The sequence below is a fragment of the Hyperolius riggenbachi genome, chromosome 9, assembly GCF_040937935.1.
Source record: "Hyperolius riggenbachi isolate aHypRig1 chromosome 9, aHypRig1.pri, whole genome shotgun sequence".
Lineage (NCBI taxonomy): Eukaryota > Metazoa > Chordata > Amphibia > Anura > Hyperoliidae > Hyperolius > Hyperolius riggenbachi.
Genome location: NC_090654.1, coordinates 105810236 through 105954414, shown reverse-complemented (window position 1 = coordinate 105954414; position 144179 = coordinate 105810236). Strand labels below are relative to the sequence as shown.

Genomic DNA, 144179 nt, shown 5'->3' with positions numbered 1-144179 from the left:
ACAACGGCAAGAGGCCCATCAGGGACTACAATGGCAAGAACCCAGATTGCCGTGGGCCACCTGCTGTGCCCGTCACTCGACAGGCTGCTTGCCTTGTCAGTCCCCCAATGGGTCGCCTGACATCGGAGGAATGACATGGGAAGCAGCCCATCAGGGGATTGAAAGCAATCGGGGTTTGACACGGCTAGAGGCCCATCGGGGGGACTACAACGGCTCGAGGCCCATCGGGGGGACTACAACGGCTCGAGGCCCATCGGGGGACTACAACGCCTCGAGGCCCATCGGGGGACTACAACGCCTCGAGGCCCATCGGGGGACTACAACGCCTCGAGGCCCATCGGGGGACTACAACGCCTCGAGGCCCATCGTGGGACTACAACGCCTCGAGGCCCATCGTGGGACTACAACGCCTCGACGCCCATCGTGGGACTACAACGCCTCGAGGCCCATCGTGGGACTACAACGCCTCGAGGCCAATCGGGGGACTACAAAGGCTAGAGGCCAATCGGGGGACTACAAAGGCTAGAGGCCCATCGGGGGACTACAACGGCTAGAGGCCCATCGGGGGACTACAACGGCTAGAGGCCCATCGGGGGACTACAACGGCTAGAGGCCCATCGGGGGACTACAACGGCAAGAACCCAGATTGCCGTGGGCCACCTGCTGTGCCCGTCACTCGACGGGCTGCTTGCCTTGTCAGTCCCCCAATGGGTCGCCTGACATCGGAGGAATGACATGGCAAGCAGCCCATCAGGGGATTTAAAGCAATCGGGGTCTGACACGGCTAGAGGTCCATCGGGGGACTACAACGGCTCGAGGCCCATCGGGGGACTACAATGGCTCGATGCCCATCGGGGGACTACAACGGATCGAGGCCCATCGGGGACTACAACGGCTCGAGGCCCATCGGGGGACTACAACGCCTCGAGACCCATCGGGGGACCTCGAGGCCCATCGGGGGACTATAACGCCTTGAGGCCCATCGGGGGACTACAACGCCTCGAGGCCCATCGGGGGGACTACAACGACAAGAGGCCCATCGGGGACTACAACGGCAAGAGGCCCATCGGGGACTACAACGGCAAGAGTCCCAACGGGGACTACAACGGCAAGAGGCCCATCGGGGGCGACAACGGCAAGAGGCCCATCGGGGGACTACAACGGCTAGAGGCCCATCGGGGGGACCACAACGGCTCTAGGCCCATCGGGGGACTACAACGGCTAGAGGCCCATCGGGGGACTACAACGGCTAGAGGCCCATCGGGGGATTACAACGGCTAGAGGCCCATCGGGGGACTACAACGGCTCGAGGCCCATCGGGGGACTACAATGGCTCGAGGCCTATCGGGGACTACAACGGCTAGAGGCCCATCGGAAGACTACAACGGCAAGAACCCAGATTGCCGTGGGCCACCTGCAGTGCCCGTCACTCGACGGGCTGCTTGCCTTGTCAGTCCCCCAATGGGTCGCCTGACATCGGGGGACTGACATGACAAGCAGCCCATCAGTGGACTGACATGGCAAGCAGCCCATTAGTGGACTGACAACAATCGGGGGACTACAACAGCTAGAGGCCCATCGAGGGGACTACAACGGTTCGAGGCCCATCGGGGGACTACAACGGTTCGAGGCCCATCGGGGGACTACAACGGTTCGAGGCCCATCGGGGGACTACAACGGCTAGAGGCCTATCAGGGGACTACAACGGCAAGAACCCAGATTGCCGTGGTCCACCTGCTGTGCCCGTCACTCAACAGGCTGCTTGCCTTGTCAGTCCCCCAATGGGTCGCCTGACATCGGAGGAATGACATGGGAAGCAGCCCATCAGGGGATTGAAAGCAATCGGGGTTTGACACGGCTAGAGGCCCATCGGGGGGACTACAACGGCTCGAGGCCCATCGGGGGACTACAACGCCTCGAGGCCCATCGGGGGACTACAACGCCTCGAGGCCCATCGGGGGACTACAACGCCTCGAGGCCCATCGGGGGACTACAACGCCTCGAGGCCCATCGGGGGACTACAACGCCTCGAGGCCCATCGTGGGACTACAACGCCTCGAGGCCCATCGTGGGACTACAACGCCTCGAGGACCATCGTGGGACTACAACGCCTCGAGGCCCATCGTGGGACTACAACGCCTCGAGGCCCATCGTGGGACTACAACGCCTCGAGGCCAATCGGGGGACTACAAAGGCTAGAGGCCAATCGGGGGACTACAAAGGCTAGAGGCCCATCGGGGGACTACAACGGCTAGAGGCCCATCGGGGGACTACAACGGCTTGAGGCCCATCGGGGGACTACAACGGCTAGAGGCCCATCGGGGGACTACAACGGCAAGAACCCAGATTGCCGTGGGCCACCTGCTGTGCCCGTCACTCGACGGGCTGCTTGCCTTGTCAGTCCCCCAATGGGTCGCCTGACATCGGAGGAATGACATGGCAAGCAGCCCATCAGGGGATTTAAAGCAATCGGGGTCTGACACGGCTAGAGGTCCATCGGGGGACTACAACGGCTCGAGGCCCATCGGGGGACTACAACGGCTCGAGGCCCATCGGGGGACTACAACGCCTCGAGGCCCATCGGGGGACCTCGAGGCCCATCGGGGGACCTCGAGGCCCATCGGGGGACTATAACGCCTCGAGGCCCATCGGGGGACTACAACCCTCGAGGCCCATCGGGGGGACTACAACGACAAGAGGCCCATCGGGGACTACAACGGCAAGAGGCCCATCGGGGACTACAACGGCAAGAGTCCCAACGGGGACTACAACGGCAAGAGGCCCATCGGGGGCGACAACGGCAAGAGGCCCATCGGGGGACTACAACGGCTAGAGGCCCATCGGGGGGACCACAACGGCTCTAGGCCCATCGGGGGACTACAACGGCTAGAGGCCCATCGGGGGACTACAACGGCTAGAGGCCCATCGGGGGATTACAACGGCTAGAGGCCCATCGGGGGACTACAACGGCAAGAACCCAGATTGCCGTGGGCCACCTGCTGTGCCCGTCACTCGACGGGCTGCTTGCCTTGTCAGTCCCCCAATGGGTCGCCTGACATCGGAGGAATGACATGGCAAGCAGCCCATCAGGGGATTTAAAGCAATCGGGGTCTGACACGGCTAGAGGTCCATCGGGGGACTACAACGGCTCGAGGCCCATCGGGGGACTACAACGGCTCGATGCCCATCGGGGGACTACAACGGCTCGAGGCCCATCGGGGGACTACAACGCCTCAAGGCCCATCGGGGGACTACAACGCCTCGAGGCCCATCGGGGGACTACAACGGCAAGAGGCCCATCGGGGACTACAACGGCAAGAGTCCCATCGGGGACTACAACGGCAAGAGTCCCATCGGGGACTACAACGGCAAGAGGCCCATCGGGGGCGACAACGGCTAGAGGCCCATCGGGGGACTACAACGGCTAGAGGCCCATCGGGGGGACTACAACGGCTAGAGGCCCATCGGGGGGACTACAACGGCTAGAGGCCCAACGGGGGGACTACAACGGCTCTAGGCCCATCGGGGGACTACAACGGCTCGAGGCCCATCGGGGGACTACAACGCCTTGAGGCCCATCGGGGGACTACAACGCCTCGAGGCCCATCGGGGGACTACAACGCCTCGAGGCCCATTGTGGGACTACAACGGCTCGAGGCCAATCGGGGGACTACAACGGCTAGAGGCCCATCGGGGGACTACAACGGCTAGAGGCCCATCGGGGGACTACAACAGCTAGAGGCCCATCGGGGGACTACAACGCCTCGAGGCCAATCGGGGGACTACAAAGGCTAGAGGCCAATCGGGGGACTACAAAGGCTAGAGGCCCATTGGGGGACTACAACGGCAAGAGGCCCATCGGGGACTACAACGGCAAGAAGCCCATCGGGGACTACAACGGCAAGAGGCCCATCAGGGACTACAATGGCAAGAACCCAGATTGCCGTGGGCCACCTGCTGTGCCCGTCACTCGACAGGCTGCTTGCCTTGTCAGTCCCCCAATGGGTCGCCTGACATCGGGGGACTGACATGGCAAGCAGCCCATCAGTGAACTGACAGCAATCGAGGGACTGCAACGGCTAGAGGCCCATCGGGGGACTACAACGGCTCGAGGCCCATCGGGGGACTACAACGGCTCGAGGCCCATCGGGGGACTACAACGGCTCGAGGCCCATCGGGGGACTACAACGGCTCGAGGCCCATCGGGGGACTACAACGGCTCGAGGCCCATCGGGGGACTAAAACGGCGATTTGAAGCTCATCGGGGGACTACAATGGAGGCTCGAGGCCCATCGGGGGACTACAACGGAGGCTCGAGGCCCATCGGAGGACTACAACGGAGGCTCGAGGCCCATCGGGGGACTACAACGGTGGCTCGAGGCCCAACGGGGGACTACAACGGCGGTTCGAGGCCCATCGGGGGACTACAACGGTGGCTCGAGGTCCATCGGGGGACTACAACGGCTCGAGGCCCATCGGGGGACTACAACGGCAAGAGGCCCATCAGGGGACTACAACGGCAAGAGGCCCATCTGGGACTACAACGGCAAGAGCCCCAACGGGGACTACAACGGCAAGAGGCCCATCAGGGACTACAATGGCAAAAACCCAGATTGCCGTGGGCCACCTGCTGTGCCCGTCACTCGACAGGCTGCTTGCCTTGTCAGTCCCCTAATGGGTCGCCTGACATCGGGGGACTGACATGGCAAGCAGCCCATCAGTGAACTGACAGCAATCGAGGGACTGCAACAGCTAGAGGCCCATCGGGAGACTACAACGGCTCGAGGCCCATCGGGGGACTACAACGGCTCGAGGCCCATCGGGGGACTACAACGGCTCGAGGCCCATCGGGGGACTACAACGGCTCGAGGCCCATCGGGGGACTACAACGGCAGTTCGAGGCCCATCGGGGGACTACAACAGCGGTTCGAGGCCCATCGGGGACTACAACAGCGGCTCGAGGCCCATCTGGGGACTACAACGGCTCGAGGCCCATCGGGGGACTACAACGGCTCGAGGCCCATCGGGGGACTACAACGGCTCGAGGCCCATCGGGGGACTACAACGGCTCGAGGCCCATCGGGGGACTACAACGGCTCGAGGCCCATCGGGGGCCTACAACGGCTCGAGGCCCATCGGGGGACTACAACGGCTCGAGGCCCATCGGGGGACTACAACGGCTCGAGGCCCATCGGGGGACTACACCGGCTCGAGGCCCATCGGGGGACTACACCGGCTAGAGGCCCATCGGGGGACTACACCGGCTAGAGGCCCATCGGGGGACTACAACGGCTAGAGGCCCATCGGGGGACTACAACGGCTAGAGGCCCATCGGGGGACTACAACGGTTCGAGGCCCATCGGGGGACTACAACGGCAAGAACCCAGCTTGCCGTGGTCCGCCTCCTGTGCTCGTCACTCGACGGGCTGCTTGCCTTGTCAGTCCCCCAATGGGCGACCTTACATCAGGGGACTGACATGACAAGCAGCCCATCAGGGGATGGACAACAATAGGGGGACTACAACAGCAAGAGGCCCTTCGGGGGACTACAACTGCGGCTCGATGCCCATCGAGGGACTACAACAGCGGCAAGAGGCCCAACGGGGGACTACAACGGTTCGAGGCCCATCGGGGGACTACAACGGTTCGAGGCCCATCGGGGGACTACAACGGCTCGAGGCCCATCGGGGGACTACAACGGCTCGAGGCCCATCGGGGGACTACAACGGCTCGAGGCCCATCGGGGGACTACAACGCCTCGAGGCCCATCGGGGGACTACAACGCCTCGAGGCCCATCGGGGGACTACAACGCCTCGAGGCCCATCGGGGGACTACAACGCCTCGAGGCCCATCGGGGGACTACAACGGCTAGAGGCCCATCGGGGGACTACAACGGCTAGAGGCCCATCGGGGGACTACAACGGCTAGAGGCCCATCGGGGGACTACAACGGTTCGAGGCCCATCGGGGGACTACAACGGTTCGAGGCCCATCGGGGGGAATACAACGGTTCGAGGCCCATCGGGGGACTACAACGGTTCGAGGCCCATCGGGGGACTACAACGGTTCAAGGCCCATCGGGGGACTACAACGTTTCGAGGCCCATCGGGGGACTACAACGGTTCGAGGCCCATCGGGGGACTACAACGGCAAGAACCCAGCTTGCCGTGGTCCGCCTCCTGTGCTCGTCACTCGACGGGCTGCTTGCCTTGTCAGTCCCCCAATGGGCGACCTTACATCAGGGGACTGACATGACAAGCAGCCCATCAGGGGACAGACAACAATAGGGGGACTACAACAGCGGCAAGAGGCCCAACGGGGGACTACAATGGAGGCTCGAGGCCCATCGGGGGACTACAACGGAGGCTCGAGGCCCATCGGGGGACTACAACGGCGGCTCGAGGCCCATCGGGGGACTACAACGGCGGCTCGAGGCCCATCGAGGGACTACAACAGCGGCAAGAGGCCCAATGGGGGACTACAACGGCGGCTCGAGGCCCAACGGGGGACTACAACGGCGGCTCGAGGCCCATCGGGGGACTACAACGGCTAGAGGCCCATCGGGGGACTACAACGGCTAGAGGCCCATCGGGGGACTACAACGGCTAGAGGCCCATCGGGGGACTACAACGGCTAGAGGCCCATCGGGGGACTACAACGGCTAGAGGCCCATCGGGGGACTACAACGGCTAGAGGCCCATCGGGGACTACAACGGCTAGAGGCCCATCGGGGGACTACACCGGCTAGAGGCCCATCGGGGGACTACACCGGCTAGAGGCCCATCGGGGGACTACACCGGCTAGAGGCCCATCGGGGGACTACACCGGCTAGAGGCCCATCGGGGGACTACACCGGCTAGAGGCCCATCGGGGGACTACAACGGCGGCTCGAGGCCCATCGGGGGACTACAACGGCTAGAGGCCCATCGGGGGACTACAACGGCTCGAGGCCCATCGGGGGACTACAACGGCTCGAGGCCCATCGGGGGACTACAACGGCTCGAGGCCCATCGGGGGACTACAACGGCTCGAGGCCCATCGGGGGACTACACCGGCTAGAGGCCCATCGGGGGACTACACTGGCTAGAGGCCCATCGAGGGACTACAACGGTTCGAGGCCCATCAGGGACTACAACGGCAAGAACCCAGCTTGCCATGGTCCGCCTCCTGTGCTCGTCACTCGACGGGCTGCTTGCCTTCTCAGTCCCCCAATGGGCGACCTTACATCAGGGGACTGACATGACAAGCAGCCCATCAGGGGACGGACAACAATAGGGGGACTACAACAGCAAGAGGCCCTTCGGGGGACTACAATGGCGGCTCGATGCCCATCGAGGGACTACAACGGCGGCAAGAGGCCCAACGGGGGACTACAACGGCTCGAGGCCCATCGGGGGACTACAACGGCTCGAGGCCCATCGGGGGACTACAACGGCTCGAGGCCCATCGGGGGACTACAACGGCTCGAGGCCCATCGGGGGACTACAACGGCTCGAGGCCCATCGGGGGACTACAACGGCTCGAGGCCCATCGGGGGACAACACCGGCTCGAGGCCCATCGGGGGACTACACCGGCTAGAGGCCCATCGGGGGACTACAACGGTTCGAGGCCCATCGGGGACTACAACGGCAAGAACCCAGCTTGCCATGGTCCGCCTCCTGTGCTCATCACTCGACGGGCTGCTTGCCTTCTCAGTCCCCCAATGGGCGACCTTACATCAGGGGACTGACATGACAAGCAGCCCATCAGGGGACGGACAACAATAGGGGGACTACAAGAGCAAGAGGCCCTTCGGGGGACTACAACGGCGGCTCGATGCCCATCGGGGGACTACAACGGCGGCTCGAGGCCCATCGGGGGACTACAACGGCGGCTCGAGGCCCATCGGGGGACTACAACGGCGGCTCGAGGCCCATCGGGGGACTACAACGGCGGCTCGAGGCCCATCGGGGGACTACAACGGCAAGAGGCCCATCGGGGGCGACAACGGCTAGAGGCCCATCGGGGGACTACAACGGCTAGAGGCCCATCGGGGGGACTACAACGGCTAGAGGCCCAACGGGGGGACTACAACGGCTCTAGGCCCATCGGGGGACTACAACGGCTCGAGGCCCATCGGGGGACTACAACGCCTCGAGGCCCATCGGGGGACTACAACGCCTCGAGGCCAATCGGGGGACTACAACGGCTAGAGGCCCATCGGGGGACTACAACGGCTAGAGGCCCATCGGGGGACTACAACGGCTAGAGGCCCATCGGGGGACTACAAAGGCTAGAGGCCAATCGGGGGACTACAAAGGCTAGAGGCCCATTGGGGGACTACAACGGCAAGAGGCCCATCGGGGACTACAACGGCAAGAAGCCCATCGGGGACTACAACGGCAAGAGGCCCATCAGGGACTACAATGGCAAGAACCCAGATTGCCGTGGGCCACCTGCTGTGCCCGTCACTCGACAGGCTGCTTGCCTTGTCAGTCCCCCAATGGGTCGCCTGACATCGGGGGACTGACATGGCAAGCAGCCCATCAGTGAACTGACAGCAATCGAGGGACTGCAACGGCTAGAGGCCCATCGGGGGACTACAACGGCTCGAGGCCCATCGGGGGACTACAACGGCTCGAGGCCCATCGGGGGACTACAACGGCTCGAGGCCCATCGGGGGACTACAACGGCTCGAGGCCCATCGGGGGACTAAAACGGCGATTTGAGGCTCATCGGGGGACTACAATGGAGGCTCGAGGCCCATCGGGGGACTACAACGGAGGCTCGAGGCCCATCGGAGGACTACAACGGAGGCTCGAGGCCCATCGGGGGACTACAACGGTGGCTCGAGGCCCAACGGGGGACTACAACGGCGGTTCGAGGCCCATCGGGGGACTACAACGGTGGCTCGAGGTCCATCGGGGGACTACAACGGTGGCTCGAGGCCCATCGGGGGACTACAACGGCAAGAGGCCCATCAGGGGACTACAACGGCAAGAGGCCCATCGGGGACTACAACGGCAAGAGCCCCAACGGGGACTACAACGGCAAGAGGCCCATCAGGGACTACAATGGCAAAAACCCAGATTGCCGTGGGCCACCTGCTGTGCCCGTCACTCGACAGGCTGCTTGCCTTGTCAGTCCCCCAATGGGTCGCCTGACATCGGGGGACTGACATGGCAAGCAGCCCATCAGTGAACTGACAGCAATCGAGGGACTGCAACAGCTAGAGGCCCATCGGGGGACTACAACGGCTCGAGGCCCATCGGGGGACTACAACGGCTCGAGGCCCATCGGGGGACTACAACGGCTCGAGGCCCATCGGGGGACTACAACGGCAGTTCGAGGCCCATCGGGGGACTACAACGGCGGTTCGAGGCCCATCGGGGGACTACAACAGCGGTTCGAGGCCCATCGGGGACTACAACAGCGGCTCGAGGCCCATCGGGGGACTACAACGGCTCGAGGCCCATCGGGGGACTACAACGGCTCGAGGCCCATCGGGGGACTACAACGGCTCGAGGCCCATCGGGGGACTACAACGGCTCGAGGCCCATCGGGGGACTACAACGGCTCGAGGCCCATCGGGGGACTACAACGGCTCGAGGCCCATCGGGGGACTACACCGGCTAGAGGCCCATCGGGGGACTACACCGGCTAGAGGCCCATCGGGGGACTACACCGGCTAGAGGCCCATCGGGGGACTACAACGGCTAGAGGCCCTTTGGGGGACTACACCGGCAAGAGGCCCATCAGGGAATTAGTTCATGCTACATTAGCACTATCCAGGAGCGCCACGGGGAGGCTTCCCAATGCTCCCATACAACCGGGGTGCCGCGGGGCCCAAAGCTCTCACTGCCTGGAAACAACAGCGGCATGCCAGAGGGGGAGGCTGAGAGGTGCATGCGATCCTCCCTAAGCGTGGCCAGCGCCGGGAAGAGCATCCCGCACCTGCCTCCCAAATATGAAAAACAGGTACATACCTAAACCGGCAAAAGGCCCATCGGGGGACTACAACGGCTAGAGGCCCATCGGGGGACTACAACGGCTAGAGGCCCATCGGGGGACTACAACGGCTAGAGGCCCATCGGGGGACTACAACGGTTCGAGGCCCATCGGGGGACTACAACGGCAAGAACCCAGCTTGCCGTGGTCCGCCTCCTGTGCTCGTCACTCGACGGGCTGCTTGCCTTGTCAGTCCCCCAATGGGCGACCTTACATCAGGGGACTGACATGACAAGCAGCCCATCAGGGGACGGACAACAATAGGGGGACTACAACAGCAAGAGGCCCTTCGGGGGACTACAACCGCGGCTCGATGCCCATCGAGGGACTACAACAGCGGCAAGAGGCCCAACGGGGGACTACAACGGTTCGAGGCCCAACGGGGGACTACAACGGTTCGAGGCCCATCGGGGGACTACAACGGTTCGAGGCCCATCGGGGGACTACAACGGCTCGAGGCCCATCGGGGGACTACAACGGCTCGAGGCCCATCGGGGGACTACAACGGCTCGAGGCCCATCGGGGGACTACAACGCCTCGAGGCCCATCGGGGGACTACAACGCCTCGAGGCCCATCGGGGGACTACAACGGCTAGAGGCCCATCGGGGGACTACAACGGCTAGAGGCCCATCGGGGGACTACAACGGCTAGAGGCCCATCGGGGGACTACAACGGCTAGAGGCCCATCGGGGGACTACAACGGCTAGAGGCCCATCGGGGGACTACAACGGTTCGAGGCCCATCGGGGGACTACAACGGTTCGAGGCCCATCGGGGGGAATACAACGGTTCGAGGCCCATCGGGGGACTACAACGGTTCGAGGCCCATCGGGGGACTACAACGGTTCGAGGCCCATCGGGGGACTACAACGTTTCGAGGCCCATCGGGGGACTACAACGGTTCGAGGCCCATCGGGGGACTACAACGGCAAGAACCCAGCTTGCCGTGGTCCGCCTCCTGTGCTCGTCACTCGACGGGCTGCTTGCCTTGTCAGTCCCCCAATGGGCGACCTTACATCAGGGGACTGACATGACAAGCAGCCCATCAGGGGACAGACAACAATAGGGGGGACTACTCGAGGCCCATCGAGGGACTACAACAGCGGCAAGAGGCCCAATGGGGGACTACAACGGCGGCTCGAGGCCCAACGGGGGACTACAACGGCGGCTCGAGGCCCATCGGGGGACTACAACGGCTAGAGGCCCATCGAGGGACTACAACGGCTAGAGGCCCATCGGGGGACTACAACGGCTAGAGGCCCATCGGGGGACTACAACGGCTAGAGGCCCATCGGGGGACTACAACGGCTAGAGGCCCATCGGGGACTACAACGGCTAGAGGCCCATCGGGGGACTACACCGGCTAGAGGCCCATCGGGGGACTACACCGGCTAGAGGCCCATCGGGGGACTACACCGGCTAGAGGCCCATCGGGGGACTACACCGGCTAGAGGCCCATCGGGGGACTACACCGGCTAGAGGCCCATCGGGGGACTACACCGGCGGCTCGAGGCCCATCGGGGGACTACAACGGCTAGAGGCCCATCGGGGGACTACAACGGCTCGAGGCCCATCGGGGGACTACAACGGCTAGAGGCCCATCGGGGGACTACAACGGCTCGAGGCCCATCGGGGGACTACAACGGCTCGAGGCCCATCGGGGGACTACACCGGCTAGAGGCCCATCGGGGGACTACACTGGCTAGAGGCCCATCGAGGGACTACAACGGTTCGAGGCCCATCAGGGACTACAACGGCAAGAACCCAGCTTGCCATGGTCCGCCTCCTGTGCTCGTCACTCGACGGGCTGCTTGCCTTCTCAGTCCCCCAATGGGCGACCTTACATCAGGGGACTGACATGACAAGCAGCCCATCAGGGGACGGACAACAATAGGGGGACTACAACAGCAAGAGGCCCTTCGGGGGACTACAATGGCGGCTCGATGCCCATCGAGGGACTACAACGGCGGCAAGAGGCCCAACGGGGGACTACAACGGCTCGAGGCCCATCGGGGGACTACAACGGCTCGAGGCCCATCGGGGGACTACAACGGCTCGAGGCCCATCGGGGGACTACAACGGCTCGAGGCCCATCGGGGGACTACAACGGCTCGAGGCCCATCGGGGGACAACACCGGCTCGAGGCCCATCGGGGGACTACACCGGCTAGAGGCCCATCGGGGGACTACACTGGCTAGAGGCCCATCGAGGGACTACAACGGTCCGAGGCCCATCGGGGACTACAACGGCAAGAACCCAGCTTGCCATGGTCCGCCTCCTGTGCTCGTCACTCGACGGGCTGCTTGCCTTCTCAGTCCCCCAATGGGCGACCTTACATCAGGGGACTGACATGACAAGCAGCCCATCAGGGGACGGACAACAATAGGGGGACTACAACAGCAAGAGGCCCTTCGGGGGACTACAACGGCGTCTCGATGCCCATCGGGGGACTACAACGGCGGCTCGAGGCCCATCGGGGGACTACAACGGCGGCTCGAGGCCCATCGGGGGACTACAACGGCGGCTCGAGGCCCATCGGGGGACTACAACGGCGGCTCGAGGCCCATCGGGGGACTACAACGGCAAGAGGCCCATCGGGGGCGACAACGGCTAGAGGCCCATCGGGGGACTACAACGGCTAGAGGCCCATCGGGGGGACTACAACGGCTAGAGGCCCAACGGGGGGACTACAACGGCTCTAGGCCCATCGGGGGACTACAACGGCTCGAGGCCCATCGGGGGACTACAACGCCTTGAGGCCCATCGGGGGACTACAACGCCTCGAGGCCCATCGGGGGACTACAACGCCTCGAGGCCAATCGGGGGACTACAACGGCTAGAGGCCCATCGGGGGACTACAACGGCTAGAGGCCCATCGGGGGACTACAACGGCTAGAGGCCCATCGGGGGACTACAACGCCTCGAGGCCAATCGGGGGACTACAAAGGCTAGAGGCCAATCGGGGGACTACAAAGGCTAGAGGCCCATTGGGGGACTACAACGGCAAGAGGCCCATCGGGGACTACAACGGCAAGAAGCCCATCGGGGACTACAACGGCAAGAGGCCCATCAGGGACTACAATGGCAAGAACCCAGATTGCCGTGGGCCACCTGCTGTGCCCGTCACTCGACAGGCTGCTTGCCTTGTCAGTCCCCCAATGGGTCGCCTGACATCGGGGGACTGACATGGCAAGCAGCCCATCAGTGAACTGACAGCAATCGAGGGACTGCAACGGCTAGAGGCCCATCGGGGGACTACAACGGCTCGAGGCCCATCGGGGGACTACAACGGCTCGAGGCCCATCGGGGGACTACAACGGCTCGAGGCCCATCGGGGGACTACAACGGCTCGAGGCCCATCGGGGGACTAAAACGGCGATTTGAGGCTCATCGGGGGACTACAATGGAGGCTCGAGGCCCATCGGGGGACTACAACGGAGGCTCGAGGCCCATCGGAGGACTACAACGGAGGCTCGAGGCCCATCGGGGGACTACAACGGTGGCTCGAGGCCCAACGGGGGACTACAACGGCGGTTCGAGGCCCATCGGGGGACTACAACGGTGGCTCGAGGTCCATCGGGGGACTACAACGGTGGCTCGAGGCCCATCGGGGGACTACAACGGCAAGAGGCCCATCAGGGGACTACAACGGCAAGAGGCCCATCGGGGACTACAACGGCAAGAGCCCCAACGGGGACTACAACGGCAAGAGGCCCATCAGGGACTACAATGGCAAAAACCCAGATTGCCGTGGGCCACCTGCTGTGCCCGTCACTCGACAGGCTGCTTGCCTTGTCAGTCCCCCAATGGGTCGCCTGACATCGGGGGACTGACATGGCAAGCAGCCCATCAGTGAACTGACAGCAATCGAGGGACTGCAACAGCTAGAGGCCCATCGGGGGACTACAACGGCTCGAGGCCCATCGGGGGACTACAACGGCTCGAGGCCCATCGGGGGACTACAACGGCAGTTCGAGGCCCATCGGGGGACTACAACGGCAGTTCGAGGCCCATCGGGGGACTACAACAGCGGTTCGAGGCCCATCGGGGACTACAACAGCGGCTCGAGGCCCATCGGGGGACTACAACGGCTCGAGGCCCATCGGGGGACTACAACGGCTCGAGGCCCATCGGGGGACTACAACGGCTCGAGGCCCATCGGGGGACTACAACGGCTCGAGGCCCATCGGGGGCCTACAACGGCTCGAGGCCCATCGGGGGACTACAACGGCTCGAGGCCCATCGGGGGACTACAACGGCTCGAGGCCCATCGGGGGACTACACCGGCTCGAGGCCCATCGGGGGACTACACCGGCTAGAGGCCCATCGGGGGACTACACCGGCTAGAGGCCCATCGGGGGACTACAACGGCTAGAGGCCCTTTGGGGGACTACACCGGCAAGAGGCCCATCAGGGAATTAGTTCATGCTACATTAGCACTATCCAGGAGCGCCACGGGGAGGCTTCCCAATGCTCCCATACAACCGGGGTGCCGCGGGGCCCAAAGCTCTCACTGCCTGGAAACAACAGCGGCATGCCAGAGGGGGAGGCTGAGAGGTGCATGCGATCCTCCCTAAGCGTGGCCAGCGCCGGGAAGAGCATCCCGCACCTGCCTCCCAAATATGAAAAACAGGTACATACCTAAACCGGCAAAAGGCCCATCGGGGGACTACAACAGCTAGAGGCCCATCGGGGGACTACAACGGCTAGAGGCCCATCGGGGGACTACAACGGTTCGAGGCCCATCGGGGGACTACAACGGCAAGAACCCAGCTTGCCGTGGTCCGCCTCCTGTGCTCGTCACTCGACGGGCTGCTTGCCTTGTCAGTCCCCCAATGGGCGACCTTACATCAGGGGACTGACATGACAAGCAGCCCATCAGGGGACGGACAACAATAGGGGGACTACAACAGCAAGAGGCCCTTCGGGGGACTACAACCGCGGCTCGATGCCCATCGAGGGACTACAACAGCGGCAAGAGGCCCAACGGGGGACTACAACGGTTCGAGGCCCAACGGGGGACTACAACGGTTCGAGGCCCATCGGGGGACTACAACGGTTCGAGGCCCATCGGGGGACTACAACGGCTCGAGGCCCATCGGGGGACTACAACGCCTCGAGGCCCATCGGGGGACTACAACGCCTCGAGGCCCATCGGGGGACTACAACGCCTCGAGGCCCATCGGGGGACTACAACGGCTAGAGGCCCATCGGGGGACTACAACGGCTAGAGGCCCATCGGGGGACTACAACGGCTAGAGGCCCATCGGGGGACTACAACGGCTAGAGGCCCATCGGGGGACTACAACGGTTCGAGGCCCATCGGGGGACTACAACGGTTCGAGGCCCATCGGGGGGAATACAACGGTTCGAGGCCCATCGGGGGACTACAACGGTTCGAGGCCCATCGGGGGACTACAACGGTTCGAGGCCCATCGGGGGACTACAACGGTTCGAGGCCCATCGGGGGACTACAACGTTTCGAGGCCCATCGGGGGACTACAACGGTTCGAGGCCCATCGGGGGACTACAACGGCAAGAACCCAGCTTGCCGTGGTCCGCCTCCTGTGCTCGTCACTCGACGGGCTGCTTGCCTTGTCAGTCCCCCAATGGGCGACCTTACATCAGGGGACTGACATGACAAGCAGCCCATCAGGGGACAGACAACAATAGGGGGACTACAACAGCGGCAAGAGGCCCAACGGGGGACTACAATGGAGGCTCGAGGCCCATCGGGGGACTACAACGGCGGCTCGAGGCCCATCGGGGGACTACAACGGCGGCTCGAGGCCCATCGAGGGACTACAACAGCGGCAAGAGGCCCAACGGGGGACTACAACGGCGGCTCGAGGCCCAACGGGGGACAACGGCGGCTCGAGGCCCATCGGGGGACTACAACGGCTAGAGGCCCATCGGGGGACTACAACGGCTAGAGGCCCATCGGGGGACTACAACGGCTAGAGGCCCATCGGGGGACTACAACGGCTAGAGGCCCATCGGGGACTACAACGGCTAGAGGCCCATCGGGGGACTACACCGGCTAGAGGCCCATCGGGGGACTACACCGGCTAGAGGCCCATCGGGGGACTACACCGGCTAGAGGCCCATCGGGGGACTACACCGGCTAGAGGCCCATCGGGGGACTACACCGGCTAGAGGCCCATCGGGGGACTACAACGGCTAGAGGCCCATCGGGGGACTACAACGGCGGCTCGAGGCCCATCGGGGGACTACAACGGCTAGAGGCCCATCGGGGGACTACAACGGCTCGAGGCCCATCGGGGGACTACAACGGCTCGAGGCCCATCAGGGGACTACACCGGCTCGAGGCCCATCGGGGGACTACACCGGCTAGAGGCCCATCGAGGGACTACAACGGTTCGAGGCCCATCGGGGACTACAACGGCAAGAACCCAGCTTGCCATGGTCCGCCTCCTGTGCTCGTCACTCGACGGGCTGCTTGCCTTCTCAGTCCCCCAATGGGCGACCTTACATCAGGGGACTGACATGACAAGCAGCCCATCAGGGAACGGACAACAATAGGGGGACTACAACGGCGGCTCGAGGCCCATCGGGGGACTACAACGGCGGCTCGAGGCCCATCGGGGGACTACAACGGCGGCTCGAGGCCCATCGGGGGACTACAACGGCGGCTCGAGGCCCATCGGGGGACTACAACGGCGGCTCGAGGCCCATCGGGGACTACAACGGCGGCTCGAGGCCCATCGGGGGACTACAACGGCGGCTCGAGGCCCATCGGGGGACTACAACGGCGGCTCGAGGCCCATCGGGGGACTACAACGGCGGCTCGAGGCCCATCGGGGGACTACAACGGCGGCTCGAGGCCCATCGGGGGACTACAACGGCGGCTCGAGGCCCATCGGGGGACTACAACGGCGGCTCGAGGCCCATCGGGGGACTACAACGGCGGCTCGAGGCCCATCGGGGGACTACAACGGCGGCTCGAGGCCCATCGGGGGACTACAACGGCGGCTCGAGGCCCATCGGGGGACTACAACGGCGGCTCGAGGCCCATCGAGGGACTACAACGGCTAGAGGCCCATCGGGGGACTACAACGGCTAGAGGCCCATCGGGGGACTACAACGGCTAGAGGCCCATCGGGGGACTACAACGGTTCGAGGCCCATCGGGGGACTACAACGGTTCGAGGCCCATCGGGGGACTACAACGGTTCGAGGCCCATCGGGGGACTACAACGGTTCGAGGCCCATCGGGGGACTACAACGGTTCGAGGCCCATCGGGGGACTACAACGGTTCGAGGCCCATCGGGGGACTACAACGGTTCGAGGCCCATCGGGGGACTACAACGGTTCGAGGCCCATCAGGGGACTACAACGGCTAGAGGCCCATCGGGGGACTACAACGGTAAGAACCCAGATTGCCGTGGGCCACCTGCTGTGCCCGTCACTCAACGGGCTGCTTGCCTTGTCAGTCCCCCAATGGGCGGCCTTACATCGGGGTACTGACATGACAAGCAGCCCATCAGGGGACTGACAACAATAGGGGGACTACAACAGCTAGAGGCAAAAGGCCCATCGGGGGACTACAACGGCTCGAGGCCCATCGGGGGACTACAACGGCTAGAGGCCCATCGGGGGACTACAACGGTTCGAGGCCCATCGGGGGACTACACCGGCTAGAGGCCCATCGGGGGACTACACCGGCTAGAGGCCCATCGGGGGACTACAATGGCTAGAGACCCATCGGGGACTACAACGGCTAGAGGCCCATCGGGGGACTACAACGGCTAGAGGCCCATCGGGGGACTACAACGGCTAGAGGCCCATCGGGGGACTACACCAGCAAGAGGCCCATCAGGGAATTAGTTCATGCTACATTAGCACTATCCAGGAGCGCCACGGGGAGGCTTCCCAATGCTCCCATACAACCGGGGTGACGCGGGGCCCAAAGCTCTCACTGCCTGGAAACCACAGCGGCATGCCAGAGGGGGAGGCTGAGAGGTGCATGCGATCCTAAGCGTGGCCAGCGCCGGGAAGAGCAGCCCGCACCTGCCTCCCAAATATGAAAAACCGGTACATACCTAAACCGGCAAAAGGCCCATCGGGGGACTACAACGGCTAGAGGCCCATCGGGGAACTACATCGGCTAGAGGCCCATCGGGGAACTACATCGGCTAGAGGCCCATCGGGGAACTACATCGGCTAGAGGCCCATCGGGGAACTACATCGGCTAGAGGCCCATCGGGGGACTACAACGGCTAGAGGCTTATCGGGGGACTACAACGGCTAGAGGCCCATCGGGGGACTACAACGGCAAGAACCCAGCTTGCCGTTGTCCGCCTCCTGTGCTCGTCACTCGACGGGCTGCTTGCCTTGTCAGTCCCCCAATGGGCGACCTTACATCAGGGGACTGACATGACAAGCAGCCCATCAGGGGACGGACAACAATAGGGGGACTACAACAGCAAGAGGCCCTTCGGGGGACTATAACGGCGGCTCGATGCCCATCGAGGGACTACAACAGCGGCAAGAGGCCCAACGGGGGACTACAACGGCGGCTCGAGGCCCATCGGGGGACTACAACGGCGGCTCGAGGCCCATCGAGGGACTACAACGGCGGCAAGAGGCCCAACGGGGGACTATAACGGCGGCTCGAGGCCCATCGGGGGACTACAACGGCGGCTCGAGGCCCATCGGGGGACTACAACGGCGGCTCGAGGCCCATCGAGGGACTACAACGGCTAGAGGCCCATCGAGGGACTACAACGGCTAGAGGCCCATCGAGGGACTACAACGGCTAGAGGCCCATCGAGGGACTACAACGGCTAGAGGCCCATCGGGGAACTACAACGGCTAGAGGCCCATCGGGGGACTACAACGGCTAGAGGCCCATCGGGGGACTACAACGGCTAGAGGCCCATCGGGGGACTACAACGGCTAGAGGCCCATCGAGGGACTACAACGGTTCGAGGCCCATCGGGGGACTACAACGGTTCGAGGCCCATCGGGGGACTACAACGGTTCGAGGCCCATCGGGGGACTACAACGGTTCGAGGCCCATCGAGGGACTACAACGGCTAGAGGCCCATCGAGGGACTACAACGGCTAGAGGCCCATCGGGGGACTACAACGGCTAGAGGCCCATCGGGGGACTACAACGGCTAGAGGCCCATCGGGGGACTACAACGGCTAGAGGCCCATCGAGGGACTACAACGGCTAGAGGCCCATCGAGGGACTACAACGGCTAGAGGCCCATCGAGGGACTACAACGGCTAGAGGCCCATCGGGGGACTACAACAGTTCGAGGCCCATCGGGGGACTACAACGGTTCGAGGCCCATCGGGGGACTACAACGGTTCGAGGCCCATCGGGGGACTACAACGGTTCGAGGCCCATCGGGGGACTACAACGGTTCGAGGCCCATCGGGGGACTACAACGGCTAGAGGCCCATCGGGGGACTACAACGGCTAGAGGCCCATCGGGGGACTACAACGGTAAGAACCCAGATTGCCGTGGGCCACCTGCTGTGCCCGTCACTCAACGGGCTGCTTGCCTTGTCAGTCCCCCAATGGGCGGCCTTACATCGGGGGACTGACATGACAAGCAGCCCATCAGGGGACTGACAACAATAGGGGGACTACAACAGCAAGAGGCCCATCGGGGGACTACAACGGCAAGAGGCCCATCGGGGGACTACAACGGTTTGAGGCCCATCGGGGGACTACAACGGTTTGAGGCCCATCGGGGGACTAAAACGGCGGCAAGAGGACCTTCGGGGGACTACACCGGCGGCTCGAGGCCCATCGGGGGACTACAACGGCGGCTCGAGGCCCATCGGGGGACTACAACGGCGGCTCGAGGCCCATCGGGGACTACAACGGAGGCTCGAGGCCCATCGGGGGACTACAACGGAGGCTCGAGGCCCATCGGGGAATACAACGGTGGCTCGAGGTCCATCGGGGGAATACAACGGCGGCTCGAGGCCCATCGGGGGACTACAACGGTGGCTTGATGCCCATCGGGGGACTACAGTGGCAAGAACCTAGATTGCCGTGGGCCACCTGCTGTGCCCGTCACTCAACGGGCTGCTTGCCTTGTCAGTCCCCCAATGGGCGGCCTTACATCGGGGGACTGACATGACAAGCAGCCCATCAGGGGACTGACAACAATAGGGGGACTACAACAGCTAGAGGCAAAAGGCCCATCGGGGGACTACAACGGCTCGAGGCCCATCGGTGGACTACAACGGCTCGAGGCCCATCGGGGGACTACAACGGCTCGAGGCCCATCGGGGGACTACAACGGCTCGAGGCCCATCAGGGGACTACAACGGCTAGAGGCCCATCGGGGGACTACAACAGCTAGAGGCCCATCGGGGGACTACAACGGCTAGAGGCCCATCGGGGGACTACAACGGCTAGAGGCCCATCGGGGGACTACAACGGCTAGAGGCCCATCGGGGGACTACAACGGCTAGAGGCCCATCGGGGGACTACAATGGCTAGAGACCCATCGGGGACTACAACGGCTAGAGGCCCATCGGGGGACTACAACGGCTAGAGGCCCATCGGGGGACTACACCGGCAAGAGGCCCATCATGGGGGCCAACATGGAAACCACTGCATAAAAAAAAACCAAAGAACGATTTACTATTTCAGTAATACACTCCTTTTCCTACACATCTAAACTAAGTAACTGCAACTGAGTTCTACTACAAGGAAGACTCCAGTGTTCCTCAAGTGCTTTAAACAGTGCATAACACAGGTAGCTTCACATATGCACACATGGAGTGATTAATATAAAAGTATTTTAAATCTGTTGGCCCTCATACTACATGAGAGGTAAAACTGACCAGTGACGGGGCAATCAAGATATATTGTGTGTACTGGGCTTTAAATGAATGGTTATGTTATTTTTGCGCTTTATACTTGAGAAAAGAAGGTCTTAAATATATATTTGCACATCTAAAGAAAAAAATTCTATGCATTTCAAGAATTTTGATTTAAGAGGCAGTGACTCCTAGCACCTTGTGTAGAGTTCTCCATGTACTTACCTGCAACTGCTTTTTAGGATGACTCAGCAGCTGTTGATATGGGAACGATTTCTCTCATGTAAACAGGTTTCCTGTGAAATGAATCAATGCAGTAAAGCTGGATAACATACACAAATCATATTTCACACATTACTTTAAAATTTTGATACTTAGCCAACAATATTAGTTTTTTTAAGGCAGTCCTCTTCAGCATTAATGGCATAGCTGAAACTGCTATACCACTGCAAAAATAGGCCCTAAAGAGACTAAAAAAAGGTCCCCCTGGGGGGTACTCCTCGGCTGTAGCTGCAGGCAATCTAGCGCTTGCTCCCCCAAAGCATGCCACAATCCTGGCTCGACTGATATATTTACCTTCCCTGGCTCCAGCGGGGGCGCTGCTGCGGCTCTCAGAACAGAGATAGGCTGAAATAGCCGATTTCTGTTGGGTCCGCTTTACTACGCAGGAGACTTGCACCTGCGTAGTTGAGTGGTCCAACAGCGATCGGCTATTCCGCCTATCTCCGAGTGGAGAGCCAATGCGCCTGCGCTGGAGCCGGGAAGGTAAATATTTACATCCCCGCTGTTCAGAGGGGCACAGCGAGACCGCTGTGGGACACAGGAGGACGGGAGACTGCTCAAAAGGATCTGGAGGCTTCCCCCACCCGAAGCGAGAAACCCCCAGGGGAACTTTTTTTAGTTGCAGGTTTTCTTTAATCACCCCGAAGTCCCCAGGGCAAATTGCGGGGCTCCTTCCTGTTGGAGGCAGAGCTGTAAACAGTCAGTAGCTCTGCCTCTCCTCGCATTAATCCCTGCTGATCGCCGCCTCTCCCCCGCTCCTCTCAGTCCTTTGAGTGGGGCAGGGGAGAGGCAGAGATCCGCGGAGATTGATGAGAATTGAGGCAGAACTACAACGCTAAGCTCAGCCTCTCCGGGCAGCAAAATCCACGACTTTGAAGGTCATGGATTTTTGCCCCAGTATTTGGTGGCGATTAAGGTATCGTTTTGTCGCGGGATAGCGGCGTTTTAGCTATGCTATTAATGCTGAAGAGGACTACCTTAAAAAAGGTGATGTGTAAGCTTTAGACTAAGCAAACCTCAAATTGTTGCCATGGTTTTCGGCAAGGTTTCTTAAAAGCTATGGCAGTCAGTAAATGTCTTGTGCAGTGATAAGTTAAATGTATTTAAGTGGAGTTACTCTAAATTCCTACTGAGAGCAAAAACTAGAAAGAAAAGCTAGTGCTGACTATTTCAGTGCTTACCTCCATCTGACGCACTCCTTCCTTGGTGCCTGTGATGTCAGTTTATCTAACAGTGCTAAGGTTTCACAGATTAACACTATGTGGCCTACACATGTGCAGCCCAGAGCGAAAGCCGCTAGAACCATTACACATGTAAGAGCCAAAGTGCAAGCTTTAATAGAGTGTTAAAGGACCACTGAAGTGAGAGGTATATGGAGGCTACCATATTTATTTCCTTTTTGCCAGAAAATCCTGCTAATTTCTGTAGCTGAAATAGTATCTGAATAAACCTTGAAAAAAAAGAAAAACATAAGGCTAATCCAGTCAGACTTCAGTCAAACATCTGATCTGCATGCTTGCTCCGTCTGGCGAAAAGTATTTGAGGGAGAGTATAGGCAGGACAGCAAGGCAATATGAATGGTTTAAAAGTAAATATATCAGCCTCCGTATCACTCACTTCACGTGTGCTTTCATTTTTAGCCATCTTAAACTCATATTTAAACTTTCCCCGCACAGGATAAAATTAACCCCTTTAATCATTTCTTTCAAGTTTTAGCATTACTTTTTTATCCTTGAGAAAAGAATAAACCACACAACAAAATAAATAACTTTATTTCACAATCAAATACAATCAACATACATTGTATCAAAAGAAATTGAAAGATTGTAAAAAAAAAAAATTATATATAGAGAGAGAAAATAGCTATACATAATTTGTGATTTTTCTTCTCAGCAATGGAACTTGCATTGGCCCAAGAACACTTTGAAAAACAGTAAAGGCTTGGTGAGAGTGATATGGAGGCGGCCATATGTATTTCCTTGTAAACAGTTGCCCGGTAACCCTATTGAGCTATACCACTGCAAAAATAGGCCCTAAAGAGACTAAAAAAAGGTTCCCCTGGGGGGTACTCCTTGGCTGTAGCTGCAGGCAATCCAGCGCTTGCTCCCCCAAAGCGTGCCACAATCCTGGCTCGACTGATATATTTACCTTCCCTGGCTCCAGCGGGGGCGCTGCTGCGGCTCTCAGAACGAAGATAGGCTGAAATAGCCGATTTCTGTTGGGTCCGCTTTATTACGCAGAAGACTTGCACCTGCGCAGTAGTGTGGTCCAACAGCGATAGGCTATTCCGCCTATCTCCGAGTGGAGAGCCAATGCGCCTGCGCTGGAGCCGGGAAGGTAAATATTTACATCCCCGCTGTTCGGAGGGGCAAAGCGAGACCGCTGTGGGACACAGGACGACGGGGGACTCAAAAGGATCTGGAGGCTTCCCCCACCCGAAGCTAGAAACCCCCAGGGGAACTTTTTTTAGTTGCAGGTTTTCTTTAATCACCCCGAAGTCCCCAGGGCAAATTGCGGGGCTCCTTCCTGTTGGAGGCAGAGCTGTGAGCAGTCAGTAGCTCTGCCTCTCCTCGCATTATTCCCTGCTGATCGCCGCCTCTCCCCCGCCCCTCTCAGTCCTTTGAGTGGGGCAGGGGAGAGGCAGAGATCCGCGGAGATTGATGAGAATTGAGGCAGAACTACAACGCTAAGCTCAGCCTCTCCGGGCAGCAAAATCCACGACTTTGAAGGTCATGGATTTTTGCCCCAGTATTTGGTGGTGATTAAGGTATCGTTTTGTCACAGGATAGCGGCATTTTAGCTATGCTATTAATGCTGAAGAGGACTACCTTAAAAAAGGTAATGTGTAGGCTTTAGACTAAGCAAACCTCAAATTGTTGCCATGGTTTTCGGCAAGGTTGCTTAAAAGCTATGGCAGTCAGTAATTGTCTTGTGCAGTGATAAGTTAAATGTATTTAAAGAGAACCTGTACTGAGTAAAAATATTTAAAATAAACACATGAGGTAACTTCAAATGAAAATTACAGAGTTACCTTGCCATCAGTTCCTCTCAGAAGCTCACCATTTTCTTCTGACAATAATCCCATCCAGTTATGACAATATTTTGTCAGATCTGAAATATATCAGTTGCTGTCAGTAAAATATCAGTTGCTGTCAGTTATAGCTGAGAGGAAAACGGATGTACCAGGCAATGTCCATGTTTCCCTATGGCTCAAGTGGGCGATGTTACAGTTTAACTGTGTGCTGACCAGAAAGCTGTTATGGGTAATGGCTATTTACAAAATGGAGGACGGAAAATTCCCTTGATCATAGTGAACAAATAGGACGCAGGACAGGAGAAAGACACTGAGGAATAGACTACATGGAAGGTAAGTATGACTTGTGTATGCCTTTTTTGACTTATTTTCAGTACAGGTTTTCTTTAAGTGGAGTTACTCTGAATTCCTACTGAGAGCAAAAACTAGAAAGAAAATCTAGTGCTGACTATTTCAGTGCTTACCTCCATCTGACGCACTCCTTCCTTGGTGCCTGTGATGTCAGTTTATCCAACAGTGCTTAAGGTTTCACAGATTAACACTATGTGGCCTACACATGTGCAGCCCAGAGCGAAAGCCGCTAGAACCATTACACATGTAAGAGCCAAAGTGCAAGCTTTAATAGAGTGTTAAAGGACCACTGAAGTGAGAGGTATATGGAGTCTACCATATTTATTTCCTTTTTGCCAGAAAATACTGCTGATCTCTGTAGCTGAAATAGTATCTGAATAACACTTGAAAAAAAAAGAAAAACAAAGCTAATCCAGTCAGACTTTAGTCAAACATCTGATCTGCATGCTTGCTCAGTCTGACGAAAAGTATTTGAGGGAGAGTATAGGCAGGACAGCCAGGCAATATGAATGGTTTAAAAATAAATATATCAGCCTCCGTATCACTCACTTCACGTGTGCTTTCATTTTTAGCCATCTCAAACTCACATTTAAACTTTCCCCGCACAGGATAAAATTAACCCCTTTAATCATTTCTTTCAAGTTTTAGCATTACTTTTTTATCCTTGAGACAAGAGAATAAACCACACAACAAAATAAATAACTTTATTTCACAATCAAATACAATCAACATACATTGTATCAAAAGAAATAGAAAGATTGTAAAAAAAAAATTATAGAGAGAGAGAAAATAGCTATACATAATTTGTGATTTTTCTTCTCAGCAATGGAATTTGCATTGGCCCAAGAACACTTTGAAAAAACAGTAAAGGCTTGGTGAGTGATATGGAGGCGGCCATATTAATTTCCTTGTAAACAATACCAGTTGCCCGGCAACCCTACTGAGCTTGCATAAGTAGTTTGAGTCGAAACCCTGGAACAAGCATATGGCTAATCCAGTAAAACCGAAGTCAGAGTGCCTGATCTGCTGCATGCTTATTCAGGGTCTATGGCTCAAAGTATTCGAGACCCAGGATCAGGAAGACTGCCAGGTAACTGGTACTGTTTATAAGGAAATACATATGGCAGCATTCAATATCCTTTTCACCTCATGTTCCCGTTAAAGCACATCTTAATTGAGGGATATGGAGGCTGCCATATTTATTTCCTTTCAAAGTAAATCAGTTGCCTGGCTATCCTGCTGATCCTCTGCCTCTAATACTTTTAGCCATAGACCCTGAGCAAGTATGCAGCAGATCAGGTGTTTCTGACATTGTCAGATCTGACATGTTTAGCTGCATGCTTGTTTCTTGTGTTATTGAGACACTACTGCAGCCAAATCGATCAGCAGGGCTTCCAAGCAACTGGTATTGTTTACAAGAAAATAAATATGGCAGCCTCTATATCCCTCCCACTACAGTTGTCCTTTATGAGATGAGCAACAAACAATGGAATACTATTTTTCTGTATTAATGCAAACTTGAGAAGTTCAAGACAAGACAAAACATTTATATAGCGCTTTTCTCTTGGCGGACTCAAAGCGCCAGAGCAGCAGCCACTAGGATGCACTCTATAGGCAGTAGCAGAGTTAGGGAGACTTGCCTAAGGTCTCCTACTGAATAGGTGCTGACTTACTGAACAGGCAGAGTCAAGATTCAAACCCTGGTCTCCTGTGTCAGAGACAGAGCCCTTAACCATTACACCATCAAGCAGCTTGGAATTGGGTCAATAAAATGCAGTTGGCCTAATGTAAGTTGTATGTAATTACGGCAAATTTGCATCAGCCTGATCAATTAACGTCAACCTAAAGGTGCCCAGACAGATCAAATCTGATTAGAGAGGGATCTGTTGGCTACCCCATATACCGCAAGACAGTTCTGCCTTGCTACTCCATATATACTCCGACACCCCAAATGTTATCCTCCCTCCCACCCCCCCCCCCCCCCCTTCCCCCAATGCCCCTGCTATGTAATCTCACCTGCTCCAGCTGCCACAGCTGCTTCTGGTCTCATTACTGGGTCACAAGCAAGCATGACAGCATCTCATCCCAAAATGTCATATGATCCTTAAAGAAAAAAGATGGACATCTGTAAACATATGTAAAACTCTGAAAAATACAAAATTCTTTACTAAGCAAGCAAATGAGGATAACTTCAAAGAAGCACATGTGTTACAAATAAGGCTGTGTTCCCACTAGAGCGGAGAATGGACTTTTTTTGTCCATCTTCTGCTCATTGCTAAACGGACAGTGAACAGCTCCTATTTTTAAATAGAAGCTGCTGGCACTTGTCATGGATCCATGACAGTAAGCTGACTGCACTTCTGTGCAGTCCGCGATAATCCCGGGCAGGCAGATGTGTTCCCTCATATAGCCTATGGGGAGCACATCCACCCCAGGCTCCAGCCGTACCACCCCGTACCATCTGAGCGGATACTACACTGCTCCCGCTAGCCACGTGTGTTCAGGCAAAAAGTGGGAACAGTCTTCGAGGTAAGGACATGCAGATATTGCCAACAATTAGAAAAATAGATATCACTTAGACACTGAAGCAAAAAAAAAATTATGATATGATTTGTATGTGTAGTACAGCTAAGAAATTAAACATTAGGATCAGATACATCAGTCTAATTGTTTCCAGTACAGGAAGAGTTGAGAAACTCCAGTTATCTCTATGCAAAAAAGCTATTAAGCTCTCCGACCAAGTTAGTCGTGGAGAGGGCTGTTATCTGACTTTTATTATCTCAACTGTAATTGAAATGTTTACTTTTCCTCTGCCAGAGGAGAGTTCATTATGTCACAGACTGCTCTGAAAGACTCATTTTGAATGCTGAGTGTTGTGTAATCTGCACAGATTATAGAATCATGCAATGTTAGAAAACACACTATATACCTGAAAATAAAAGTATGAGAATATTTTCTTTGCTGCTAATCTTCTAGTAATTATTCATAGTACACAACCAATTCATTATATCATATATTTTTTTTCGCTTCAGTGTCTCTTTAAACACAGATATTCCCAATTATAAGAAGAAAATACCAAAAGGGAAAAATATCAGTGACATACAATTGACAGTGGTAGGCAGATAATGGCATCCATGTGTGGTGGATGCGGTATAACAGCTTACAACATCCCAAAGCACTGCATGCAGTGCGTTACTGCAAAACGTGTTAAAAGAGAAGAAAATTTTTAATGGATTGTGCGCTTCACTGTGTGCAACACAACCTGCTGCTAACGTGCTACATTGCTTTCCCGCTGTCACAGGGAATAACAGGCAGACATTACCAGCAATGACCGGCATATGTCACATTTACAGTATAAAAGACCTGCAGGCATTGAGAAGTGTAGGCAAAAAGCAATGACCTGCATATATTACCTGTAATGACCAGCAGAGAGGAATTCTCTGCAGATATTACCCTCAGCATGAATGACCTGCAGACATTGCCAGGTGACCTGCAGGCATAGCCAATGGAAGGGCAGACCGTGATGACCTGCAGACATTACTAAGAACAAACCACAATGATCTGCAGACATTGCCAAATGACCTGCAGGCATTACCAATAGCAGGAAGAAAGCAATGACCTGCAGAAATTACAAATGCCAGGCATTGCCAGGTGACCTGCAGGTATGGCCAAATGACCTGCAAGTGTAACGAATGGTAGGCAGAAAGCAATGACCGGCAGACATTACCAGCAAAGACCGGCAAGACATTACCACATTGCCAAATGACTGTAGGCATTGCAAAATGACCTGCAGAAAGCAATAACCTGCAGGCATGACCTGCAGAAAGCAATAACCTGCAGGCATGACCTGCAGACAGCAATAACCTGCAGGCATGACCTGCAGACAGCAATAACCTGCAGGCATGACCTGCAGACAGCAATAACCTGCAGGCATGACCTGCAGACAGCAATAACCTGCAGGCATGACCTGCAGACAGCAATAACCTGCAGGCATGACCTGCAGACAGCAATAACCTGCAGGCATGACCTGCAGACAGCAATAACCTGCAGGCATGACCTGCAGACAGCAATAACCTGCAGGCATGACCTGCAGACAGCAATAACCTGCAGGCATGACCTGCAGACAGCAATAACCTGCAGGCATGACCTGCAGACAGCAATAACCTGCAGGCATGACCTGCAGACAGCAATAACCTGCAGGCATGACCTGCAGACAGCAATAACCTGCAGGCATGACCTGCAGACAGCAATAACCTGCAGGCATGACCTGCAGACAGCAATAACCTGCAGGCATGACCTGCAGACAGCAATAACCTGCAGGCATGACCTGCAGACAGCAATAACCTGCAGGCATGACCTGCAGACAGCAATAACCTGCAGGCATGACCTGCAGACAGCAATAACCTGCAGGCATGACCTGCAGACAGCAATAACCTGCAGGCATGACCTGCAGACAGCAATAACCTGCAGGCATGACCTGCAGACAGCAATAACCTGCAGGCATGACCTGCAGACAGCAATAACCTGCAGGCATGACCTGCAGACAGCGCCAGATGACCTGCAGACATTGCCAGATGACCTGCAGACATTGCCAGATGACCTGCAGACATTGCCAGATGACCTGCAGACATTGCCAGATGACCTGCAGACATTGCCAGATGACCTGCAGACATTGCCAGATGACCTGCAGACATTGCCAGATGACCTGCAGACATTGCCAGATGACCTGCAGACATTGCCAGATGACCTGCAGACATTGCCAGATGACCTGCAGACATTGCCAGATGACCTGCAGACATTGCCAGATGACCTGCAGACATTGCCAAATAACTTGCAGGCAGAAAGGGATAGCCGGCACTCATTGCAATGACCTGTAAACCTTACCAGCAATAGCCTGCAGACAGCTACGGCAGGCAGACATTACCACATTGTAAAATGACATGCATACAATGCCAGGTGACCTGCTGGCATAGCTAATGGTAGGCAGACAGCAATGACCTGCTGACATTGGCCAAATGACCTGCAAGCATAGTCAATGGTAGGTAGACAGAAATGATCTGTATAAATTACCAACAGACATTATCAGCAATGGCCTGCAGACATTACCATCCATGACCTGCAGGCAGACAGCAATGACCTGCACACATTACCGCATTGTCAAATGACCTGCACACAATGTCAGGTGACCTGCAGGCATAGCAAATGCCCGGCAGACATGGGCAAATGGTATGCAGACATTACCATCAACAACCAGAAGACAGCAATAGCCTGCAGGTGTTGCCAAATGACATGCAAGCATTATTAAATGAACTGCAGACATTGCCAGGTGACCTGCAGACATTGCCAGGTGACCTGCAGGCACGGCCAAATGATCTGCAAGCATAGTCAATGCTAAGCAGATAGCAATGACCTGCAGACATTACAAGCAACGACCTGCAGGTATTACCAATAGATGGCAGAAATGACCTGAAGACATTACCAGCGATGACTGGCAGAAAGCAATAACCTGCAGACATTACCACATTGGCCAAATGACCTGCAGGTATGACCAGCAAAAAGCACTGACTGACAGGCATGGGCCAATGACCTACAGACAACCCCAGCAATGCAATGGCCTGCAGACGCCACCCGCAACGCAACGGCCTGCAGACGCCACCCGCAACGCAACGGCCTGCAGACGCCACCCGCAACGCAACGGCCTGCAGACGCCACCCGCAACGCAACGGCCTGCAGACGCCACCCGCAACGCAACGGCCTGCAGACGCCACCCGCAACGCAACGGCCTGCAGACGCCACCCGCAACGCAACGGCCTGCAGACGCCACCCGCAACGCAACGGCCTGCAGACGCCACCCGCAACGCAACGGCCTGCAGACGCCACCCGCAACGCAACGGCCTGCAGACGCCACCCGCAACGCAACGGCCTGCAGACTCCACCCGCAACGCAACGGCCTGCAGACGCCACCCGCAACGCAACGGCCTGCAGACGCCACCCGCAACGCAACGGCCTGCAGACGCCACACGCAACGCAACGGCCTGCAGACGCCACACGCAACGCAACGGCCTGCAGACGCCACACGCAACGCAACGGCCTGCAGACGCCACCCGCAATGCAACGGCCTGCAGACGCCACCCGCAGTGCAATGACCTGCAGGCATCAATAGCAGGCAGAGAGCGATGGCCTGCACATTACCAGTGATGACAGGCAGACATAACCAAATTGCCAAATGGCCTGCAGACAATGACAGGTGACCTGCAGGCATAGCCAACGGTAGACAGACAGTAATGACCTGCAGACATTACCAGTAAAGACCAAATGTCCAAGTGTGTCTCCAGGCCGCACTCCCCCACAGCATAAACCAAGATGCAAGGTCAGTCCGCCAGAGCAGCAGGTTGGACACCCAGTATAAAGTCCACAAGGACCAGCACACTCAGGGATTTCTTCCAAAACTCAGAAATCTTTATTACAAAATCTTCATTCATAGCAGTCGGATAGACAAAGATCACCATAATTTAGAAAGTCCAAACATCACGCCGTGATGTTTGGACTTTCTATGATGGTGACCTTTGTCTACCCGACTGCTATAAATACTGCGTCTTCTTGGGGACTAGGCTTTTGATGGACATTGACCTTTGGCGGTTATCGTATTGCTGGACAGTCCCTGTGACGGCTCATGTATTTTAATGTTTTTAATAATGAAGATTTCTATGAGTTTTGGAAGAAATCTCTGAGTGTGCTGGTCCTTTTGGACTTTATTATCAGCAAAGACCAACAAACCGCAATCACCTGCAGACATTACCAGCGATGACATGCAGAAAGCAATAATCTGCAGACATTAGCCAAATGACCTTCAGACATTGTCAATGGTAGGCAGAGAGCGATGACCTGCAGACATTACCAGCAACAACCGGCAGACAGCAATAGCCTGCAGGTGTTGCCAAATGACCTGCAAGCATTATGAAATGATCTGCAGGCATTACCAAATGACCTGCAGACATTGCCAGGTGACCTGCAGGCACGGCCAAATGACCTGCAAGCATAGTCAATGGTAAGCAGATAGCAATGACCTGCAGAAACTACCAGCAACAACCAGCAAACAGCAATGACCTGCGGACACTGCCAAACCACCTGCAGGCATGGCCAAATGAGCCGCAGGCATGGCCAAATGAGCCGCAGGCATGGCCAAATGAACCGCAGGCATGGCCAAATGAACCGCAGGCATGGCCAAATGAACCGCAGGCATGGCCAAATGAACCGCAGGCATGGCCAAATGAACCGCAGGCATGGCCAAATGAACCGAAGGCATGGCCAAATGAACCGAAGGCATGGCCAAATGACCCGCAAGCATAATCAATGGAAGGCAGAAAGCAATTACCTGCAGACATTACCAGCAACGACCTGCAGACATGGACAAATGACCTGCAGACAACATCAGCAATGCAATCACCAGCAGGCAGACAGCGATGGCCTGCACACACTACCAGCGATGACCAGCAGACATTACCACATTGCCAAATGACCTCCAGGCATAGCCAGGTGACCTGCAGACAGCAATGACCTGAAGGCATAGTCAATAGCAGGCAAGCAGCAATGACCTGCAGACATAAGCAATGACCTGCAGACATCATCAATGGCAGGCAGACAGCGATGGCCTGCAGACATTACCGCATTGCCAGGTGACCTGCAGGCATAACCAACGGTAGGCGACAGCAATGACCTGCAGACATTACCAGCAACGACTGGCAAATGACCTGCAGGTATTACCAATAGAAGGTAGCAATGACATGGAGACATTACCAGCGATGACTGGCAGACAGCAATAACCCGCAGACAATACCAGCGATGCGATGACCTGCAGGTATGACCGGCAGGCATGGGCCAATGACCTGCAGACGCCACCCGCAGTGCAGTGACCTGCAGACGCCACCCGCAGCGCAGTGACCTGCAGACGCCACCCGCAGCGCACTGGCCTGCAGACGCCACCCGCAGCGCACTGGCCTGCAGACGCCACCCGCAGTGCAAGGGCCTGCAGACGCCACCCGCAGTGCAAGGGCCTGCAGACGCCACCCGCAGTGCAAGGGCCTGCAGACGCCACCCGCAGTGCAAGGGCCTGCAGACGCCACCCGCAGCGCAATGACCTGCAGACGCCACCCGCAGCGCAATGACCTGCAGACGCCACCCGCAGCGCAATGACCTGCAGACGCCACCCGCAACGCAATGACCTGCAGACGCCACCCGCAACGCAATGACCTGCAGACGCCACCCGCAACGCAATGACCTGCAGACGCCACCCGCAACGCAATGACCTGCAGACGCCACCCGCAACGCAATGACCTGCAGACGCCACCCGCAATGCAATGACCTGCAGACGCCACCCGCAATGCAATGACCTGCAGACGCCACCCGCAATGCAAGGGCCTGCAGACGCCACCCGCAATGCAAGGACCTACAGGCATCAATGGCAGGCAGAGAGCGATGGCCTGCACACATTACCAGCGATGACAGGCAGACTTTGCCCCATTGCCAAATGGCCTGCAGACATTACCAGATATGACATGCAGGCGGCAATAACCTGCAGACATTGTCAATGGTAGGCAGACCGCGATGACCTGCAGATATTACCAGTAACGACCTGTAGACATTGCCCAGTGACCCGCAGGCTTAGTCAGTGGTAGGCAGACAGCTATGACATGCAGGCATTGGCCAAATGACATGCAGACAGAAATGACCTGCAAGCATAGTCAATGGTAGGTAGACAGCAATGGTCTGCATAAATTACCAGCAGACATTATCAGCAACGGCCTGCAGACATTACCATCAATGACCTGCAGGCAGAAAGCAATACCCTGCACACATTGCAATGACCTGCAGGCAGAAAGCAATAGCCTGCAAACATTGCAATTACCTGCAGGCAGAAAGCAATAGCCTGCACACATTGCAATGGCCTGCACACATTACGGCATTGTCAAATGACATGCACACAATGCCAGGTGACCTGCAGGCATAGCCAATGGTAGGCAGACGGCAAATGACCTGCAGACATTACCAGCAACAACCAGCAGACAGCAATAGCCTGCAGGTGTTGCCAAATTACCTGCAAGCATTATCAAATGATCTGCAGGCATTGCCAGGTGACCTGCAGGCACAGCCAAATGACCTGAAAGCATAGTCAATGGTAAGCAGATGGCAATGACCTGCAGACATTTCCAGCAACGACCAGCAAACATCAATGACCTGCAGACATTGCCAAATGACCTGCAGGTATTACCAATAGAAGGCAGCAATGACATGGAGACATTACCAGCGATGACTGGCAAACCGCAATAACCCGCAGACATTACCAGCGATGCAATGACCTGCAAACATTGGCCAGATGACATGCAGGTATGACCAGCAAAAAGCACTGGCCGGCAGGCATGGGCCAATGACCTGCAGACGCCACCCAAGCAATGCAATGGCCTGCAGACGCCACCCAAGCAATGCAATGGCCTGCAGACGCCACCCAAGCAATGCAATGGCCTGCAGACGCCACCCAAGCAATGCAATGGCCTGCAGACGCCACCCAAGCAATGCAATGGCCTGCAGACGCCACCCAAGCAATGCAATGGCCTGCAGACGCCACCCAAGCAATGCAATGGCCTGCAGACGCCACCCAAGCAATGCAATGGCCTGCAGACGCCACCCAAGCAATGCAATGGCCTGCAGACGCCACCCAAGCAATGCAATGGCCTGCAGACGCCACCCAAGCAATGCAATGGCCTGCAGACGCCACCCAAGCAATGCAATGGCCTGCAGACGCCACCCAAGCAATGCAATGGCCTGCAGACGCCACCCAAGCAATGCAATGGCCTGCAGACGCCACCCAAGCAATGCAATGGCCTGCAGACGCCACCCAAGCAATGCAATGGCCTGCAGACGCCACCCAAGCAATGCAATGGCCTGCAGACGCCACCCAAGCAATGCAATGGCCTGCAGACGCCACCCAAGCAATGCAATGGCCTGCAGACGCCACCCAAGCAATGCAATGGCCTGCAGACGCCACCCAAGCAATGCAATGGCCTGCAGACGCCACCCAAGCAATGCAATGGCCTGCAGACGCCACCCAAGCAATGCAATGGCCTGCAGACGCCACCCAAGCAATGCAATGGCCTGCAGACGCCACCCAAGCAATGCAATGGCCTGCAGACGCCACCCAAGCAATGCAATGGCCTGCAGACGCCACCCAAGCAATGCAATGGCCTGCAGACGCCACCCAAGCAATGCAATGGCCTGCAGACGCCACCCAAGCAATGCAATGGCCTGCAGACGCCACCCAAGCAATGCAATGGCCTGCAGACGCCACCCAAGCAATGCAATGGCCTGCAGACGCCACCCAAGCAATGCAATGGCCTGCAGACGCCACCCAAGCAATGCAATGGCCTGCAGACGCCACCCAAGCAATGCAATGGCCTGCAGACGCCACCCAAGCAATGCAATGGCCTGCAGACGCCACCCAAGCAATGCAATGGCCTGCAGACGCCACCCAAGCAATGCAATGGCCTGCAGACGCCACCCAAGCAATGCAATGGCCTGCAGACGCCACCCAAGCAATGCAATGGCCTGCAGACGCCACCCAAGCAATGCAATGGCCTGCAGACGCCACCCAAGCAATGCAATGGCCTGCAGACGCCACCCAAGCAATGCAATGGCCTGCAGACGCCACCCAAGCAATGCAATGGCCTGCAGACGCCACCCAAGCAATGCAATGGCCTGCAGACGCCACCCAAGCAATGCAATGGCCTGCAGACGCCACCCAAGCAATGCAATGGCCTGCAGACGCCACCCAAGCAATGCAATGGCCTGCAGACGCCACCCAAGCAATGCAATGGCCTGCAGACGCCACCCAAGCAATGCAATGGCCTGCAGACGCCACCCAAGCAATGCAATGGCCTGCAGACGCCACCCAAGCAATGCAATGGCCTGCAGACGCCACCCAAGCAATGCAATGGCCTGCAGACGCCACCCAAGCAATGCAATGGCCTGCAGACGCCACCCGCAGTAATGCAATGGCCTGCAGACGCCACCCGCAGTAATGCAATGGCCTGCAGACGCCACCCGCAGTAATGCAATGGCCTGCAGACGCCACCCGCAGTAATGCAATGGCCTGCAGACGCCACCCGCAGTAATGCAATGGCCTGCAGACGCCACCCGCAGTAATGCAATGGCCTGCAGACGCCACCCGCAGTAATGCAATGGCCTGCAGACGCCACCCGCAGTAATGCAATGGCCTGCAGACGCCACCCGCAGTAATGCAATGGCCTGCAGACGCCACCCGCAGTAATGCAATGGCCTGCAGACGCCACCCGCAGTAATGCAATGGCCTGCAGACGCCACCCGCAGTAATGCAATGGCCTGCAGACGCCACCCGCAGTAATGCAATGGCCTGCAGACGCCACCCGCAGTAATGCAATGGCCTGCAGACGCCACCCGCAGTGCAATGGCCTGCAGACGCCACCCGCAGTGCAATGGCCTGCAGACGCCACCCGCAGTGCAATGGCCTGCAGACGCCACCCGCAGTGCAATGGCCTGCAGACGCCACCCGCAGTGCAATGGCCTGCAGACGCCACCCGCAGTGCAATGGCCTGCAGACGCCACCCGCAGTGCAATGGCCTGCAGACGCCACCCGCAGTGCAATGGCCTGCAGACGCCACCCGCAGTGCAATGGCCTGCAGACGCCACCCGCAGTGCAATGGCCTGCAGACGCCACCCGCAGTGCAATGGCCTGCAGACGCCACCCGCAGTGCAATGGCCTGCAGACGTCACCCGCAGTGCAATGGCCTGCAGACGCCACCCGCAGTGCAATGGCCTGCAGACGCCACCCGCAGTGCAATGGCCTGCAGACGCCACCCGCAGTGCAATGGCCTGCAGACGCCACCCGCAGTGCAATGGCCTGCAGACGCCACCCGCAGTGCAATGGCCTGCAGACGCCACCTGCAGTGCAAGGACCTGCAGACATTACCAGCAACAACCGGCAGACAGCAATAGCCTGCAGATGTTGCCAAATGACCTGTAAGCATTATCAAATGACCTGCAGGCACGGCCAATGGTAGGCAGACAGCGATGACCTGCAGCCATGGCCAATGGTAGGCAGACAGCGATGACCTGCAGCCATGGCCAATGGTAGGCAGACAGCGATGACCTGCACACACTACCAGCAATGACCTGCAGACACTGCCAAATAACCTGCAGGTATTACCAATAGCAGGTAGGCAGCAATGACCTGGAGACATTACCAGCGATGACTGGCAGACAGCAATGACCTGCAGACATTGCCAGCTGACCAGCAGACATGGGCAAATTACCTACGGACAACACCAGCAATGCAACCGCCAGCAGACATCAATGGCAGGCAGACAGCGATGGCCTGCACACACTACCAGCGATGACTTGCAGACATTACCACATTGCCAAATGACCTGCAGGCATGGCCAGGTGACCTGCAGACATTATCAAGGGCAGGCAGACAGCGATGGGCTGCAGACATTACCACATTGCCAGGTGACCTGCAGGCGTAGCCAATGGTAGGCAGAAAGCAATGAACTGCAGACATTATCAGACTGGCAGACCGCAATAGCCTGCAGGCATTGCCAAATGTCCTGCAGGCAGACAATGGCCTGTAGACATTACCAGTGATGACCGGCAGACCGCAATGACCTGCAGACATAACCAGCAATAGACTGCAGACATTACCATCAATGAGCTGCAGGCAGAAAGCAATACCTTGCACACATTGCAATGACCTGCACACATTTCCGCATTATCAAATGACATGCACACAATGCCAGGTGACCTGCAGATATAGCCAATGGTAGGCAGAAGGCAAATGACCTGCAGACATGAGCAAATGACCTGCAGACATTACCAACAACCAGCAGACAACAATAGCCTGCAGGTGTTGCCAAATGACCCGCAAGCATTATCAAATGATCTGCAGGCATTGCCAGGTGGCCTGCAGGCACGGCCAAATGACCTGCAAGCATAGTCAATGGTAAGCAGAAGGCAATGACCTGCAGACATTACCAGCAACGACCAGCAGAAAGCAATAGCCTGCAGGTGTTGCCAAATGACCTGTAAGCATTATCAAATGACCTGCAGGCATGGCCAATGGTAGGCAGACAGCGATGACCTGTAGCCATGGCCAATGGTAGGCAGACAGCGATGACCTGTAGCCATGGCCAATGGTAGGCAGACAGCGATGACCTGCAGCCATGGCCAACGGTAGGCAGACAGCTATGACCTGCACACACTACCAGCAATGACCTGCAGACACTGCCAAATAACTTGCAGGTATTACCAATAGCAGGCAGCAATGACCTGGAGACATTACCAGCGATGACTGGCAAACAGCAATGACCTGCAAAAATTGCCAGCTAACCAGCAGACATGGGCAAATGACCTACAGACAACACCAGCAATGCAATCGCCAGCAGACATCAATGGCAGGCAGACAGCGATGGCCTGCACACACTACCAGCGATGACCGGCAGACATTACCACATTGCCAAATGACCTCCAGGCATGGCCAGGTAACCTGCAGGCATAGTCAATGGCAGGCAAGCAGCAATGACCTGCAGACAACACCAGAAATGACCTGCAGACATTATCAAGGGCAGGCAGACAGCGATGGGCTGCAGACATTACCACATTGCCAGGTGACCTGCAAGCGTAGCCAATGGTAGGCAGAAAGCAATGAACTGCAGACATTACCAGACTGGCTGACCGCAATAGCCTGCAGGCATTGCCAAATGACCTGCAGGCAGACAGCAATGGCCTGTAGACATTATCAGTGATGACCGGCAGTCCGCAATGACCTGCAGACATAACCAGCAATAGACTGCAGACATTACCATCAATGAGCTGCAGGCAGAAAGCAATACCTTGCACACATTGACATGACTTGCAGGCAGAAAGCAATAGCCTGCACACATTGCAATGACCTGCACACATTACCGCATTGTCAAGTGACATGCACACAATGCCAGGTGACCTGCAGGCATAGCCAATGGTAGGCAGACGGCAAATGACCTGCAGACATGGGCAAATGACCTGCAGACATTACCAACAACCAGCAGACAGCAATAGCCTGCAGGTGTTGCCAAATGACCAGCGATGACTGGCAGACAGCAATAACCCGCAGACATGACCAGCGATGCGATGACCTGCAGACATTGGCCAGATGACCTGTAGGTATGACCAGCAAAAAGCACTGACCGGCAGGCATGGGCCAAGGACCTGCAGGCGCCACCCGCAGTGCAAGGACCTGCAGGCGCCACCCGCAGTGCAAGGACCTGCAGGCGCCACCCGCAGTGCAAGGACCTGCAGGCGCCACCCGCAGTGCAAGGACCTGCAGGCGCCACCCGCAGTGCAAGGACCTGCAGGCGCCACCCGCAGTGCAAGGACCTGCAGGCGCCACCCGCAGTGCAAGGACCTGCAGGCGCCACCCGCAGTGCAAGGACCTGCAGGCGCCACCCGCAGTGCAAGGACCTGCAGGCGCCACCCGCAGTGCAAGGACCTGCAGGCGCCACCCGCAGTGCAAGGACCTGCAGGCGCCACCCGCAGTGCAAGGACCTGCAGGCGCCACCCGCAGTGCAAGGACCTGCAGGCGCCACCCGCAGTGCAAGGACCTGCAGGCGCCACCCGCAGTGCAAGGACCTGCAGGCGCCACCCGCAGTGCAAGGACCTGCAGGCGCCACCCGCAGTGCAAGGACCTGCAGGCGCCACCCGCAGTGCAAGGACCTGCAGGCGCCACCCGCAGTGCAAGGACCTGCAGGCGCCACCCGCAGTGCAAGGACCTGCAGGCGCCACCCGCAGTGCAAGGACCTGCAGGCGCCACCCGCAGTGCAAGGACCTGCAGGCGCCACCCGCAGTGCAAGGACCTGCAGGCGCCACCCGCAGTGCAAGGACCTGCAGGCGCCACCCGCAGTGCAAGGACCTGCAGGCGCCACCCGCAGTGCAAGGACCTGCAGGCGCCACCCGCAGTGCAAGGACCTGCAGGCGCCACCCGCAGTGCAAGGACCTGCAGGCGCCACCCGCAGTGCAAGGACCTGCAGGCGCCACCCGCAGTGCAATGACCTGCAGGCGCCACCCGCAGTGCAATGACCTGCAGGCGCCACCCGCAATGCAATGACCTGCAGGCGCCACCTGCACACAATGCCAGGTGACCTGCAGGCATTGCCAACGGTAGGCAATGACCTGCAGACATTACCAGCGATGACATGCAGACAGCAATAACCTGCAGACACTAGCCAAATGACCTTCAGACATTGCCAATGGTAGGCAGAGAGCGATGCCCTGCAGACATTGGACAAATGACCTGCAGCCATAGCCAGGTGCCCTGCAGATAGCAATGACCTCCAGGCATAGCCAATGGTAGGCAGACAGCAATGACCTGCAGGCATAGCCAATGGTAGGCAGACAGCAATGACCTGCAGGCATTACCAGCAACAACCGGCAGACTGCAATAGCCTGCAGGTGTTGCCAAATGACCTGTAAGCATTATCAAATGATCTGCAGGCATGGCCAATGGTAGGCAGACAGCGATGACCTGCAGCCATGGCCAACGGTAGGCAGACAGCTATGACCTGCACACACTAAAAGCAATGACCTGCAGACACTGCCAAATAACCTGCAGGTATTACCAATAGCAGGCAGCAATGACCTGGAGACATTACCAGCGATGACTGGCAAACAGCAATGACCTGCAGAAATTGCCAGCTACCCAGCAGACATAGGCAAATGACCTACAGACAACACCAGCAATGCAATCGCCAGCAGACAATTAATGGCAGGCAGACAGCGATGGCCTGCACACACTACCAGCGATGACCGGCAGACATTACCACATTGCCAAATGACTTCCAGGCATGGCCAGGTGACCTGCAGGCATAGTTAATGGCAGGCAAGCAGCAATGACCTGCAGACATTATCAAGGGGAGGCAGACAGCTATGAGCTGCAGACATTACCACATTGCCAGGTGACCTGCAGGCGTAGCTAATGGTAGGCAGAAAGCAATGAACTGCAGACATTACCAGACTGGCAGACCGCAATAGCCTGCAGGCATTGCCAAATGACCTGCAGGCAGACCGCAATGGCCTGTAGACATTACCAGTGATGACCGGCAGACCGCAATGACCTGCAGACATAACCAGCAATAGACTGCAGGCATTACCAGCAATTCCATGCAGGTGTTGCCAAATGTGTTGTCACCAAAGGCAGGCAGACAGCAACGGCCTGCAGACATTACCAGAGATGACCTGGTAGACCTGCAGACATTAAAGGACACCCGAAGCGAAAATGAATGAAAAACAATTGTATCCATCTTCCTTCTACTAAAAATGATATTCCACAGTTTTATTTTATGTTTAAATCTACTTTTTAAGTTTTAACTGTTTTATTGTTTTTTGCTCAATGATACATTCATTGAACTATGCCAGAGTCAAAATCTAAGAAATATTGACCCTTTTTATCTCTTTCCTGCTCTTTGAAGCCATTTTCTACTAGGAAAGTGTTTTATAGTTGGAATTTCTTATCAGTGAGGGTCACGCTGTAGTCACTTCCTGTCTAGTCAGGACTGAGTCAGCCACTTATATACCTGATATTTAACTTTCAGGCAGAGAAAGAAAAAAAAAGGAACAGCATAGTTATTAGTGTGCTTGGCACTGTATATATACATGTCTATCATTATGTCACACGTCACTTTGGGTATTCTTTAACAAAGATGACTTGGTAGACCTGCAAACACTACCAATGGCAGGCAGTCAGCAATGACTTCAAGTAAAATTTGAAGCCACAAGCACACAGCATCAACCTACAGATATTTCCAGTGCCAAGAAGTAGCAATGGTGCTTCCCCAACACCATTATGAACCTCCCCTAGGGAGAGGTTCATTTGTTATCATTCAGAAGAGCACTAAATGACAGGCAGCTACCAAAGGAAAACTATACCAATGACAGGGCAATAAAGGAAGCCATACATCTAGCGATGATGGGCAGATTCGACCAAGAGACAAATCTCTCTCTAATCAAATCTGATTAGAAAGATCTGTTGGCTGCCCATACACCACAGAGTAATTAACGATCAATTCCACGCTGGAATCGATCTGGAATCGGCCTTGTGACACTGCCTCGCCACCCCGATGCTATCCCCCGAATGTTAAACATCCCCCCGGTGCCCAGTGCAAGTGATACGATGCCTGTCCGTGGCCTCCGCTGGCTTACGGGCGCACTCTGATCTATATATACGCGTGCCATGTGGTTGTCTAGTAATATGGCCACATGTATAATGTCTGACTTCATATGCGCGCACTTACTAGGCAACTACTTGGGAGGCCGCATGTATGTAGAGTGGAGAGCGCCTGGAGTAAGCACAAGCGTTGGCCGCGGACAGGTAATGTATAATTTCCAGGGGGCACATTTAACATTAGGAGTCGACAGCGCCGGTGGCTTCGTTGCATTGGTCAATCATCCCAAAATTGCACGCTGTTACCGCCATGCACCCGATCGAGCAGGTTGTCCCAACATCTTACAGCATGGGCAATCGACTTATGCAACCAATTTCATCCCGAAATTGTTTGCATTATTGGTCAGGCATGCATTAGCACAGATTTTCATTCGATTCAATTATAATCGAATTGGATGGTCGATCGGTAGCCTGATATATGGCTACCTTAACAGGACAAACAGATATCACTAACATACCAATGACAGGCAGACAGCAATGACCTGCAGGCATTACCACATGACCTACAGATAGCAATGACTAAAAATAAATTTCAAGAGAAAAGCAGACAGCAACGACCTACAAATATTTCCAGTGGCAAAAAAACACAAGAAGACCAATGACACGTACATAGCAACATACATAAATTGCCAATGGCAAGCGGACAGTAATGACAACTGTTAAAGGATACCTTAGCCCATATCAAAATTTAAAGATGGGGAGCAGGCATGTGTAGGAGGCTCTCATGCCCCTCCGCTCTCCTCCATCCCCCTCAGTTATGGTGTAATGTCCACCCGAAGCTACTTCCGGGTCAGTGAACATTGAGCAGGCGCTGCCTGGTGACACGCATCCTTGATCACGTGGCTAGGAGCGGTCTGAGCATGCACACTATGACGTAGTTCTGTAGTACACATGCGCAGAGCACTCCTGGGCAGCGATCAAGAATGTGCGTTGTTGGGCAACACTTGCTCAGTGTGCACCGACCATCCCAAACCCAGAAGTAGCTTCAGGGGACATCACACCATAACGGAAAGGAGGAGAACGGGGGAGCGGTGGGCATACAGAGAGCCACCTACACATGCCTGCTCCCGTTTTTAAATTTTGATATGGGCTAAGGAATCTTTTAAAAAGCAAATACTAGCAATCAGCAAATGGCAATAGAATTAAGATGTTACCAAATACAAGCATTTATCAGCCATAGCCATCTTTCCAAGACAGAAAAGCAGCATAGCTATGAAGCTATTACACTAAAATGTACACGTTAAACTGCTAGCAACAGCTTAAAGAGAACCTGAGGTGGTTCTTGGAAAGGTGAGGGGGCAGATGGGACAAAGGCATGTTCTCTGCCTCATGACATGCCTCTGTGTCCCCAACTGACGCTCTCTGTCCTCCCCCCACCGCCGTGCTGTAGCCTCCTGAGTTGAGCGACAATTTGTTGCAAACTCAGAGGTAGACACGGAAGAGCGGCGGTTTTTGTGGCTACCTGATCCTCTCGGCCCCACGGATCAGGTAGCCTACTTTTTTTTTTTCATTTTTTGAGCCCGCCTCAGGTTCTCTTCAAAGCCTGGTACACACGGTGCGCTAGTTACTTTAGGGAACCCAGCAGGAAACCTCATAGGGAAATTCAGGTAACGTGATTGGTGAATGGCTCCCTCTCGAATTGCTAGTTTTCCAGTAGGTTGTAGCAAACCACGCCCACTCTATTTGGCAAATCACAACATTGTGTTCCCTATGAGGTTTCCTGCTGGGTCCCTGAAAGACAACTAGCAGCACACACATCCAATTTTGATTGGCCAATAACGAGCCAATTTTAACTCCTCCATGCAGAAGGCCAGACTTTGAGGGAAGGCTCTGGGTCTTATAGAACATTCCCATTCCTCTCCTGGTCCCCTCATTGCAGCCCAGGCTCCCTCTCCATTACATTCTCCTGCAGCAGGAGGCTTTGAAGGTTTTTGGGAGCCCGAGTGCTCCCAAAACCAGGCGGCTGTGCTTACACATGCACAGTATGAAGCGACCGGTCCAGCACTTGGACTCCTGAAGACTTCTGAAGTCAACCGCAGTGGCAGAGAGCAGTCTCCGACAACGGTCAGAGACTGCAAACGAGGGAGCCAGCAATTGAACGAGGGGACCAGGAGGGGAATGGGAAGGCTCTATAGCACCCAGAGCCTTCCCTCTCCTTAAGTATCTTTAATTTTCGCTTCAGACTCCTGTTAAAGAGTCTGAAGCCTTTCAAAATACCTCTTTTTATGCTGCAGGCTTCTTCAGTATTATAAGCCAAGCTGATTCAATGTGGAGATGCGGCAGACCACATAACTCCACATAAATACAGACAGCATTTAAGGACTTCAGATGCGAAAATAAAAACTAATTTTTTACTCACCTGGAGCTTCTTCTAGCAGTTTAGCCCCTCACCGCAGCCCCAGTCCTCTTCGTGTCCCCGCTGGCTATCCACAAAGATGGCGACCTGCCGGCGGGGTCGGCTCTTCTGAGAGCACAACTAATGAGTGCCTGTGCATCCACGTCATCTTGTGCATAATGCGCTTGCGCAGTAGTTGTGCAGGAGTGTCCGCGCAGGCGATGAAGCGCCAACCATGCCAGCAGATCAACATCACTGTGGACGGCCAGCGCGGATAATGAAGAGGACAAGGGCTATGGACTGAACTGCTGCACGGGGCTGGAAGAGGCCCTAGGTGAGTAAAAAATAGATTTTGATTGTAGCATCAGAAGTCCTTTAAAGTCAAAGGCTGTATATGAACATTTGACCAAGAGACAGCACTATCTGATCGAATCTGATCAGAGAGATCTGTTGCCTGCCCACATATTGCAGGCCAATTACAGATCGATTACAATATGAAATCTCAGTTATTGGCCTTGTGATGCTACATCTGCCCGTCCCCCTATTGTTATTGTGCCCGCCTGCCCATGCATTAAAATACCTTATCTGTCCACTGTTGCCTGCTGCAGTGCGCAGTGACATCACACACGCACCATGTGCTATACACCGGCACCGAGTGGGGTGTGAATGCAAGACTGATGGAAACTGCGGCCGGCAATAGTGGACAGGTGAAGTATTTCAAAGCATGGGCCGGGGGGAATATTTACCTCCGTGGGGACAACGCCAGGGATTCCATTGTGTTTGACGCTCAGCCCGACATTGCATACCGTTACCTCCGTGCACCCAATCAACCACAGCAGCCAAAGATTCCCCAGCATGTCCAATCCATAGTCAGGGACGGATGTGTACTTTTTACTGCCCTAGGCCAGCAGTCAATGAACTGCTCCCTCCTTCACCCAGCACACACAATATATCACCGTTTGTTTGCTCTACTGAAGACAGTCAGTGGCATGTCTAAAGTGCTGCAGAAGATGTCAGATATATAAATATGTAATAATATGGTAGGACATTAGGCTATGACTATGGTAGGATTAGATTGTGAGCTCCTTTGAGGGCAGTCAGTGACATGACTATGTACTCTGTAAAGTGCTGCAAAAGATGTGATGGGAAGAAAAAAGTGGAGGAGGCAGGAGACGTTACACATGTGGAGAGACTGAGAATGGGCAATAAATCAGGCAGGGTAGGCTGAGAAACAGCAGCAGGCAAATCTCCGGTGCAGCTGCCTAACCTGACCTGACTTAAAGTGTAACTGTCGGGCATAAAATCAATTCTTTATTTTTATCTGGTAAACAATAAGGATGCTAATCAGGCACTCCAAAAGTTAAAATCACCATTACTTGCTGATAAATGATCATTCCCCAGTTTACCTGTCTCTTATTTGGTACGTTGCCGCACAAAGGAAGTTCCAGGGCATGCTGGGTTGTCCTTTTTTGCTTCTGTACATTAGTTTAGAATGAGGGGAAATAAAGAAGCAAAAAAAAAAAAAAAAGACAACCCAGCATGCCCTACAACCTCCTTTTTGCGGCAACGTACCAAATAAGAGTCAGGTAAACAGGGGAATGATAATTTATTAACAAGTAAAGTAATAGAGATTTTAACTTTTGGATTGCCTGGTTAGCATGCTTATTACTTGTTTACCAGATAAGAATAAAGAATTGGTTTTATGGGGCTGGTTCAGACGGACGCTTGCGGAGCGTTTACCACAAGCGTTCGGAACGTCGCGTTAAACGCTCCCATTCAAGTGAATGGGAGCATTTGCACCAAGCTTTTGCACACGTTGACACGAACGCGTTGTTCGGGTCCCGATTTTCGCTTGCGTTCGAGGTGCCCCTGGAAGCTACATGTAGCTTCCAGGGGTGGCCAACCGCGACGGGTAATGTCCCCCTAAGGGAAGGAAAAACCGCGACCGCATCCGAACGCGACGCGAAGGCTGCTGAAAGCCTGACCGCGCAGCCGCCGCACGTCATCAAACGTGACGCCGCGCAGCCATCCGTGTGAACCAGCCCTAAGTCTAAAATACCGATGCAGTGTTTTCCCTCCATGATTTTTTTTTCCCCCGCAAATGTTTTGTGAATAGAGCCCTATATCTGTTTCCTAATTACTACCCAATGCTGGTGCTGCTCCCTGACAGACAGCTCGTTTTCACGAGCCAGCTCACGTTTTCGTTATCTGTGATATATAGCCAAGGGGAACTTCAGCCAGGTAACATGATGCGAGTTGCCTGGCTGTGTCTGCTGCACGCGCTTCTACCACCCTCTCCATGATCAAAAGCTTGAACCTGGCCATTCCGTCTAGGGGCTAGACGGAATGGGGCATGCACAGCCACAAGCGAATCGATGCCCACCATTAGCAGGTGTAAATAGCAGTGCTGGCCAAGCCGCTCCCCCGACCCGCGCTATTGGATGCCTGGAGGATGTGAGCGCAACGATTGGCTGCTGACAACGCGTGCAGAATGTGCACACAACCCTTGCCACCAGCTCGGCTTTATGTGATATGGAGTAGAGATGGGAAGTTCGGATCTTTTCAATGATCCGGATGATTCGAATCGGATCATTGAAGAGATCCGGATCTTTGATTCGAATCTCGGATCATTTACTACGGGAAGCATTCGGGGGTGAAATAAACAGCAGGACAGGTCTGTGGACAGGAGAGGGGGAGGGGGGTGGACACTCAGAGAAGGGGAGAAGATGGACAGAGGGCAGGGAGTGGACAGAGAAGGGAGGAGGGACAAGCAGAGAGCAGAAATATTTGCACGTAATACCCACATGCTGAAGTCACATGCTTTACATATATTTCACCTATATGTTCATCTGTACACTTTGAAAGAAAAGGTCGCACAGTGAAAGAAAGCATTCCCAGAAGATAAGTGCAGCTGTTTAGTGCCGAGTGCAGGAGGATTATATTGCGCTGCAATCACAGTGCCTGCAAAGTTACTGAGCTGTGCTGAGCCAAAAGCTTCCAATGTGATCACTGTGCAGCACTACGGAACAGCCAGCCTATAATGGGCAGCACGTTATAGCCAGTATGTGTGCTCTACACATATCTGGCAGTGGCACCCATGTCCCCTCTCTCTCATCTACCTGTGTAGCTGCAAGGCTGCCTCCCATACAACAGAGCGATCCATCTCTGCTCTGCTTCCAGGACCCCGCTGCCCGCTGAGAGGGGGCGTGTCGCTCCTGGCCCCGCCCCTTTTGCGATCCGAATCACTCATTTTGATGATTCGGATGATCGACTCATAAAATAGATTCGGATCAAAGATCCGAATCGTTCATGATCCGGACAACACTAATATGGAGAGGGGGAGCAGCTGTATGGTTAGGGGAACTTCAGCCAGGTAACATGATGTGAGTTGCCTGGCTGTGTCTGTTACTACTTCTCGCTGCACGCGCCTTTACCACCCTCTCCATGATCAAAAGCTTGAGCCTGGCCATTCCATCTAGCCCCATGCAGCCACAAGCGATTCAGCGAATCGATGCCCATCATTAGCCATTGTAAATAGCAGTGCTGGCCAAGCCGCTCCCCCGACCCGCGCTATTGGATGCCTGGAGGATGTGAGCGCAGCGATTGGCTGCTGACAGCTCGTGGAGAATTGTCACCAGCTCGGCTATGTGTTTGATATGGAGAGGGGGAGCAGCTGAATGTTTTATGTTCCAGCAGATGCGGGGGACCTCGCCCGTCTGCTACTAGTACTAAACACAATAGAAGACACAAACCAGCAAACGAAACTTAACTTACAGAGCGACGCAGCGATCTCCCAAACAGTCACATTCACTAAGGCCGGGGTGGGCGTAACACAAAGCTATTTATTAGGAGCAGCTGCTCAGTTTTGGCGCCTTTTTTTTTTTTTTTTTTTTTTTACACCATCACGTGACCGAAAAGGCAAACTTTTAAAATGTTGGAAATTACTTTTTAAGCTGGATAACTGAATGTATCTCGGCTCATAAGCCGAGTTTTAATATGAACATTGTGAAAAAAAATTGAAATTCAAAGTAAGAAAAAAAAACGTATGCCAGACCTTCACCATGCCCCGCCCACGGAGCTTTAGCCAATCCCTGGCCACGCTCTCTGGAGTGATCCAGTAGTACTGGCAATCTGTGTGTATAACGAGCTGTGTGATCTCTGGCTGTCTAGCACTGAGAAGCTGCAGGATCTGCTATGCACAAAATCTCGTGTGAAGAAACGGATCTGTCCTGAATATAGCAGACCTGGGGAAAGGCAGCACCCTCCTCTGCAGGACATCACAAGAAGTCACATCCACATTTTAACTAGGACCATAAGACCCCGTTCACATCTAAAAACACTAGCGATTATCGCTAGTGTTTTGCGGGAGTGATTTTTCTGCGATTAATAAGGAAAAATCACTGGACACTAGCATTTTGGGAGTGATCGCGATTAGCGGTTCTATACATGCTAATTGCGATTACTCAGGAATCTCTGCCAAAATGCTGCATGTAACGCGTTTGCGGTTAACGCTAACGAAAAACGCCCTGCGATTGTGGCAGTGAGAATACTACCATAGGCTAACATGGGCTAGCGGTTTTGTGAGCGGGAATCGCGCGTTAAGGGCTCGTTCATACTGCAGGCGTTTTCGGTTTTTTTCGTCCGCCTGCGGTTTTTGAAAACGCCCCCCTCCCCACCCAACAGCGTGGCAAATGCATGTCTATGAGAAGGTTCATATCAGCGCGGGTCGTTCGTGGTGCGGGCAGGAAAGCTGTGCGTGCTCAGGCCGATTCCGCGTCAGTGAAAAATATAGGAAAATTCGTGAGCGCATACAAACACGATTGCGGTCGCGTTTTTAAGAATAAATACATTGTATTTATTCTTTTCCGGGTCAAAGAGTTCACTTCCTGACTTGCGTCAGGGAGTGCATTACAAAACCGCTCGGAAAAATGCTTAGAAAACCGCTAAGCACAAAAACGAATCGCCCACACAAGCGCCGGGAATCGGGGAAAAAAAGCTTTTCTAAGCGTTTTTGCAGAGCGATTGTTTTTTCACTTCCTGACGTCAGTCAGGAAGTGAACTCTTTCACCCAGAAATGAATAAATACAATGTATTTATTTATGAAAGCGCTTTTTCAAGTGCTTTGCGATTTCACTATATCTTACATTGAGCAAAAACGCTGGAGCTTCTTCCAAGGGCTGCCTGAAGTCTTCCTGGTCTCTGCGCTGCTCCGGTGCCCCCCCCCCCCCCCTGTGTATGCTGCAAAATTGCGCTGTAGTTATTTTTATGAGGAAGTGTGTGGACCAGGCAGACTTCGGGCCGGAACAAGCCCCAGGTAAGTAACTGGACACTAACATTTGCACTTTAAATTCCCTTAAGGTTACATTCCCAGTGGCAATTGCGATCCCTGTAGGAACGCAAATGATCAGGAACGTGGCACCGAACAGTATCCGCGCATTGGGCTTGATTCACAAAGCCATGATAACTCTTATCACGGTCATGCTAGCGTTTTGCGCGCACTATAACACACGTAACAGTTTTCACGTGTAAACGGACGCGTTTTGCGGAAAAATAGGACATTTTTGCACAAACATTCACAATTACGGCGAAAACCGTTATGCGTGTTATAGCGCGCACAAAATGCTAGTGCGACCATCAAGCCCATTGTGTCAGATACAGTAAAGCACACAGTGAAAAGTGTGCTTCACTTTTACTGTTAACGTATGTGCTACATCACAATGCTCCCACCTCACTGTGTGTGTTCCTATATGTGATGCATTTCAGTTCGTCAAGCCACTTTACAAGGCAGCCGTCATGCCACACTGCAATGCACCACTGTTAACCTAAAAATGTCCCTGTATAAGTAAAGTGCCCAAGGTAGATACTTACCTCAGTAAAGAGCCTCTATATAATGAAGAGGTTTCCACCTTCCTCTCGAGCAGAGCACGCCGTTACAGCACTGGGACCTTCTGAACTTATTCAACAAGGGCTTTTTGTATGGGTTTGCACTGCGCAGGCATACTGATGGCCTGCACAGTAGCATGGTGCTGCTCTTCAGTGTGCCTGTGGAGTGTGGCCGTGTTTGTTCAGAGACGGGGACTTTCACATGGGAAGCCTGATGTAAGTATATAACTTTTCCCTGAGGGCCCTTTCACACTGCCGCGGTGTTGTGCGTCAAAAAGACACACTGCTACCGCAGCCTAATGAAAGTCTATATGGAAGTTCATACTTCCCACGTTGTCGTACGCTGCGCCGGAGGTCCCCAATTTACCGCTAACTCAAAACTACGTTACCGCGTGGCTCCTGCGTCAATCTGTGTCGGCCCGGAAGTCATGTTAGTCTATGCGACCCAGGCTTCTTTAAAGAAGTTGATGTGTTGCTTCCGTGCACTTCGCAATACTCGAAGCAGGAAGTGACCATAAGCACACCTCACTTCCTGCTTGGCCTAATGCCAGACAGGGTAACACCGTGTACTAACGTGGTGTTCCCTGAAGGCCTGTTTTTGGCGCTGCGGTGCGACGGGCGCAACGCACTGCATCGATGACGCCAGTTTGCAGTGTGAAAGCAGCCTGGAGTCACAGGTTTGCTTCAAATTGCCTGAGGTGAACCCTCAGTCAAAAGTTAAAGAGATTCAGAGACAAGGGTTAAGCTACTTTTTTTACTTACCCTGGGCTGCCTCCAGCTCCCTAAGCACGTCTGTGTCCCTCGCCGTCCTCCTGCGATCTCCTGTTCAGCCACGGTGAGCCCCGGTAACAGGCTCAGTGACGTCACTCCGGGTCTACTGTGCATGCGCAGTAGGTCCGCGCATGCGCAGAAGACCCTGATTGGCTTCGGGCTCACCGCGGGCAGAACTGGAGAGAGCAGGAGGACAGCGAGGGGCGCAGCCGTGCTTAAGGGGCTGGAGGAAGCCCCGGGTAAGTAAAAAAACTAGCTTAACCCTCATCTCTGAGTCCCTTTAAATACCTAAAGCCCAATCTACACGATACGATTCTTTATACGATTCGATTACGATTCTATTTACGATCCGATTAAATCCAACATGTCCGATCGGGATTCGATTCAATTCGATTTGCCATTGCAAAACAATGGTAAATCGAATTGAATCGAATTGAATCCCGATCAGACATGTTGGATTTAATCGGATCGTAAATGGAACCGTAATCAAATTGTATAAAGAATCGCATCGTGTAGATTGGGCTTAAGAAGTGGCAAGACTCTGAATCCTATAAAGGCTTCCCACACTGTCCTCCATTACTGTGTCCCAAACACCCCCCCCCCCCCCCCCCCTAAGGAATCTGTAGAGCTTGTCAGATTTCAAGCTTGCAATTGCGCTCCTCTTCAAGCATGGCCATACTGTGTTAGCAAAGCCGCGCCTGCGCAATAAGCTGTGCTACTGCTAATGCTTCTGCTTGAAGAGGGTCACAGTTGGCAATGTGCAGAGTGTCCCGGACAGTGGTGGAGGAAGGCCCCTCTCCTTGGGTAAGTATCCTGAGAAAGAAAAAAATTACACATACTTGGGGCTTCCTCCATCCCCCTCCGGGCTGATCGCTCCCTCGCCATCCTCCTCCGCCTCCTGAATCGTCCACAATTCACCCCAGAAAGTCCCCTGGCTGGGGCGTAATGTAAGGCCCTGTCAACGCTCCGGACGATGGGGGAGCCCGCGCGGCCGGACTGCAACAACTGGCCCCGACTGGAGGAATGTCCGGAGTGAATTGCGGACAGTACCTGGAGGAGGACGGTGAGGGAGCGACTGGCCTGGAGGAAGCCCCAGGTATGTATAATTTTTTTTTCTCGTCCCCCGTCTCAGATACCCTTTAAAGGTGGCCACTAAAAACACAACATAATTGAAGTAGTAAGTTTATTCAATAAAATCGTTGTACTGAAAAATCAAATTAAATGTTTCCATTGTTCAATAGATTTCACTCAGTGGTGTAAGAATCACCCCCAGCAGACCTGCAATCAGAGTGGATGGGGGCCGATCCAGTAGGTACAGTGCTAGATATACAGCCTGTGGCTATTGGGAGGTGGGCCTTTTTCTTTTTTTTCCTCTCTTTCCTCTCCTTGGGAACCCCTCCTGTGCTCCTCCTACCACTGTTATCTCTCTCCTTCTACACTTGCAGACAGGCGCAGTGGTGGTGCATGGTCCTGATTATGCTAGAATCCAGCTTCGGGTCTTCTTCCCAACCTTGGTTGTCATGCAATTTCCTTTCCTGAGTCTTATCTGCAAGTTTGTGGTGGGGCTGGAGATGCTAAATGACTACTACGGCTGCAGCTAATTTATTTTATTTAAAGGGTTTCTGGGGCAATCCAAACTTTACAGAGTGGCCACGGGACTTCTTATGTGTCCCCATTACATCTGTGGCAGCTCACATCTGTCTGTGCTCAAGCTGTGGCACCCATTCACAGCTCCAACTGGGTATGGTTAGAGAGGGGTGTGTTCTCCATCCGCTCTGAACAGTAACTCTGACCAGGAATGTCCATTTTTTTCTTTTAATCATGCTCTCTGTTGTGGCTTCTGCACACAGCCTCGTGGGAGTTGCACAAAGAGGGCGCACAGTCTGGATGGAGCAGCTTCAACTTGAAAAGTGAATGGAAGGTATAGCCAGACCACAAGAGGATGGCCACAGAAAGCGAGGGACCATGGATATCTCAATCCACACATCAACTATGTATGTATGTATTTTTACTTGTATTACTGGATGCCTTAACTGTACAGTGTCTTGAACTTCTCATTTATATATGTTCCCCAATATTTGTTTTGGACTATGTACAGAACTACGGAAGATGTTGGCACTATATACAGTAAATTAAGAATAATAATAATTGTTTGCTGTGAAAGGTAGAATAATGGCTACAGTTGAGCATGTCTCATAATGGGGATAATGGCTGCATTTACCATTCATTGATGATGGGGGAAGGGGGTGGAGAGTTATACGGGGAAGAGGGGATGAGCTGGCCACACTTTGGTGTCTCCCAGGGCTGTTTCTTGGGCAGTGCAGGCAGGGCGACCGCCCTGGGTGCAGACTGGCAAGTAGAAGAAGGGGGGCGCAGGTAGAAGGACATAACTGCTAGGGAGCTGGTGATGCACAGTGCATCGAAATGGAAGAAGAAAGAAGACTACCAGTGTGATCACTTTTCTTGACTCCTCCTGGGCTGCCTGTGTCAGACGTCAAGTCATCATCACGTCACCACCGGGTGATGGTACCTAATATCCTGTAGCGGTACCCATAGAGGAGTCAGCTTTCTGGACTCTTTTCACCTGTGTGTTTTCCTGGTCCCTGCTTCCTCCTGTATGAGTGGCTGATCACTAGTAAGCAGGCAGATCTACTTGTGACCTGTGGCTGTGTGACTGTCCCTAAAGAGTAAGGTTTCGCGAGTCCACGGGGGCGGGGGGAAGGGGGCGCAATTTTTACACTCTCGCCCTGGGTGCAATTTAGTCAAGAAACTGCCCTGGTGTCTCCCCTCCTGGGGTCTCCCTTCTACAATGCTCTGTGTTTTGCAGAAGCACGGTGGAGCACGTGAACTGCATGTGCAGCCCTGTACCACCATAAAGAGTAAAAGTGGCCACTAACAATACAATTTGCCAAACGATCGTTTACTAACAGTTATTCATATGAAAGATCAGAAATTATCATTTGAGACCACTAAAGGACAAAAGTCTCTCAACCAATCCAATCAGATTGGATGGATGGGATTTAACCGAAAATCGTATTGATTTCATTAAAGAGAACCTGTAGCAAACAAAGTCCCCTGGGGGGTACTCAACTCGGTAAGGGAAAGCCTCAGGGTCCCAATGAGGCTTCCCCCTCCGCTGTAGCTGCAGGCAGTCCAGCGCTGGCTCCCCTGAAGCGTCCCGGAATCCTTCCTCGACAAGGCTCATAAGCGATGATTTACTTACCTTTCCTGGCTCCAGCGGGGGTGCTGTTGTGGCTCTCCGCATGGAGATAGGCGAAAATAGCAAATCTCCATCGGGTCCGCTCTACTGCGTAGGCGCAGGAGACTTGCACCTGAGCAGTAGAGTGGCCCGACAGCGATCGGCTATTTCCGCCTATCTCCGAGCGGAGAGCCGATACTGTGCCTGCGCTGGAGCCCGGGAGGTAAATATTTACATCCTCGCCGTTCCGGGAGGATTTTCGCCATCGCCGTGAGACCGAGGAGGACAGGGGAAGCCTCAATAGGATCCAGAGGCTTCCCCCACCCGATGGGGAGTACCCCCCAGGGGAGGTTTTTCTTATTGCAGGTTTTCTTTAATCTGATCACATTGGTTAGGAGATTTTTGTTAGTGGTCCCAAAGGATCATTTCCGATCGTTCACATGAATAATGGTTTGTAAATGATCGTTTGGCAAATTGTATGGTTAGTGGCCACCTTTCCGAGGCTCTGCACAGAGCTCACGGCCAGGCTGAAAAGAGGAAGCAGATAAACGTACTGCTCCGATGTGCTCTTGTGCGTATATCAGGGGGAGGAGGGTAACCCTCCAGGCTCCCTAACTCTAGCTGGGTGGAGCGGTGCACACATAAGCTGCTTAAGGGCCCGTTCACACTATGACACACATGCAGCAGATGCGGAAACGGTGTGGTGGGTGTGTCTGCTCAGGATGTGCAGGGGCATTAGGGTTAGCTCAGTGCAGTTTCTAGGCTAAAATGCACCCAGGGCGAGGGTGTAAAAATTGTGCCCCCCCCCCCCCCCCCCCCCGAGTAAGGTATAGGAGCCCGCAGTATAGGTTAGCCAGGTCTAGTTGCACTCAGTATAGGTCCCCCCAGTATAGGTAGCCAAGAATAGGTAATCCAGTATAGGTAGCCAGCTATAGGCCCCCAGTATAGGTAGCCAGGCATAGGTGAGCCAGTATAGTTGCCCCTGGTATAGGTTAGCCAGGTAGGTGCCTCCAGTATAGGTAGCCAGTATAGTTGCCCCCAGTATAGGTTAGATAGGCAGGTGCCCCCAGTATAAGTTAGATAGGTAGGTGCCCCACTACAGGTTAACTAGGTGGGTGCCTCTAATATAGGTAGCCAGAATAGTTGCCCCCAGCATAGGTTAGATAGGTAGATGCCCCTAGTATAGGATAGTTAGGTAGGTGCCTGCAATAGAGGTAGCCAGTATAGTTGCCACCTGTATAGGCTAGGTAGGTAGGTTAGATAAGTAAGTGCCCCCAGTATAGGTTTGATAGGTAGGTGCCCTACAGTATAGGTTAGTTAGGTAGGTGCCCCCAGTATAGGTTAGATTAGGTAGGTTCCCCCCGTATAGGTTAGATAGGTAGCTGCCCCCCAGTATAGGTTAGATTAGGTAGGTGCCCCCCCATTATAGGTTAGATTAGGTAGCTGCCCCCAGTATAGGTTAGATAGGTAGGTGCCCCCCACTATAGGTTAGATAGGTAGCTGCCCCCCAGTATAGGTTAGATAGGTAGGTGCCCCCCAGTATAGGTTAGATTAGTTAGGTGCCCCCCAGTATAGGTTAGATAGGTAGCTGCCCCCCAGTATATGTTAGATAGTTAGGTGCCCCCAGTATAGGTTAGATTAGGTAGGTGCTCCCCAGTATACGTTAGATTAGGTAGGTGCCCCCCAGTATAGGTTAGATAGGTGCCCCCAGTATAGGTTAGATTAGGTAGGTGCCCCCCAGTATAGGTTAGATTAGGTAGCTGCCCCCCAGTATAAGTTAGATAGGTAGGTGCCCCCCAGTATAGGTTAGATTAGGTAGGTGCCCCCCAGTATAGGTTAGATTAGGTAGCTGCCCCCCAGTATAGGTTAGTTAGGTAGGTACCCCCAGTATAGGTTAGATTAGGTAGGTGCCCCCCAGTATAGGTTAGATTAGGTAGGTGTCCCCCAGTATAGGTTAGATTAGGTAGGTGCCCCCCAGTATAGGTTAGATAGGCAGCTTCCCCCAGTATAGGTTAGGTAGGTCGGGTCCACCCCCCATAATGGAGGGGGGAGCCGGAGCCGCGGGGAGGGCAGCCCGACCTTTCCCTGGGCCGCCCTCTGTGCTCCCCCCTCAGACGCTGAGTAATGACACAGCAGGAAGCTCTGTGCATAACTACTCACCTTCCTGCGTTCCACTCGTCGCTGATCTCCTCTCGTGCGTCATAGACGCTGATACACACGCTGCTTCCGGCTAAACAGGAAGCAGCACGTGTATCAGCGTCTATGAGGAGAGGAGATCAGCGGCGAGTGGAACGCAGGAAGGTGAGTAGTTATGCACAGAGCTTCCTGCTGCGTCATTACTCTGCGTCTGAGGGGGGAGCATGGAGGGCGGCCCGGGGAGAGGTCGGGCTGCCCTCCCCGCGGCTCCGGCTCCCCCCTCCTTTACAGCACCCCCCTCACAGCAGCGCCCACGGCCCTAAAAATGGGCCTGGGTTAGCTAATACCATAGGGGAGGGGCAAAGGTTGCTACATGCTGACAGAGAAGTTAACAATAGACATTGGCACTGTGTCAAGCAGGGGCACAGTGATGGATGGATGGTTGAGTTCAGCACTGCTGGGTTCACTGTCCATTTGTAAAGTGCTTCAGTGCAATACACAATAGTGGAAATCATGCAAGAAATCACATACCAGCGTGTAACATAAATGTGTAATGGGTGCGGCGGAGAAAAATAGCCTGACAGCTATTTCACACTTGGTGCTTCTTCTGAGGCTAATAGCTGGTATGTGCTTTCTTGCATGATTTCCACAATTGTGTAATGTATAGCACCTTAATCACTTCGGTACTAGCAGCCTCTGCCTCCTTAAGGACCAGAGGCTGCTGGTACACTAAAACGCTGCATACCGGTGAATCGCCGCAAAAATCCGCCGATCTCGCCGGTCACCCTGCTCTGTCCCCGCCGCAGGCTGCTCTCTCTGCCGTCGCTATGACGGCAGAGCGCTGTGCGCCGGTCGGGAGCCGCTTTTATTGGCTCCTGACCCTGTCACTCAATGTAAGCCAATGGGAACGGCTTTCAGTAATGACAGGGCCAGGAGCCAATGAAAACGGCTCCTGCCCGGCTCACAGTGCTCTGCCGTCATAGAGACGGCAGGGCGAGCAAATTGCAGCGGAGAGAAAGCGTCGGGAATGGCGGGGAAGCGCGGTGAATGGGACGTAGAGCTTACGTCCAGTCAGAACCGCAGCGCCCCCTGCCCGACGTAGATTTGTACTGCGTCGGTCCGGAAGAAGTTAATAAAAAACAATGGACCCAGCAGTGCCGGCCTCTGCCACCATCTCTTCTACTGAAACATACTGCTTAAAGTGGACCAGAACTCATAACTCCCCCTCTGCTCTAAAAGATAAGCAACAGCATAATAACCTTTAAAGAAAAAACATTTCTTTTGTTACAGCCGATACCGATCCTGCAATAAATCTGCAGTGTGCCTACTTCCTGCTTTTGTGGAAGCAGACATAGGTTTAATATACTGTGTTTACAAATCAGCTGCTCTGCTGAGGCAGCCAGTTGACACAGCTGAGCGCTCAAGTTACACTTGTGATTAGTCACAGATGAGGGGGAGCTAAACTCTCTAAATACATGCAAGGTGCATTTCTCTCTCTTTCCTTCTGTCCTGTGCAGGGGTTCAGGTCCACATTAATAGAACTACCCAATTCTTCTAACATCTGGGCACACAAATGCTTCCTAATACTTAAGGAGAAGGGGTTCCTATTACCACCTAAAGGTGACCATTAACGATACAATCCTACGGCCAATCTATAATTTCTGATTGTAAAGGTAATCATAAACAATAGGTGGTGCCCATTAATGTCCGAATTCCTGTTAACTTGAATTGGGCAACGGGAATTTGGCTTGTTAAAGGGGGGGAGTGTTCCAGAGACGGGGGGCAGCTCTAGAGAAGTCCTGCAGTCGTGTGTGGGAGTTCGAGATATGCGGGGCGACGAGGTGAAGGTCCTTGGAGGAGTGGAGAAGGCAGCCATCGAGATGTGACCCCAGATGCTGATGGTCTCTCTTTCAGCAGTCCAATATATTGAATTATGCTTGTGTATCTCATTGTTGTGCTGCTGTAGTCCCCGCAGCATTGCACCTCATACTAGTCCCTCTGCCTCCATCTGAATAGAACAGAACAGGCTGCTTCCCAGCAAGCAGAGCAGAATGTTCATGCGTTAATCATTCATTTGAGCAGGAATCATTGCAAGTAAGTGGGCAGCTTGATATTGCTTCCATTAGAATGTCACCATCCTTCTGCATTGATTTTGCTGTTCAATTCCTTGCAGGTTCAAGCACTGTAATCAAATCTGCTGGTAATCTATTGCCTTTAAATATGTTATCGATCAACTTTCAACGATTTTGACTGAAATTGATCAAAAGTATTGTTGAGTAGGATGTAAAATACAGTGGCGTAGCTAAGAAGCTGTGGGCCCCGATGCGAGTTTTACAATGGGGCCCCCCCCAAGCACTCTATACATAACAATTGCTATGGCGCACCAAAACCTGCCAATTGCAAGTACAGTGTCAGAGGTGCAAGAAGGGGATGGGGAACAGTTTGTTAATGATTACCACTATTCAAAGTATCTATAGAAGTGATTATTAGGCGCACAGGACCAATAGAGAGCTAATACTGTAGTTGAGGGAGGGCCCTTCGGGGCCCCTCTGGCCCAAGGGCCCCGATGCGGTCGCTACCTCTGCACCCCCTATTGCTGTTCCCCTTCTTGCACCTCTGACACTGTAGTTGCCATTGGCAGGTTTTGGTACGCCGTATCAATTGTTATGTATAGAGTGCTTGAGGGGCCCCATTGTAAGACTTGCATCGGGGCCCACAGCTCCTTAGCTACGCCACTGGGTACTAACCATGTCATACTGTGAATGCTCCTGAAGACTTTCCATTTTTTGTTAGATATTCTGAGCCAGTTGTCAAGCCATTACAGTTTGGCTCTTGTCAAAGCTGTTACGTCTGCCCATTTTTCCTTCTTACCACACCATGTAGAAGAAGTAACTGTTCACTTGCTGCCTAATATATTTTAGCCCTTGTAGGTGCCATTGTATCAAGATAGTCAATGCTATTCAAGTCACCTGTTAGTCCTTTCACACTGGGGCGGTGCGGTGCGTCAAATTGACGCACTGCTACCACTCTCCAATGCAAACCTATGGGGAAAACACATTACCTGCGTCACGGTGCGGTCTGCCAGAAGTTTCCCATCTGACGCGGCTCCAAAACTACGTTACCACGCGATTTCTGCGGCGATCTGTGTTGGCCTGAAAGTCATGTTAGTCTATGGTGACGCAGGGATTTTTAAACACTTTCCAACATTACATTGCAGCGCGGAAGTACATTTTTTATAATACACTTCCGAGCACGATTGCTTGGCCGTCAGGAAGTGAGCGTTAGTTCCTGCTTGGCCAGATGAGGAATATCGCGTAGTAACACTGCCAGTTTGCAGTGTGAAACCAGCCTAAAGGTGTACATGTAATTAACGAGCCGGCAAATTTGGGCACAGGGTGAAGCCAAAAAAAGGCTCACTGCTCCTGCAAAAGTCCCCGCAGCATTACTATTTCCCTCCAGACCGCCGGCGACTGTGATGTAAGATGTAATTCGGCTGGCAGCTATTGCTCTATGCTATTTGTATCGTTATTTGGGCCATCTGTTGATGGCGCCTAAATTAGTGCCTGAGCACCGAAATAGCTGTAATGCGTATGTACAGTATATACTTGTCACCGGTGAATTGGGCACAGAGTGAGCCGAATGACGGCTGTCCCTGCTGGCGCAAAACTCCACAGCAGTGTTAAATATTATTCCCCCTCTGAGTTTTCGCAACTCGGGGTAGATGTAATTTGAGGCCCAGCAACGCACAGTATTACATTACTGCTATGAGGCTCCTAGTTTCGGTGCCCTGAAACAACCTGTTTCGGTTTTCCATTACCACCTATGGCGGCGGCTGCTGCGCCCAAATTTCCTACGCCGTTTTTGCCTGACTTGTCTTAAAGGGCATCTAAAGGGAGAAGGACACAGAGACTGACATATTATTTCCTTTTAAACGATGCTAATTGCCTTGCTGCCCTGCTGATCCTTTGCCTTTAATACAGTAATTTTAGCTAAAGACCCTGAAAAAGCATACAGATTAGATTTTTCTGACTGAAGTCTGACAAGATTAGCTGCATGCTCATGTTTCAGTTGTGTGGTTCAGACACAACTGACCAGAAAGATCAGCATATTCCTTTCATTTCAGGGGCTTGATTCACTAAACCGTAATAACGCGTTTTGCGTGCGTTATAACGCACGTAGCAATTTTCACTCACAATCACGAATTTTTGCACGCAATCGCAAATTTTCACACGAAAATTTGCAATTGGGCCCGAAAATTGTTACGCGTGTTATAACGTGTGCAAAACGCTAGCACAGCCGTTATATCAGTTATCACAGTTTAGTGAATCAAGTCCAAGGTGTGTTTTAAAGTTGTGGCTGATTGGTATTTGTTTGCTGCATTTCTGGAAGGATGAGCAATGCTGAAATGGTTAAAAAACAATACTGAGACGGAATTTAAAATGCTTAAAGTGTACCTGAGATGAATGGAGGCAAAACATTTATACTTACCTGAGTCTTCCTCTAGCCCCCTTCAGGCCATGGGCTCCCTCGCCGCCTCTCTCGGGCCACTCCGGTCACCGCTAGCTGTCCCAGTATCTCTGAGAGTCATGCTCCTTCACCCATGCTCATTATCCTCCCGTGGCCGGGAGCGCTCTATACCTGCGCAGGCCGCCTATGCATGACAGAGCGCGACTCACAGAAGTACCAGGACGGCTAGCGGACAATGGCAGCAGCCCAGAGAGACGGCAAGGGCCTGAACTGGGAGGGAGAAAGCCCCAGGTATGTATTTTTTGCCTCCATTCATCTCAAGTCTCCTTTAATAAACTTCTTTAATAGATAAGCTTATTTATTTATTTTCCTTACAATGGATGTTTGTTATTAACTTCATTATAAAAATCAACTTATAAATAGTTTTATTTAGTTCTTAAAGCCAGCGGAGTTTTCCTTTAAAAATCATCGGCAAATCCTTTCTGTTGTGGATGCGGTCATCAGTCCTCTCAAAGGGAAGCCTCTGTGAAAAGATTTACCCAGCTGAATGTGGAGGGAGAAGGTGCACCTACCATGGAAAGATCACTGTGAGTACACATCGGTGGGGTTCAGCGCTAATGATGGGCATGTCTAGGAGAACTCATGGAGAAGCATGTGATGTTTGATCAGCTGATAGATTTGCAAAGCTCTGATTTGGTGGGATCACATCCTGCTTTAGCACATGAGCATGACTAGCAAATCAGAGACTTACATATCTATCACCTGACTGGCGCTACACTAGGGCATGGAGAGGCACGTGCCCCCCTACTGATGATTGTACATCCCCCCATCCCCCCCCCCCCCCGGACACACAAGTCACAAACAGCCAGTGTATCATGCACACAGCACACACACAGCAACATGCTGCTGTGTGTAGAATGACTGGCTGTGATGCCCCACCCCCTCTCCCAGCAGAGCGGACTCTAGTTAAATGTGTGTCTCTGACACACAGCCTACTGCCTGTCCCTGGAACAGCTGTTCTGCTCACCCCCCAGCAGACAGGAGAAGAGGAGGAACACCTGCAGCAATGGAAGATCAGCATCTCACTGCTGCAGGAGAGATTGAAAACCGGCACAGCTGTGAAGCTGACAGTGATGAGATGAGCACAGGCGTCTCACCCACCAGGCAGCTATAAATTCTTGCCTAGAGTGGCAGGAGGAAGCAGGAGCGCTGCTGCACTGAGTAGTGAGAGAAGAAATGCCTCTCAGGTATCAGTTTACACTACAGCAGCAGCTAACAGCAGCGCCTGACTGGACTCATAACTGATTCACTGACTGATTAATTCAGTTCCTTCAGCTCAGTGATTCAAAGAACCACAGTAATGAGTCTGACAGAAGACTCCGAGTACAGCATCAGCTCCTGAGTCCTGACACTTCACTCTTAACTAATTCATTCAATTCCTCTCTCTCTGCTACTAGTAACTGCGTGGATGACTGAGTGCAGGGACGGGGCAGAGGCGAGAGAGGCTCCAGCCTCAGGGTGCAGTGTAGAAGGGGGGCGCACATCTCACTCAGCTATCATTCCCCTATTGTGTTTGAAGCAGAGAGAAATAAGAAAAGGGGATACGTGGTAGTGACTACAAGCCACCAGACTAGAGATTAAGGGGTTGGGGGGTTGGGGGCCTGGGGTGCCTCTTAGTCTAATAACAATCAGTGTGTGACAGATGGGGGGGCGAAATTTGGCATCTCAGCCTTGGGTGCTGAAGGACCTTGTCCCGGTACTGACTGAGTGTAGCAGCCAGGCATGGACTGCCCCCCAGGCCGCCTTTTATTCAGTGATTTGGGGCTAGTCTGGTGTTTGGTGTGTTGGGGTTTGTTGTTGTAAGACAAAGTGAAATACTAGGCTAGCTGATAAAAGTGCAATTAGAGGGCAGGCATGCTGGTAAATATACACAGCATGATGCAGAGCTCGTCTGGAGGGTCTGTGGGAAAAAAAATCTGTCTGGTCTCTCCCCATTGTTATAATGACTGCATGTGGATAAGGTGTTAAACAGGTTGAAAAGTTTTGACAGTCCCTAGACTCCAGGAGGGCTGCTTTCTGACTTGTGTGAGAGACTGTCAGGGCCAGCAGTCCTATTACCGGCAACTAGTCTCTGTGTAATGTGGGACTGCAATACAGATAAACTCTATGCTCCATCTCCTGCTATTCTCAGTCTCACTCCACTCCTCCTCTGCTTGGGCTAGTGCACGACAAAATCGTAATAGCAATCGCTAGCAATTTGCAAATGCGACTTGATAATTTGGGCTGAGGCTGCCATGATAACGGGCCTCAAGTCTATGTTTCCCCCCAGGCCAAAAGGTCCCAGTCCTTCCCTGGTAGTAGCATAGTGTGTGTGTATAGTGTATGTCTACTGTGCGCTGTGTGTGTATAGTGTGCGTGTGTATAGTGTATGTCTACTATGTGCTGTGTGTATAGTGTGTATAGTGTGCGTGTGTACTGTGTGTACTGTGTATAGTGTGTGTGTTGTGTGTATTTTCTGGTGAACCCATGCCGCAATAAGTGTATTTTCTGATTTTCTGGTGAATTGCTGCTGTATTATGATTTTCGGGGGTCTTGGGGTGGGGTTCACCACGGGGGTGGGGGGTATGGGGCTGGGGGTCAATCACGGGAGGTGGGGGGGCGCCACAGGATTTCTCACCTGGATTGACAAAATGGCTAGAGACGCCCCTGGTGATGAGGGCCTGTTCTCACTAGGGCAATTAGCTGGCGATGCCCTCTAATCGCCGAAGCGCCAGCGTGTTTAGTTTTTACTGTTTTGTAACATCAAAAATGTGAACAGAGTTAAGAAAAGTACAGTGGTCCAACAGGGATCTGAATATTACAGGTATCCACAGCTTGTACAAGTATGCATCAAAAATAATTATACCTAGGTAACATGAGTATGCATTATGAAATTACATACAGGCAACTGCATTATCTATAAAATCATACAAGTAAGTTGCAGGTAGAGCTGTATTATGCTGGGCATACACAGTTAGATAGTTCTTAGATAGGGTAGATAGTTCTAGCTGATGGCTCGATTGATAAGATCCAACCTGTCCGATCACCGCGGCAGATCGATACCGCGCTCTATCCCCGCGGGCGGACAATAGAAAAAAACGAAGCGCTGATAAGAAGCACCCGCGGGGACGAGCGGGAATCGATCCGCGCGGACGAGCAGTGACGCGACGGCATTGAGCCGCTGGCTCGATATTGGCGCATAAACGAAGCGTGTATGCCCAGCATTACAGTGCAATATTTTAGCTAAAGTAATTATGTAACCAGTAGCCAATCAAGCAGAGTATACCTCAGATCTCATTGCGGATCTTAACCACTTGCCGACCGCCCACTGTACATTGGCGGCTGCAAAGTGGCATGCCCAGGACCACGTAACGCCAATTGGCGTCGGGTCCTGGGACTCTTCCGGGCCGGGGATCGCGCCCTGTGATGCGCACGCATCTGCCGGCAATAGGCTCCGCCCATCCGCGACGCCGCGTTAGAAGTGTATAATACGCTTTGCAATGTATACAAAGCGTACTAAACAGGCTGCCTCCTGCCCTGGTGGTCCCAGTGATCGAGGGACCACCAGGGCAGGCTGCAGCCCTCCCTGTCTGCACCCAAGCACACTGATCTGCCCCCCTCCTGCCCCCTGATCGCCCACAGCACCCCTCAGACCCCCCCCCCCCCCCCTGCCCAGACCCCTGTTTGCACCCAATCACCCATCAATCACTCTCTGTGACTATCTGTCAATGCTATTTTTGAGATTAGGTCCTAAACTGCCCCCTGGGGGCTCCTGATCACCCCCCCCCACACCCTCAGATCCTCAGCCACCCCCCCCCCTCCCCTGTGTACTGTATACATCTATCTTCCCCTATAATCATCCACTGATCACCTGTCAATCACCCATCAATCACCACCTGTCACTGCTACCCATCAGGTCAGACCCTAACCTGCCCCTTGCGGGCATCTGATCACCCACCCACACCCTCAGATCGCCCGCAGACCTGCCGTCAGATCGCCTCCCAAATGCATTGTTTACATCTGTTCTCTCCTCTAATCACCCATCAATCACTCCCTGTCACTATCTGTCAGCGCTATGTTTTAGATTAGTCCCTAAACTGCCCCATGGGGGCTCCTGATCACCCCCCCCACACACCCTCAGATCCTCCCCAGACCCCCCCTGTGTACTGTATACATCTATTATCCCCTGTAATCACCTGTCAATCACAAATCAATCACCCCCTGTCACTGCCACCCATCAGCTCAGACCCTAACCTGCCCCTTGTGGGTACCTGATCACCCGCCTACACCCTCAGATTGTCCGCAGACCCACCCTCAGATCACCTCCGAAAGTGCATTGTTTACATCTGCTCACCCCTCTAATCACCCAGTGATCACCCATCAATCACCCATCAAACACCCCGTCACCACCTGTCACTGCTACCCATCAGATCAGACCCTAATCTGCCCCTTGCGGGCACCCAATCACCCGCCACACCCTCAAATAGCCCCCCAGACCCGCTCTGATCAACTCGCCAGTGCATTGCTTGCATATATTTTCCCTTGTAATCACCTACTTTTCACCTATCAATCACCCCGTCACCCCCTGTCACCACCTGTCACTGCTACCCATCAGATCAGACCCTCATCTGCCCCTTGCGGGCAACCAATCACCCGCCCACACCCTCTCAGATAGCCCCCCAGACCCTCTCTGATCAACTCACTAGTGCATTACTTGCATATATTCTCTCTTGTAATCACCTACTTTTCACCTATCAATCACCCCGTCACCCCCTGCCACCACGTGTCACTGCTACCCATCAGATCAGACCCTCATCTGCCCCTTGCGGGCACCCAATCACCCGCCCACACCCTCAGATAGCCCCCCAGACCCCCTCTGATCAACTCACTAGTGCATTGCTTGCATATATTCTCCCTTGTAATCACCCACTGATCACCTATCAATCATCCCGTCACCCCCTGTCACCACCTGTCACTGCTACCCATCAGATTAGACCCTAATCTGCCCCTTGCGGGCACCCAATCACCCGCCCATACCCTCAGATAGCCCCCCAGACCCCTCTGATCACCTCCCCAGTGCATTATTTACATCTGTTCTCCCCTCTAATCACCCACTGATCACCCATCAATCACCCCCTGTCACCACCTGTCACTGCTACTCATCATACCCATCAGATCAGACCCTCATCTGCCCCTTGCGGACACCCAATGACCGGCCCACACCCTCAGATCGCCCTCAGATACCCCGATCACCTCCCCAGTGCATTGCTTGCATCTATTCACACCCTGAGACACCCATCAATCACCTCCTGTCACCCCCTAGCACACCTACCCATCAAATCAGGCCCTAATTTGCCCTGTGTGGGCTCCTGATCACTTGGCCAAACCCTCAGATCCCCCTCAGACCCCCTTCCGATCATCTCCCCAGTGCATTGATTGCATCTATTCTCCCCTCTAATCACCCACTGAGACACCCATCAATCACCTCCTTTCACAACCTGTCACCCCCTAGCACTCCTTTTCATCTGATCAGGCCCTAATCTGCCCCCCTGCGGGCTTCTGATCCCCCGGCCAAACCCTCACCCGCCCCACCGCAGTGACAGAATTTTTTTTTCCTGATCACTGCTGGTACAACTTAATTGTGGCTGAGACCAACCGTTATGCCACACAATATGCAACCGCCAATCCAAGAAGCTACTATGCCCAGCTTTTTTTGGTGGAAGCCACTCCAAGTTTCAATCACCTGTCAATCACCCATCAATCACCCTCTGTCACCACCTGTCACTGCTACCCATCAGATCAGACCCTAACCTGCCCCTTGCGGGCATCTGATCACCCACCCACACCTTCAGATCGCCCGCAGACCCGCCGCCAGATCACCTCCTCTAATCACCCATCAATCATTCCCTGTCACTATCAGTTAGCGCTATTTTTTTAGATTAGTCCCTAAACTGCCCCCTGGGGGCTCCTGATCACCCCCCACACCCTCAGATCCTCCCCAGACCCCCCATGTACTGTATACATCTATTCTCCCCTGTAATCACCTGTCAATCACCTGTCAATCACAAATCAATCACCCCTGTCACTGCCACCCATCAGCTCAGACCCTAACCTGCCCCTTGTGGGCACCTGATCACCCGACTACACCCTCAGATTGCCCACAGACCCACCCTCAGATCACCTCCAAAAGTGCATTGTTTACATCTGCTCACCCCTCTAATCACCCAGTGATCACCCATGAATCACCCATCAAACACCCCGTTACCACCTAACACTGCTACCCATCAGATCAGACCCTAATCTGCCCCTTGCGGGCACCCAATCACCCGCCACGCCCTCAAATAGCCCCCCAGACCCGCTCTGATCAACTCACCAGTGCATTGCTTGCATATAGTCTCCCTTGTAATCACCTACTGATCACCTATCATTCACCCCGTCACCCCCTGTCACTGCTACCCATCAGATCAGACCCTAATCTGCCCCTTGCGGGCAACCAATCACCCGCCCACACCCTCAGATAGCTCCCCAGACCCGCCCTGATCAACTCGCCAGTGCATTGCTTGCATATATTCTCCCTTGTAATCACCTACTTTTCACCTATCAATCACCCCGTCACCCCCTGTCACCACCTGTCACTGCTACCCATCAGATCAGACCCTAATCTGCCCCTTGCGGGCACCCAATAAACCGCCCACACCCTCAGATAGCCCCCCAGACCCCCTCTGATAAACTCGCCAGTGCATTGCTTACATCTGTTCTCCCCTCTAATCACCCACTGATCACCCATCAATCACCCCCTGTCACCACCTGTCACTGCTACCCATCAGATCAGACCCTCATCTGCCCCTTGCGGGCACCCAATGACCGGCCCACACCCTCAGATTGCTCTCAGGGTCTGATCTTTTATGAACTCACCATACACCTAACGGAATACCTTGGAGTGTCTTCTTTCCAAAATGGGGTCACTTGTGGGGTTCCTATACTGCCCTGGCATTTCAGGGGTCCTAAACCATGAGGAGTAGTCTTGAAACCAAGTGCCTCAAAATGACCTGTGGGTAGGACGTTGGGCCCCTTAACGCACCTAGGCTGCAAAAAAAGTGTCACACATGTGGTATTGCCGTACTCAGTAGAAGTAGTATAATGTGTTTTGGGGTGTATTTTTACACATACCCATGCTGTGTGGGAGAAATATCTCTGTAAATTACAATTTTTTGATTTTTTTTTTTTTTTACACACAATTGTCCATTTACAGAGATATTTCTCCCACCCAGCATGGGTATATGTAAAAATACACCCCAAAACACATTATACTACTTCTCCTGAGTACAGCAATACCACATGTGTGACACTTTTTTGCAGCCTAGGTGCGCTAAGGGGCCCAACGCCCAATGAGTACCTTTAGGATTTCACAGGTCATTTTGAGACATTTTGTTTCAAGACTACTCCTCACGGTTTAGGGCCCCTAAAATGTCAGGGCGTTATAGGAACTCCACAAATGACCCCATTTTAGAAAGAAGACACCCCAAGGTATTCTGTTAGGAGTATGGTGAGTTCTTAGAAGATTTTATTTATTTTTTGTCACAAGTTAGCGGAAATTGATTTTTATTGTTTTTTTTCACAAAGTGTCATTTTCCGCTAACTTGTGACAAAAAATAAAATCTTCTATGAACTCACCGTACTACTAACGGAATACCTTGGGGTGTCTTCTTTCTAAAATGGGGTCATTTGTGGGGTTCCTATACTGCCCTGGCATTTTAGGGGCCCTAAACCGCGAGGAGTAGTCTTGAAACCAAATGTCTCAAAATTACCTGTGAAATCCTAAAGGTACTCATTGGATGTTGGGCCCCTTAGCGCACCTAGGCTGCAAAAAAGTGTCACACATGTGGTATCGCCGTACTCAGGAGAAGTAGTTTAATGTGTTTTGGGGTGTATTTTTACATATACCCATGCTGGGTGGGAGAAATATCTCTGTAAATGACAAGGTTTTGATTTTTTTACACACAATTGTCCATTTACAGAGATATTTCTCCCACTCAGCATGGGTATGTGTAAAAATACACAGCAAAACACATTATACTACTTCTCCTGAGTACGGCGATACCACATGTGTGGCACTTTTTTGCACCCTAACTGCGCTAAGGGGCCCAAAGTCCAATGAGCACCTTTAGGATTTCACAGGTCATTTTGAGACATTTGGTTTCAAGACTACTCCTCACGGTTTAGGGCCCCTAAAATGCCAGGGCAGTATAGGAACACCACAAATGACCCCATTAAAGAAAGAAGACACCCCAAGGTATTCCATTAGGATTATGGTGAGTTCATAGAAGATTTTATTTTTTGTCACAAGTTAGCAGAAATTGATTTTTATTGTTTACCTAAAGGTACTCATTGGACTTTGGGCCCCTTAGCGCAGTTAGGGTGCAAAAAAGTGCCACACATGTGGTGTCGCTGTACTCGGGAGAAGTAGCATAATGTGTTTTGGGGTGTATTTTTACACATACCCATGCTGGGTGGGAGAAATATCTCTGTAAATGGACAACTGTGTGTAAAAAAAAAAATCAAAAAAATCTCATTTACAGAGATATTTCTCCCACCCAGCATGGGTATGTGTAAAAATACACCCCAAAACACATTATACTATTTTTCCTGAGTACGGTGATACCACATGTGTGACACTTTTTTGCAGCCTAGGTGCGCTAAGGGGCCCAAAGTCCTATGAGCACCTTTAGGCTTTACAGGGGTGCTTACAATTTAGCACCCCCCAAAATGCCAGGACAGTAAACACACCCCACAAATGACCCCATTTTGGAGAGTAGACATCCCAAAGTATTCAGAGAGGGGCATGGTGAGTCCGTAGCAGATTTCATTATTTTTTTTGTCACAAGTTAGCAGAAATGTAAACTTTTTTTTATTAATTTTTTTTGTCACAAAGTGTCATTTTCCGCTTGTGACAAAAAATTAAATCTTCTATGAACTCACCATGCCTCTTAGTGAATACTTTGGGATGTCTTCTTTCCAAAATGGGGTCATTTGGGGGGTATTTATGTTATCTTGGAATTCTAGCACCTCATGAAACCTGACCGGTGCTCAGAAAAGTCAGAGATGCTTCAAAATGGGAAAATTCACTTTTTGCACCATAGTTTTTAAACGCTATAACTTTTACCCAAACCAATAAATATACACTGAATGTTTTTTTGGGACAAAAATGTATACAGAAATTTTACTTTGACAAATTTTATCACAGAAAGTTAAAAAAATCATTTTTTTGACAAAATTCATGTCTTTTTTAATGAATATAATAAAAACTAAGAATCGCAGCAGCAATCAAATAGCACCAAAAGAAAGCTGTATTAGGGACAAGAAAAGGAGGTAAAATTCATTTAGGTAGTAGGTTGTATGACCGAGCAGTAAACTGTTAAAGCTGCAGTGGTCTGAATGGAAAAAAAGTGTCTGGTCCTTAAGGGGTTTTATGACTGCAGTCCTTAAAGCAGAATATAACCCTGCATTTCAACTTTGCTCTAAAACATTATTTACAGTATATTATATGCAACCAGCATTTTTTTTTTTTTACTAGACCAGCATTGGAAGGGTTACACAGGGCTTTAAAGTTCCTTTAGATTTCTGCAGACGCATCCGAAGCTGAAAAGAGATACATTTTGTTTACAGAAATGTATCTAAGTGTTGAATGACTCATCTCTCTGACTGAGAAGGAGCTTGGAGGACTGCCAAAGAGTGTGTAACTGTTTATCAATAGATACATAGAATGTAACAATCTGAACTTCTGCATATCTCTCCACGGAACTTGAAACGTCTGTGTTTAACCCTTTCAATGCTGGTCTAGTAAAAAAAAAAATGCTTTTTGCATATAATATGCTGTAAATAATATTTTAGAGCAAAGTTGAAATGCAGGGTTATATTCCGCTTTAAGTGGTTAAAGAGCTACAGAGAAGAAGAAGAAGCAGAGTAGAGAAGAAAGCTGAAGAAAGAGGGAAAAGGAGAAAGAGAGAAGACAAAGAGCTCTCCGACATCCCCGCCACCTGACCCCAGCCAAAGACCAATTATTAGTGACATATCTATTTAGAATCACCTTGGTGAGAAGCTAAGTGAGGATGAAATCAAACCTGAAATCAAGCCTCAAGACAAGTAGGAAGGGCATCTACATTGTTATACCAGGGGTAGTGTTGGGCGAACAGTGTTCGCCACTGTTCGGGTTCTGCAGAACATCACCCTGTTCGGGTGATGTTCGAGTTCGGCCGAACACCTGATGGTGTTCGGCCAAACTGTTCGGCCATATGGCCGAACTAAGAGCGCATGGCCGAACGTTACCCGAACGTTCGGCTAGCGCTGTGATTGGCCGAACGGGTCACGTGTAGTGTTGGGCGAACATCTAGATGTTCGGGTTCGGGCCGAACATGGCCACGATGTTCGGGTGTTCGAGCCGAACTCCGAACTTAATGGAAGTCAATGGGGACCCGAACTTTCGTGCTTTGTAAAGCCTCCTTATATGCTACATACCCCAAATTTACAGGGTATATGCACCTTGGGAGTGGGTACAAGAGGAAAAATTTTTTAGCAAAAAGAGCTTATAGTTTTTGAGAAAATCGATTTTAAAGTTTCAAAGGGAAAACTGTCTTTTAAATGCGGGAAATGTCTGTTTTCTTTGCACAGGTAACATGCTTTTTGTCGGCATGCAGTCATAAATGTAATACATATAAGAGGTTCCAGGAAAAGGGACCGGTAATGCTAACCCAGCAGCAGCACACGTGATGGAACAGGAGGAGGGTGGCGCAGGAGGAGAAGGCCACGCTTTGAGACACAACAACCCAGGCCTTGCATGAGGACAAGAAGCGTGCGGATAGCAATTTGCGTTTCGTCGCCATGCAGTCATAAATGTAATACAGATGAGAGGTTCAATAAACAGGGACCGGAAACGCTAACCCATCACAGATGTTCATTGTTCATGTTACTTGGTTGGGGTCCGGGAGTGTTGCGTAGTCGTTTCCAATCCAGGATTGATTCATTTTAATTTGAGTCAGACGGTCTGCATTTTCTGTGGAGAGGCGGATATGCCGATCTGTGACAATGCCTCCGGCAGCACTGAAACAGCGTTCCGACATAACGCTGGCTGCCGGGCAAGCCAGCACCTCTATTGCGTACATTGCCAGTTTGTGCCAGGTGTCTAGCTTCGATACCCAATAGTTGAAGGGTGCAGATGGATTGTTCAACACAGCTATGCCATCTGACATGTAGTCCTTGACCATCTTCTCCAGGCGATCGGTGTTGGAGGTGGATCTGCACGCTTGCTGTTCTGTGTGCTGCTGCATGGGTGTCAGAAAATTTTCCCACTCCAAGGACACTGCCGATACCATTCCCTTTTGGGCACTAGCTGCGGCTTGTGTTGTTTGCTGCCCTCCTGGTCGTCCTGGGTTTGCGGAAGTCAGTCTGTCGGCGAACAACTGGCTAGAGGAGGGGGAGGATGTCAATCTCCTCTTTAAAGTCTCCACAAGGGCCTGCTGGTATTCTTCCATTTTGACCTGTCGGACTCTTTCTTCAAGCAGTTTTGGAACATTGTGTTTGTACCGTGGATCCAGAAGGGTATAAACCCAGTAATTGGTGTGGTCCAGAATGCGCACAATGCGTGGGTCGCGTTCAATGCAGTCCTAGGCCGAAGAGGTCATAGCCTAGGGTCACAAAAACCTGTTTATTTGGGCAATTTCAATGGTAGTGATGGTGACGTACATAAATCTCAGCCATGGCCGTTAGCAACGTCTGAATTTCACGAAATGTCTCATGCAGGTAGAAGACATATTGTTAGACTTGGATTCCAAAGATGGGGTCCCTACATCTCTGCAAACCAGAGTTACAGGGGTCCAAAATTGGTAAAATCCCCCATAGGCTTTCATTGGGCCTCCTATTTACAGTTCCAAAATCTCACATCTTTTCAAAGGGCAATTGATCAGCAGTGGCAAATTTTCTAGCATTGTAGGGACCCTTAGGGGGAACATGACTGGTGAGTTTCGGGCCCCTAGGCCGAAGAGGTCATAGCCTAGGGTCACAAAAACCTGTTTATTTGGGTTATTTCAATGGTAGTGATGGTGACGTACATAAATCTCATCCATGGCCGTTAGCAACGTCTGAATTTCACGAAATGTCTCATGCAGGTAGAAGACATATTGTTTGACTTGGATTCCAAAGATGGGGTCCCTACATCTCTGCAAACCAGAGTTACAGGGGTCCAAAATTGGTAAAATCCCCCATAGGCTTTCATTGGGCCTCCTATTTACAGTTCCAAAATCTCACATCTTTTCAAAGGGCAATGGCTCAGCAGTACCAAAATTTCTAGCATTGTAGGGACCCTTAGGGGGAACATGACTGGTGAGTTTCGGGCCCCTAGGCCAAAGAGGTCATAGCCTAGGGTCACAAAAACCTGTTTATTTGGGCTATTTCAATGGTAGTGATGGTGACGTACATAAATCTCAGCTATGGCCGTTAGCAACGTCTGAATTTCACGAAATGTCTCATGCAGGTAGAAGACATATTGTTAGACTTGGATTCCAAAGATGGGGTCCCTACATCTCTGCAAACCAGAGTTACAGGGGTCCAAAATTGGTAAAATCCCCCATAGACGTTCATTGCCTCCCTATTTCACTTTCCAAAATCTCACATCTTTTCAAAGGGCAATGGCTCAGCAGTACCAAATTTTCTAGCATTGTAGGGACCCTTAGGGGGAACATGACTGGTGAGTTTTGCCACTGCTGAGCCATTGCCCTTTGAAATGGTGTGAGATTTTGGAACGGTAAATAGTAGGCCCAATGAAAGCCTATGGGGGATTTTACCAATTTTGGACCCCTGTAACTCTGGTTTGCAGAGATGTAGGGACCCCATCTTTGGAATCCAAGTCTAACAATATGTCTTCTACCTGCATTAGACATTTCGTGAAATTCAGACGTTGCTAACGGCCATAGCTGAGATTTATGTACGTCACCATCACTACCATTGAAATAGCCCAAATAAACAGGTTTTTGTGACCCTAGGCTATGACCTCTTTGGCCTAGGGGCCCGAAACTCACCAGTCATGTTCCCCCTAAGGGTCCCTACAGTGCTAGAAAATTTGGTACTGCTGAGCCATTGCCCTTTGAAAAGATGTGAGATTTTGGAAAGTGAAATAGGGAGGCAATGAAAGTCTATGGGGGATTTTACCAATTTTGGACCCCTGTAACTGGTTTGCAGAGATGTAGGGACCCCATCTTTGGAATCCAAGTCTAACAATATGTCTTCTACCTGCATGAGACATTTCGTGAAATTCAGACGTTGCTAACGGCCATAGCTGAGATTTATGTACGTCACCATCACTACCATTGAAATAGCCCAAATAAACAGGTTTTTGTGACCCTAGGCTATGACCTCTTCGGCCTAGGGGCCCGAAACTCACCAGTCATGTTCCCCCTAAGGGTCCCTACAATGCTAGAAAATTTGGTACTGCTGAGCCATTGCCCTTTGAAAAGATGTGAGATTTTGGAAAGTGAAATAGGGAGGCAATGAAAGTCTATGGGGGATTTTACCAATTTTGGACCCCTGTAACTGGTTTGCAGAGATGTAGGGACCCCATCTTTGGAATCCAAGTCTAACAATATGTCTTCTACCTGCATGAGACATTTCGTGAAATTCAGACGTTGCTAACGGCCATGGCTGAGATTTATGTACGTCACCATCACTACCATTAAAATAACCCAAATAAACAGGTTTTTGTGACCCTAGGCTATGACCTCTTCGGCCTAGGGGCCCGAAACTCACCAGTCATGTTCCCCCTAAGGGTCCCTACAATGCTAGAAAATTTGCCACTGCTGATCAATTGCCCTTTGAAAAGATGTGAGATTTTGGAACTGTAAATAGGAGGCCCAATGAAAGCCTATGGGGGATTTTACCAATTTTGGACCCCTGTAACTCTGGTTTGCAGAGATGTAGGGACCCCATCTTTGGAATCCAAGTCTAACAATATGTCTTCTACCTGCATGAGACATTTCGTGAAATTCAGACGTTGCTAACGGCCATGGCTGAGATTTATGTATGTCACCATCACTACCATTGAAATAGCCCAAATAAACAGGTTTTTGTGACCCTAGGCTATGACCTCTTCGGCCTAGGACTGCATTGAACGCGACCCACGCATTGTGCGCATTCTGGACAACACCAATTACTGGGTTTATACCCTTCTGGATCCACGGTACAAACACAATGATTCAAAACTGCTTGAAGAAAGAGTCCGACAGGTCAAAATGGAAGAATACCAGCAGGCCCTTGTGGAGACTTTAAAGAGGAGATTGACATCCTCCCCCTCCTCTAGCCAGTTGTACGCCGACAGACTGACTTCCGCAAACCCAGGACGACCAGGAGGGCAGCAAACAACACAAGCCGCAGCTAGTGCCCAAAAGGGAATGGTATCGGCAGTGTCCTTGGAGTGGGAAAATTTTCTGACACCCATGCAGCAGCACACAGAACAGCAAGCGTGCAGATCCACCTCCAACACCGATCGCCTGGAGAAGATGGTCAAGGACTACATGTCAGATGGCATAGCTGTGTTGAACAATCCATCTGCACCCTTCAACTATTGGGTATCGAAGCTAGACACCTGGCACAAACTGGCAATGTACGCAATAGAGGTGCTGGCTTGCCCGGCAGCCAGCGTTATGTCGGAACGCTGTTTCAGTGCTGCCGAAGGGATCGTCACAGATCGGCGTATCCGCCTCTCCACGGAAAATGCAGACCGTCTGACTCAAATTAAAATGAATCAATCCTGGATTGGAAACGACTACGCAACACTCCCGGACCCCAACCAAGTAACATGAACAATCAACATCTGTGATGGGTTAGCGTTTCCGGTCCCTGTTTATTGAACCTCTCATCTGTATTACATTTATGACTGCATGGCGACGAAACGCAAATTGCTATCCGCACGCTTCTTGTCCTCATGCAAGGCCTGGGTTGTTGTGTCTCAAAGCGTGGCCTTCTCCTCCTGCGCCACCCTCCTCCTGTTCCATCACATGTGCTGCTGCTGGGTTAGCGTTACCGGTCCCTTTTCCTGGAACCTCTTATATGTATTACATTTATGACTGCATGCCGACAAAAAGCATGTTACCTGTGCAAAGAAAACAGACATTTCCCGCATTTAAAAGACAGTTTTCCCTTTGAAACTTTAAAATCGATTTTCTCAAAAACTATAAGCTCTTTTTGCTAATTTTTTTTTCCTCTTGTACCCACTCCCAAGGTGCACATACCCTGCAAATTTAGGGTATGTAGCATGTAAGGAAGCTTTACAAAGCACAAAAGTTCGGGTCCCCATTGACTTCCATTATGTTCGGAGTTCGGGTCGAACACCCGAACATCGCGGCGATGTTCGGCGAACGTTCGCGAACCCGAACATCTAGGTGTTCGCCCAACACTAACCAGGGGGCCCAGATCTTATCAAATCGTTGAGGACAATTCCTACTTTTGTATGTTAGACGATATAAAGGTAGAGTTTTTAGGACGGTTCTCTTCCAGAAATTAAAAGAAGGGGATTTATCAGATTTCCATGTTCTTAGTATCTCCTTCTGGCCATTGAAGCACAGGATTTTTACTAGGTATTGTGAGTGCTTATTTGCAGGAGTACCATCCAACAAACCTAGCAAAGCCATTCTAGTAGAAATTATCAAGTGAGTTTCAAGAATTTCATTCATTAATGAAATAATCTCATGCCAGAAGCTATTCACCTTAGGACAATCCCAGAAGAAGGTACCTGGATTGGCCATGCATCTTGGGCAGTTAGGGTTATGTATGTTAGAGATTTTGATCATACGCAACGGTGTTAGGTTCTGTGCAAGAACTTAAATTGAAGGCGTTCTTTTGCTGAAATGGGAGTTTTGACAAATTCCTCCAATATTTCATCCTAGTCCGCTTCGTCCAACCCCATGAACGCTTTGTTCCAGCGAGATTCACACCTAGATAGGCTATGCGTGTTGTTGTTCATTAGTGTAAAATAAATTACTGAAAGTGGTTTATCTAATTCCGTTAACAATGTTTTCTCTAAGTCACCAAATACCAGAGGTGGTCTACCTTGTGCAAACTGTGTATTGTACACTAGAGATGGCCCAAACCTCCGATTTTCGGTTCACGAACTTCCGCGAAAGGTTCGGTTCGCGCAAACTTTCGTGAACCGCAATAGACTTCAATGAGGAGGCGAACTTTGAAAAATAGAAACACTTATGCTGGCCACAAAAGTGATGGAAAAGATGTTTCAAGGGGTCTAACATCTGAGTTTTTGCATGGATGAGTGGAATAGAAGCCAAAAGTCCCGGGGAAAAATCTGGATTTGACGCAAAGCAGCGTTTTAAGGCCAGAAATCACATTGGATGCTAAATTGCAGGCCTAAAGTGCTTTAAAACATCTTGCATGTGTATACATCAATCAGGGAGTGTAATAAACAGGGAGTGTAATAAACAGGGAGTGTAAACAGGGAGTACTGCTTCACACTGACACACCAAACTCACCACGTAACGCACCGCAAACAGCTGTTTGCGTAGTGACGGCCGTGCTGGACTGGTGCGCACCATGGCGAGAGTGCAGGCTGTGGCGGTTTTCAAGCCCATATGGTCGCCGGGCTGTGGTAGCTCAATGATAGAACAACAGTGACTGTCCAGCTGATCAAATTTGGTCTGTCCACAATGAAGCAACAACCTTATTATCTTCTTGTATGTAGGTAGGCATAGGTAGGTGCCCCAGTATAGGTAGGTAGGCATAGGTAGGTGTCCCAGTAAAGGTAGATAGGCATAGGTAGGTGCCCCAGTAGTTAGCTAGGCATAGGTAGGAGTCCCAGTATAGGTAGGTAGGTGTCCCAGTATAGGTAGATAGGCATAGGTAGGTGCCTCAGTAGTTAGCTAGGCATAGTTAGTATTCCCAGTATAGGTAGATAGGCATAGGTAGGTGTCACAGTATAGGTAGATAGGCATAGGTAGGTGCCTCAGTAGTTAGCTAGGCATAAGTAGGAGTCCCAGTATAGGTAGGTAGGTGTCCCAGTATAGGTAGGTGCCCCAGTAGTTAGCTAGGCATAGGAAGGAGACCCAGTATAGGTAGGTAGGCATAGGTAGGTGCCCTAGTATCGGTAGGTCTGTAGGCATAGGTAGGTGTCCCTGTATAGGTAAGTCCCAGTATAGATAGTTAGGCAGGGCCTGGCTGGCACAGTAATAGCAATTACCAAGGTCCAGCTGCAACAGATAGGGCTTATTAATGCAGTGTCAGTGGGCAACACAAAAAAAAAAACACACCAGGAGAACATTAGCTCTCAAAAGAGCTGTTGAGGGGTGCTATTTTAGCAATAACAATCAGCCAGGAGCAAGCTAAGAAGCCTACAAGAGCCTAACTAATCTTTTCCTATGAGTGTCTGCCAGCAGCTGTCCCTTCACTAATTAATGCAGGCACATGAGTGAGTGTAATGGCCAGCGCTGCCTGCCTTTTATAAGGGGGGGTGTGGCTCCAGGAGAGAGTGTAGCCTATTTGGCTACAATGTGCCTGCTGACTGTAATGTAGAGGGTCAAAGTTGACCCTAATGGCGCACTATGGGGGCGAACCGAACTTCCGGAAAAGTTCGCCTTACATGGAACCGTTCGGGCCATCTCTATTGTACGCATGTCGCAGCTGTAGGTACCTGAAAAATATCTTATTGGGAACGTTATAGGTGTGCTTACGAGTGTTGAATAATAAAAGACCATCGTTATTCACTATATGTTGTAATGCTTTGATATCATATCAAGCCCATAAGGCTGGGTCTGGTATCTGCAAGAAGTGTGAAAGCGAGAGGTTGTCCCAAAAAGGAGTACGGGGAGATAACTTATCCTTATCTCCAGTGTATTTTAGCATGTCGTTCCATACTTTAACTGTGGTGACCATAGGGGTGGTGCATCTATCATCAGATCTAGTAGTGCGGAAGGGTAGTAGTGTTAGCCTTTCATAGGATCCTAATCTTGCCACTTCCACTGCAATTGCAGTGTTGTATTTATCCTGAGAAAACCACCATCCCACAGACACCAGAACCGCCGCACAATAGGATAGCTATAAGTCAGGTAGAGCCAAACCCCCCTGATCGGCTGGTAGTTGTAAAGTGGTAAGTCCCACCTTTGGGACCTGTTCACCCCAGAGAAAGCCAGAGATTAGTGAGTGCAGTTTCTTGAAGAAAGCTTTAGGAAGAAGTATCGGAGTCTGTCTAAAAATATATAGAAATTTGGGGAGAAAATCATTTAAAAAATATTTATCCTACCAGTAAGAGATAGAGGGAGTGTTTTCCATAAAATGAGTTTATTTTTTAGAGCATCAACCGCAGGTTGTACATTAATGGGGTGGAAATCTGTTAGATTATTAGTTACATTAATTCCGAGGTATTTAAACTGCGTAACCCATTTCAGGGTAGAACGATACTTAGAGGTGTCAAAATTATCTAGTGGTATTAGAGCCGATTTATCCCAATTAACTTTAAGTCCCGAGTATTTGCCAAAGGTGGTGATGATATTTAGTGCTTCCGAGAGGCCTCTGGATCGTCCAAATAGAGTAGGGTATCGTCCGCATACATACTTTTTCAACTAAGGATCTAACCGGTATACCCTTAATGTTCTCGGCGTCTCTTATTAGGACTGCTAAGGGCTCAATGGCAAGAGCGAAGAGATATGGTGATAGTGGACAGCCCTGGCATGTGCCCCTCGACAGCGGAAATGGATGTGAAATATTATTGCCTGTTTTGATGCGAGCCACCGGTTCAAGGTAGAGGGCTTGGATCCATGAAATTTTGGAAAATTGTATACTTACCTTCTCAGCAATTTTCCTTTCCTGGCATTCCTCCATGGCAGCATAACATATGGGCAGTTCTCCGCCTCCAACTGCCAGATAGGACCACCCTCATTATAAAAGTGAACCACACCCAAGCACCAACATTCCTAGTAACGGACGAACCGCCTAGAAATGGGTGGGAATGTATGCTGCCATGGAGGAATGCCAGGAAAGGAAAATTGCTGAGAAGGTAAGTATACAATTTTCCAAATTCCCTGGCATCTCCATGGCAGCATAACATATGGGTAATAACTAGACACAATAACCATAGGGAGGGTCTGCTTAACAAACATCAATTTAATGAAAAAATCATACACAAAATAAACTATAGAGGCTGCTCAGTAGCCAGAGAGATAACTTTTCTCCCAAATACAGAAGTTGAAAGAGTAGCTGGCTCTATCTTATAGTGCTTAATACATGTATGGCTTGACGACCAATTGGCCGCTCTGCATATAGTCTCCAGAGATACTTTTCCCAGAGACGCCCAAGAGGCTGACATTCCTCTAGTTGAGTGGGCCGACACCACTTGTGGAGGAGATAAGTCTTTTGCCCTGTATGCTCTTCTCCCAGAGGTGATCGCGATTAGGAAAACAGTTTTCAATGTTAGATTATAGAGAGAGCAGAGCTGTAATGGAATGAATGGAGGACCTGAGAGAAACTCCAGAACCAGCGGCAAATCCCATTGGGGAAATCTCGGCTTTCTAGGAGGCCATATCTTCATTGCTGCTTTAAAAAATTGTTTAATAAGGACATTGGAGGACCAAGGAATTCCTAACACTGCCGAGATTGCTGACACTTGCGATCTTAAGGTATTGTATGCCAGACCCAAATCAAGACCTTTCTGTAAGAACAACAAGATATTGTAAACTTGCAGAGAAAGTGGATCAAAGCCAGCCTCCTGTGCCACAGCTGCAAATTTTCCCCAAGCTCTGTTATATATGGCCAGTGTAGTTGGTTTCCTCGCCGTGAGCAAAGTGTTTACCACTTCTAATGGACAGCCTTGACTTATCAGTCTCTGTTTTTCAATCTCCAGACCGTCAGCCTTAGTTTGTCGAGGTTGGGATGAAGAAATCCTCTCTGGGAAAAAAGGTCCGGTATGTTCGGAAGGGGAAAAGACTGATCTATCAACAGGCTCCTCAGTAAGGTGTACCATGGCCTTCTCGGCCAGTCCGCAATGACCGCTAGGACTTCCACTTTGGTCAGTAGAACTTTTTGAAGGAATTTGAAGATCAGTGGAATAGGGGGAAATGCATAATCACTGACGAATGTCCAGTCCTGAACCAAAGCATCCGTAGCCAACGCCTCCCTCGTCGGAAAACGAAAGTAAAAGATCTGGAGTTTCCTGTTGTACTTCGAGGCAAATAGGTCTATTTGTGGGAGACTCCACTTCTCCACTATCATTTGGAACACTCTGGGATTCAAGGACCACTCGTTGTTGGACAAGTGAACCCTCGACAACATGTCTGCCTGTACATTGTCTGATCCCGGAAGGAATACTGCTGTTATGTCCTTCAGATTTTTTTGGGCAAGGGTCAGAATTGGAGCTACTTCCTTCATCAAGGATCTGCTGTGCGTTCCTCCTTGCCTCTTTATATAAGACACCGCGGCTGTATTGTCGAGTCTCAACATTACAGAAGCCCCATTCAATAGTGGCAGGAAAGATTTCAAAGCTTGGTGGGCAGCTTTGACATCTATGATGTTGGATACTATTGGCGTATCTTGAATTGACCAGGTGCCCTGGACTGCCCATTCTTTGTATGTGGCTCCCCACCCCTGAGCACGGGCATCTTAAGTTATTACTTTCCATCTTGGTGGTGTGATGGAAAAGCTGTTGCTTAAGTTGGACCGGGATTTCCAACACTGAAGACTGCTCCACACTTTCAACGGAATATGAATTGGGTAATTCAGATCCTGATGTTTCCACTGACTTAGAAAGTTTGTTTGGAAAGTTCTGAGGTTCCAATGTGACCATCTCACCAGGGGTATCGTCGAAGACATTAGGCCCAGAATCCTCATGCATTGTCTCGCTGTCATCATTGAATTGGGTCTGATTGTCCCCACTCTCTGAATGATTAACTTCATTTTGTCCGGTGGCAGAGAAATCGTGTAGTTCTCGGTCGAGAACAAAGCTCCTAAGAAGACTAGATTTTGGGACGGCAGGAGCTGACTTTTCTTGAGGTTTAGTAACCATCCGAAGTCTCTGAAGGTTCGCATTTCTGTGTCTCGATGAATTACTATTCCATTCGTCTAAAAAAATGTCCTTAACTTCATCCATCAAGGGAAAGGAGTCATGCGATTTATCAAGTTGTTTAAAGTATTTATTTTTCTTCACATCCTTGTCAGAGTCTTCCCAGCCAATCGACTCTTTTACTTGAGCAATGAAAGCAGGAATTGAAGTAAAGTCTATCATCGAATCCCAATCTTCCGAGGAGTCCGATTCTGTATCTGCCTTGTCGTTTGAATTCTCATGTTTTGAGCTGGAAGCGGAAATAGGCTTTGGATTTTTAATATTTTGGAGCCCTTCTAGTGCATCTCGTACAGTCTGCTTTATCACCATAGATAGATCATGGTTTTCTCCTGCGATTTCACCAAAACATGATCTACAGACTAATTTATCCGGGAGGCAGTCACTCCCACATAACCAACATTGATCCTATGTAGGCCTGTTCGTTTTCTTGATGCAATTCTTGGGAGGAGAGCTCCGTCCCTGAACAACCTCAGGAGAACTAGAAGCAATTCTTTTTGAGCCGGTCCTCCTTCTTTCAGCAATTCCTGGGGAGTCAGATCTCTGTGCAGGTGACTTTTCCTTTGAGCGTGACATCCTGTGTGATGAGGCTCCAGAACTCGATGGTTTAGAGTGGGAATATGAGGATTTATCCCTTGAATCCCTAAAAGAAAAAATAACCTATATTAGCACTCTCCTATAGAGAGTATATGGCCCCTTTAAATTACTTACCCTCCTTACCTATTACTTTCACAACAGTCTTTTTTAGAAGATTTCCCCATGTTGAATGGCTGAAAAACAAAAGTTTGCTTTCCTAAAACAGAAAGAATTTGCGATAATTCAGGTTGGAGTGAGCTCGAGATGTCTCCCAGGCACCACTGCTGAATATATGCAAATTAACCATTGTACCCTTAGAAGCTAAACACACCTCCAGAACCGCTGGAATGCAATGATGTGTCAGCTTGTTAATATGTACAGAGCCATAATAATCCAACATGCATACAGACTGTTTCGGATTGTTTGATCCTCATCAGTGCATGGCATGGATTAATTTGGCTCTATGGAGTAGGGCTTGTAAATCCGAGAGGCACAGACCAACCAGCAAGCTCATGGTGACCCAGAACTCATTGGTGTGTGTGAGGGACTACAATGTAGTAAGGGGGCTTTTAGGACCATTGTAGTCCCTTACACACACCAATGAGTTCTGGGTCACCATGAGCTTGCTGGTTGAATGGCTGAAACAAGGGATAAAATCCAGTATAAGCACTAAATCAGCATATCATGTATGTACTAGTTATCATCCATCCTGATCATGGATGGTGATATGACAAGCAAGCAAGAAGATCTGCGTTTGGCATACCTGAATAGAGGGCAACAAGGAACCTCTCCTACGCTCCAGCGTCCTGCTGCGATCCAAATTGCGTATAGTGAGGACGCCGGAAGAGGAAGGAAGCCTGCATTTAAACTTGTGCTGAGTGCACACAGAAAAAATGGCCACCGCTGCACTTCCTGTCACTATACGAGTCATCCCCAAGATGGCCGCCAAACCGGAAGTGATGCGGGCGGCTAGGGGCGCGGCTACACCGCTGAATAGCGGTGGACTTGCCGCAAAGAACAGCACACAGACTCACCCTTTAGGTGAACTGGCAGCCAAGTCTAATTTGCCCTCAGCGGGAACAGCGCAACAGCGCTGCACGAGACAGCAGCAAACGGGCACAGTGGGTATAGCCTAGGAGCCTGGATTTACCCTTTAGGCAAACTGACCGGCAATTGCTGGAGACCAAACCAGCCACACATCTGCTCCTATCAGTTCATTTAGAAGCCTAGGATACAGGACAACAGACAGAAGGGGCTCACACTGTCTGGAACCGCAAATAACGCGGAGGTAAGGGAACATAAAATATATATATATATATATATATATATATATATATATATATATATATATATATATATATATATATACACACCTGTATATGTAAAAACTATACATCAAGAAATATTCTGATATGTGAAAAATGAGGGAAGGAAAAAAATAACCTGGTCCATATACTCTGGCGGTGAGGACGAAAAAAGGAATGTTGGTGCTTGGGTGTGGTTCACTTTTATAATGAGGGTGGTCCTATCTGGCAGTTGGAGGCGGAGAACTGCCCATATGTTATGCTGCCATGGAGATGCCAGGGAAAAAATTATTACCGAAACCTAATGTATCTAATAGTTGCCATAAATACTGCCATTCAACAGAATCAAAGGCCTTTTCTGTATCCAGAGAGGCCACCGTACGCCGGCCTGATTCTTGAGGGGGGATAGAGATGTTGGTGAAGAGTCTGCGTATGTTGATGTCGGTACTACGCCCTGGCATAAACCCAGTCTGGTCACAGTGGACTACTTCTGTAATAACTTTTTTAAGTTGTTTGCTAGTACTTTTGCAAATATTTTTGCGTCCGAGTTTAAAAGCGATATCGGCCTATAAGAGCCACATTGATTGGGGTTTTTATTAGGTTTCAGTATAACTATAATAATAGCTTCTTTAAATGTGGGGGGTAGGATTTTCCCATCAAGTATATCATTAAACAGTGAACAAAGTTTATCTGCGACTTGGCTAGAGTACGTATGGTAGAACGCAGCTGGGAGTCCGTCGGGACCTGGAGTTTTATTTGGTTTAAGTTCAGATATAGCCCCCTGAACTTCTTCCAATTTAATAAGCGCAATTAACATTTTGCCGTATAACAATAGCTGTATTTTTGTTGAAAGAAAAAAAAAAACTTTAATTTTTTTGAGATGTCTGGGCTGAAAACTGTAATGTCCCAGTTGTGCTTTGGACACAATGTGGGCTGCACAACCTCTGTCTGGAACCTCCTGATGTTAATTTACAGCCATTTCTTTTCTTTTTTTTCTTTTTTTTTGTATTATACCTCCCCACATAAACAATTGCAGTTTTTCTTTAAAAAAAAAAAAACATGATGCTCCATGCATCATTTGCTATAAAAGACGTTTTGGAAGCAATTTAAAGGCCACTTCCGGATTTCAATCCGGATCCCAAATTTCAATCCGGATAATGGGTTCTGATATCTCGATAGACTCGGATTTCCAAACGGTTTGAATCCAGATATCTAGATTTATCCAGATATCTGGATTTATCCAGATTCTTTGCTATCCGGATCCGGAACAATCCAGATATCAAAAAGAGGTATTCGAGCACCACTGTGAGTCCTGCACAATTAATTCAAAAGTCTCACATCTAAAATACCTCACAGAATTACTTTACCTACAGAAATCAGCAGGTGTAATCTCTGTAAGAAAAAGTGGGCGTGGTTACTCCTTGCTTGCCTTTGTGAATTGTGTAATTAATGAATGTTAGACCAGGTCTAAAAACAGTCTAAAACATTACACCAAACCATCAGTAGACTAATAACCATCTGTAGACTAGTCTAAACTGCTTAGTGAATTGAGGCCTATGTGTATAGTGAACAGTTATGTCAGCTGATCTCCTAATGTGCTCTGGGGCAGAAGACTGTGTGACATCAAGACTTAGCTAAAGATTACCAGGAGGACAGGGCTACATACTAATACACAATAATGTATAGTTATAAGAAGCATTCCTAATGTTGAAACAAGGATACATAAAGTACAAATAGGTTACCTAAATGATGTTTTTATATCCTGCTATGAGTAATAGTACTCTTTTAAATAAAACAGAAAACACATGAAGAGCAATGTTAAGTATAAACCAATTGAGAGATAAAGGCTAAGATCCCATCTAGCACTGAGTCCATCACATGGACATGTACATAATGAAAAAAATCCAGTCATAGACCTGGTGCACACCAAAAACCGCTAGCAGATCTGCAAAATGCTAGCAGATTTTGAAACGCTTTTTCTTATTTTTCTGTAGCGTTTCAGCTAGCATTTTGCGGTTTTGGAAAGCGTTTTTGGTGTAGTAGATTTCATATATTGTTACAGTAAAGCTGTTACTGAACAGCTTCTGTAACAAAAACGCCTGCAAAACCGCTCTGAACTGCCGTTTTTCAGAGCGGTTTGCGGTTTTCCTATACTTTACATTGGAGGCAGAAACGCCTCCGCAATCCAAAATCTGCAGCAGCCCGGGAGTATGCGTTTCTGCAAAACATCTCCCGCTCTGGTGTGCACCACCCCATTGAAATAGCATTTCCACATCCGCAATCCGCAATCGGATCTGAAAACGCTGCCGAACCGCTCTGGTGTGCACTGACTCTTTCTAAAGAATCAACTTGGTCTCCTCAGCGGAAAAGCATTGCCACTCTCTGTGACTGACCTCTCATTCAGAGGTCTTCATTGAACAACTTTTTTTTTTTTATTAAATTGAGTCTCTATGCAATAGCAACCATCACACTAAGATCATTTGCATCGATCCTGGCCATATTATTCACTGCTCTTGGTGTTTTTAGTTCTTCTTTCCTAGTCGCTGCCTCAACCATCTGCATACAGTGATGAAAAATGTGTTTGGGTGCTGTGTCTATGGAGGGGGGAGGGGAATGTATGAGTGCTATAAGTGTGTTTGGTAATACAGCACTTTTGCTACTGGTTTCCACCTTCTGGCGGTAAACTACAATGTGTTCACTTCCTTTCTCCAGACATTGCCAAGTGCCATGCCTTCTTTCATATGCAATTACAGACCAGGGACACAATGCTCACTTCAGTTTTTAAAGGGTTCTCTAGATTTAATAAACTTTACTTTGATGCCTCCTCCTCTGTGCTCTGGATGGACCAGGTTTACTGCCTATAAGGAATGTCTATGATGATAATAATAAAATCAACATTATAAACAGAGTTTACAGGTTTATTTAGAAATTAGATTTACAGCATAAAAACAACAAAAGAAAAAAGATAACAAGAAAAGAGAAAAGGCACAAACATGTGGAGCAGCACCTTAAGTTGGTTGGTGCTTCCTGAGCATCCTATGGGCTCAGAACTTAAAGGGAAGGTGCAAGCAGTGAAAAAAAAAAAACAGATCTACTTACCTGGGGCTTCAGAATGTTCCAGACCTTGTGAGTGTGATCACAAGTGGTGTGGCTGTGAGCTTGCACAGAAGATGCTGACCTGGCGAGGTGGTCATCTATAACGGAGGGTATAGGCTGCCATGGGCTGGAAGAAGCCCCAGGTAAGAAGATCTGTTTTTTTTTAACTGCTCGCACCTTCCCTTTAAGCGTTTTCTTTTTTTTTTTTTTTTTTTTTTTTTTTTAGCATTAAAGTGAACCTTAAGAGTAAAAAATAAATTGAGTTTTACTCACCTGGGGCTTACCTCAGCCCCTTGCAGCTGATCGGTGCCCACGACGAGTCGCTCTGATGCTCTGGGTCCCGCTGGCAGCCACTTCCGGTTTCGCCCTCAGGGCCCGTCAGGCTGGGGAACGCGGCTGATACTACGCATTCCCAGCCAAAATAGCACCCCTATGCGGCCATATGGCAAATATAAATGTCAACTGCTAGAAGAAGCCTTTTTCCTAAAACAAGACATAAGGCAGTAAGTTAATGGCTCTTTCTGTAATGCAATTTATTAAGGGTTTCCCGATATATAATTGTGTTTTTGAAACTAAGGCCAGTTTGTGGACTCACAATCCTATATGTGATTTCACTGGGACTGCAGGTGCCAGTCTGGATACTTGAGGTTAGGTCTTGGCTTTAAATGACCAAGATTGCCTCTGTCCCCTCTCACCTTGCTCAATCCATCTTCCAACTTTTGCCTTCATGTGTGTTTATGTATTTAAAAATGCTTGTAAACATATATATTTTATACTTTTGTATTGCTTTTATATCTTATCTTACCCCTACCTAAGAGATTTGCTCTTATAAAGAGGTTGTACGTCTTATTGTAATTTGACTATGACTAAGGGCTGATTGTTGGTCCCATATGCATGAGTATTTTCCTGTTTAATGCTTTAGACTTGGCACTATCCTGATTTCCCAATTCAATCTTAGATCAGATCACATGAGAGATCTAATCTCCCTCTCTTTGCTGCTGCCACAAGCTTCCTGCTGCTCACTAAAATACAAAGCTATGGAGCCTCACTCTCAGCCTCCCCTATACTCTAGTCCACTCAGTTTCCTACAAAAAACAGACTTTTCCAATAAACATGCAATCAACAAAACAATCAGACATCAACTGAGATGGCCATCTTTTCTGATAGATGAATTGAATGTTTAATCGATTTTGTTTTTTAAATCTATGTTTTAATAGCAATATAAAACTGACAATGCACAGTACAGCTTGGCTATAGAGAGGCTGAGTTCTAACTGGCTAGCCAATTAAAGTATTATATAATATATATAAAGTAGGTAGTATAAACTCTCTCTGTTGATCTATATATTAAAAAGACAAGCATATAAGGTATTCAATTGTTACTGTAATTTCTTACAGCCATAGTCATAAAAACATTCAAAAGCCTTGATTTTATTATTGCTGCCTTTACACCTCGGTTCCTCAGAATGTATATAAAAGGGTTCAAGAGTGGAGTGACAATAGTGTTTATAAGAGAAAGGTATTTGTCATTCTGGCCATCAGTCTGTATGACATACACAATAAAACCTGAACTATAGTATAAACAAGCCACTATAAAATGAGATGAACTGGTGGAGAAGGCTCTTCGCTTGCCCTCAGCACCCTTAATTTTTGAGATGGTGTGTAAAATATGTGCATAGAAACCAAGAATAGTGATAACTGGGAAAACTACAGCAAAGGAAGCTGTTAACATTGTAGCTAATTTGCTTATGTAGGGATCAGAACAAGCTAAATTCTGGAGTGGAGCCACAACACACACAAAATGATTAATGTGGTTTGGACCACAGAATTTCATCTGAGCTGTGCAACCAGTAGTCATGGAAGAACTTGTAAAACCACCAACCCATGGAGCCACAACCAGCATTGTACAGAGTTCCTTAGTCATAATTGCTGAATAATGCAAAGGTTTGTTAATAGCAAAATTCCTATCAATAACCATGACCACTAACAAACTCTAACTCTATTGGAGCCTGTGCCACCTGCCTTTGTAAAAGCATTACAAGGACAGTGTCTGCCTGTATACTCATGCACATTCAAGTATAAATGTGTAGAGAAAAAATATATAGGTTGGCACATGCGGCATTGCACTTAAAAAAATGACTTTTATTGAATCCAAAGGATAAAAATAACATATGAATTCCATATTGCAAATCAATCCTACCCAGTCCTTAGATGCTGTGGGGCGAAGTGGGAGCGGAGGGTGGCCTAACGACCGTTACGCTCACTTGAGCGTCTTCAGAGGCTCTGCGCACTCATGCACATGACAGGGAGCCGCGTTGGTCCTGTGTGCACCACCCTGTTGTATTATATGTCTTCATGAGACAACACTGGAGATATAACACTTTAGCCCTTATTTAATTCACCTTTTCTCCTAAGTGTTCTCTTTAGTGATATTTTAACACCTTATCAATAAAACATCTTTTAACCCCCCTGGCGGTATAAAAAATTCCGCCAGGAGGGAGCGCAGCAGTTTTTTTTGTTTTTTTTTATTTTATTATATCACGTAGCGAGCCCAGGGCTCGCTACATGATAGCCGCTGCTCAGCGGCATTCCCCCGCCCGCTTCGATCACCGTCGGGACGTCATTGGGAGTCCCGAACCACCCCTCAGCGCTGCCTGGCACTGATTGGCCAGGCAGCGCACGGGGTCTGGGGGGGCGCGCGGCGCGACGGATACCGGCGATCGAGCGTGGGGCGGCGGCGATCGGTGTGCTGACGCAGCTAGCAAAGTGCTAGCTGAGTCCAGCAAAGAAAAAATTAAACAAATCGGCCCAGCAGGGCCGGAGAAAACCTCCTACACGGCTTTACCGCCAAGGAGGTTAAGCCACCAGCAAATAAGAATATTCTCAGAATGATTTTAACAGTACTTTTTAACTTACTTTTTGGTATTTTTTCAATAGCAGAGTGCTGAAAAGTTATTTTAACCTATTTTGGTTCCTGGACGTAGTTTCTACGTCCAGGAACCATGCGCGCTACCGCACGCCCCCGAAGCCAATCGCGCACGTGCACGTGCACTCCCGGCCGCGGATTCGGTAGCCAGGGAATCAATGTATCGGTCTACGGTGCCCGATCATTGATTCCTCTCCCCCGCTGAAAAAGCGACAGCTTCTCTCGGAAGCTGCGCCTTTTCTGGCCGTTCCCTCTGCGATGAGTCACTCTAAGCGTGTGTTACGCTTAGAGTGACGTCATGTAAACAAACTCATGGCCGCCATCTTGTGGCCAAAAAGTAATACTACACCTGTAAAAAAAAATAATTTAAAATTAACACACATTTACATTATCAATCTATTGTTTACCTCCCACCCTCCCAAAACTACCCAAATAAAATGTTTACAATAAAAAAAAAACCATTACAATAAAAAAAAAAAAAAAACATGTAAATATTTACCTAAGGGTCTAAACTTTTTAAATATCAATGTATAGATGAAATATTTCTATATTTTTTTTATTTTAAACTTGTAAATAGTGATAGATGCAAAACGGAAAAAATGCACCTTTATTTCCAAATAAAATATTGTCGCCATACATTGTGATAGGGACATAATTTTAATAGTGTTATAACCGGGACATATGGGCAAATACAATACGTGAGTTTTAATTATGGAGGCATGTATTATTTTAAAACTATAATGGCTGAAAACTGAGAAATAATGAATTTTTTCAGTTTTTTCTTATTCTTCCTGTTAAAATGCATGTACAGTAAAGTGGCTCTTAGCAAAATGTACCCCCCAAAGAAAGCCTAATTGGTGGCAGAAAAAACAAGATATAGATCAGTGCATTGTGATAAGTAGTGATAAAGTTATAGGCTAATGAATGGGAGGTGAACATTTCTCACGTGAAAACGACGGAACCTGAATGGGTTAAACAGAAGATGACAAATTACCTCCTAGTAGAAAACTTGGGAGAAAATGTGAATTGAATAAGTGGCCTTTGACACAATAGGAAGCAGGTAGTGTACAGCTTGTATAAAAGCATAAAATTGTTGCCCCATCAAAGTAACTCAACACACAGCCTTTAATGTCTAAACCACTGGCCACAAAAGTGAGTACACTCCTAAGTGAAGAATCTCAAAATTGTGTCAATATTTTGTGTACCCACCATTATTTTCCAGCACTAACTTATCTCTCTCTGGGGCATGGCGTTCACTAGAGCTTGACATTTTACCACTGGAATCCTCTTCCACTCCTCCATGACATCATCACCAACTTGGTGGACACAGATGCTCAATAGAGTTTAGGTATGGAGACATGATTGGCCAGACCAGCACTTTTACCCTCAATTTCTTTACAAAGGCAGTAATCATTATGGAGGTGTGATAATGGTCATTATTTTGTTGGAATACTTCCCTGCAGCTCACTTTCCAAATGGTGGGGATCATGCTTTGCTTAAAGCGGTTTAAAGCTCTGACAAAATTTACAACAAAAATGTGTTTTCCTACTTTTTATAACCCATACATTTATCATATTTGCTTTAGTGCACAAGTATTATTATTCATTTAGACATTATAACTTCCCAAAGTTCAGTTAATTTATTTTTAAAGCTGCTGGTGCATTTTATTCATAACTGTTGTAATTCTGTTGTGAATGCTGCCACCAGTGATTTCTGACCTGTGTTTCACCCCAGGACTCATCAGCTGAAGCCCTGCACAGCCAGAGAATGTTTACATAAATGTATCAAGTAAAGAATGTGTACACAAGATAAGCTTAACAGCAGTTTGGATGCGGGTTCTCCCTGCAGAAGAAAGAGTCAGCCCTGTGATGTAACCCTTTGAATGCTGTTTTACTAAAAAAAAACAACATTGTGTTAGTATATTATATGCTGTAAATAATCTTTTAGAGCAAAGAAGAAATTCTGGGTAATATTCCGCTTTAAGTATGTCACAGTACATGTTGGCATTCATGGTTCCCTCAATAAACTGTAGCTCCCCTGTGTCAGTAGCACTCATGGAGGCTCAAACCATGACACTCCTACCAATATGGTAAACAGTGAACCGAGGCGGCAAAAGAATACAATAAGCTAAAATTGTTAAAAGTTGCTGAGGAAGTCGTGGTGGACTTACCTCCTCGAAGCAGACACCAAACTGTCAATTTCACAAACAAAACATTTTTATTGACATACTCAGTGTTGTGTTTTAACTTATTTTATTCTTTTGGCCCCTCTGTTCACTGTTTACCATACGTGTGTCCACCCCTGGTGGAGGGGTGATATACCCCTTTCTTCTGATCTAAAGAGAGCAACTTCTTAATCCTGGGTGGGGACAGGTCTGATCTCCCCACCTGCATATACAGTGGTTGTCCAGGAGGTAACCCTGGTTTGTGAGTAGACATATGGCAGCCAATCAGTTAGAAACCCCTCCTGGACCCCCCACCCCCTATCAAAAAGCAGTTGCAGTGGCCATATTTGATTCATTCTCTGCTGGCTGCTTACTGTTAGTGAGAGAGGGTCAGACTTGCTGCAGATAGGTAGGGAAAGCATTAGCTAGGCCTGTGTTCTTGTTCTTCATTTGCTGTGAAAGCACCCCAAACAGCCCTTTTGAGGGCTAGCACATTGGTCTCCTGTGTTTTTGTTGTTGTTGTGTGTGTAACACTCCACAGCCCACTAACACCCAGAGCTGTGAGCACACTATGGCTGTTGCTACATTAAGTTTCCCACACAGAACAACTCCTGTGCATTATTATTTCACTGTATGCAGTGTGCAGCATATGGTCTGAGTAGAGATGGCCCGAATGGTTTGCCAACGGACAGTTCCCACTGAATTTCCACTGTTTGTGTTCTCCGTGAACTGCGAACATATGGCGTGTTCGACCCGCCCCTATACATCATCATGGAGCCAAACTTTGACCCCTTACCTCACAGTCAGCAGACACATGGCAGCCAATCAGCTAGCAACCCCTCCTGGAACCCCCACCCCCTATCAAAAAGCAATTGCGGTGGACATATTTGATTTATTCTCTGCTTGCTGCTGACTGTTAGTGAGAGCAGGGTCAGACTTGCTGCAGATAGGTAGGGAAAGCATTAGCTAGGCCTGTGTTCTTGTTCCTCATTTGCAGTAAAAGCACCCCAAAAAGCCCTTTTCAGGGCTAGCACACTCCACAACCCACTGACACCCAGAGCTGTGTGCACACTACTGCTGTTGATAAATTAAGTTGCACGCACAGAACCACACCTGTGCATTATTATTTTACTGTATTCTGAGAGTGCAGTTGCATTTCTCTGTGTGTGACACTCCACAGCCCACTGACACCCAGAGCTGTGCATAATGTGATTTCTGCCCTTTAGGAATAAAAACCCTACTTTGTGTCAACTCAGTAATTTTTGGTGGAACTTTTGGCATGGATCCCCCTCTGCCATGCCCCTATCCAGGTGTTATACCCCTTGAAACAACTTTCCATCACTTTTGTGACCAGAAACAGTTGTTGTAGGTTTTAAAATGTGCCTGACCATCAGGAGCGTAACAATAGGGGCTGCAGCTCCTGCACCCATGGGGGGCCCGGGGCCCCCCTGGGGCCCATGCAGGGATTTTTTGGGGGGCACGAGGGGTCACAGCATGAGGAAAGAGCATGGCCGCACATCGACGGGGAGAGGAGACACTCCCTCCTCCCTCACCTCGGGCTCTCCCCTCAGTACGCTCCCCTCCTGCAATTATCAGTGGCAACAGGCAGGAACACATACCTCCATGCATTCCATGCACCAGTGGTTCCGATCTCTAAGTGTCTGACTTTACTTCCTGTTTAAACAAAAAGTAGCGTGAGGCACTTAGAGATCAGACCTCCACGGTGGATCAAGGTATGTGTTCCTGCTGCCACTCGCTGTAACTGATAAATGCAGGAGGGGAGTGGGCTGAGGGGAGAGCCCTAGGTGAAGGGGTGGAGTGTCCCACCCTCCCCACCAGTATGCGGCCATGCTCTCTCCTCATGCTGCGACCCCTCCTACCCCCAAAACGGCCCTGAGCGGGCCCGGGGGGGTATCCAAATTTTTGAAGGGGGGCCCGGTGATTTCTAGTTACGCCCCTGCTGCCCATTGAAATCTATGGCGGTTCATCGGGTTTGCATCGTCACGAACATTTGCGGAAGTTCGCTGTTCGTGAATGGAAAATTCTATGTTTGCAACATCTCTAGATCTGAGCACTGACAGGTTGACCCCCCCCCCCACCCCTTTAAACTGTGCAGCAGTGCTGCCAACATTCATATATCTATTTGAAAAAGACAACCTTGTCACAGGAGCCCTAGTGGTCAGACCGCAAATTGCCTTCCAATCGGTTTCAGCACACAGACCATGCAAGCTTTGGTCGTGATCTTTGCGCAGAAACCGACAGAAATTTGGGCAGCTGCCCGACCAGAAGGGAGCCTGTGGGGTTACGGAAATACAACTTACACACTATTTCAGGGTATATCTGCCACCACCACTGGTATGGGCCAGTGGACCCTACCGACTGACTGACTGATCCTGCAAATAAAACAGTTAAAACACGCTGTATTCTGTCTAGATATCAACAATAGTAGTAGCGTCTCTCCAGAGACCTGGGATCAGTTTCTGTGTACGGCTGAAAAGCAGGATAGCGGAACAGTGAATGACTTTGATAAAGTCTTTTATTCACGGCAATATAAATAATTAATATATACAGACAATTATTAAAATCAACAATTATTGAAACATTAATAGCCAGTATGGAAAATAAAAGAAAGGGAGAAAAAATACTTAGTTCCTGGAAAGATGTCCTTTAGTGGGAAGAATCAAAGTTCCTTGGTAAAGTCCTTTGTTTCAGCTCAATTTAAAAAGCAAGCAAAATGGAAAAGGTTCTTTGTTTCAGTTCAGACAAGATGGCCGATCAAAGATGGAATGTGGAGGACTGAGGGAGTGGTCCCTCGCAAACACTTTTGAACAATGCACATCTTTGGCTGGAGCCTCAAGTACAGCCCAGGGGTTGGACAAGGGCGGTGAGCTCCCTGGAGGGGTGCTCTATGCCCACCAAATATGATATTTGCCATATCTCGGCTTACGCTTTCCGCACACACATGACCATCACATATTCATATTTCTGAGACTAGGCCAGTTCATATGATACCAAACTTGGGCATGTTTGCATGCCCGGTTAAAAAATGGTGGGATTCCCCAAGTTCTGGTTATGCCAGGAGCCCCAATTTAATATCAAAATACTCACAAGATCCGGACCAGCAGAATGATATAACTTTCACATTTCTCACCTGAACGGTATTGCTTAAATATGCTCAAAATCCTAAACTCCATGCTTTCTTATTCTGTCTATATGGCTCCGGCCAGTCTGGGGGGAAAGCAGGTTTTGAATAGCCCCTGCTGGGATTAGCTTCCTGAACACAAGGGGTTGGTTCCTGCTTATTAGCATATCAAAAGAGCCATCCTGCTGTTAAGTTAGGCAGGGGAGAAAAAAACTTGTAGTTTAAAAAAAACAGGACTGTCAGTTCTGCTTGCTGCAATGACTGGCAAATCCGACCAAGACATCGGAAAGTCGACGGCGAATTGGCCAGATTCGCCGACGCTCCTTCCGGCTGTTCCGTGACAGCTGGGAGGAAGAGAAACTCCAGGTTGCTACAGGTAGCCCCTACACAACCAATCCAGACTCTATTGATCTGAACCGCAATCGATGCAGAGAATCGAGTGCGATCGCATTTTCTTCACGGGTGGTTCCAGGACGCGTCTGCGGCCCCGCAACCGTCCGTGACAAACCTCTGTATATTATGCTGAGCATGTGCACTTCTTTGATCAACCACGGCAAGGACTTTTCTGAGTGGAGCCCGTCCTGTTAAACAGCTTTATGGTCTTGACCACCATGCATCATCTCAGTGTAAGTTCTTATAGCCTAGGCTATCTTTATGTACAGCAATAATTTTAAGATCCTTGGAGAGTTCTCTGCCATGAAGTGCCGTGTTGAATGAGAGAGTGTGAAAGCGATAACTCAAATTTTAACACACCTGCTCCTCATTCACACCTGAGACCCTATAGCACTAATGAGTAACATTACCTTAGGAAATGAAAATGTCTAATTGGTTAGAATTGTGAAATTCTTCACTTGGGGTTGTACTCACTTTTGTTGCCAGTTTTTTTTACATTAATGGCTGAGTGTTGAGTTATTTGTATAGAACAAAAAAAAATTACACTGCTGCACACTGACTACTTTACATTGTATCAAAGTGTCATATCCTCAATGTTGTCCTAAGAGAAGATATAATAAAAAATTTCAAGAATGTGAGTGGTGTACTCATTTACGTGAGATAATGTTTTACATGTTCATTCTGTTGTTATTGTAATTTATGAGTCATAAAAACATTCAATATCCTTGACTTTTTGATTGCTGCCTTAACATCTCGGTTCCTCAGAGTGTATATAAAAGGGTTCAAGACTGGAGTGATAATAGTGTATATAAGAGCAAGGAATTTGTCATTCTGGCTGCCAGTCTGTCTGACATACACAATAAAAGAAGAACTATAGTATAAACAAGCCACTATAAAATGAGATGAACAAGTGGAGAAGGCTCTTTGCTTACCCTCAGCACCCTTAATTTTTGAGATAGTGTGTAAAATATGAGCATATAAACCTATAATAGTGATAACTGGGAAAACTACAGCAAAGATTGCCGCTAGCATTGTAGCTAATTTGCTCATGTTGTAATCGGAACAAGCCAGATTCTGGAGTGGAGCCACATCACACACAAAATGATTGATCTGGTTTGGACCACAGAACTTCATCTGAGCTGTGTAACCAGTAGTCAAGGAAGAACTTGTGAAACCACCAATCCACGGAGCCACAGCTAGTGCTGTATAAAATTTCTTTGTCATAATTGCTGAATAATGCAAAGGTTTGTTAATAGCAAAATTCCTATCAATAGTCATAGCCAACAACAAATAACACTCTGTTATACCCAAACCATGAAAAATAAATATCTGAGTGAAACATTCAAATTTAGATATCTTCTTATTGTTTGAAATTAGGTTATCTAGAAGTTTAGGAACCGTGACAGTCACAAACATAATTTCAAGAACAGCAAATGTACTGATGAAAAAATACATTGGAGTTTGTAGGGAGGGTTCAGTTCTCACTAAGAGGATGATGGTAAGATTTCCTGTGACACAGATTGTGTATGCAAGCAGAATAAACACAAACAATAATATCTGTAATTGTTTTAAACTTGAAAATGCAAGTAAAATAAACTCTTGTACCTCAGTCTGATTGACATCTCCGTTTTGGTAGGCTTTGAATACCTGTGACTGAAATATGGAAACCGAATAAAAATCTATTTCTGTTCTTAAGTTTCTAGTGTTATGACACAAACATTTTTGTCCTTCAAATCAGTGAGGGCCCTTTTCCACTATCCTGCGCTTTGCGACCTGATTTCGATCGCTAACGGATTGCAAAATTGTAAAGGTGTATTTGAATAAATGAATCCTTTCTCAAATATAGGTGCATGTCTGAAATCACTGCTTTAGTGGTCCATGTTTTATTCATATTATATAATAATCATATTTGTTAAGTCATTAAATTCAATTTTATTTTACGTTTCTTGTAAAAAAAAAAAAAAAAAAACCTTTAAACACTTCTGTGTTGCTATTGATAGTTAATAATTATAGGATTCCTCACCATGCTATCTGCAGGGAGGAGTTAAAACCTTTGTTACCACCTTTCATTGCTAAGCCAAAATGTAATGTAATGTAATGTAATGTATAGTGTTATGTACATTTGTTTCCTCTGTGTTACTCTTTGCCACATCAGGGCTAGAGCTGCTCAAATCCGATCCGGATGAAATCCGGATAGTAGCTATTCAGATTTCATCCGGTTAAACTCAAATCACCTGTGCGGGCTGGGCGGGGGGTTTAATCTTACCTATCATGACGTCTTCTTCGTCCGTCCCTTGGCGCCTCCCACGATGCGCTCCAATGCGGCGTCACGTGACTAAAAACACTTCCTCCTTCTGGGATTGGAGCGCATCGTGAGAGGCACCGAGGGACGGACAAAGAAGACGTCATGATAGGTAAGATTAAACCCCCCGCCCAGCCCGCACAGGTGATTTGAGTTTAACCGGATTTCATCTGAATCAGATTTGAGCAGCTCTAATCAGGGCTATGATCAGCAACTAACTATTGTTGTGTGTCACACTTGACAGGCTACACATTCCACAAAGGGCACTTGTTTGTTGTATCTTATTCTTTTAGACCCAGGTACTGAGTCCCATTGTGCCTTTTTACTGTACTTGTCAATTTCTTTGTGCCCTTGATTATCAGTGTAATGCTAACAATTTAATGTATTTCATTCTTACTTTTATTGCAAAAAAAAAAGAAAGAAAAGAGAGTAGCTGTTGAGAGTACATAATACACTTGACTTAGATAGTAGGACTCATTTATCAAATAATTGTTCCTCCACCAGTGCTGAATACCTGCAACCACCTGCAAACATTAGGAGGATTTACAGAGGACACCTATGTCGACCACTGGTATAGACCAATTATCATCCAGAAAAAATGGAAAGCTCAACCCTACCAATATTGATGGTGCTGTGTATAGATTGAGAGGGTACTGGAAAGAGAAAGCCACTCCATAGGCAATAACCAAAAACACATCCTTCATACTTAAACATCCTAAAAGTCAGGTTCTAATTAATTTGAAACTCCTATCTCCCCCCCCCCCCCCCCCCCACACACACACACACACACTTCCACTGATGAGGCAAGCCTGTCACTTCTAGTTTCTCTACCAAGAACAATTTGAAGGTAGAACAAGAGCCAGACCTATACCTGGTTGAGATGGTCCGATTATCTAAACTTATTAGAATCTTTCACCTAATTAGCATATGTTATTACAACAACTGTCTGAGCTACCATCTTGGTTTTCTCAATTGTAATTTCTGAAAGGTGTACCTCTGTTATGCCTGTTTTTGTTGTTGTTGTTGTTTTTTTTTTTTGTAAAATTATAAGAAATTCAATGAAAATCTATTGGAACATAAAATAAAGTCAAAAACAAATTCTCTGCACTCCTTCCATGTGTTGATAATTATTTATTGAACATTTATTATCAAACAGCACAGAGCATTGCAGCACAGGAGCTGACACATTTTCAACCCTACAGGGTCCTTAGTCGTCGCTAAAATGGCACAATGAAACACACCCGTAAATACTCCCAAAACACTCTCTTTCGTATTCCACCTACAGTAGGGGTGGTAATGATCTTGAGCCGAGCACTGCAGGTCTTCAGGTGGGATTTTAAACTAAAACACCAACTAAAAGAAATCCTCCAAAAACAATACTCCCTCAACCTCTTCAAACTAAATCTAATTAATTATTCCCAAAACAACAAAGCAAGCAAACTTCTAGCCAACCAAATCAAGCACAAACAAGCTCAAGCAAAAATAAATGCAATAATTCATTCATCCACTAAAGTAAAAACCTTTCATCCAATAAAAATAGCAGAAGCCTTTAAAGAGAACCAGAGATGAAGCACCCTCATGTATTTTATTACATTTATCAGTGGGAACATGACAGTAAACACCTACCCTGCTTTTAGTTTCATTGTTATCTGCTTAATTAGTCTATTAGTAGCTGTGATAAGAATCCACCGACTATTCAGTCGAGGTTTGACCTGGAATCATTTTAGCTGAGTCACTCTTCTGTGAAGTGTTTTCAAGCCCAAGCCTTCCCCTCTCCTGGCTTAGATTTCCTGCTTTGCATACTGAGAGCTGTGATGACTGGGAGGCGCTGCTCTGCTGAGAGAGAAGCTCTGTGGCTGTAAGATGATCCCTGTGTGCTCTGTCTGCATAGATACTGATCACTGCAGTTTCATTCCTATGAGAGACACTTCCTACAGGCAGTACATCATACCAAAATGAAAGCACACAGATGAGCCTTTCTCATATAGCCTAGACAGCACATCCAGAACACCTCATATAATCCGGAAGGAGAAGGGATATGAGCTGGCGGCCATATTTGATTTTTCCTGGAGCAATAATGGATAAAAAACACTAAAAAAGGCACACCAGAGCGGCAAAATTATCAGGTAGAGCATTTATTCTTTACAAGCTATCAACTGATATGTTTATTTTGTGTGAAACGTTCATCTCTGGTTCCCTTTAAGGACTATTACAGACAATTATACAATGTTGAATCAGACCCTAATACTCCCCAACCCAGTCTCACAAGCATCAGTTCCTTTTTGGACTCAATAAATCTTCCCAATCTTTCCCCAACACAACTCACTATGCTAAACGAACCCTTCTCCGCTAAAGAAATTATGCAAACTATACAGAAATTGAAATCTGGCAAATCCCCCGGGCCAGATGGCTTTAATAATGAGTACTTCAAAACCTTTGCCCCTATAATTTCTCCTCATCTCGCACAACTATATAACAGCTTCCTCAATAACAACCCCATCCCATCTGAGTTCTTAGAAGCTACAATCATTGTTTTGCCCAAGCCTGATAAGGACCCTGAGGTTACTTCTAATTACAGACCCATCTCGCTGCTTAATGCAGACCTCAAATTATACGCCAAATTATTAGCAACAAGAATAATGAAAGTCTCTCCTTCACTACTGGGTTTGGATCAAGTAGGTTTCACACCAGGAAGACAAGCCCCAGATGGAACTCTTCGCATGCTTAACATTCTAAAAGGGGCGGAGCTCTGTGGAAGGTCTTCTCTGCTTCTTTCCCTGGATGCGGAGAAGGCCTTCAACAGAGTTCACTGGGGTTTCATGAAACAGATTTTGGAAAGGTTTGGATTTAAAGGTGGTATATTGAATGCAATACTAGCACTGTACACGTCTCCATCAGCCAAGGTCAATGCTGCAGGTTACGCCTCTCAAAAATGTACTCTATCTAATGGCACCCGTCAAGGGTGCCCCCTTTCACCAGTAATATTCTCCTTGCTAATGGAGACATTTGCGGAAAAAATAAGATCAGATCCTCACATTCAAGGGGTGGAAATCAAGGGAACATCTCACCGTATCAGCCTATTCGCTGATGATGTTATTTTATCTTGCTCAGAGCCTCTTAAAACTCTCACGAGAATCCAAGAAATCATAGCTGAATTCTCATCTGTATCTTACTACAAACTCAATTCAACCAAGTCTACCCTACTAGGGATAAATATTCCAGACGCAACTAAAGCAATGATAATAGAAAAATTCTCATATCAATGGGCCACAAATTCAATAAAATTCCTGGGAATCTCTCTCCCACGAAAATCATCAGATCTTTTTAAGAGCAATTATGTTCCTTTGGTCTCACTACTCCAAAAAGAACTTCAATCCATGTCCAAATATTATCTGTCATGGGCAGGAAGAACTGTTGCTTTTAAAATGTTCACTCTCCCTAAAATTTTATATGTATTTAGGACAATCCCGATTCCAGACAAGGCCTCGTTCTTTAAAGATCTCAACAGACTTATAAACTCTTATGTTTGGCAAGGCAAAACTCCCAAAATCGCTCGTCATTTTATGGTACTAGCCAAAAATAAAGGAGGAATGGGCCTCCCCTGTGTACAAACATATTACAATGCGGCCATATTAGAAAATATTAAACACTGGTGGGATTACACTACAACTAAAACTTGGGTAAAAATGGAATCAAATGACCTATTCTTTAAGAGACACTCTAGCCGCCATGATGCTAGGTTATAAGCCCCCCTCTCATAACTTCCCAAAAATAAATGCTACATTAAAAGCGTGGGAACATTTCTTGAAATTCCCTCCGAACTCTCACAAAAACCTGCTCGCACGTCTCCCAATCAGCTGTCTATCCTTGTTCTCCCCCCATTTAGACACCTCACCCTGGTCAAAAGCAGGGATTAATACAGTTAACGACTTATTTCTCAAAGGCACAATCCAAAAATTCAACTCCCTACAAACTAAATTCAATCTCCCAGATTCTCAACTGTTCACCTACCACAGAATTTACCACATGATAAACAGTCGCTGTCTGACACTCCCAAAAATACCTTACAAAATTTACAATCTTTTAGAATCTCATTCGGATAAAAAAGGCATTATCTCAATATGGTATGAGACAATGAGCCCAGATCCCGACAAGACCTTAACCAAATACTCAGATGCATGGACAAACGATCTAAAACTAGAAATATCTCCATCAGATATACAAAACTCAACTAAAAAGCTACTACAATTCTCAAAGTGTAACTCCCACTGGGAAGCACACCAAAAAATAGTCTCAAGATCGTACCTCACACCTAGAAGAGTAGCGTCTTTCTCAACACTAGCCTCTCCACTGTGCTGGAAATGCCAAAAACAGATTGGAACATTACTTCACATGCTTTGGGAGTGCCAATTAGTGAGAACACTCTGGGTCAAAGTAGAACAATTCCTAAAAACAGAAATCTCCCCCAGTTTTAAACTGTCCCCAGCTTTGGCCTTACTGCTCATTGGAATAGATGACATACAAGTTAATCGCCAACCATTAGTAGCTCATATTATGATGAGCGCAATCTCACTAATAACTGCGGCCTGGAAATCCACTGAGGAAATCCCATTCACCAAGCTGCAGGCTAGGACCCGCAGCAATTTTAAAATGGAAACAGACATTAGAAAACGATTAAACACAAACCACCTATATTATCATGTCCCTAGCTTATGGTGCAATAAATTCAATTAATCAAATCTGTCTAAATAAAAATCACCCGTCTCAAGCTTAAGAGCATTAACTCAACCCCAAATCCATAAACAAATAAGAACTCCACGAATTAGTGGTCTACCCAACCAAATATGCCCCGAACTGACCCAAAAATTACAAAATATCAATACACTGGCGGACTGCCCTTGCGGCTCTGCGTTCGTCCAGTACTCTTGTTGACACTCTCAGGTGTTCTGCCCAGAGTGGCCATGTAAAGAACACACGAGAGCATCACCAACCCTAATGTAGTAACACCCACGACCATTACACAACACCCAGATCGGGACCAATACTTATCAATATCTATCAATATTAATTTATCCAAGGCAACACTACAGCCTCAATATAATAGGTGCTACCAGACGAGGTCTCAACCCATGTTATCATTTCTCTTCTTATGCTATAGTGAGCAAGTTAATTGTTATGTTAAACTAGTAGCCCTGGTATTCCACCCCTATCCTCCCCACTAACCCGTCACTTAATTGAATAAGCGTCATATGATTTCAGGAAGATACAAGTGGGTAAATGACAAAATGTGAATGTCTCCATATATCATGACGGCTACGCAGCTATGCTTACATGTGTCACAATATCTAGACACCACATATCAGATGTTGTAGTTATTAGAGTTTATAGTGTTAAATTAAGCTTCATAGCAAAAAGTATATCTATAAGCTGTATTAATACGGAATTATTTGTATTGCAATCATTTCAATGTCAACATTCTTTTCATTTTTATGTCAAACAGTTGTCTTTTCATCAAAATGTTTTCTTATCCTGTGATATGCTATGAAACTGAATAAAAATATATATATATATAAATAAAAAAATTTCAGGTGGGATGTTAACTTATTTGTGAATGCTTCTAGGTCTCTGGTATCAGATTGGTTTCTTTGTGCTAGAGTTATTGTTTAATTCTCTACATTATTGTGCTTTTTCCTGTTTCCTATAAAACTCTGAGTACATGAATGTTCCATGTTTTAGGGGGAGTGCCTATCTTGACATTTTTGTATGAATTTTGTTACTATAAGGGCATCTAGTACATAGCATTTGCTTTTTTATACCTGTCAGTTTATATGTATGTATTGCTATCCTATTCTATGTAATCCTGTACTTCCACACATCCTGTGAGTATCACTTAAGTGTCTGTTTCATTGTGCCATTTTAGCTACGACTAAGGACCCTGTAGGTTCGGAAACACATCAGCTCCCATGCTGCCATACTCTGTGCTGTTTTTTACTGGCATAGACCAATCCTAAAGGATATTAATAGCATCATAGATTTAAGACAGCTGAGTCCTAAACTCATGATCCTGTGTGGCATCATGTTCAGGTTTAGTCAAATGTGTTTCTTTTAAGAATAGTTTTGAACATAATGAATAATTTTGGTTTCATAAAAATTAATGTGATTTTCGCAATTACGATTCTGATCGTAATTAAGATTTTTGTGGGTAATATTGATTTTGCATGATTTTGTAATTTTGTGTAATTTCCTTACATGTGCACTGAAGTCTACGAGGCATAAGAAAACAAATTTTTCTATCTGAGAAAACACATTTTCACATAAATATATTAAAGTTTGTGGGCAAGTTCCGCAGGATCCTATGCGTATCGTTCCCTCATACACAACTTATGTGATGCATTCCACCACTCACTACCGCATGTCCTCCTTCCGGCCGTAAGGAGGAAGTGCGGTACTGAGTGGTGGAACGCATCACATAAGTCATGTGTGAGGGAATGATATGCATAGGATCCCGTGGAACTCTGGGTAAGTTAACCCCTCATTTCCTGTGCTCACACCTGGGGTAATCAAGCTTGATTACCATTTTATTTCTGAGTAGTTACGAACTCGTAACTACTTGGAAGCCCATATCTGCAATAAAAATATTAATAGTGAAAATATTACTTTCTCTTGAAATGCATCACATAAGTCGCGTGTGAGGGAATGATACACATAGGACCCTGCAGAACCTTGGGTAAGTTAACCACCCGTTTCCCATGGTCACACCTGGGGTAATTAAGATTTTGAATCTGAGTAGTTACAAACTTGTGATTACTCGAAAGCCCATCCCTGATTATTATTTTTTATTTAATTATTTTTTTGCAAATTCAATAGTAAATTCTATCCCATAAAGCTGAGTGATTATAATTGGTGTTTTAATCCTTTCATGCATGAGAAGTAGAAGTTCATATTGCTAACATTTTACAGGTTACATAAAAAAAACTACGCTTGGTGAAATTTGCCTTCTTAAAACAGAAGGAAATTTGCAATAATTCAGCTATAAGTGAACATTTGTGGTTACTCACAATGCACCACTACTGAATATGCAAATTATCCCTTTTTCGCCCCTGTAAGCAAGGCAAGCATCCAGAACCGCTGGTGTATAGCAAGCCTATAGCTTTAAATATTACACAGTCACACCAACCCCACATGTAGACAGCCTGTTTCGGGCTTTTGGCCCTCCTCAGTACATGGCAGGGATTGATATGGCTGTATAGGATAGGGCTTCGACCAGTATACCAGTGTAACCAAGCAGCTCAGGGTGACCCAAACCACTAAAAGTCCCTGATAAATAAATCATGCGGAACCTGTCCAGAACAGAGTCCAAGGCAGACACTGTGTAAGATTCACTATTCATGTGCATTGTGAGAGACATGAGCTGCTGTATTAAGCTGTGTCCAGAGTCTGCCTAGCAAAAATTTGACTATAGAGTAAAAATAGTCTGCATGTATACTTTTGTCATGATGCACTACTTAACTAAAGTGTAATGATATAAAAAAAAATAACCTTTTGCAATAATTATGTAACAAACGTTGGAGAAGCAGTTGCGGTGAACAGCGCTACCACCGCAGCTGCCTCCAGCTCTGTGCCTAGCAATCTATCTGTGCCTCGGGCGTCTAGCACGCTGAGGACGGGTTTGTCAGTTGCACATAAGGTCGCCTTATCGCGTGCGCGCACGCACACACAGGACCTTTATGCGGGGAGGAGGCGCGTCAGAGGAGACACTCGCCGCTCCTCATTGGCTGAGAGGAGTAGGCGTGACGGAGGGGTCTCCTCTGCTTTATAAGCCAAGCTGAATCACTAGCAACTTGTCTGCTGTTGCGAATACTTGGTGTTAGCGCTCAGACCTTAGATAGTTCCGGTGTGCTTTGATCCGGGAGGAAACTGGGGATTTCACACAAGATAGGAATTGTTTGATAGCTAATAAGATTATTCATTACTGTGTTATTATCTGTGCATGACTCTGGCTCGTTCTGACTAATTTTCTGCTCAGTGATTCTGTACCTCTGCCCATCTGATCTTGCTGCCGACTCTGCCTGTTTAAACCTTCTTGTCTCTGCCTTCCGATTTTGTACTGCATCTGTCTGTCTGTTGCCAACCTGATTAGTCTGACCACTCTACGCTCACCAGAGGGCACTTGACTCTGGTGAGGGGCGCTGTACTGTTAGTACCCACCAGCTCCTCTGGTGAGGTATAGCTAAACCTATCAGTACTACTGTTGCACCAATCATTATACTTGCTATTGCTGTCACATCAGCTGTCTGATATACCTGCATTATAGGTAATTCTGCAGATCACCATATAATCAGGTATATATCTGCATTATAGGTGATACTGCAGATCACCTAATAATCAGAATTCTGTTTCTTGCTGACCCAAATTGTTACAAATTAAAAAAAAAAAACTGTGTTCTCAAAGTATTTCCTGCATCTGCCTGAGATTCCTGGTCTATGACAAGACCATTATTCAAAATACACCACCCCTCCAATTCTGCTACATGCTATTCTTCCTCTCTGCAGTTTTCTTTGAACACATTATGGTTACTGAGACTACCCATTTTTTACATGAATCTATAAAAATGAGCTTTCTCGTTACATAAAGTGGGTTGGAAAAGTATTCGGCCCCCTTGAAGTTTTCCACATTTTGTCACATTACTGCCACAAACATGCATCAATTTTATTGGAATTCCACGTGAAAGACCAATACAAAGTGGTGTACATGTGAGAAGTGGATCGAAAATCATACATCATTTCAAACATTTTTTACAAATCAATAACTGCAAAGTGGGGTGTGCGTAATTATTCGGCCCCCTGAGTCAATACTTTGTAGAACAACCTTTTGCTGCAATTACAGCTGCCAGTCTTTTAGGGTATGTCTCTACCAGCTTTGCACATCTAGAGACTGAAATCCTTGCCCATTCTTCTTTGCAAAACAGCTCCAGCTCAGTCAGATTAGATGGACAGCGTTTGTGAACAGCAGTTTTTCAGATCTTGCAACAGATTCTTGATTGGATTTAGATCTGGACTTTGACTGGGCCATTCTAACACATGGATATGTTTTGTTTTAAACCATTCCATTGTTGCCCTGGTTTTATGTTTTGGGTCATTGTCCTGCTGGAAGGTGAACCTCAGCCCAGTATCAAGTCTTTTGCAGACTCCAAGAGGTTTTCTTCCAAGTTTGCCCTGTATTTGGCTCCATCCATCTTCCCATCAACTCTGACCAGCTTCCCTGTCCCTGCTGAAGAGAAGCACCCCCCGAGCATGATGCTGCCACCACCATATTTGACAGTGGGGATGGTGTGTTCAGAGTGATGTGCAGTGTTACTTTTCCGCCACACATAGCGTTTTGCATTTTGGCCAAAAAGTTCAATGTTGGTCCCATCTGACCAGAGCACCTTCTTCCACGTGGTTGCTGTGTCCCCCACATGGCTTGTGGCAAACTGCAAACAGGTATTTTTATGCTTTCTGTTAACAATGCCTTTCTTCTTGCCACTCTTCCATAAAGGCCAACTTTGTACAGTGCATGACTAATAGCTGTCCTATGGGCAGAGTCTCCCACCTGAGCTGTAGATCTCTGCAGCTCGTCCAGAGTCACCATGGGCCTTTTGACTGCATTTCTGATCAGCGCTCTCCTTGATCGGCCTGTGAGTTTAGGTGGATGGCCTTGTCTTGGTAGGTTTACAGTTGTGCCATACTCCTTCCATTTCTGAATGATCGCTTGAACAGTGCTCCGTGGGATGTTCAAGGCTTTGGAAATCTTTTTGTAGCCTAAGCCTGCTTTAAATTTCTCAATAACTTGATCCCTGACCTGTCTTGTGGAATTCCAATAAAATTGATTCATGTTTGTGGCAGTAATATGACAAAATGTGGAAAACTTCAAGGGGGCCGAATACTTTTGCAACCCACTGTATATTGCATGCTATAAATTCATAATTTAATCCAATTCACATTTTCTCCAAGTTTTCTCCTAGGTGATACATCTTATCAACAAAATGCCCTTTAAGGCCTCGTTCACATCTTGGTAAAAAACGCATGCGCTTGTGCGCGCTTTAGTGCGCGGTTCTGTGCGTTGCGCTGCGCTTCTTTAAAGCACGTTTTGCTTACTGTAGCAGCAGCAGTTGTCAATAAAACTTTGTTTTTGTATGTAAATGTATTTTTTTCTCCAATTAGGGGTAAAAAATGCATGCGCTTCTATGCGATTGTACGCGCTTCTATGCGCTAAAAAAGCGGACCCATTCACTTGCATTGCTGTGCGCTTTACAGCTCAGCACACAGAATTGCATGCAACACTACGTTTTTGTAACGCTGCTCAGCGCAGCGCATAGATGTGAACCAGCTACATTTAGTTACATGGAAAAATCAATACCTTGCTGATCGCACAGGGCAGTGCGCTGTGGAAAGCACACAGAAACGGCCCTAATGTGAACGAGGCCTAAGCCAAAAGCAAGCAAGAAAATGCTCAAATATTTTTGATAGTACTTTTTAACCTACTCTTTTGAGCTTTTGCAATTGCAGAGTGCAGAAGAGTACATTTCAACAGAAGATTAAAAATGATCTCCTAGGAAAAATTAGGAGCAAACATGAATTGTGTAAAGCCCAAAGGGTTACTTTTCATTTATAATAAATACATGGAAAATGTGCACACAAACTTCACATTTTAATACAACGGTATTGACTCTTTTTTAAGCCCACATGTGAATAAATAAAGCTTTCACTGCAGATCCAAAACTGTAACATGAAACACTTGACACTGGTGTCGTTTGTATGAATCATCACAAAACACTTCAAAGCTAAATGTTTAGAATGGTTTAAACATACTAGAGATTTTGCATCCATAATATAAGAGAGAAAGCAGAACAGTGATGATAATAATATAACTAAAGATATGTCATTATTTTCCAAACAACAAAATAGTTGTAGAGCGTCTTTAGTAAAAATGTGTTATCCTCTAATTGTACATAAACACAGATATATTTATACATCCAGTGTTTGTGAAAAGAAACCAAGGAAATCCCTATAGAACAAAAAAGGAAGGAGGATTAATTTTCTGCAAACCTCAGTCGTATCCAATTAAAGAGACACTGAAGCGAAAAAAAAATTATGATATTATGATTTGTATGTGTAGTACAGCTAAGAAATAAAACATTAAGATCAGATACATCAGTCTAATTGTTTCCAGTACAGGAAGAGTTGAGAAACTCCAGTTGTTATCTCTATGCAAACAAGCCATTAAGCTCTCCGACTAAGTCTTAAGGCCCATACACACGTCGGATTTTTGCGAACGACCCGTCGTTTGAACGTTCCGTCGTTCAGTCGTTCGCACATCAAATCCGACGTGTGTACAAACTATCGTTCGGGTGATAAGACTGGTTTCCAGCGAAACCAGTCTTATCACGCGAACGATAGTCAGTACACACGTCTGATTCCGCGTGCGAACGACTAAACGACGGGACGTTCAAACGACCCGCCGTTCAGAAAAATCCGACGTGTGTATGGGCCTTTAGTCGTGGAGAGGGCTGTTATCTGACTTTTATTATCTCAACTGTAATTGAACTGTTTACTTTTTCTCTGCTAGAGGAGAGGTCATTACTTCACAGACTGCTCTGAAAGACTCATTTTGAATGCTGGGGCCCATATGCAATTCACTTTTTCTCCTTAGTTTTCTCCAAGTTGACATTTTTTAACTTTTCAATAAAATGCCTTTTAAGCCACCATAAAGCAAAAAAATGCTCAAAATAATTTTGATAGTACTTTTTCAACTTCTTTTGGGTACATTTTTAGTTGAAAAGTGCTGGAAAGTTATTTTAAATTGAAAATGAAAAATTATCTCCTAGGAGAAAACTCAGGTGAAAAAGTGAATTGCATATGGGCCCGAGTGTTGTGTAATCTGCACATACTGTATTATAGAATGATGCAATGTTAGAAAAAACACTATATACCTGAAAATAAAAGTATGAGAATATTTTCTTTGCTGCTAATCTTCTAGTAATTATTCATAGTACACAACCAATTCACTATATCATATTTTTTTTTTCGCTTCAGTGTCTCTTTAAGAATAGGAAATGTAATCATTCATTATAAATCTTAGACTGATATTATAATGTTGAAATTTGCCTTCTGTAACATGTTTAAAAATGTACTAAATGCAAAATTATACCTCCTAAATTATCATACTTCTGAATCTGTAAACATTATTAGGTAAATCAACTTACCATGTATACTCGCCCTCCATGAACCTAAAACACTCGCCGAACCGCACCACAAGTGTGTTGGTTTTCCCCGCTGTCACTTCTCTGTTACTTCTTTTGCCCTTTATAGGCAGTTACAGGTGTCCCTTAGCATTAGGTTGCCAGAGGTACCCTCAGTATTAAGTAGTAGCTACTAGTGCCTCAGACTGAAGGAATATCTCATCAGTGGAATGCTGAGAGCTGGGTAAGTACCCTCTCATTTATGCCCTGCTTGGGACTTTTGCATAGGGAAAGAGGAAGGGGGGCACTCAAGGAGGGGAGTGAGCCACCTGTACATCATCAGGCGCCTGTAGGCATGTGCCTACAGTGCCTTATGGTAAATCCGGCCCTGTCTCCTCCTATATTATTTACTTTACAACCGGTGCCACATAAGCAGATGGAGTATTGGGAGATGGATGTGGATATGAAGGGGGCTGGTAAGAGAGTGAGACAGATAACTGGCATTTGAATGCAACCTATGACCCGATGTTTTACTATATCCCATCCTAGTATGCTTTCTGCACTATCCTACATAGGTAAAGCATCATGTAGCAAAATAGTTTGGTGGACGTGGCTATAATTGTAACATGACATGGTGATACGTGCGTATAGATGTGGCTATACTTGGGCAATATGGCTATATTTGTAGGGGGCATGGTACAGTTGTTGGAGGACATGGCAAGTATGTCTCCTGCTGCAATCCAAATTTGATGTTCCACAAGGTAATCTATAATTGTGTCTTTGAAATTAAGACAAGCTCATGCACTCTGAATCACATATGATGTCACTGAAACTTCAACATTAGCAGCTGGGAGGTGGGTTTAAAGGAATACTATCAATGTATTCATTTATTTTGAAATGCTGTATGTTGTAGCACACATTAGGGCAAGTACTAGGAGCAATTTGATTCTTCACACAGCTGTTCCTCTCAGCTGTAAAATCCTCTGTCAGTTTTGGCGTCAGTGTTGGATACAAAATGTATCTAAATACTGGGCTCCCAGAGGGCTAGACCATGTCTCTGCACAGGGGAGTTGCTATCAACTCCTCAGTTTATAGTTTAATTATCACCTTGCTGAAATAATCTTGTTGATATGGTGGTAAGGGGTTAAAGATTCTAGCAATGTGTGTTTATTATCTTTGCTTCTCTTGACTGATAAAGATACTAATAATGCTAATTGTAGACAGTGGTCTGCCCCTCTCAGCAGCTTGTAAAGTGGATGCAGCCTGGAGTGAATCACCTCAAGCAGGCAGCCAGTCTGAGTGTAAACACAGACTAGTGTTATAGCTAGTTATATTCCAGCAATATTACAGCTCATTTAGTTACCTGTTACCACCTCAGATCAGCCTGTTTCTCCTCATGTCTCCTGCATGCTGTGAGTGACACAGTGAAATATATTTGTGAGCTGTGTGACAGAGTAACCAAGCAGCTCAGGGTGACCCAAACTACTATGAGCTGTGTGAGAAATGAATTTTTAAGCAGGGATAGAGGGAGAGAGACCTGGGTGAATAAATAAAGTGCCCCTAGCACTAGTGGTAATGTGTACACTAATATAGAGTATTAAAAAAAAAAGTTGTTTCTATCGATAGTATTCCTTTAAGTCAGGGTGGCAGGATGAACTAATAGCCACTATCTTCTTTGAGCAGCTAGAGGCTGCTGGGACTTGTAGTTCCACTGTGATTGGTCCATGTTGTACTGTATAAAGGTCTGCTCTAGTCTAATGTTCCTTAACCATGATAGTGGTTGGTTAGTTAGTTAGTTAGTTAGTTAGTTAGTTGGCTCTACTGCTGGGTGTGTTCTGGATTGCCTTTTGTTACAACCCTTGATTGATCTCCGATGTATGTTGGATTTCAGCCTGTCCTGAGCTCTGGCTTGACGCTACATTTGTGTCTGATCCTTAGTTTATTCACCTGGTTACTTGCTTTTCTGTGTTTGACCTCTTGCTTGTTCTGGACCTCAAGCTTGTTTGGCTACTGAATTCTTAGTCATCTGACCCTGGTTTAGACTTTGGCAATGATCCTGGACTCTATCTCTCTGTTTGGCTATTAGGTATGTCATTGGCTCCTCAGATCCTATATCTTGCATGCTAAGTCCTGGGGAAAACTGAAGTAAGGTAGATGTCTACAATCCCCTGTTGAAGTGGGGGTTTGGCAATAGGTGAAGAGTATGTTGGAGTTTGCCATATAGGGTCTGAAGGGAAGTTGGGGATTGCCAGAGAGCCTTACAGCAATACAATGTTGTACTGGGCAGTGGCATATCTAGAGGTTTGCAGGCATGGCTCGTGCCATGGGTGCCACAGTCCATGCCTGCTCCCACCTACCTTATGTTGCTGCAGTGGAATCTTGCCACATGGTAAATGCATCACTGAGGCCCAGGGGTGTTGCTAGCCCTAAAGATCAGTGTCACATGCTCCGGATCTGATCTACGATGCCCAGGATGTCCCCCAGGCAGAGCCAGGCAGCGGGCAGCAGTACTCACCTCCAGCTGCTTGGCCTCCAGATTCTGAAGACATCTTCGCTTCTGGACTTCTCCCCTTAGTGTCTGCGAACATATCAGAATCTTGAGCTCCTAGCGTCTGATTTTCCGATGCTATGGGGAGAATCGCCAGCTACAAAGGATGTCTCCAGACTTGGAGAGCGAATGGAGGATATGAGTAGTTCCTCCTGCTTTACTACTATGCTGGAAAGGGGTGGTCATGGGGATGAAAAAGGAGTAGGGATGGTCGCTGGATTTCGCGGAATTGTAAATTCCGTGATTCCGTCCGGAATTAGGTGATTGCGGTTCCGAAATGACGGAATGGAATTGCTATAGCGCTAAAACGGAATTCCGCGGAAAACTGTAAAATTCCGCAGAATTTTACGGAATTCAAATTTGTTTCCCCACCAAACTGATTTCTGCTTGATTACAGGTATTTCTACTCCATATACTTCCTCCCTTCCCCCGGAGGGAGGAGGGTCTCGTCTTCCAGAGAATTGTAGGATTTCAAAGGCCAGCTTACATACCTTGGCCGGGAATTGAACCAAGGTCTGGGTGCATGGTAGGTAGCTCTCTTCACCACTATACCACCACCAACACTACTAGCTGAAGCCAGCCTAGCATGTACCATTATGATATATCCAAGAGAAAAATTAGCTTGCTTAAGGATTTGTAGCATGTCAAAAGCCAACCCACATTGGCCAGCAATAGAACCCAGGCCTCCCGCTCTGTAGGCTGCTATCCTAACCATTATACCACCAACACAGCACACTACAATGCTACATGCTGAAGCCAGCCTAGTATGTACCATTGTGATATATCCAAGAGAAAAATGAGCTTGCTTAGGAAATTGTAGGATTTAAAAAGACAGCTTACATACATTGGCTGGGAATCGAACCCAGGTCTAGTGCTCGGCAGGCTGCTATCCTAACCATTATACCACCAACACAACACACTATGATGCTACATGCTGAAGCCAGCCTACCATGTACCATTGTGATATACCCAAGAGAAAAATGAGCTCTCTCTCTCTCTTTCTCTCTCTCTCTCTCTAGGACTTGATGCCATTGAACTGAATTTTCAGCTTAAAACCATCAACGGATACCAGCAGAATTTCACAGGCAATTTCGGAATTCCGCCAGATTGAAAAAGCAATTCCGTTCCGACCAAACGGAACGGAATGACCAATTTCCGACTAAAATTGCAAAAAATACAATTCCGTGGAAAGCGGTGACCATTCCTATTAGAGAGAGAGAGGGAGAGAGAGATGAATCTACCTGGCTATCTGGGGTTCTCTTCAGGCAACTGTTGAACACAAAAGGCAAGGCCATGCCTGGGTGGGCTTGAACCACCAACCTTGCAGTTAACAGTCAAACGCGCTAACCAGTTGTGCCATAGAGACTGTGTACCACAAAGACTGTGCATGCAGTTGCTGTTGAATGATTTTATGGAGATGTATGTGTGTCTTTTGGAGGAAGGAAGGAAGTCTGCTCCAAGAAGTTTCAGCATGTAGTGTTGGTGGTATAATGGTTAGGATAGCAGCCTACCGAGCACTAGACCTGGGTTCGATTCCCAGCCAATGTATGTAAGCTAGCTTTTGAAATCCTACAATTCCCTAAGCAAGCTCATTTTTCTCTTGGATATATCACGATGGTACATGCTAGGCTGGCTTCAGCATGTAGCATTGTAGTGTGTTGTGTTGGTGGTATAATGGTTAGGATAGCAGCCTACAGAGCGGTAGACCTGAGTTCTATTTCTGGCCAATGTGAGTTGGCTTTTGACATGCTACAAATCCTTAAAGGGAACCTTAACTGAGAGTGATATGGATGTTTCCTGTTAAACAATATCAGTTGCCTGGCAGTCCAGCTGATCTCTGTGGCTGCAATAGTGGCTGAATCACACCCTGAAACAAGCATGCAGCTAATCCAGTCTGACTTCAAGAGAACCCGAGGTGGGTTTGAAGAATATTATCTGCATACAGAGGCTGGATCTGCCTATAAAGTCCAGCCTCTGTTGCTATCCCAAACCCCCCTAAGGTCCCCCTGCACTCTGCAATCCCTCATAAATCACAGCCACGCTGCTGACAAACAGCTTGTCAGAGCTGGCTGTGTTTATCTCTATAGTGTCAGTCTGCTGCTCTCCCCGCCTCCTGCAGAACTCCAGTCCCCGCCTGCATCCCTTCCCTCCCTGCTGATTGGAGGGAAAGGACTGGGGCAGGGACCGGAGCTATGCAGGAGGCGGAGGAGCAGCTGAGACTGACACTACAGATGTAAACACAGCCTCACAGCATGGTTGTGATTTATGAGAGAGTGCAGGGGGACCTTAGTGGGGTTTGGGATAGCAACAGAGGCTGGGCTGTATAGGCAGATCCAGCCTCTGTATGCAGATAACATTCTTTAAACACACCTCGGGTTCTCTTTCAGTCAGAGCACCTGATCTGCATGCTTGTTCAGGGGCTGTGGATAAAAGTATAAGAGAATCAGGATCAGCAGGCGATTCAGGCAACTGGTATTATTTTAAAAGGAAAAATCCATATCCTTCTCAGTTTAGGTTCCCTTTAAGCAAGCTCATTTTTCTCTTGGATATATCATAATGGTACATGCTAGGCTGGCTTCAGCATGTAGTGTTGGTGGTGGTATAGTGGTGATGAGAGCTACCTACCACGCACTCGGACCTGGGTTCAATTCCCAGCCAAGCTATGTAAGCTGGCTTTTGAAATACTACAATTCCCTGGAAGACGAGACCCTCCTCCGGGAGCAGGATGGAAGGGAGGAGAAAAAGGACTAAGGGAATAGTTAATAGGGTCTATGGGCTACTATATAGGATAAACAAGGTTGCTTTTGCGATTATTTTAATTTTTCTGCCGGAATCTGGAATTCCGCAGAATTTCGTAAAAATTCTACGGAATTTTCATAGCGACGGAATTTAGCGCTGACGGAATCCGCGAATTCTGGCGGAATGGAATTTGCTGTTTCCGATCATCCCTAAATGGGAGGACACACAACAATGCATGCTCCCTATGGTGGCTACACAGCTTCCAGCATGTCACCACAACACCCAGTATGCCCTATAAAGGCACCACAATACTCAGAATGCCCCATAGAGGCACCACAGCACCCAACATGGCACCACATAGCACCCAGCATGCCCCAGCATGAATTTTTTGGGGGTATTAATGGAGCGGGGGCTTCATCCAAACATTTTGCTGGGCAGGCCTACTTAGACTGCTGTTAAGTTCATGTAAGTATGGCTCCACCCATTACCACATCCACGTGTATGACCACACCTACTATTCAGCTGGAGTGCCCAGAAGTGCCTCTGAGCTCTTAGGATCCTAGCAATGCCCTGGAGGCCATCACTGCAGATGGCATTTCCTGATGCTTTATTACTGTAGCTGTGCAGAGAGGTGCTACTGACATCATGGGGATCACCACATGTCGCTCCACATATCCTCTGACCCTAAACCTGTACTGTGCTGTACTGTGCTGTTCAGCTTATAACAGAGCCTAACACTTGCATCAATGTGTGATCATGAAGGATTGGGGGATGTGATATGTGGACATGTGGCGATCCCCCTGAAATCATCAGCACGTCTGTGCAGCTGTGGTAATAGAGCATCAGGGGATGCCATTTGCAGTAATGGCCACGGTGATGTACATACCATGTGGCAAGATTCCATTAGAGCCTGCAAACCTACCTAGGGTAAGTTTGCGGGCACTTGCCCCAGGGAATGGGTGTAGCTATATTTGGCGCTGTTTTCATGAGTACATGCTGATAAATCTTCTTGCAGATACACCATGGATGGCTCAGATCACCCCCCTGCCATATGAGGTGAGCAAATACCATTGCATAACACTGAACTGGAGGGATTTATGAGGAGATTCTGATTTTAGGGGTGGTAGTTTATTGCAATGAATTATGTGGCTTATATAATGTCTGCACATTTTGTATTTGTGTTGACACTGTATGACTTGAAAGGGGTACACTTTATTGACCCTGAAACAATTGTTTTTTTTTAATTACATGGTGAATAAAACCGCTTGAAACAGCTGTCTCTGTCTTGGTGTGTTGGTTCTCCTCTCTTCAGTCGCCACAAATCTGAGGTCTGCGAGTAACAGAGAGTGAGCAATGCCAATGGCCTGTAGGGGGGCTATCTATACTGGAACGTTAGAGGGGGTTGAAGGACCTGTGGCTACCCTAGCTACAGTGGGGGGGGGGGGGGCAGTGTTTGACATGGGCGCCATTCTACCTAGATATGCCCATGCTTGTACATATAATTTTATTTTAATACTTTATTTTTCTGGTTGAATATTGATGGACTGACTAATGTATTTTTTTCACCCAAGTTAACTATGCAACTACATATAATTAATAGTAAATTAGAAATCACAATTGCTTTCCAAAAGGAAATAAGAATTGTTTATAAGTAAATAACAAGCTGAGAGAGATTCTCTTTGCAAATTAAAATCAGTGGTTCCTTTATTCAGCCATACATTTATACACCTGTTCAAAATGGAAAAAAAGCATTAATTACATTAAAAAAGTGTTATACATGCGTGACATCATTTTTATATAATGAAATTGAAGCAATAAGTGATATATGAGGATGATGGGATGTGATGCTGCTTATGTTAAACCCCTTGTGGATGGTTTTGCCCTAGGTCCTTAAAAAACAGAGCCATTTTTTTCTACTTTTGCTTTGTGATCACTGCAATTGGCTCACGGTGATCACAGGGTCACAAGCCTAAAATTGGCTCCTTACCGGCACACAGACCTCAGCTGTCATCAGACAAGATTGGCAATTATGACGGGAGTGTGGGAGATGGTCTGCTGGAATCTATGCCATGTCAGCGATAAGAGGCTCCAAACAGGATGTAGATTTCAACAGGCTCTGTCTGCATCAAGATAACCTCAGTTAAATATTCAGTTATGACTTAATGCTAGATTAAACAATTTTATTAAAGCATAGGGTGACCCAGCTGCAGCTGTCAGCTAGAACAACTGGCCTTGTACATCTTAGACAAAAATCTGATAGGTGACAAGCAGCTACAGTAGCTAGACAAAATAAACAAAGTTACTTACAAGATGGAGGCAAGTTAAGGCCTATTGATGTGTACTTCAAATTATATAGCACCCCTGTTGAGATGCAAAGTATTTTGTGTGAGCCAACTCCTGTAGGAATGGCAGGGAGGTAGCCTTAGAGCCTGCATATTCTGTGTAACAATCCTTGGAGAAGCAGCTGCGGGCAGTCAGGATGCCTCTGCAGCTGCTTCGGTTTCCCTGTCAGGCATGTCTCCTGTCCCTCCGGCGTCTAGAACACCGAAAGGGGACTGTCAGTGGCTCACAGAGTAGCTTTGTCGCACGCGCATAGACGAGACCTTTATGCGGGAAGGAGGCGCGTCAGCTGACCGGCCGGTCGACTGACGTCAGCGGAGACTCTCGGTGTCCCCGATTGGCTGATGAACGGGGGCGTGGCCGAGGGGTCTCCTTCGCTTCTTAAGCAGCTTGGAGTCACTTGCTAGTTGTCTGCTGTTGCGAATGCTACTTGTTAGCACTCAGACCCTTAGATAGATCCGGTGTGCTTTGATCCGGGAGGAAACCGGGGATTTCACACAAGACTAGGATTTATTACTGTTATTGATTTATATATTGCTTGATAACCTGTGTATGACTCTGGCTCTCTTCTGACTTTGCTCTCGCCTTACGATTTAGTACTTTAGCCCTTCTGATTCTGTTGCTAACTTTACATGTTACATCTCTATCCTTTTGCCTGCCGATTTTGTACTATACCTTCCTTATGTGCATTCCTTAAATAAAGTTCATTATTTATCTTGCATGGAGTTGCACCTATTTTTGTTATTTGGTTCAGTATGGACTTCTGTTTGGTATTCTAGTGTTTGGTTGGTCCATGAACATGGATTTGCTGTATTATATCCTTATTGTGCTCAAATTGTTTTTGTGCCGATGCAGATTGGTCGGTCAAAACTGACCCAGGTGGAGCGAAGACGGAGAATGACCGAACAGCTGTGTCTGTATTGCACTGAAGGGGGGCATAGAGTACGAAACTGCCCTAATAAGCCGGGAAACGCAACCGCCTAGGAGTTGTAGGGGGTAACACCCTAGGCGCCCGACTCTTACCCCTAGAAGATATACGGTTGCTTCTTCCTTGTATTGTTACATGGGAAGATAAGACCGAGGTCACTGAAGCTTTTGTTGATTCTGGCTCTGCAGCTAATTTTATGGACTTTGAGTTTGCTAAAAAGTTGGGTATTTTACTCACCCCGGTAAAACCACCCGTCCAGGTTACAGCAGTGGATGATTCCCACCTGCAGAGGAATCAACAGTTATCACAGACACCAGAGGTGGGAGTCACTATAGGGGTGCTGCACAGCGAGAGATTGCAGTTCTTTGTGCTACACATGACAACCTTCACCATTATCCTTGGCATGCCATGGTTGCACCTCCATTCTCCACACATCTATTGGACCACTGGTCAGTTGACAGGCTGGTCGGCTCGATGCTTTCAGCAGTGTTTAGGGAAGGTGACTTTGGGTCAAACCAGGATTCATGTGGAGGGTGTGCCAGAACAATATTCGGAATATGCTGACGTATTTTGTCCTAAAGTTACCCCCACATCGCCCTTTCGATTGTCCAATCGATCTCCGTTCAGGTTGTATGCCCCCCCGGGGCCATTTGTACAATTTGTCTGGGCCTGAAAAATTGGCCATGCAAGAATACATCTGTGAAAATTTGGCCAAGGGCTTCATTCGCCCGTCCCGGTCACCTGCTGGGGCAGGTTTCTTTTTTGTTAAGAAAAAAGACGGAGGCCTGCGGCCCTGCATTGATTACCGGGGCCTGAATAAAATTACGGTGAAGAACCGCTATGCGTTGCCCCTGATAGACGACTTATTCACGCAGGTCACCAACGCTAAGATCTTTTCGAAGTTAGATTTACGGGGTGCGTACAACCTGATACGAATTAGGAAGGGCGATGAGTGGAACACGGCCTATAATACGCACGACGGGCATTACGAATACCTGGTGATGCCCTTCGGGTTATGTAATGCCTCGACCGTTTTCCAAGAGCTTATCAATGAGGTCTTCAGGGAGGTGTTGGGGAGATTCGTTCTCGTGTATCTTGATGATATACTTATTTTCTCCAACAACCTCTCTGAGCATAGGACCCATGTGAGATTCGTGCTGGACAAACTGAGACAGAACTCACTTTACGCTAAATTGGAGAAATGTATATTTGAAGTAACATCTGTCACCTATCTGAGGTGCATTATTTCCACCTCGGGCCTGTCTATGGACCCTGCCAAGGTTTCCGCTGTTCTGGATTGGCCTCAGCCGGTTGGGTTGAAGTCTCTTCAGCGGTTTTTGGGCTTCGCAAACTACTATAGAAGGTTCATTAAGGGGTACTCCACGGTCATTGCACCCCTCACCAGTCTCACTAAAAAAGGGGCAGATACTACGCACTGGTCTTCTGAAGCTCTACAGGCATTCTCCACCCTGAAGGATTTGTTCTGTTCAGCACCTATCCTTAGACATGTGGACACTTCATTCCCCTTTGTTGTTGAGGTAGATGCCTCAGAGGTCGGGGTGGGGGCTGTGCTGTCTCAGCGATCAGGCTTGCAGGGTTGAATGCACCCATGTGCCTACTTTTCTCGTAGGTTCTCCCCAGCAGAGAGAAACTACAATATTGGCAACAGGGAGCTCCTGGCCATTAAATTGGCTGTTGAAAAATGGCGTCATTGGTTAGAGGTAGCTGAACATACGATCACGGTTTACACTGATCACAAGAACCTGGAATACATCGAGGGGGCTAAGAGGTTGAGCCCCCATCAGGCTCGATGGTCGTTATTTTTCTCTAGGTTCAGATTTATTATTACTTATACTCCAGGTAGCAAAAATATTAAAGCGGATGCTTTGTCCAGGTGCTTTGAGCCAGAGACAGCACAGCCCTCCGTCCCAGAGACTATTGTCCCACAAAAATTGGTGCTGGCTGCAACTGAAACTTGGGAAGACTGGAAGGAGAATTTAAGTCCCTTTCAGCAGGACATCCCGGAAGGAATGCCTGAAGGGGTTATGTTCATTCCTTTGCCTTTCCGTCTCCAAATCTTAGAGATGTTCCATGCGCACAAGAATGCTGGACATCCTGGGGCATCCAGAACACAAGATCTCATGGCCAGGTGAGCCTGGTGGCCTTCCTTGTCGGCAGATTGCAAGGAATTTGTTAGGGAATGTGCAATATGTGCAAAAAGCAAGCCCTCCCGGCTGGCACCTGTCGGTACCTTGCAGCCTTTGCCCGCCCCGAGTGAACCGTGGACCCACCTGTCCATGGATTTTGTGGGTGAGCTTCCCAGGTCAGAAGGCATGTCGGTCATTTGGGTGGTAGTCGACCGCTTCAGCAAGATGGCCCATTTTGTGCCCTTGAAAGGACTCCCCTCAGCCCAGGAATTGGCCGACTTGTTCATAGTCCACGTTTTCCGGCTGCATGGCATTCCGGAAAACATAGTGTCAGATCGGGGAGTCCAATTCGTCTCTAGATTCTGGAGGGCATTTTGCCACCAAATGGGCATGAAGCTGTCATTTTCGTCGGGCTACCACCCACAGACCAACGGGCAGACTGAACGGATCAATCAGTCTTTGGAGCAGTTCTTAAGATGTTACGTTGCGGAGGCACAGAATGACTGGGTAAAATTTCTGCCCTTCGCAGAATTCGCACAGAATAATTTGAAGAGTTCTTCTTCTGGTTTTTCTCCATTCTAGATTGTGACAGGGAGATCGCCCAAATTCTCCCCTTTGCCAGTAGCCTCTACTCCGTTTCCAACTCTGGAGGCTTAGCAGAGGGCATTTAAAGATATTTGGTGGACGGTAAAGAGTAATTTGGAAAGGGCATTTCAGAGTCAAAAGGGTCAAGCTGACAAGAGACGTTCGTTAGAGTGGAGGTTCCAGCCAGGAGACTTGGTTTGGGGAGATCGCCCAAATTCTCCCCTTTGCCAGTAGCCTCTACTCCGTTTCCAACTCTGGAGGCTTAGCAGAGGGCATTTAAAGATATTTGGTGGACGGTAAAGAGTAATTTGGAAAGGGCATTTCAGAGTCAAAAGGGTCAAGCTGACAAGAGACGTTCGTTAGAGTGGAGGTTCCAGCCAGGAGACTTGGTTTGGGTGTCCACACGTCACTTGACCCTGAGACAACCCTCAGACAAGCTTGGTCCCAGGTTTGTGAGTCCATTCCCGGTAGCCAAAAAGATCAATAACGTTACTTATGCCATTGATCTTCCCGCCAGCATGCGTGGGGTAAGGTCTTTTCACGTGTCCCTGCTCAAACCTGCAGTCCATGTGGGTCCTACTCCTCCTCCTCCTGTGATGGTGGATAGTCAACCGGAGTATGAAGTAGAAAAAATGTTGGACTCACGTATAGTGCAGAACTCAGTACAATATCTAGTGCACTGGAAGGGGTATGGTATTGAGGAAAGAATGTGGGTACCCTTCAGCCGCATGCATGCTGATAAATTGAAGAGGGAGTTCCACACTTTACATCCAGAAAAGCGGAAGGAGCTGTCTGGAGTCCACTCCTCGTAAGGCGGCTGCTTCTATGAAGAGCAGGGCGGAATGCGGAAAAACCGCCGCGTCTGACGCGGCGGTTAGCACGCATGGTCCCGCTACTGACAATCTGTCCCTGCGCGGGGAGGCCGCCGCATGTGCTGTGAGCAGTGCGACCAACCCCGCGCATGGGACCGCAGAGACATTGCAAAACAGTGTTGGTGTGGCTGGGACTCATAGTCCCTCTAGGTTCAGAATGACGCGCGTGTGCGCGAAGAGGCAGAACTTATATGGCAGCCAGAAAATGGTCAGCTGACCCGGTCGGTCAGCTGACGACTTTGCTCCTTCCCATTGGTCCAGCACTTAGGGAGGTGCTGGAGAATGTCTGTGTATATATACTGGGGGCTGGGCATTTGCTGGTTGTCTGCCGTTGCGATCACTACGTGGTAGCACTCAGACCTGAGTCAGATCCTAAAGTGTGCTGGGACCAGCTGGAGCTGTAATCCTACACTTAGCTAGATTCTATTGATAGTCTAAAGTACTAGTTTGATTGTGATTATCTGTTATGACCTTCTGCCTGCCTGACTATTCTTCTGAACTCTGATCCTGTACCTTGCCATTCTGATACTCTGTTGCCAAACCCCGACTCGTCCTTAGACTCTGCATCTGTCTCCTGATTTTGTACCTCGATATTTCTGATACCCTGTTGCCGAACCCTGCCTGTACTTTAGACTCCGCCTCTGCCTTCTGAATCTGTACTTTATCTGTCCATGTGTTTTCGACCTGGCTTGTCCGACCTCGAGAACTGACCTTACTGTTAGAGGCAGTTCCTAGATCTGTTAGTGACACCCCCTCCAGGGTGTCACTCCCGTTCTGTCCTTCCTACCTTCAGCCTGACTCCTCCCCCGGGAAAGTCCAGGTCTACGGAAGGAATCTGTATTTGTGCAGTACTCCTTGCTGTACGGAACTTGTTCCTGAGGCTCAGTCCTCAAAGTATTACTGTTGCACCAAACACTCTTACTCTACTCAGGTGTCCAGAGGTTACCTTATATATCTGATTATCGGTGATACTGCAGATCATCAATAATCTGGTATATATCTGTATTCCCAGTGATACTGCAGATCACCGGTAATCAGATCCTCTCTGTGTTACACCGATCGTTACAACCAGCTCCTCTGGTGAGGTTCTGCTTCATATTCACCAGTGAGCCCTTGTCACTGGTGAAGTTCATTACAGATAGTACCTACCAGCTCCTCTGGTGAGGTCCTGCTAAACTTATCTGTATTACTGTTGCACCAAGCACGTTACACCTGTTACACCTTTTGTATTTGTTGTCACGGCAGCTTCTGATATACCAGCATTATAGGTGATTCTGCAGATCATCTTATAATCAGGTATATATCTGCATTATTGGTGATACTGCAGATCACCTAATAATCAGAATTCTGCCTTTTGCTGGCACAGAACGTTACAGAACAGCAGACCGAAAAATGTCTATGGAGACACTATGCACGCAGATCAAATTGTTGACCACGACCGTTAACGATCTTTCCAATACGGTCAACACACAGCAGACACACATTAACTTATTGTCTGAGGTAGTGACCCGACTCCCAAAAACCAATGCATTAGTGTCATCCCCTGTAGTCAGTGAGCCCAGGATGCCTCATCCTGAAAGATTTTCAGGGCACCGGTCTGACTTCCAGAACTTTAAGCATCGTTGCCTATCTTATTTTGATTTACGCCCGGTATCTTCAGGCTCTGAAAGTCAGCGAGTTACCTTCTTAAAAACATTATTATCCCGGAATTCGCAGACATGGGCTTACAGCCTGCCTACTGATCATGAGGCTTTAACTTCAGTTCAATAATTTTTGAAAGCTATGGCAATTATATATGATGATCCCGATTTAGCTATGACTTCAGAGAGGAAGCTCAAAATGCTCCGACAAGGGTATAATACGGTTGAAACTTACGCTGCTGAGTTTAGAAAATGGGCAGTGTCAGCCAGATGGGGGCAGTATGCTTTATTAGATTGTTTTTTATCAGGATTATCTGATGCTGTTGCTGACTTGATGTTAAGTCACCCAGAACCTAAGACTGTGGATGACGTGATCTCTTTAGCGGTTAAGATTGATCATCGAGTTCGTTATCAAAAACAGACTCGAGCTAGACCGCTAAGGAAACCTTCTCCTATCCCCTTCTCTGCTCCTGCCCTTCCTTCTCCTCCTCAAAATAAACCGATGCAAATCAGACAATCTAAGCTCTCGGAGGTTGAGAAGAACAGGAGATTTACTGAAAGACTCTGCCTGTATTGTGCAGAGAAGGGTCACATGGTACAAAATTGTCCCAGGAAGGCGGAAAATTATCACCTAGGTGTAGCCGGAGGTACTACACTAGGCGATCCTGTCTTACCTCTAAAAAATAATCACTTACTGCTGCCGTGTTCTATCACCTGCCAGGATCAAGTCCGCTCTACCCAGGCATTTATAGACTCGGCTTCTGCAGCTAATTTTATGGATTATAATTTTGCTGTCAAGTTTGGTTTTCCTTTCCTTTCCTTTCCTTGTGACGTCAGATTGTGGTTACTGCAGTGGATGATTCACCACTACAGGGCAAACAACCTCTCTCTCACACTCCTGTATTATTGTGTCAGATTGGAGCTTTGCATAAAGAACAAATACAATTCTTTGTTCTTAAGATGGCTACCTCCACAGTGATTCTTGGTATGCCGTGGCTTCAAAAACATTCCCCTCAGATCAACTGGAGTTCCAGACAACTGCTGAGCGGGTCCTTTTTTTGCCATCATCTTTGTATGGAAAAAGTCACAATTTGTGCTACCAAGGTTCAAGTGGAGGGGTTGCCTACTCAGTATTCAGACTTTGCTGATGTTTTCTGTCCCAAAGCGGCAGACAAACTTCCTCCTCATCAAAGTTTTGACTGCCCCATTGAGTTGAGATCAGGTTGTATGCCTCCCAGAGGCCATTTGTATAGCTTTTCTGGGCCAGAGAAACTTGCTATGCAGGAGTATATTAAAGAAAACTTGGCCAAAGGGTTCATCCGTCCTTCTAGGTCCCCGGCCAGGGCTGGCTTCTTTTTTGTAAAAAAGAAGGATGGGGGACTTTGGCCTTGTATTGATTACAGACAGTTGAACAAAATTACAGAAAAAAATCGTTATCCTCTCCCTCTGATTGATGACTTGTTCTCTCAGATTACTGATGCCAGTATCTTCACCAAACTTGATCTTAGAGGAGCATACAACCTGGTTCGCATAAGAGAGGGTGACGAGTGGAAGACGGCATTCAACACACCCGACGGGCACTACGACTACCTGGTGATGCCCTTCGGGTTGTGCAACGCACCTGCCGTCTTCCAAGAGCTGATTAATGAAGTCTTTAGAGAGGTTCTGGGGCGGTTCATCCTTATGTACTTAGATGACGTACTCATTTTTTCATCTAATATATCTGAACACAGGGATCATGTGAAATATGTGTTAAAGAAACTACGACAAAATTCCTTGTATGCCAAACTTGAGAAATGTCTTTTTGAAGTTTCTGAGGTTCCCTTCCTGGGGTACATAATTTCCACTGCTGGACTCTCTATGGACCACAAGAAGGTTTCTGCTATCTTGGAGTGGCCACAGCCTTTAGGGTTGAAGGCACTCCAGCGATTCATTGGTTTTGCCAACTATTACAGAAAGTTCATTAAAGGGTTTTCTTCTGTGGTGTCACCCAGGGCAGTTTTTAGGCTAAATTACACCCAGGGCGAGGGTGTAAAAATTGCGCCCCCTTCCCCCCGACCCACATGGACTCGGGAACCCTTACTCTTTAGGAACAGTCACACAGCCACAGGTCACAAATAGATCTGCCTATTTACTAGTGACCAGCCGCTCATCCAGGAGGAAGCAGGAACCAGGAAAAGACACAGACGAAGAGAGCCCGGAAAGCCGACTCCTCCATGAGCGCCGCGCACTGACAGCCTGCAGTACCGCTGCAGGACATCAGGTGTCATCATGCGGTGGTGACGTGATGATGACTTGACGTCTGCCGCAGGCAGCCCAGGAGGAGTCAAGGAAGGTGATTGCGCTGGTAATCTTCATTCTTCTTCCATTTGGTTGCACTGCCTGTCACCAGCTCCCTATCAGTGATGTCCTTCTGCCAGCACCTCCTTCTTCTACTTGCCGGTCTGCGCCCAGGGCGGTCGCCCTGCCTGCACTGCCCAAGAAACGGCCCTGGACTGTCACCCCTCACAGAACTTACCAAACAGGGGCAGATACCTACAATTGGTCAGCAGAAGCACAATCTGCATTCTCATCACTTAAGAAATTGTTCTGCTCCGCCCCCATTTTTAGACACGTGGATATCACTCTCCCTTTCATTGTAGAGGTGGATGCTTCAGAGATCGGAATAGGGGCTGTATTGTCTCAGCACTCTGGTCTGCAAGGCAGGTTGCATCCATGTGCATTTTTCTCTAGGAAGTTTTCCCCTGCTGAGAGAAATTATGACATTGGGAATCGAGAACTGTTGGCCATCAAACTCGTGTTTGAGGAATGGCGACATTGGCTCAAGGGGGCTGAACATACTATAACTGTTTACACCAATCACAAGAACTTAGAGTATATTGAAGGGGCCGAACGTCTCAGTCCTAGACAAGCCCGTTGGTCTTTGTTTTTTACGAGGTTCAGATTCATTATTACCTACAAACCTGGTAGTAAAAACGTTAAGGCAGACACACTATCCAGATGTTTTGAGCCCGAGACAATACAACCCTTGACCCCTGAAAGCATCCTCCCCGAGAAAGTGATACTGGCTGCTACAGAAACTTGGGAGGATTGGGCTTCTATTCTAAGCTCTTATCAGCAGGAGGCTCCTGAGGAGAAACCTGATGGGGTTCTCTTTGTACCATTACAGTTTCAATTTAAAATTCTTCATGTCTTCCATTCCCAAAAGAATGCAGGACATCCGGGGGTTGCCAGAACACAGGAGCTCCTGGACAGATGTGTTTGGTGGCCATCCATAGTGTCCGATTGTAAGGAATTTGTCAGAGATTGTTCTGTGTGTGCCAGGAGTAAACCATCCAGGCATGCTCCTGTAGGCACTCTACAATCACTACCCATACCTGAACAACCATGGACCCATCTGTCCATGGATTTTGTGGGTGAATTGCCCAGATTTGAGGGGAAGACAGTCATTTGGGTGGTAGTCGATAGGTTCAGCAAGATGGCCCATTTCATTCCATTGGACGGACTCCCCTCTGCTCAAGAATTAGCAGAACTCTTAATTCACCACATCTTCTGGTTGCATGGTATCCCGGAGAACATGGTGTCAGACAGGGGAGTCCAGTTCGTGTCTAAGTTCTGGAGGGCTTTCTGTCATCATTTGGGTATGAACCTGTCATTCTCCTCCGGCTACCATCCACAGACTAACGGACAGACTGAAAGGGTTAACCAGTCCCTTGAACAGTTTCTTAGGTGCTATGTGGCAGATGCCCAGTTGGATTGGGTGAAGTTTTTGCCATTTGCAGAGTTTGCACATAATAACTTGAAGAGTGCCTCTTCAGGTTTTTCCCCTTTCCAGATAGTAACGGGGAGGTCACCCAAATTCTCTCCTCTGCCAGTAGTGTCATATCCTTTCCCTGCATTGGAAGTGTGGCAGGGAACCTTGAAGGAGATCTGGGGTATGGTTAAAAGAAACTTAGAGAAGGCCTTTCAGACTCAGAAAAAACAGGCAGATAAGAGACGGTCTGTGGAATGGAAATTTGCACCTGGTGACATGGTGTGGGTTTCTACCCGGCATTTGGCTTTAAAGCAGCCCTCTGCGATGTTGGGTCCCAGATTTATAGGCCCATACCCTGTGTCCAAAAAGATTAATAATGTCTCATATGTCATCTCTCTACCTTCCAGTATGAGAGGGGTTAAATCATTCCATGTGTCTCCTGCTGTGCATGTAGATTCCTCTCCTCCCCCCCCCCCCGTGGTTATTGATGGAGAACCTGAGTATGAGATTGAACAAATTTTGGACTCTCGGTGGGTACAGAACTCTATACAGTACCTTGTTCACTGGAAAGGGTATGGGCCTGAGGAGAGATCTTGGGTACCGGGGCATCGCATGCATGCGGAGGAACTCAGGAAAAGATTTCATGAAGTACATCCTGAGAAGCCAGGTGGACCGTGTCCGGAGTCCACTCCTCGAGGGGGGGGGGGGGGTACTGTAACAATCCTTGGAGAAGCAGCTGCGGGCAGTCAGGATGCCTCTGCAGCTGCTTCGGTTTCACTGTCAGGTATGTCTCCCGTCCCTCCGGCGTCTAGCACACTGAGGAGGGGACTGTCAGTGGCTCACAGAGTAGCTTTGTCGCGCGCGGGCATAGACAAGACCTTTATGCGGGAAGGAGGCGCGTCAGCTGACCGGCCGGTCGTCTGACGTCAGCGGAGACTCTCGGCATCTCCGATTGGCTGATGAGCGGGGGCGTGGCCGAGGGGTCCCCTCCGCTTCTTAAGCAGCTTGGAGTCACTTGCTAGTTGTCTGCTGTTGCGAATGCTACGTGTTAGCACCCAGACCCTTAAATAGATCCGGTGTGCTTTGATCCGGGAGGAAACCGGGGATTTCACACAAGACTAGGATTTATTATTGTTATTGATTTATATATTGCTTGATAACCTGTGTATGACTCTGGCTCTCTTCTGACTTTGCTCTCGCCTTACTATTTAGTACTTTAGCCCTTCTGATTCTGTTGCTAACTCTGCATGTTACATCTCTATCCTTTTGCCTGCCGATTTTGTACTATACCTTCCTGTCTGTTGCCAAACCGATTTGTCTGACCTTTCTACTCACCAGTGAGCCCTTGTCACTGGTGAGGTTCTTTGCTGTCAGTTCTCACTAGTGATGGGCCGAACCTCCGATTTTAGGTTAGCAAACCGGGTTCGCGAACTTCCGCGGAAGGTTTGGTTCGCGAAAAAGTTCGCAAACCGCCATAGACTTCAATGGGGAGGCGAACTTTGAAAACTAGAAAAAATTATGCTGGCCACAAAAGTGATGGAAAAGATGTTTCAAGGGGTCTAACACCTGGAGGGGAACATGGCAGAGTGGGATACACGCCAAAAGTCCCGGGGAAAAATCTGGATTGAACGCAAAGCAGCGTTTTAAGGGCAGAAATCACATTGAATGCTAAATTGCAGGCCTAACGTGCTTTAAAACATCTTGCATGTGTATACATCAATCAGGTAGTATAATTAGAGTACTGCTTCACACTGACACACCAAACTCACTGTGTAACGCACTGCAAGTTACCACCTGTTTGTGTAGTGACGGCCATGCTGGACTACTGCGCATTGTGCGCAACATGGTGAGATCTTTCCATGGCATTGTTAAAAAGCTTACGTTTTGTTTTTAAATTACATTTTCTACTTGCTGTGTACTTGTTTAGTACCGCTACAATGAGAATCCTATGGAGGCGGGCAAGTCTGCCATTGTGACTCCGGGTAATGGCCGGGGAATGAGGGTTTGAATCCGGTGTGGAGCCTGAGAAACGGCTACCACTACACATCCAAGGAGGGCAGCAGGCAGGCATGCACGCCTGCCCCGAGGTAGTGACCAAAAATAACAATACAGGAGGAGGACTTTCGAGGCCCTGCTGTGTATTTGAAATGAATTAACTTTAAATCCTTTAACAAGAACCAGTTATAGTTATAATTATTATATGGTTGGCAGTCCAAAAGATCTAATTTCACGAGAATCATATGGAGGCGGCCAGGCAGGCAAGTCTGCCATTGTGACCCTGGGTAATGGCCGGCAGAATGAGGGTTTGAATCCAGTGTGGAGCCTGAGAAACGGCTACCACTACACATCCAAGGAGGGCAGCAGGCAGGCATGGCCACCCCGAGGTAGTGACAAAAAATAACAATACAGGAGGACTATCGAGGGCTTGCTGTATTTGAAATGAATGTACTTTAAATCCTTTAACGAGAACCAGTTATGGCGGGCAAAGATGACACCACATTCCTTTCACGAGAATCATATGGAGGCGGGCAAGTCTGCCATTGTGACCCCGGGTAATGGCCGGGGAATGAGGGATGGAATCCGGTGTGGAGCCTGAGCAACGGCTACCACTACACATCCAAGGAGGGCAGCAGGCAGGCATGGCCGCCCCGAGGTAGTGACCAAAAATAACAATACAGGAGGACTATCGAGGGCTTGCTGTATTTGAAATGAATGTACTTTAAATCCTTTAACGAGAACCAGTTATGGCGGGCAAAGATGACACCACATTCCTTTCATGAGAATCATATGGAGGCGGGCAAGTCTGCCACTGTGACCCCGGGTAATGGCCGGGGAATGAGGGTTTGAATCCGGTGTGGAGCCTGAGAAACGGCTACCACTACACATCCAAGGATGGCAGCAGGCAGGCATGGCCGCCCCGAGGTAGTGACCAAAAATACCAATACAGGAGGACTATCGAGGGCTTGCTGTATTTGAAATGAATGTACTTTAAATCCTTTAACGAGAACCAGTTATGGCGGGCAAAGATGACACCACATTCCTTTCACGAGAATCATATGGAGGCGGGCAAGTCTGCCATTGTGACCCCGGGTAATGGCCGGGGAATGAGGGATGGAATCCAGTGTGGAGCCTGAGCAACGGCTATCACTACACATCGAAGGAGGGCAGCAGGCAGGCATGGCCGCCCCGAGGTAGTGACCAAAAATAACAATACAGGAGAACTATCGAGGGCTTGCTGTATTTGAAATGAATGTACTTTAAATCCTTTAACGAGAACCAGTTATGGCTGGCAAATATGACACCACATTCCTTTCACGAGAATCATATGGAGGCGGGCAAGTCTGCCATTGTGACCCCGGGTAATGGCCGGGGAATGAGGGTTCGAATCCGGTGTGGAGCCTGAGAAACGGCTACCACTACACATCGAAGGAGGGCAGCAGGCAGGCATGGCCGCCCCGAGGTAGTGACCAAAAATACCAATACAGGAGGACTATCGAGGGCTTGCTGTATTTGAAATGAATGTACTTTAAATCCTTTAACGAGAACCAGTTATGGCGGGCAAAGATGACGCCACATTCCTTTCACGAGAATCATATGGAGGCGGGCAAGTCTGCCATTTGTGACCCCGGGTAATGGCCGGGGAATGAGGGATGGAATCCTGTGTGGAGCCTGAGCAACGGCTACCACTACGCATCCAAGGAGGGCAGCAGGCAGGCATGGCTGCCCCGAGGTAGTGACCAAAAACAACAATACAGGACTCAGGAGGACTTTTTGAGGCCCTAATTGTAATGAATCAACTTTAAATCCTTTAATGGGAATCCGTTATGGAGGGAAAGTCTGCCATCCATTCAAGTGCAAGTTATGCACTGACTGCCAGGTATAATACAATGTGCAGTCACAGATGCAGTGAAAGGTATGCAGTGACTGCTGCGCACCATGACGAGAGTGCAGGTGATGGTGGCTTTTCAGCCCATATGGTCGCCCGGCTGATGTAGCTGAATGACAGAACAGTGACTGTCCAGCTGATCAAATTTGGTCTGAAAACAATGAAACAACGACCTTATTATCTTTGGTGTGCCACCCCCACCCGAGACACTCATATAGCCGGCGGTCATTGCTTCATTGTGATACGCAAGCCCCTTCACCGCGGCAAGGTAATGATCACGAAGGGGGATGGGCACATGTACATGCCTATTGTTTTTTTGTTGCAGCCGCCTGCAGTGCAGCCAGAAAAATTAGGCAGGCATGTGCACGCCCCAGAAAAATTAGTATAGCGGCCGCTGCTAGCAGCGGCCTTAAAAATTTAGGAATCTGCCTAGAATCATGGACCCTGTTGGTGGTGGTGGCCTGTAGGCAGAGATGCTGTGTGTAAGGACTGACTTAGTCTTCGGTCGTGCAATAGCCCTCAGGGATCCATGCCTCATTCATTTTGATAAAGGTCAGGTACTGAACACTGTCATGACTTAGGCGACTTCTCTTCTCAGTGACAATGCCTCCAGCTGCACTGAAGGTCCTTTCTGACAGGACGCTTGCGGCAGGGCAATAGAGAAGTTGGATGGCAAATTGGGACAGCTCTGGCCACAGGTCAAGCATGCGCAACAAGTAGAGCAAGGGTTCATCGTCGCTGCTCGCAGTCGCAGTGTGTACATCCACACTTAACCTCCTTGGCGGTACATTGTTTTTGCCAAGGAGGCTGCATTGCAATTTTTTGGCATTTTTTTTGTTTCATGTAGCTACCTGAGTGGTAGCTACATGAAACACCACTAGAGGTCGCATATGCCCCTCTAGTCCGATCGCCGCCGGCAACAACAGCAAACAGGAGATTGCATATAGAACGCGATCTCCTGTTTGGCTTCTCCTGTTGCCATGGCTATGATCGAAATGACGTCATGGACGTCAGCCGACGTCCTGACGTCAGGAGCATCCGATCCAGCCCTTTGCGCTGCCCGGGAGTGATAGGTTCGGGCTGCGCAGGGCTCTGGCGGGGGGCCCTCTTCCGCCGCTGCGTGCGGCTCATCGCCGATCAGGCTGTACACGCGGCTAGCAAAGTGCTAGCTGCGCGTACGGCAGTTTACAGATTGAAAATCGCCCCACCAGGGGCTGAGATATCCTCCGCGGCGGCTTACCCCGTGTCCAGCACGGGGTTACCGCTAAGGAGGTTAAGGCCAGGTAGTCGGCTACCTGCCGGTCCAGGAGTTGGTGGAGGGTGGATCCCGAAGGGCTACTGCGAGGCGTTGGACTAAAGAATGTCCGCATGTCCGACATCACCCCGAGATCGCTGAAGCGTCCTGTCCTTGCCTGCGTGGACTGGGGAGGAGGAGGAGGATTACTGCCAGTGGTACCTTTATTGTGTTGTACTGTCACATCACCCTTAAATGCATTATAAAGCATCATTGACAGCTTGTTCTGCAAGTGCTGCATCCTTTCCTCCTTGTGTTGAGTTGGTAACAGGTCTGCCACTTTGTGCCTGTACCGAGGGTCTAGTAGCGTGGTCACCCAGTACAGGTCATTCCCCTTGAGTTTTTTGATATGGAGGTTCCTCAACAGGCTGGACAACATGAAAGAGGCCATCTGCACAAAGTCGGATCCAGACGTACTCTCCATCTCCTCTTGCTCTTCCACAGTGACGTCACGCAACTCCTCTTCCTCCCCCCAGCCACGAACAATACCACGGGAACGTGAAGCAACAGAAGCCCCCTGTGACGGCTGCTGTGGTTGTTCTTCTGCCGCCTCTTCCTCCTCCACAGAAACACCTTCCTCATAATCGTCATCCGAGTCTGACTCCTCTCCTTCCCCACACGACTCCTCTTCTTCCTCCTCCTCCCCCCTCTGTGTTGCTGCAGGTGTCGAGGAAACATGTGGTTCGGATGAAAATTGCTCCTACGACTCTTCCACGTTCCCGCTCCTCCACAGCTTCATCCACCACTCTACGCACGGCACGCTCCAGGAAGTAAGCGTAGGGGATCAAGTCGCTGATGGTGCCTTCAGCGTGACTCACCAGGGTGGTCATCTCCTCAAACGGCCGCATGGTCCTGCATGCATTTCGCATCAGTGTCCAGTTGTTGGGCCAGAACATCCCCATCTTCCCAGATTGTGTCCTTCTACTGTAGTTGTACAGGTACTGGGTGACGGCTTTCTCCTGGTGTAGCAGGTGAGAGAACATGAGCAGGGTGGAATTCCAGCGAGTTGGGCTATCGCATATCAAGCGTCTCACAGGCAAGTTGTTTTTCCGCTGAATGTCCGCAAAGCGTGCCATGGCCGTATAAGACCGCCTGAAATGCCCACACAACTTCCTGGTCTGCTTCAGGATGTCCTCTAAGCCTGGGTACTTTGAGACAAATCTTTGCACGACCAGATTCTGCACATGTGCCATGCAGGGTACATGTGTCAGCTTTCCCAAATTCAAAGCGGAAAGGAGATTGCTGCCGTTGTCACACACCACATTGCCGATTTCCAGCTGGTGCGGGGTCAGCCATTGCTCCACCTGTTTGTTAAGAGCAGCCAGGAGAGCTGCTCCAGTGTGACTCTCCGCTTTGAGGCAATACATGTCTAAATTTGCACCGTCATACCTGGCATGCAGCGTAGGCTCTGGGGAGATGGGGCTGTGTAGCTGGAGAGGAAGAGGAGATGGCAGCACCGCTAGAGTTCAACTGCCACTCAGCCAAGGAGGAGGAAGAGGTTGACAGCGAAGAGGATGTAGCTGGAGGAGAAGGAGAGGAGGTGGCAGGAGGCCTGCCTGCAGGCCATGGAGGTGTCACAAGTTGGTCCGCTGAACAGCCACGTGCTCCCTGCTTGCTGCCATCGGTCACCAGGTTGACCCAATGGGCTGTGTACGTAATGTAGAGGCCCTGCCCGTGCTTGGCAGACCAGGCATCCGTGGTCAGGTGGACCCTTGACCCAACACTCTTCGCAATAGATGACACCACTTGCCTCTGAACTGCACGGTACAGTTTGGGTATGGCCTTTCATGAAAAATAAGTGCGGCCTGGTATCTTCCACTGCGGTGTCCCAATGGCCACAAATTTACGGAAAGCCTCTGACTCCACCAGCTTGTATGGTAATAGCTGGCGAGCTAATAGTTCCACCACACCAGCTGTCAGACGCCGGGCAAGAGGGTGACTGGACGAAATTGGCTTCTTCCGCTCAAAGACTTCCTTCATGGACACCTGGCTACTGCTGTGGGCAGAGGAGCAGGAACCGCTCAAGGGCAAAGGCGGTGTGAAGGAGGGTGGCTGTGAAGGTTCAAGGGAGAAAGCGGATGAAGACGATGCACCTGAAGGAGGAAGAGGAGAAGGAGGGTGGCTTGTCTTTTGAGGGGTGCTGCTTTTCCTCAGGTGTTCTTCCCATAGCTGTTTGTGCCTTTTCTCCAGGTGCCTTCATAAGGCACTTGTCCCTACGTGAGTGTTGGCCTTTCCACGGCTCAATTTTTGGAGGCAGAGAGAACAGATGGCTTTGCTCCTATCTGAGGCACACACGTTAAAATATTTTCAAACCGCTGAGCCCCCCTGGGGTGATGGCACTACGGTGGCATCAACAACTGACCTTGAAGGGCATGTTGGCTGGCTGGCCATAGCTGGCGATAAATGGCGCCGGACACTGCCCCCAGCTGTTTCTGAGGACGAGCTCCCTCTGCTTCTATCATGGAGTCGTCTCCGCCTACTCCTCTCTGGCTCCCCCTCTGAACTGTCCCCCTGGTCATCTCCTCTATTGGGAACATACATGGCATCCGTATAATCGTCATCACAATCCTCCTGCCCAGCTTCGCTTTCCTCAGACAACTCCACAACTGCACCAACTTCAGGTGGTTCATCATCCCCCTCCTCACACGTTACGTCCATACTATCGCCACCTAACTCAGATGTATGAGGTGGTGTACCTGCGCCTTCTTCTTGTTGTTGCAGTAGTGTCTGTGAATCAGTGATTTCACCACCACCACCAAATAACTCCTGCGAGGTGTCAAATGCAGCGGATGTGGTGCTTGTTGTAGCGCTGGTGGCTGCGGGAGATGAGGCGTTCTGTGTTAAATACTCAAGCATGTCCTCACAATTTTGGGAAGTGATGGCACGTGCCTTCTTCTGAGCACTGTACTTTGGGCCAGGTCCGCACGAAATCACAGCAACACCACCTCGCACAGACCTGCCAGGTGGCCTTCCTCTGGGTCTGCCTCTACCTCTTCCTCTACCTGGTTTGTCCATTTTGTCCATCTCGGGGGGAAGCTAGGTATATGCAGTGAGGTGAATTCACTGAACACAAAAGGTAGTTATATCCAGAGAGGTGAGTTCACTCAACATAAAAGGTAGATATGTAGTGAGGTGAGTTCACTGAACACAAAAGGTAGTTATATGCAGAGAGGTGAGTTCACTCAACACAAAAGGTAGATATGCAGTGAGGTGAGTTCCCTGAACACAAAAGGTAGTTATATGCAGAGAGGTGAGTTCACTCAACACAAAAGGTAGATATGCAGTGAGGTGAGTTCACTGAACACAAAAGGTAGTTATGTGCAGCGAGGTGGGTTCACTCAACACAAACGTAGGTGTATGCAGTGATGAGGTGGGTTAACTAAACACAACAGGTACTAGTAGTAGGTAAATGCAGTACTGGGTAGTACAATGTGCAGCTCCCTGTCACACACACAGGTAGTCACTGAATGTGCTGCTGCTGCTGGGCTGCTGGCAGTGGGACACACACAGTATGAATTAGCAATGCTGTCTAAGCAACACAAGTGTCTCACACACACAGGTAGTCACTGAATGTGCTGCTGCTGCTGCTGCTGGTGGACTGCTGGCAGTGGGACACACGGTATGAATTAGCAATGCTGTCTAAGCAACACAAGTGTCTCACACACACAGGTAGTCACTGAATGTGCTGCTGCTGCTGGTGGGCTGCTGGCAGTGGGACACACGGTATGAATTAGCAATGCTCAATGTCTCACACACACAGGTAGTCACTGAATGTGCTGCTGCTGCTGGTGGGCTGCTGGCAGTGGGACACACAGTATGAATTAGCAATGCTGTCTAAGTGTAACGATCGGTGTAACACAGAGAGGATCTGATTATCGGTGATCTGCAGTATCACCGAGAATACAGATATATACCCGACTATTGATGATAAGCATACAACCAGACCGGAGATCGATGGGACAATCGAAAGGGCGATGTGGAGGAAGTTTATCAGCTGATTTCGGACAAAACACGTCTGAAAATTCAGAATACTGATCCGGCACTCCCTCCATGTGAATCTTGGTCTGGCCCAGGGTTACCTTTGCTAAACAATGATGAAAGCAATGGGACGACCAGCTCGTTAGCTGACCAGTGGCCCAATTAATCTGAGGGGAGTGAAGTTTTAACCAAGGCATGCCAAGAATGATCGTGGAGGTTGTCATGTGTAACACAAAAAAATGCAAATTCTCCCTATGCAGCACCCCTATAGTGACTTCCACCTCTGGAGTCTGTGACAAAGGACTGTTACTCTGCAGAGGAGAATCATCCACTGCCGTAACTTGAATAGGTGGTTTTACCGGGGTGAGCGGAATACCCAATTTTTTTGCAAATTCGTAATCCATAAAATTAGCCGCTGAGCCTGAGTCAATGAAGGCTTCAGTGACTTCAGATTTATCCTCCCATGAAATACTACAAGGAAGAAGCAACCGTTCATCATCTAGGGGTAAAAATTGCACGCCTAGGGTATTACCCCCAACTACTCCTAGGCAGTAGCGTTTCCCGATTTCTTAGGGCAATTCTGTACTTTATGACCCCCCTCTGCACAATAAAGACAAAGCTGCTCTGATATCCTGCGTTTCCGCTCCACTAGAGACAACTTTGACCGGCCAATCTGCATTGGCTCAGGTGGAGGCGAAACGGGAGGAGGTGGAGTCACAGGGGGCGCAGCGTGGGATACCATTCTCATATGGTTTCTACCCCGGGTCTGTCTCTGATAGCGCAGCCGACGATCTATCCTAATGGCCGATAAAATGGCCTCATCGATGGACTTAGGTTCAGGCTGACTTAACATAAGATCGGAGACCTCATCTGACAACCCTGATAAGAAACAATCCAAAAGGGCAAAGGTGTCCCACCTGGCTGACACTGACCACCTCCTAAATTCAGCAGCATACTCCTCAACCGGACTCTTGCCTTGACGTAACAGTTTGAGCTTCCGCTCAGAAGTCGAGGCAATGTCTGGATCATCGTAAATTATAGCCATGGCTTTAAAAAATTCCTCCACAGAGGTCAGGGCTAAGTCTCCGGTGGGCAGACTGTACGCCCAGGTCTGAGAATCACCTGATAACAAAGTTTTAATAAATGTTACCCTTTGGGCCATAGTTCCTGAGGATCTAGGTCTCAACTCAAAGTATGATAACACTCTACTCCTAAAATTTCGGAAGTCAGATCTGTGACCAGAAAACTTTTCAGGTACAGGCATACGTATGTCTGTGCTAGGAGGAGATCGCACTTCATCCACAGCCGTCTGGAGGGTTTGTATAGACCCGAACAAAGCGTCAATTAACGCCCGGTGACTACCCAGCACTTGGTTGATGTTATCCACCGAAGTGGTAAGTGTGCCCAGACTGCCGGTGAGTGCGTCCATTTGCATTTGGTCTGCCGTTCTGTAACGATCGGTGTAACACAGAGAGGATCTGATTATCGGTGATCTGCAGTATCACCGAGAATACAGATATATACCCGATTATTGATGATCTGCAGTATCACCGATAATCAGATATATCTCTAACCTCTGGACACCTGAGTAAGATGAGTGTTTGGTGCAACAGTAATACTTTGAGGAGAGCACCCGTATCGAGGGTGCAAGGCAGTAAGAGATACTGCCCAAGAACCAGCTCCTTCCAATGGCCTGAGGCTCCCCAAGGGGAGGAGTCAGGCTGAGAGTAGGAAGGACCAGAGTGTGAGTGACACCAATGGTGGAGTGTCACTGACAGATCTGTGAACTATTTCTAAACAGAGGAGATAGTTCTCGAGGTCGGACAAGCCAGGTCGGCAACAGACAGACAGATAAGATACAGTGGAAAGAGACTGATACAGAGTCCTAAGGCAAGCAAGGTTTGGCAACGGAGTATCAGATATAGCGAGGTACAAAATCAGAGATCAGAAGAGAGGTCAGGAAAGCAGAAGGTCATAACAAATAATCAACAATGTCTAGTCTTTAGGTGTGAGCTCCTTGATCATCAACACCCTGGAACTAGTCTGAAGAAATAACAGGATGGTAAAGCTAATTCCTAGTCTTGGGTGTGAGCTCCGTAGTCATCAACACCCTGGAACTAGTCTGAAGTCTAACACAGATGATACACAGTATTCCTAGCCTTTGGGTGTGAGGTCCTTGATCGTCAACACCCTGGAACTAGTCTGAAGTATAACTGAGATAACACAGATTCTGACAATAAGGTCTGAGTGCTTACACGTAGTGATCGCAACGGCAGACAACCAGAGAATGACCAGCACCCAGTATATATAGCAAAGCGCTCTCCAGCGCCTCCCCTAAGTGCTGGACCAATGGGAAGTGGTTGAACCGTCAGCTGACTGGCTTGGTCAGCTAACTCCCTTCTGACTGTCATATAAGTTCTGCCCCTCAGCGCGCGCGTGCGTCCTTCTGAACCTGTGTGGACTATCAGTCCCAGCCACACCAGACATGTGCTGTAAAGCACCTGCCACGCTGGACACGGAATCCGCCGCACCGCTATCAAGGCATGCGGCGGCTTCTCCGCGTTCGGCCACACTACCAGATGTAGGCCTACGCGTGCCAACCACCGCGCTGGACGCGGAATCAGCCGCCTTGTTCTGAGTACACGCGGCGGCTTTTCCGCGTTTTCTCACACTAAGCAACACAAGTGTCTCACACACACACAGGTAGTCACTGAATGTGCTGCTGCTGATGCTGCTGGTGGGCTGCTGGCAGTGGGACACACAGAATGAATTTGCAATGCTGTCTAAGCAACACAAGTGTCTCACACACACAGGTAGTCACTGAATGTGCTGCTGCTGCTGCTGGTGGGCTGCTGGCAGCGGGACACACAGTATGAATTAGCAATGCTGTCTAAGCAACACAAGTGTCTCACACACACAGGTAGTCACTGAATGTGCTGCTGCTGCTGGTGGGTAGCTGGCAGTGGTACACACAGTATGAATTAGCAATGCTGTCTAAGCAACACAAGTGTCTCACACATACAGGTAGTCACTGAATGTGCTGCTGCTGCTGGTGGGCTGCTGGCAGTGGGACACACAGTATGAATTAGCAATGCTGTCTAAGCAACACAGGTGTCTCACGCACACAGGTAGTCACTGAATGTGCTGCTGCTGCTGGTGGGCTGCTGGCAGTGGGACACACAGTATGAATTAGCAATGCTGTCTAAGCAACACAAGTGTCAGTTTCAAACACAGGGGGAAAAAATGATCACACGAGCAGGATTAGCTCTGAAAAGAGCTGTTCTGGGGCGCTATTATAGAAATAAGATTCAGCTAGGAGCAAGCCAAGAAGGCAAGAGCCTGACTAATCTGTCCCTAGGAGAACAAGTCTGCAGCAGCTGTCCCTAGTCTGTCTCTAGCAGGCACACGAGTGAGGCTAATGGCCGCCGGAGCCTGCCTTATATAAGGGGGGGGGGGGCTCCAGGGCTTAGTATAGCTGGATTGGCTACAATGTGCCTGCTGACTGTGATGCAGAGGGTCAAAGTTTACCCTCATAGAGCATTATGGGATGAATCGAACTTCCGGGAAAGTTCGCCTTCGCCGGCGAAGGCGAACCACCCGGGGTTCGCCTGGAACCGTTCGCCGGCGAACCGTTCGGCCCACCTCTAGTTCTCAACAGCTCCTCTGGTGAGATTCTGCTTTATACTCACCAGTGAGCCCTAGTTCATTACAGATAGTACCTACCAGCTCCTCTGGTGAGGTCCTGCTAAACTTATCTGTATTACTGTTGCACCAAGCACGTTACACCTGTTACACCTTTTGTATTTGTTATCACGGCAGCTTCTGACATACCAGCATGATTCTGCAGATCATCTTATAATCAGGTATATATATATCTGCATTATTGGTGATACTGCAGATCACCTAATAATCAGAATTCTGCCTTTTGCTGACACAGATCATTACAATATATATATATATATACAGTGGGTTGCAAAAGTATTCGGCCCCCTTGAGATTTTCCACATTTTGTTACATTACTGCCACAAACATGCAGCAATTTTATTGGAATTCCACGTGAAAGACCAATACAAAGTGGTGTACACGTGAAAAGTGGATCGAAAATCATAATACATCATTCCAAACATTTTTTACAAACAAAAAACTGCAAAGTAGGGTGTGCGTAATTATTCGGCCCCCTGAGTCAATACTTTGTAGAACCACCTTTTGCTGCAATTACAGCTGCCAGTCTCTTAGGGTATGTCTCTACCAGCTTTGCACATCTAGAGACTGAAATCCTTGCCCATTTTTCTTTGCAAAACAGCTCCAGCTCAGTCAGATTAGATGGGCAGCATTTGTGAACAGCAGTTTGCAGATCTTGCCACAGATTCTCGATTGGATTTAGATCTGGACTTTGACTGGGCCATTTTAACACAATGTTTTGTTTTAAACCATTTCATTGTTGCCCTGGCTTTATGTTTAGGGTCATTGTCCTGCTGGAAGGTGAACCTCCACCCCAGTCTCAAGTCTTTTGCAGTCTCCAAGAGGTTTTCTTCCAAGTTTGCCCTGTATTTGGCTCCATCCATCTTCCCATCAAGTCTGACCAGCTTCCTTGTCCCCATGGCCGGATTTCCGCACAGGCCGAATAGGCCCGTTCGTAGGGCGGAAGAAAAGTAGCAAGAGAGCTGGGGCGGCTGTCACATACTGGCAGCAGATCAGCCGTTCGGCAATCAGCTGTCTGCTCCAGCCGCGCTGTTCTCTAGTCTCTCCTGCATACACGCAGCATGAGAGCGCCCCTCCCTTCCTCTCCACTCTGATGACACTGAAGGGAGGAGGGGCTGAGCTCTCTGCTGCTAGCCAGCCGGGAGATTCAAGCGAGCAAGAGAACTGGTAACTATGCGGGCAGCGGGGCACTGTAAGCATGGACGGGGCTGCGGGGAGGGGAAACAACGTGCAGCCAGCCATAGCGAGTGTCTCTCTTATAGTGAAGTGTGTCTGTCTGTCAGTAAAAATGTTGCTGCAGCTAACTCTGTATTACTGCACAGTCACTCAGCCCCTACCGACTACGAGTGAGTGCCCAGCTGGGAGCTCTGTGTCTCTCTCCCCCTCCTTCCTCCCCCCTCCCTCCAAGCTCGTGATTTGTAGAAAGTGAGGCTGCTGCTGCTGCCAGCCCAGCAATCACAGCAGCCTTATCTATCAATAAGATAAGGAAACAGAGTTGCCTGGCTTTGTGTGTGAAGAGGAGAGCACACAGGACGTAATGAGAGAGCAAATCAGGCTGTGATGCAATAACTGAAGCCTGTGTGACTATGACAGCAGAAATTATCTTACATCTCTCTGCTCATTGACAGAATCCTGCTAGCCTGGCCATAATCTGCAGTGCTTCCTACCTTACTCCCAGAATGCTGTACTTAATGCCACCTCAACACTTATCCTGATGCCCTCTCCCATCTCCTGTCACTCTCACTGCTTCTCCCCTTTACCCCCCCCCCCCCCCCTTCCAGTCCTTACACTTCATACTTTCTCATCCTATCTGTCCTTCCCTCTTTATATCTCCAAAAGCATCCCACCACTGTCATGTAATGCTTTTAACCCCTGCTATGTGATCACAGAGGTGCAGCGCTTAGTGATCCTGATCGCCTAAGTGCCGGGCAGATGATGGGAAAAATCTGGTTCCAAACGTGGGGTTTGTATAAACAATGGCACTGCCGCTGCCCGTGTGAACCAGCTCTAAGTATAATATAGTACTCATATCCTCCATACCACATTGCAGAGTAAATGGTCATGTCAATGATTATCCTCAGAGGAGCTCACAATCACACCATAGTCACAGTATAATGACCTACTTATTTATTTACCTACTAAATTATTATGTATTCATATAGCACTGACCTCTTCTGCAGCACTGTACAGAGTACATATTCATGTCACTAACTGTCCTCAGAGGAGCTCACAATCTAATCCTACCATAGTCATAGTCTAATGGCCTACCATATTATTATTACGTATTTATATAGCACTGGCATCTTCTGCAGCACTGTACAGAGTACATAGTCATGTCACTAACTGTCCTCAGAGGAGCTCACAATCTAATCCCTACCATAGTCATAGTCTAATGTCCTACCATATTATTATTATGTATTTGTATATCACTGACATCTTCTGCAGCGCTTTACAGAGTACATAGTCATGTCACTGACTGTCCTCAGAGGAGCTCACAATCTAATCCTACCATAGTCATAGTCTAATGTCCTACCATATTATTATTATTATGTATTCGTATACAATACAATAACATTTCTATAGTGCTTTTCTCCCATAGGACTCCAAGCGCTTAGGCCCTCTCAGATTCAGTATAGCACTGACATCTGCTGCAGCACTATATGCCTAGCCTAACCCTAAATTGACAAATGACCTAACCACTTTTTTTTTTTTTTTTGTAAATTCCTACCCCTGACCTGATATCCTGATCTATCAGTATCCCTAAACCCCCCATCCAATAACACTATCCTAACCCTGCCGATGTCATGGGGCGGCTGGTGATAGTGGGCCTAGGGCGGTAAAAAGTACAAATCCGGCCCTGCTTGTCCCTGCTGAAGAGATGCACCCCCGAGCATGATGTTGCCACCACCTTATTTCACAGTGGGGATGGTGTGTTCAGAGTGATGTGCAGTGTTAGTTTTCCGCCACATATAGGGCTCGATTCACAAAGCGGTGATAACCCAGTTAAAGACTTTAGGCGTGATAACCATTTTTATCATGCCTAAACTCAGTTTAGGCATGATAAGTTTAGGCATGATAAGTTTAGGCATGATAAGTTTAGGTGTGATAAGTTTAGGCATGCTAAGTTTAGATACGTTTATTACGCGCGCAAAGTCCCGCACGCAAAGCAGCGCCATTAAACTCTATGCAAAGTGCACCAGACTTTGCTAGTGCAAAACTTTTGATCAGCTGTGCACTGCAGTGCTAACCCAGTTGGTGCTTAAACTTATCACGCCTAAAAACTTATCACACCTAAACTTATCACACCTAAACTTATCACACCTAAACTTATCACACCTAAACTTATCATGCCTAAACAGAGTTTAGGCGTGATAAAGGGCTTTTCACCACGGTGCTAACTGTTAGCACCGCTTTGTGAATCGAGCCCCTAGTGTTTTGCATTTTGGCCAAAAAGTTCCATTTTGGTCTCCTCTGACCAGAGCACCTTCTTCCACATGGTTGCTGCGTCCCCCACATGGCTTGTGGCAAACTGCAAACGGGACTTCTTATGCTTTCTGTTAACAATGCCTTTCTTCTTGCCACTCTTCCATAAAGGCCAACTTTGTACAGTGTATGACTAATAGTTGTCCTATGGACAGAGTCTCCCACCTGAGCTGTAGATCTCTGCAGCTCGTCCAGAGTCACCATGGGCCTCTTGACTGCATTTCTGATCAGCCCTCTCCTTGTTTGGCCTGTGAGTTTAGGTGGATGGCCTTGTCTTGGTAGGTTTACAGTTGTGCCATACTCCTTCCATTTCTGAATGATCACTTGAACAGTGCTCCGTGGGATGTTCAAGGCTTTGGAAATCTTTTTTGTAGCCTAAGCCTGCTTTAAATTTCTCAATACCTTGATCCCTGACCTGTCTTGTGTGTTCTTTGGACTTTACGGTGTTGTTGCTCCCAATATTCTCTTAGACAACCTCTGAGGCTGTCA

General features: G+C 49.1%; 1 protein-coding gene and 1 long non-coding RNA gene across 3 annotated transcripts; one reads left to right on the top strand and one right to left on the bottom strand.

Moving 5' to 3' along the window:
* Positions 1–51355: 51355 nt before the first annotated feature.
* LOC137531697 (uncharacterized) lies at positions 51356–91450 on the top strand. Of its 2 annotated transcripts, none has more exons than XR_011023712.1 (3): positions 51356–52728; positions 60970–61123; positions 91308–91450. It is a non-coding gene; the product is annotated as an uncharacterized lncRNA (long non-coding RNA). The 2 variants fall into 2 exon arrangements; XR_011023711.1 differs by having other exon boundaries at positions 51356–52732.
* A 4509-nt stretch (positions 91451–95959) lies between these two features.
* On the bottom strand, positions 95960–112343 carry LOC137533513 (olfactory receptor 2AP1-like). The gene is made up of 3 exons (XM_068254889.1): positions 112310–112343; positions 110206–110267; positions 95960–96925 (listed from the first exon to the last, which is right to left on the bottom strand). Exons 1-3 carry the CDS (start codon positions 112341–112343, stop codon positions 95960–95962), a joined length of 1062 nt encoding a protein of 353 aa, XP_068110990.1.
* Positions 112344–144179: the final 31836 nt, after the last annotated feature.

Coding starts and splice junctions, on each gene's coding strand:
- LOC137533513 (XM_068254889.1), bottom strand. CDS start 112,343: ATGTCTTCAGAATCTGGAGGCCAAGCAGCTGGAG. Junction 110,268..112,309: donor TGGAGGCCAAGCAGCTGGAG/GTGAGTACTGCT, acceptor CTCTCTTACCAG/CCCCCTTCATATCCACATCC. Junction 96,926..110,205: donor TATGTGGCACCGGTTGTAAA/GTAAATAATATA, acceptor TCCATATTTCAG/TCACAGGTATTCAAAGCCTA.